At 38.3% G+C, this 140,910-nt stretch overlaps 1 protein-coding gene across 1 annotated transcript; it reads right to left on the reverse strand.

Moving 5' to 3' along the window:
- Positions 1-12,009: 12,009 nt before the first annotated feature.
- Positions 12,010-108,564, reverse strand: LRRC8C (leucine rich repeat containing 8 VRAC subunit C). Its single transcript, XM_081305053.1, has 4 exons — positions 108,429-108,564; positions 79,800-79,875; positions 45,750-45,891; positions 12,010-17,007 (listed from the first exon to the last, which is right to left on the reverse strand). Exons 3-4 carry the CDS (start codon positions 45,885-45,887, stop codon positions 14,734-14,736), a joined length of 2,412 nt encoding a protein of 803 aa, XP_081161179.1. The 5' UTR covers positions 45,888-45,891; positions 79,800-79,875; positions 108,429-108,564; the 3' UTR covers positions 12,010-14,733.
- Positions 108,565-140,910: the final 32,346 nt, after the last annotated feature.

Here is a 140,910-nt window from a genome sequence, read left to right on the forward strand (position 1 = left end):
TCCTTTTCCAGATGCTCTGGGAAACTTTTCTTGGTTAAAAGATTAGCAAGAACCTATTTACAAAGCTTCTACATATCTGGCTGCAAAATCGTTTTGATATGTGTAATTATCTCTGGCTGAAAACTTATCTTGATTAATTAAAGCACTTTTGCTGCTACTCACAGCAGGGAAGAGTTTCTGGAAAGGACTCCAGAGCCACTTAGCCTCCTTGAGAGTGCTACTGTCCATAAGTCTAGACCAGCAAATGCCTGCCACCACTTCAGTTATTTATCTAGCATAGCAGAAGTGTGGCAGTTGCCTAGTTTCAATTAGTTCTGTTGCAATTTAACACTATTGACATAATTAACATTTCAAAACATGCTTTGAATTTTTTAAAAAATTACCTATTTAAAAATATGCCTTTCTACTTTAAATATCACAGATTCTCATTGCAGAAAATTTAAAATAGAGGGAAACATAAAGAAGAAAATAAATACAATCCATAATTGCATGACTGGATGATAAACACCATTAACATTTTGATGAATATCCCTTATAGTTTTCCCCTATCATACAATTCCTTAAACATGCAGCTAAAACTTACATTCTAATAGGATTTTTTTTTTCACTTAAAAAATACATAGCACACACACACCATCCCCATGTAGTTTTCATATACAACATAATATTACATGGCTACCTAATGATCCATTATGTAGATATATTAGAATTTATCTTTAAAAAAATCCCCTCTTAGGAACTACAATTTTTTAAATTTTTTTCATTGTTTTGGGTAATACTGACTGAATATCCTTTTACATTAATCCTGACAATAATTCCTAAGTGCTTCCTAATGTCAAATTCTTAGAAATGGGAAGCTAGATAATAGAGCTTGAACATTTTAAAGTCTTTTGCAACAATTCTGCCAAACTGGCCTCCAGAAAGGATGTTACAATTTATTCTCCTAAAGACATTTTAGAGAGTAATATCCTCAGCAATATTCAGTCTTCAAATTAAAATTTTACTAATTTGACAGAAAAATGGAAATCTAATTTTCATTGAAATTTCCTGGAATACTGGGAAATGGAATACTATTTCACATGTTTAATTGGCCATTTGCATTCAGGCCCTAGGGAATGGTGCACTAAAGCCATCTATTCAGTCTCCTACTGTGATGGTTATCTTTACTTCTTGGGGTAGATGAGCTATTATTTGGTGGTTGCCTCTGTGGATCATTTCCAAAGGTAAATTTTATGACAGTGTTTTAAATGCTGTCTTTTTGCCAGCTATCTAAGAATATCATGGAAAGTGGATGCATGTAAGAAGTGACCAATTTATCCTGCCTCCAGTTTGCAAAATTTGGGGGAGGGGACAAGAATGGAGGTGGGGTGGGCGGGTAGGTAGGAAGGGGGTCTTGCTGTGTTGCTCAGTCTAGGTTTGAATTCATCATCTTCCAGCCTCAGCCTCCCAAGTGGCTAGAATTACAGGCATGTGCCATCTAACCTGGTTTAAGTGAAATTATTTTTCTTTTCTCTGTAGTGCTAGGGATTGAACCCAGGGTTGCATGCATAGCTGGGCAAATGCTCTACTACTCATTCGCATCTGCAGCTCCCTTCTTTGTTTTTAGTTACTCATATGCTCTACTATGTTTTGAAATTTTGCCATGACTCCTTTTCATTTTTCAAATAAAAACAAAACTTAGTAGGAAAATGACTTACTACTACGTAGCAGATCTCATATAGAGCTGCACTGATAAATATAGCCTCCTTTGGTCCTCTGTTGCCATCTAAATCGAAACTTTAAAAAAGGAAATCAAATTAAAATTTATGTCTCTTACTTGCTCAATGGCCACATGTGGCTGGCGGTTATTGATAGGTAACAGATGTAAATGGTGGGAACATGAGATTAAGGGGATAATTCTATAATTTGGACCTACTGTACTGACCTTCCACAAACTTTCTTTTAAAAAGCAATTTTACCCGAAGTCCTACCTGGCTTAAGTCAATAGGATATGCTACATTCCTCAGCAAACAACCTGTTCTCTGTGAGGGTGGGAAGATGAATGCCCACTCCCCCCACCCAGTAGAAGGAGAAAATGTTACCTGAAAGGGGGCAGTTTTGTGACCTTTACATAGACCAGATTCCAGAGGTCAAGGAGATATGATAATCAGGAGCAAAGCCCCCTAACAGTAAAATCTGTAATAACAAGTTCCAATTAGAACTGGTCAGAGTGAACCAAAGTGACCCAGAGTTGCCTTGGATCTTTACTGTGCACAGTGGGGACTTGGAAGTCTAATGGAATCCTGTTGTCTGTCAAAAGTTGAAAGGTGGGTCTTGATGGTATTTTCTGGATAATTCCCTGGGATCCCCAATAAAACAGGAGGACAGGAGAGGTATGCCATCGCTCTCGTCTCTGAAAGGACCCTGTGGAGAGCATGCTGGGCTCTACTCTGATTTACTCCATGATGTGTAGAACAACTGTTTTTAGGTTGTGCCTAAACCTTTGTTGCTCCATTTTGTAAAGAGGTGGTTTGTATTTCTAGTTCATTTTGAGTTTAAGTGCTGAGGTAGAATGACTCCATTCTTTGTTTGTACAAGTAAACAACAACCATTTGCCTGGCACAACCATAAGGAATAAGGATAAATAAATTAATTTTGCTAATAAGAATGATCACCTTTGATCTTATCTTACATTCTTACATTCATGAAAGCCTTTGGTTTTGGAAAACCAAGCGATTCTGCAGAGTGCTAACCATAAGAAACACTAAGTTCCATGTTACCCAGGAGGGTAGGATAGGAACACAGCATTATGAAGAACAGGAAAAGGAAATTAAGTTCTGTGGGCAGAAAAGCTCCACCTTTCCTCTGGAGACAGAAAAAGACTAAGAGGTCAGATGGGGACACTTGGCTCAGCCAAGCTTGACTCCCTCCACATCTCTTGCTCTGGGCTATCTGACCCACCTGACTTCAAGGCAGCTGACGGAGGAGCGTCCTTCAAAGAGGATGGGCAGATACAAACTGTGTGCATCCTCCTGTGTCCTGAGGTCAATGGCATTTTAAAAATGAGCACACCAGTGTTCATAGAGGGCAGAGGCAGAAGGTGGTTGTCCTAAGAATGACACTCAGAGTTCAAGTTTATTGAACAGTTTCCTTTATGACTTCCCAGGCTCTAAACAGGGCAAACTTGCAATCAGCTGAACAATTAAAAATGGCAACCAGGCACAGGAAAAAAGTAGAGTGTGAAAGAAGAGAGCAAGCCAGGGACGAAGGAGAATGAGTCTGCTGGGTGGTTTCCCTGAGGTCTAGTTATGCCAAGGACAAGTTGAAGCAACACATTAATGTTTATGAGACTCACTGTGCACAGGGCGATGTTAATCTGCAGACTCTTGGCTTTTCTCTGAAGCCTTTGGTTTTCTGCAAGACCAGATGGTAGCTTTTCCTTCTTACAAGGATTTGCAAACAGAGAAGATGGTCTCAGGCAGACTCTGTAAGATTATCCTGGCTTTGAATGTAACTAAGGATGGGCTTATACCTTCTGCGGTTTCCCACTGCCAGAAGGATAAAGTAAAGAGCTCTCTGGCGTGGGTGGCATATGCAGGGCATCTTCAAGCTGATCCTCACATGTTTTTCCATCTTTACCACCCATCTGTCCCAGTGGCTCATGAGCTTTCCCTTGTCCCAAGCCCTCTAATGACATCACATAGTCTTTCAGACTTCTGTCTCCACCCAAAAAGCTCTTTCCCTTACATGTTCTTATTTTTGACTATAGGTCTCCTGAGTCAAGACTCAGCTTAAGTTCACCTCCTAGAACTTTCTTCTGGCCTGGTGACTCTGGACCCATCTTTCTTGTGGCTCTAGTGTGAACAGACATCTAGATTAGCTCTTAAAACCCATTGTAGGTATTTGTGGGGTGTTATTAATATTGGGATACATTACATTTTAGTGTTTCTTGGGAAGGTTGAACTACAGATGTCTTTGATATAAACAAAGGCTTGCGAGTTAGATTAACGTTCCCAAGGTTATATATCAGGTAAATGGATAGTGAAGATTTGAACTCATTTTGGATTCCAGGTCCTGTGCTAGAAATACAGGTCAAGCCTAGTAGTTTGTGCTGCATATGGAAAGTCAGAGTGAATCCCACAGAGCGTATTAAACTGACAACTGGAAAATATGGTCAGAGGAACAGGAAGATCCGAGTTACATTTGGAAACGCTAGTTTGGCGGTGGAGAAGAGAAGAAAGAGTGTAGGGTAGAAGGATGAGTAGTTTCTGGGGAACACTTTCAGAGGCTGTTGCAATGAAGAGATTTGTTTTCAGCACATTAAGCTTGAGCTGACTGCACAAGTGGAAAATCCAGAGGATAGTTAAGGTGGAGGTAGAAAAAGAGGTGCTAACCAGAGGCAGAAGTCTGGAAGCTGCTGTAGAAAGACTGTAGATGTTAGAACTGCAAGTAAATGAGGTCACCAAGGCCTGGAGTATAGGCAAAGGAGGACAAAAAGCTCAGAAATAAACTTGGAAATTTGGCAAATTGAGAGTGAAGAAGAGAGGAAATTGTGAAAAGATAGGAGAAAAGATATAGAGGTGTAGGTCAGAGCAGGAACTTATAAAGCACTGATCAAACAATTACAGAGCAGACATGGAGTCCCTCATATGGCATGGGAGTGTGTTGAAGCTAGGCACAGTGATGTTCCCCTATAGTCCCAGCAACTGGGGGGCTGGGGAAGGGCCTTTTGATCCAATATGTCTGTGACCAGTCTGTGCATCATAGCAAGATACTGTCTGAAACAAAACACCTTTAATAAGTTCTTAGAGTGACAGTAAGAGAGTGGAGCTGGAGTGGGAGACCAGGACACAAGTGCCAGGCAGCTGTCCTGCACTGGAAGCCAGAGTTGGCGCCTGGGCTATGGGGCAGGGTGGGAAGGGAGGTGGGGATGGCTGCAGACCTTCCACATTTTATTTATTTATTTTAAGTTGGATGCAATACCTTTATTTATTGATTTATTTATTTTTTATGTGGTGCCGTGATCGAACCCAGTGCCTCACGCATGTTCAGCAAGCGCTCTACCACTAAGCTACAATCCGAGCCCAGGCCTTCCACATTTTAAAGTGGCTTGCAGTGCTCTGCTTTTTCTCAGAACCTTCATTAGTCTCTAAAAGCTGGTATACTGGGGGAATCAAGACCAGGGCAAGTGGTCTTAGGAGGGGTTGAAAAGGATCATATTGGGAATGGGTCCCATGGTGAATTGAAGACATTTGTAGAATAGGAAGTTCAATGTCACTGGCCTGAAAACAGAGCCCACCAGGAATTTGTGAAGTTCTGAGGAGGGCAGTGGACTATCAGAAGGCATGGGATGAGGCTAGAACCAGTTTCCTCTGAATCTAAAGGGTCGTGCAGACCTGAGCTGACATCTGCAGGACAACCTTATGATGGATGACATGCTATCAAATAGTTATTGTTTCTGAATGAATTAACTATGTTGGTGGACTTTGCAAGAGCAAACATGAGTGGGGGAACCCCTCAATGTTTGCAGATTTAGTAGGCTGGAGGGAGAAGTCAGATCTTAATGCAGCATTACATAGACATAGTTTACATCTGTCGTAACAGGGCAAGTTGCCTGGTTGCGAGTCATTAAACTGTCTGCTGGAGAACATCTCTGGGACTTTTCTGGTCCCTTTGCTCATGAGTAATAGCTTCCTAGAAAACTTTTTCCAAGCCCCAAATGTTTCTTCTGAGCTGAAAGGATGTGACCCATTAGAGAAGGTTGCTGCAAAGCAAGGGGTCAGCAGCCGCAAGCACCTGCTCCTCCTGCCTTTCCTGAAGTCAACTACGAGGGCTTCTGATCTTCAGTAAAGTCAGGTTCAAGAGAGGGCAGGCAGCTAGGGCACTGCGCAGACAGACTCCTATGCTGGGACAAGAACGGAAGCTCCAGGGCTTAGCTGAGGTCACCCAGTTCATTCCACCTTTTTACCCCAGACTGATGAGACATTTCCTCTTAATAATTTGTGTGTGTCACAAAAAGGGTGTATGCATGTGTGCACACACTCATCTCTGAGCAATGTAGGAGATTTTTGGATTACAATGGGAGTAGCATTTGATGATTAAATGAAATTTGTGAAAGTGCTAATTGAAACCCTGTCAAAAAGGTGATGATTTTAAAATGCAAGTTACTAAAATGAAATGATAGATTGCTTGCAGTTATTTTACAATATGCATTTTGCTAGCCTCTCCCAGTTTTCCCAAGGAAAAGGTGAAGAAAATACTAGCTTTTTCAAGTTTCCACTTTTTTATACTAATTTCTGGGTGTGCAGAAAGATATGAAATTCATAAGTGTTAGTTGGCCTCTATGGATCCCATATTTCTTATCTGTAGATGTTAGTAAACATTAAAGTAGGGATCCTCATATCTATGTCATTGATTGTGGGAGCAATGGTTGTGAGATTGTGTGACAGATAGTGTTTTTCATAGATGGCCATAAAAATATCTCTTGTCCTGCCTATTCTTCTTACGATGTGTTACTGGCACTTCTCCCACAGAAAGGTCAGCTCTATGTATTCTCTTTCTCAAAACTCAGCAAGATTTATGATTGTTTTGGCCAACAGAGTATGGTAGAATTAATACATGTGACTTTTTAGGCTGGGCCAGCAAAGGTGACAGTTTTCCTTCGGTCTGTTGGGACACTCCCTTCAGAGTGCTAGGCTACCACGAAGACATCTAATGCCCAGGTTGCATGGAGAGGCCTGGCTGGCTGACAGTTCCAGTTGAGGTTCCAACCAACAGCCAGAGTCCAATGCCTGACATGAGAATGAAGACACCTCCAGGTGAGATTGACCCCCAGCCATCAGGTCTTTTCAGCTGAGGTTCAGGCATCATGGAGTTGACTTCACTGTGCTTTGTCCAAATTCTCTACCCACAAAATCTGAGTGTCATAAAATAGTTACTTTACACCACTAAGTTCTGTTACATGGAAACAGCAGTTGGAACAGAGATATAAAACTAGGACTCCTGTATACTCCCTGAGTCCTCCCAAGGTACTCTTTTGGAGAGTTAGAGTTTTTGGAACATGATTTGAAAAAATCTGGACTAACCAATCTTCAAAGGTTCCAACTTCCCTGTTTCTAATAAACTTAGAATTTAATATCTTCATCAAGAAGAAGTATCTTGCCCCGTATTACAAATTGAGTGCTGAAGTTCTGACCTCTAGTACTTGTGAATAGGACCTTACTTGGAAATAGGGTGTCTGCAGATCTAAGATGAGGCCATTAGTCACCAATATGACTCTTGTCCTTATGAAAAGAAGGATTTGGACATAGAGATAGACAGACACAGACACAGACATACACACACACACACACACACACACACACACACACACACAGGAAAGCCATAAGAAATGAAGGTGAGATGAGGGTGGTACAGCTACAAGCCAAGGATCACTGAAGATGGCTAACAAGCTTCCAGAAGACAGAAGAAAGGGATGGGATAAATTCTCCCACAGCAGGAACCAACTGTGATGCAGATGCCTTGATTTAGAACTGTGGACATTAAATTTGTTTATGCCACCCAGTGAGTGTTACTTTGTTGTGGTAGCTCTGAGAAACTGACTCAGGGGTGAGTTTTAAGGGGGTGATGGACCTTCATGTTCTGAAGCCCTCTGCAGCTTCATCCAGGCCTCTTGATTGATTCGGCAATGTTAAGTCTTGGTTTTTCTACTTACCGAACTTCAACTCAGAGAGGGTAGATACGCTAGGCCCTAAAATCATTGTAAGACAAACAGTAAGTTTACTAGGTAATGAGGCAGATTTAAAAAGTTGGAAGCAATTCTAGGTAAGTCTTAAAACACTTAAGAAAAAAACATCTCAGGAGTTTTAGTACAAGTAGAGCCTTACACTGGATTTTGGTGGAGCCGAAGATAGAAGGGACGAATCAATGAATATGTATTATTTTCTGTGCCCTCATCTAATCAAAGAATGTGAATACAATAAATGTGACTCCTTTATTGTTGAGCCTACTTAAAGCATTTGTAGAGTGCTGGATAGATTTTATTGTGTTCTTTTTTCCTTTCCTTCCCTGTATACATAAAACATATGATTCTAAACATTTTTAAAAAAATTTTTAAAAATACAATATTTATGTCTTATAATATTTCACCATAGTGATGGTTAGTGCTATCAATAATGTTACCAGTTTTTATGATAAGGTTTTGGAATCAACTTTCAGATGGTTTTGATTTTTTTTTTAAGGTAGGTAAAGCTAATAGATACTTTATTTATTGCAAGCTGAGGAATGAACCCAGGGCCTTGCACACACTAAGCAAGTGCTGTATTACTGAGCTATATGCCCATCCCTTGATGGAACTTTTTTTTTTTTTTTTTTTTTTGTGGTTCCGAGGATTGAACCCCAGGGCCTTGTGCATGCAAGGCAAGCACTCTACCAACTGAGCTATATCCCCAGCCCTTGATGCATCTTTTTGATGAGATTTATAATTAAAGCACTCAGTAGTTACTAGCAGTTTCTGAGTTAGAGAAAGTTGTGTGACAATAATTTTCTAGCTGGCTTACTGTACTTGAGATTTGATTGTCTTAATGTTGGTAGAATTTGAACAAATCACCCTAAATTTTGGAAAGCACATTAAGTATCAGGAGGTGGCCTGCTACTCAAGTCACAGCTCTAGTCTCCCTGCCCCACATAAAACATGTTATTAATATAAATCAGGTATTTAATCCCTTTAGCACTGTTCATATTTCCCAATTGACATAAATTCAGTTTCTTTGAGTGGTAACCTGGACCTAACAAAATATTTATGTGGCTAAATGTTTAGATTGAATTGTTTTGACTGATGCCAAATCTGTAGTTCTCAGTTTTACAGAATGAATTCATTTAAAATATTTCCTCACTAAAGTAAAGGCTGTCAACATCCTGTCTTTGTTTCTTGATGTTAGCCTGCTCATAGTGTTAAGGCTCACAAGTATAACTATCAGGAAAGGTTATGAGTCATGCTTCCAGAGGCTAGAATCTGGGGAGAGTGAAGAAAAAAAAAATCCTTCTAATTTTGAACAAACTGACTTCCTGTTAGAAAGGCTTACAGAAAAGTCCTGTACCTGTGAAACAAAAATTGGTTTCCTTTTGGAGATCATTATTGTGCACAGTCTTTCAGGTTTTCGTTGGGATTGGCTATTCTGTGAAGTATTTTTCATAAAGAAATTTAAATCACTAAGAAATATAATTTATACAAACCACTCAATAGGCACAAATGGAACTCATCAACTGTTTCACAAACTTCTCAACATTTATTCCTCAAATGCACAGTGAATACATCTTCATGTTTTTGCATTAGTCTTAATTATGCTTGGACTAAATCAGCCCAAGAAAGATATTCACAGCTACCCAAATGTTATTTAGAGTATGATTTTAACAAAATTATCACACGTTGTCTATGAAATTAGATGGAATTCCAAGAACTTCCACAATTCAAAGTGAGGAAATGTTATAATTTTTTTTTGTATCACAATTACTTCTGGGATTTTTTTATGGTAATAGAATAATTATGGAAGAAATATAAGATGCAAAGCTTACAGGTTACTTCTTTTCTGTCATGTTTCTCAACACTTATATTACCTGAGACTTATAATAAGAACTGAACCAAGCTGGGCATGGTGGCACACGCCTGTAATCCCTGTGGCTTTGGAAGCCAAGGCAGGATGATTTCAAGTTCAAAGCCAGCCTCAGCAAAAGCAAGGTGCCAAACAACTCAGTGAGACCCTGCCTCTAAATAAAATACAAAATAGGGCTGGGGATGTGGCTCAGTGATCAAGTGCCCCTGAGATCAATCCCTGGTAACCCTCAAAAACAAACAAACAAAAAAAAAACCCCAAAAAATTGAACCAAATAATTTTTTAAAAATGGTATATGTCTCAAGTGTAAGGAGTTGAAATGAAATTAATTCCTTAAAGGACTGAAAAAATAAGTCTATATGCATTGTGTACACAATGAACTGAAATCACCAACTCTCTCAAATCTACTATATTCCCAGCTTGTCCCCCAAAGTTCTCCAGTTTCATCTAATCTCTTCTAAGGGTCTGATACACATATTCACATGGTATATCCCATCACATTTGCCATCCTTCCTCATCTCAGTCATCCTTCTCCAAAGAGTTGACTACCAGAAAAACAAATGCTATACAGAAGAAAGTTGCAGTCATTATTCTCTTATGCATAAGTGATACATAAATTTTTTCTTGTTCAAGGTTTCCATAAGCCTAGAGTGACTGTGGTTAATTCTAGCTGTGCAGAACCACTCTGATTCCTTTAAATAACTACCATCATTACCATAAAAGTATTTACTGAAAGCTGGGCTGGGCAGCCATTGTACAATTTGGTCAGGCAAATGCCCAACAATTGCACTCCAGATTATATATTAAGGCACTAATTACCCAAATGGAACTCCAGGGGCAGCTTAGGTAGATGCAGTACAGTGAATTAAGGAAGGAAATAATTAGTCACAATTACAGAAACTAGCTCAACACCAAGTGAAAGAATGCATGCAGCCCATTTCCGGCAGAGCACAGGGAGACTTAGTAATAATAGTTTACGAAATGCAAAAGATAAACATGACTTATAAAAATGAGCAAGGGACTAATCTTAGTGTTAACTTACAAAAATGACTTTATTTAAGTTATTTTCTGTTCCTATGTACTACATAGCCAAATAACATTAAGACATTTTATCATGAATTTGTATTATGACAAGTTAACTTTCAAGCCTTTTTCTTGACAGTCTTAGTTAAGTTTTGCCAGTAGTTGACACAATCTGAACACTTATAGACAGTGAGGAGATGAGTGGCACATAAGGCATGGAGTTTCAACCCCAATAGAAATATGCACTAAAGAAGCAAAGTAAGGTGGGAGAGAAATATTCAGAAGGAGGCCAATTCAAACAACATTAAAATCCATGCACAGAGCCTGTTACTTGACATGGCCAAGAAATCAAATTGTCCAAAGTTAGATACCCCATGTCAAATTCTTCTGATTAAAAAAACATGTCTTGTGACATGGGGAGATCTTCCTGTCTCCCCCATCCGAATGCAAGTATGCCATCTTCATCAGTGATGACTCCGAGAAGACAGAATAAGAGTGGATACTAATTTGGAAGGCAGGAAAGTGTCAGAAGCATGGTAGTGGGACCTGATCTGAGAAACTTACAGCAGGTTATGTTCTGATCAAGGCCACCCAAGTTCTCTTACCATGTTTCTAAGTAGATAAGAAAAGAGAGAAAATTGTACAGACCCTTTAGGAAGTCTATTCCCCCCTAATTATGCTGTTTTGTTCATTTGTTTTGCTAACTTGAGGTTAACCCTATCCAAAGTTATTGAGATCCTACCCCAAAGGTGAAATATTTGAATAGCATCATCACATTCAGGATTCAAAGGAAGAATGTTAACTGAATCTTAATTTATGCTTGAAAAATGAATTGAAATTATGTTGACATTTTTTCTGTTCGCTACTGAATACTGCTGACAGTGTTCATAATGATGGATCATAAATGCTTATTTTAAATAAATATATCATGATGACTAATCAGGTATTTGGTATAAAATTAAATTAGAGAGTAAAATAAATTACTTCAAGAATGGACTTCACTTATAGTAGAATATAAACAACAGCAAAACCCTACTAGGAGACATCTTAAGAGATAAAGATTTACATCAGAAATCATAAAATAGAGTATTGTAAGAACTTGGACTTCTTTATTCCAAGTAACCTAAGGAAGACTCAGGTTGTTAAGACCCTTCTACAAACAGGTTTGAGATACAGGAAAGGAGGCGCCTAGAAATGAGCACGTACTTGCAATAGGCATCTCTTCCCAGCTTTTCTGAGAAAGCAGTGCCTGCCGCACAAGATACCTCGTAAACTGTTAGGAGTCATTAAAATAGCTGAAAAATACAGTGACAGGGAAAGAGAGGTGAACACTAAGAAAATTTTATCACTGTAAGTAACAGATTCTACTGTATCAAAAACCAGGACATTAAAAATGTTGCATCAAAAGCAAAACAAACCCAACACATAACAAGAAGATAGAACAGCTTTCTGAGGCAGGGTGTTCTGAGGGGGGTTCCACTGGGATGCATTTTTTTCCAACCAGACCACCACCAAACAATTATTTCTACTCTGCATTTCAACAATAAAACTCACCAAAAAAAGCTTACCCAGCATGAGATTCAAGCAGCCATTGGAGTTAATAATATGTAAAATGCTTTTTTTTTTTAATATTTACACAGCAGTTACTTGTGAATTCTATTGAGGTGGGAGAAAGATAGCTAGTTGTCCTTTTTAGCAAGAGCACTTGGAAAACACAGAAAGTGATTAGGTAAATACTTCTGTCCACTGAGTTGATCAGTTAAAGAACTTTAGAAAAAGTCAGCAGTTCATTTACCTGAGTTTTCCATTTAAAGGCTAAATAGTAAGTAATTGAATGCTTTTACCTAAGAATGTGAACAAAATCTTATAATATTAAAAGGGCCAGAGTCAGAAAATTTAGATTTTTGATTTTTATAAAATCTAATAGAAAGATCTATGAATTTCCCTTTAGTTAAAACATAAAAATTGTGGACCTGTGCTGATCTTCTGAGTGTTATTTACAACTTAAGTTGGGAATCAGCTTGCAAAATCTTTAAGAAAACAAATCAAATTCTTTTGGAATTTTGAGCAAGTGACAAAAGCCAATTATTAGTGACTTATTTCACTGAGGAATCCATATGAGGTTGCTAGTTATTACTAGTTCAGCATAAATATAATTTTAACCTGAATAGATCCCTTTTGAAGGGTGATAGAGATAATAACCATACATGTCAATCAAGAAAAACAGTGCACACAAGTGTTCTGCCATCAGATGTCTAAGCTTACTTTTCAACAGGGTATTTCAGTCATGCTCAACCATGGACAATCTGCCAACAAACTCCTTGTTTAAAACAAACAGGACTATGTTTCTAAATACAATACGGTGTTCATATTTGGGATCCCAATATTCTGGAATTGAATATTTTATCATATAAGAACTACACCACATTACTATTCTAAAACATCATTATTTTAACTTCAGGTCTAAATAAATCAGCTCCACAAAATCACATTCTGAAACTTCAACACAGAACAGAAAATGTGAAACTCTTGGTCTCTGTGATTGGATTATTAAACAAGTAAAATGTATTTTTCCCTTTAATCCTCTACCCCCTGATGTATCTGAATGTTTAAAACACAACCGAGGTACACGTGTCTGCCCAGCAGTCACCATAGCTGCCTCTTGTACACAGCGCAAAGTAGAATCGGGCAAATTCACCAGGATCAAGGAGCCATTTTTAAAAACAGCATTTTAAAATCCCAAACCATCTTCCTACTTTCTTTTGCTATTAAGTTACAAAGCTTTATCGGGTCAGCCAGGGAAATATTTAGCCCAAATCCCCATATTATGTTGGATTTTAAGTACAAAGGTAAATAAAAGCTCTGCTGATCGTCAGGCAAAAATTCTTGCTAAGTGACACCACTTAGCACTTTATTCACACTTCTAAAAAAAACGTTAACAGAACCATTTTAGATGAGATATGTATTTTAAGCCAGAGAGCAGACAGAGTTTCTGTGCTGTACCACTAGCAGGCTTGTGGGAAATCAATAAATATACATAAGTATTCATATATATAGAAGTGGATTATTTTGTGAAACAGGCAGGATTTGAATAGCTTACCACTGCCACAGTGCCTAGAGGAAAGGAAAGCTGAATGGAATATACCAGCTCTTCAACAGAGTGCTTTAGTAATGACTTTTTTTTTCCATCTGATGCATCTGCTTATCAAGATATCAAAGATGATTAAATTACTCAAAAAACAGGCTTCTAAGTCTATGATTTTTAAATTTAATTATCTATTAGGATGTTAAAATAAATCTAATTTCTCTAGGGCTCTTCACCAGTACTGCATAGCAATGTTGAAATTATAGCATGGAGGTGCTTTTGTATTTAGTTTTAAAATGTTTTTTTAAAAAAGGTTGGTAAAAACACAAATCAGTTGAATTATAAATTACCAATTCAAGCATGCCAACCAGTAAGATTGCTTTCTTCATGAACTTACAAAATCCTTGTCTAAGGATAATTGTCACTGTCAGTATATGAAACAATACAATTTAGGGGCAAATTTTAAAACTAATACCCTGACAAAGGACTTCAGTGAATTTATACTTCGGAGAACAGTTTTCTGTAGAATGAAAGAAAGGCTTGGCCAATGGAGAAGACAGCTGTTATTAAAAATAACTAACAAGCATAGATTCCTTGGTGTAGACATGATGAAAACAAAAACAGGGACCCGGTACTGGTGCAAATGGGCTAAAAATGACATTGGCAAGATATCTTCATCCATTTAAAATATGCCAAAGTGCATGCAATTTATATTTCCCTCCCTTTTAAAAGAATGAACTGAAAAAAATAAAACAAAATCAAAAAACAGATGGAACCATCTGTTTCTGTCAGTAGAAAACAATAATAGATACATTAGGTTCCAAGACAAATAAAACTTTAAAATATTAATATTGAAAAAATACAATTAAATTTTTATTAAAAAATACATACTCCTTACTCAATCTTTGTGTACATTTTGTTTCGTGTGAAAAAGAAAAAAAATAAAATAAAATAGGAAAGGCATTAAGACTACCTAATTACTTATACTGTATTTGGTAGGAAGCATGTTTCAGTCAAACTCTGATGAAAAATAAGTTATTCAGCTTTCATTTGCTCCCGGACGTCAGAAGGCAGAGTTTCAAACAGAGCATCTTCCACAACCAAACCAGCTCTCTTCAGAGCCCGGCAGTCACCGAGTTCAGGAGGGAGGATCTCAAAGTGATTGCCTTTGACATCTAAGTAGGAAAGAAACAGTAAATTTCCAATTTTTGGTGAGAGTACAGACAGGCTGTTTTTCCCAATCTTCAGAGTTTTAAGTTTCTTGCAGAAGTAGAGTTCATCTGGAAGGCTTTCCACTTTGTTACAAGTGATGGAAAAATACTGTAAACTTTGTAGAACTCCAACTTCAGGTGGGATAAATCGAATGTCATTGTAGGATAAGTCCAAGTATCGGATTTTGTTGCATAGGAAGAGGTGGGAAGGCAGCACCTCTATTTTATTGTGACTGAAGGATAGTCGTTCCAGGCTGGTGAGCTTCTTTATATGCTCGGGGATGTAGGTGATGCTGTTATGCCACAGTTTCAGCACTGTTAGCTTTCTCAGGTGCTGGAAGCTCACAATTTCTTCTATAGATTTCAGGTTGTTTTCTTTCAGGTCCAGTTCCTGGAGGCTGAGCAGGCTGAACACGGCATGGGGAATGCGCTCCAGGTCACAGTGGACCAGTTCCAGCTCTGTAAGATTGGTCATCTTCTTTAAGTTGTTGAGCATGACCAGCTTGGTGCCGTCGTTATGGATGCACATCTTTTGGAGATGGCTGGAAACATCCACCACTGCCTGAGGGATTTTGGAGACGTTACTTTTGATAGAGAGGATTTTAAGGCTTTTGAGATCCCGAAGAGACTCAAGGGTAATATTTTTGGATATGTCATGACTTAGAGAGCCAACCAGGTAGAGCTCTTCCAGATTCCGGAGTCCATACATCCAGGGGGGCAGCTCCCTCATGTCATCAAACTTGACGCTCAAAACTTTGAGGTTTTCCTTCAGGAAAGAGAGTGCTGCGCTGTGGATTTTGACAGAACACTGGTGGAGAGAGAGCTCTTGGAGATTGTCTAGCTGTGCAATGGTGGCTGGGATCATTACATTCTTAATAATTTCAAGTTTTAGAGACTGCAACTCTGTGATTTCAAAAACAGTGTCTGGAAGGCCAGAAAGCATGATAAGAGGCAATTCCAGTCGATTATGGGCATTTGTCTGCAGCTTCTGCCTCAGTTTGTCAGGAGTCCACTCGTTATTTAAGTTCAGCTGCTTCAATTTGTTTTCACTGACTTCGGACAGGAACACTGCAAATCTCTTGGAATAGAGAGGGTCATACTGATCTATCATATGAAGCATAAAAGCAAAATCATTTTTCACATCTGGAATATCATCAATTCCAGTCTCCTGGCGGACATACTCAAAAGAGTATTCCCTTAGGGAACGGTAGAACAGCCAGTATAAGGTGTAAAGGCACGTCAATCCATAGATACTTACAAAGCACAAGTAGCAAAAGGAGAGTTTTGAGAACAAGTGTGCCATGGTATGATTGCAAGAGAAGTTTTTATATCCAGTCATGTCCTGAATGTCAACATTACAGTCCACTGTAAACTGGACTTTGGAAACCAGAGCGCTATTATATGCAATGATGATTAGGAACTTGATAACCTTCAGTACAGTCTGGCGAACATACATGGCATATAATATATCACCTTCTTCTACATGCAGCCTGAACTTCTTCACCTTCTCAAATAAGGCCTTTGCTTGCTCACCTTCCTTTTTATCCAGAGCCCCTGCAGTAGATTTGTCAACCACAAACTTCTCAGGGATTGATTTTAGAGATTGAGAGTTGACCAGGCTGCCTTCGGGGCCAGACTGGGTGGTGTTGGACCTGTTCATATTGTTCTTCCTGTTGTCCTTTTCCTCAGAGTCCTCCCCAGACACTTCAGATAAAGCCCGTGTGGTCCAGGGAGAGTCAAAACACTTCCCCAGGATGGAGATGAAATGTTCTATTTTGGAGCTGGAGCCAGGGAATTTGAACCAAAAGTTGCTGCAGAGCATGAAGACCAGGGTATGGATGAGCACAAGGTAAGGGAAATACTTGGCGTACCAGTGGAGGGCTCGCTCATAACACATCTGGTTTATGAAACTGTACTGTTGCAGGTCCAAGTCTGTCTTCAGTCCTTTCATTTCCACAGTGGCAGGGTTCCCGGGAGATGGTTTAGGTGGAGGCAGTGGGGTGGTACTGGTAACGGCTTGAGACACATTCGAAACGGAAGTGTGGTTCTGAGCAGGCTGCACTCTTTTCGGAAGGCAGATTATCTTGTCCTGCATGACCTGGAACACAGAAATAATATGTTCAAATTATATTACTCTAAGAGCTTTCCTAATGTCATTAGTGCCAAGAAAGGGGCAATATCATCCAATAAATGTCCGTTTCCTCCGCCTGGAGAATATAATGCTCAATTCCAGCACCAGCATTTTGCTCTTAGCTCATATGTTGGAAAAAAATGAAATAAATATCTGACTTTATTTCTCATGTGTAAGCTGTGACATAAAACAGCAATTTTTTTGAAGATATAGAACAAGTTATAACAAAGTGACTTCATATATATATTTCTAATTTGTATCTCTTCTCTCACCAGACAGTGGAAAAATCAGTCATTGGTCTGGAAAGTATATTTCCTTATCAGATGTAATCTTGAGTTAGATGGCTCCCAATATTATATTATTTTATATATGAGTAGTAAAAGAATTGGAAAGAAGAAATATGGAAAAATTCTAACTTTATTGTTTCCCTTTTTCTTTCTACTCATATTCTGGTTTTTATTCAAAAATTAATATGAATGGCTTAATATAATAAAAGTTTTATTATTTTTTTTGGGGGGGTGCCAGGGATTGAACTCACAGGCACTCAACCACTGAGCCACATCCCCAGCCCAATTTTGTCTTTTATTAGAGACAGGGTCTCACTGAGTTGCTTAGCATCTTACTATTGCTGAGGCTGGCTTTGAACTTGCAATCCTCTCATCTCAGCCTCCCAAACCACTGAGATTACAGGCATGCATCACTGTGCCCATGTTTGTTAAGTTTTTATACTAATCATTTCTTCAGAGAGAGATGAAAGAAGTTGGAAGTGTTCAATAGAAAAATAATTATATCTAAATTTGCTAGCTTTTCATACAATATTGAGAATCTCTCTTCCTCTACTGATGCTTTAAGTAGTTGAAAACAATGTTATGCTATAAGAATGTCAAGACTGCAATTTGAGAAAGAGAAGGGCCCTTTTTGAAGATGAGGTAGGATGAGGCAGAATATACCTTGAATGAACCTGGAGGAATCATATCCATGAAGAAGCCCATTTAAGTAGAACAATCTGAACAATTAGCAAACAGTTCCAAGGAAGTATAATAACTGAGGACTATACAGCAATGACATGTGGAATTAATAATTCAGGAGAAGTCTACTTGTACTTGAAGATGTCAAATGGTGGGAAATCCAGTGTTTGGTGATTCTGCAAGAGTAAGGTATCTCACGATGTTGCCATGTCCAAGTCTTTTACATTGACTAGAGAGGCAGAAACTGAACCCATTGTAAAGTGGACTGCTAGGCATGGTAGGTGACCACAAACTAGGGATGAGGGAACTAGCATCTCAGCCCACAGAAGTACGAAATTGTCAGTGGAGTGAAGCATCCAACACTTAGGGAAGTGCTGTCACACAGGAGACCATTAGTAAATATTTGCTGAGAAAGTGAATGAATCCAGAGCTGCCACCAGTCCTCTGGCTCAGGGTTGTATGGGCCTGGGTGTCGAGGACACCTCTCTTAGGATGAAGATGAAGATTGTTGACAACAGCAAACTTACATTGTGCTTAGTATGTGACTATCCCTATTCTCATAATGTCATGGGGCAGGTACTCATTATTTCCATTTTGCTGATGAAGACACTGAGGCATGGGCTCAGGTTAAGCAACTTGACTCATGTCATCTATAGCCAGAATCATCTGGACCCAGAGTCCATGTTTCTTATTTCATTTTACTGAATTTCTAGGAATAAGTCAAAAGGATCCCAGTATGACTTTGTCCTAGATAATAAGTACAAGTTTTTTAGGTACAAAGCTTGCTGTTTCCCATAGCCTATGCATAAAACAAGAAATGAGGCTACAGAAAGAGAAGTAGAGAGAAGCAGGGGAAAGGAATGTTCTTCCCTGAGCACATTCTCCAAGAGTGCCACCCTTGGGCTAATATGTTAATATGACATTGTTAATGATGTCATGAAAACATAGTGTAAAAGCAAGACTAGTTCAAGTCAAGAAAGCAGGCACCTTCTTAAAAGGTACTAAGTTCTTGCCAAACTACTAGGCAGGCTCTCATGCTGTCCCTCCTGTAGGCTTGCTCCTAATGATGAAGATGGGTAGGGTTTCCTGGCTGCTGCACAGAATTTCAGGCTACGCTCTGCACCAGTGCACCTGGCTGAGGGGCAAGCATGGGCTGTTATCTAGCTTGTGCTCCTCCATTTCTTAACTATATGCACACAGGGCTACGTCCACACTGTAGGGGTGGCTTTTTATATTTTGCACAAAGGCATCTGATTGGCTGGGGGGGCTGCCATGCTGGGAAGGTAGATCCCAGTCTCCCCATTCTGCAGAATGGGATCTGCAGGTTCAAAAGAATGACTTGCTCAAGTTCACACAACAGGAATCACAGCTGTCTTCTTTTTCTGGCCCAGTGTTCTTCCACTGTTCCACACAGTCTTCTCATTTCATCAGCTTCAGTCCCATGTAGGAGGGCAATATTAGCCAAGTTCCTTTCAGACCTCTGATTTTATGTATCCCCTAAAATCTTCATGAAGATATAGTTTTTGAAATGTGCCTGCTCAAATTCTGGGAGGGTAAAGACAGTGATTTATTTTCCAAAAGCTGTTAACCACTCAGAAATGAGAACTGAGTAGGAAAAAAATACTGGAATTTAGTCACTAAAAACTGTAGCTGCTCATGTTGCTGAGGGAACATATCATCAGAAGATTCCAGCACAGAGGCAACTCCAAGTAGAATTCTGAAAGAATGCAGGGACAGGTTGTTCAATCCAGAACTATGAAAAGCAACAACCACCAGCTTGGTGAGTCCTGCAGTCAATAGTATGAAGATTTAAACAGTAAAATAGTTATGGGAGAGAGGAAGTCAGTTTCTTCTATGTTTAACAGAAACAGTATTTTTTTTTTTTAACACTGCAACATCAGGAAGGACTGGGAGAATGATCAGCACTTTCAAAATTATATTCAAAAAGAGAAAGAATCCCCCTACCCCCAAAGGCAAGATAGGATCCCTAAAAAGGGGTAGTGGTGATACAGGGCATTTTTTTTGGTATCTCTGTAAAACTCTATGGCATCCTGTAAAACTTGAAATTTTTTTTTCTTCACCTTTTCTGCTTTTCTAAGAAGTCTGCAAGTTAAACCTGTACCTCACTTTTCTTTACCTTAACCCAGCAATTGAAAGATTAGAGTGCAAAACAAGTCTTAAGGAAAGGCTGCAGAACAAACTTGGAAAGAATTAATTGTGGGGTTCTAGCTGCTAGCACAGGACTATGCTATAGTATGGGCAGAGGGAAAGCCCCCAGACCCCTCCAGTTATAAAACCCTATGTGAAGTGCAGATCCTCCCCAGAAGCTCCTCCAGTTGCAGTGTGGGGAAGTTGTGCCCCTCTTAGGGACAACCATGAGGCTGCCTTTGGAAGGAAAAGGCTTAAGTATAAAGCTGCATGTTGAGTTTATGTAGGGCAAGTAGAGGAGGAGGGGAAGAAATTGGGGGTGGGGGCAGAGAAGAAAGGAAAAAATTTGAAAGCAAAGTGAACAGAAGAATGAGATCCAAAATATACCAAGGGGAGGAAAGTATCCAAAAAGCTGATATGAGAATCCTTCTCAGAATGAAGCCATTTATGTTAAGGAAAATAGATCAAAGTAAACATGAGAATGAGGAGAAGGACACAGAGAGGGTTACCTGACAGCTAGGGTCTGGTGAAGCCAAGGCACAATTTGCCCCCTCTCCATTGTGAAGAAAAACAGTATTGTATAAATAAATTTTTTGGAAATCACAGCAAATTCATGCTTGGATCAAAGTTGAATAGAAAGGAAGAATTTTCACAGGATGGGTAAAAATAAACTATTTCCATGAAGCAGATACCGGAACATGAGAATGGAATCCTTCGGGCGTGTGCCAAAACTTAAGAGAGGGCACTGGACTAGTGTTTGACCCTAGATCCTCTAGATCTTCAGGAGCAGCTGTCATCTAGTTCAGGCAAGACCTGAACAATTTCAGAGGACGAAAAGTTTATTTGGGGGCTCACAGTTTCAGTGGTCTCAGTCCAAGACAACTGGCTCCATTCCTTGGGGCTTGAAGTGAGGTAGAACATCATGGCGGAAGAGCGTGATGGAGGGAAATGGCTCATATGATGATCACGAAGCAGAGACTCCATCTTCAGATACAAAATATATATCCCAAAGGCATGCCCCCAATGACCCACCTCCTCCAACCATGTCCTACCTGCCTTCAGTTACCACTCAGTTAATCCCATCAGGGGATTAATTTACTGATTGGGATAAGACTCTCATAACCCAACCATTTCTCCTCTAAGCCTTCTTGCCTTGTCTCACACATGAGTTTTTTGGGGACACCTCACATCCAAATCATAATAGAGTTACTAAGCTAAATGCTACGTGATCAAACTAAAACTTCAAGGAAGCAGATCTCCTAACAGACCAGTGTTTCCTGAGAGCAGGAGACCTCAGTGTATTTGCGTCAGAGTAATAAGTAAGTCCTCTCTGCTTTCACCCTGATAAGTAAGTAACCTGATGTTAACCAGTCAGCTTTTTCCCTATTGTTCTTTTTCCTTGTCTCTACCTATGACCCACTGTTATTTTACTGTGCACCGGGAGTTCTCATTCTATTTTGCTACCTCAGTTCATGAATCACAAATAAAAACCAGTTAATCTGTAACTAATTTTGTCTTTTGAGAGTCAGAATCATAGCACATATGCTGATTATGCAAAAGAGTGTGGTCTACATATTTAGGCAGTTGCCAGAGAAGCAGTTCAGTGAAATGCAGGACACATCTGTGACAACCTATAGAATAGATGCCACATTTGTGTGCATGAGACCCCGAAGGGCTGAGATTAAAACAAAATAAAACAAAACCACTTAACTTCAGAGGAACTACTTGAAATAACAAAGATAGAGCAATATAAATAAAGACCAGCTTATCTAGTACATGCCAAAGGTGTAAATGACATCTCCAAGACAGGGGTAGGACAGGGGAACACAAATGCTGGTCAGTTCTGAGTGTGCCTCAGGGAAAGTAATCATTTTGGAGTCTCTACTCTTTGTTGCTTTGTTAGGGATAAAAGAACAATAAGGCCTTCAAGGTCAAACACAGGAGAAAGACATTTAAATCAGTTATTAGTGTGAGAAATTCACCTTTTTCACAGCAAACTTTATAATCAATTTCAGAAAAAAAGAAAAACCTGGTAGTATTTTATTGAATTAAATTTGACAATGGATATCTTTATGGTGTTCATCCTTCTGCATGATATTTGTCTCCATCTAATTGTGGCTTTCAGGATTGTCTTATAGTATTCTTTACAAAGGCTTTATAAATTTATTGTAAAGTTACACCTTGGTATTTAATTTATTTATTTATTTTTGGTTACCAAAAATCTGTCTTTCCTTTAAAAAAAATATATATATATATATATATTTATTTATTTATTTTTATGGGTGCTGAGGATCAAACCCAGCGCCTCACGGCACACTCTACCACTGAGCCACAACCCCAGCCCTGTCTTTCCTCTTGGCATATTTATTTTTAATACAGAAGGCAGAGTCTCCCTACCCCTATGCCATTCTTCCATGAGCCCTGATAAATTTGGTTCCAGATTTATATGCACATTTACATATGTGATATATAAACAAATGGAATCCTACTGTATGTATTGTTCCTGCACTATGTATATGTATTGGGTTTCACTTTCACATGTCTTGGAGATTTTAATATATTGGCACCTGGAGATCTATTCCCTCTTAAGTGCCCTGAAATTACATACTGTGGATGCACAGAACTTCCTAAAGACATTTCCACGATGATGTGATTGCAGGTAATTTTGCTATTAAGAACTGTGTTGCTCTCAAAAGACTGCATACTGCCTGATTTTATGTGGTATCCTGAAAACCAATTCAGAGAACAGAGAGGGACACAGAACAGATGGGAGGTCAGGGGTCAGGCTCACTGCAAGGGTTCACACTAGGGATTTCTTAGGGTGTTGAGATTCTTCTGTATCCTATTTGTAGTGGTGGTTGCAATAATCTATGGAGGTTTTAATATACCTTAATTAGACAAAAGGCATATTCTTTTTTTTTTTTTGGACGGGGGTACTGGGCATTGAACTCAGGGTCACTCAACCACTGAGCCATATCCCCAGCCCTGTTTAGTATTTTACTTAGAGACAGGGTCTCACTGAGTTGCTTAGTGCCTTCGCTTTTGCTGAGGCTAGCTTTGAACTTGCGATCTTCCTGTCTCAGCCTCCTGAGCCACTGGGATTAGAGGCATTTGCTACTGTGCTCAGCAAAAGGCACATTCTTAATGGTGTGAAGGCTAAATGCTGTCTAATATCAACACTGCTCTGCCAGATTTTTTTCTGGTATTTTTATATCATATTCTAGTCTCTATTTTCACCTGGGTGATTTTGTTATATTCTAGATGTCCACTTTTCAGATTTTTAAAAATCCAAACTAATCACATTTTTCTTTTCTTTTTTTAAAATTTACAAATGAATGTAATACATTATGTTATTTTGCTTGCTCATATTTGAATATTTAGACTTATTTCTAGACTCATCATTTTACTTCCCTTCTTCCTCCTCCATCTTGTCTTCTGTTGCATTGGTAACCTCCCCTAGGCCTTATTTCCCACCACCCTCTACTCCTCAGCTGGTTAGGAAAATGTAGGCTGCATCTCTCTTCTTCTAGATGTTATCTACATTTTTTAAAAATGTACACTTAAAGTTTCTCAGTATCCTACTCCTCTCCCAAGAATGTTTTAACTATTCCCTGAACTATCCAATTTGATTGCTCCTGGAGTTTGTTTTAGCTTTCTTTATTATTTTTACAATCTGTGGTTAACTTTGATTGACTATATATTCATTAAACCTAGGGCCTACCAGTTTTCTTAGATCCTGCATTTCCCCAGCTGTGTTCCTTTTCCTTTTGAAGCATATCCACTCCTTAATTACTTTTTAAATGGGAAACTCAAACACTTGTAGATCTGAAAATGTCTCCATTGCTTTCATTCTTAAATAATAATTTGGTAAGTTATAAAACTGTGTGTTGAAAGTAATTTCCCCATAACATTTAAAAACAGGATTCCATTTTCTCCCAGGCTATTTTTCCTGGTGAGCAGCCTACTGTCAGATTGATTTTGTTCTGTAGTGGCCAATCTACCTTTCTCTATGGTGATTTCAAGATTTTACCTTGAATCACATATTTTCTACAGTTTCATGTTAAATTTCAATTTATGTGGATTAATCCTGCACCATACTTACAGGCAAGCAATTACTTCAGTTTTTAAAAAAATTAGCAAACCTTTCTTTAAATGTTTCTTCAAATATTGCTCCTTCATGTCTTCCAAAATTTCTATCAGGCACATGTGAGAGCTTTGAAGTCTATCTTTCCTAAGGGTGCATATGCTTTGTAATCCTTATCTTTCTTGGATCTTGGGTCTGGGTTAACTTGGTACTCTTGTCTCATTCATTATTTCTTTATGCAACTGAGTATAGTGCAACTGTTCTATCAGTTGATGTTTTAAAATTCATTAATTGTGTGTGTGTGTGTGTGTGTGGTGCTGGGATTTGAACCCAGGGCCTTATGTATGCCAGGCAAGTGCTCCACCACTGAGCTACACCCCCCCCCCCAATTGAATTTTTCATTTTCTAAGAGTTCTACATTTTTTATATCTATCTTCTTTTAAGTCATATCTCTTTTTTGAGTTATGCCTTTATCTTTTTGACCACTCTAAATATCTATTCATTTTAAATTCATGGTCAGCTGTTTGAGAACTTGATTTCATCTGGAGTGAACCAGTGTTTCAGTTGCTAATTTTGTTTAGCCTTGCTTAACACAGTTTTCTTCAAGTGTTTTGGGTGGCAGACACATTCGGAATGGGAGGTTGTTTTTCACTGTCTCTATCATGTGTGCTCCTGTGGCTTCCCGTACCCAGTCAGGCCCTGATCAGTCATTAGTTCTTATCATGGAATTCTGATGTTCCATTATGATGTCAGCACCTCCCAGTTCCAGGCAGGCAGATGGGGCAGGCTGACTCAGTTCCTGAATGGGAGGCACCCTAGATGGACAGTTTCCTCTGAAGCACCAACTCTAGCATCCAATTAATTGTCATTCTTTGCAGCTTCCTTTTGTGAGTAGGGGCCTTGGCTTCAAAGAGTGACCAAGCTCTAGTCTCTTATCTGACTTGATGCAATTATAGTCCCCTTCATTGACAGGAGCTGAGCTCCTGGCTGATACTGCTTGGTTTTGGCTAACAGCCCAGCCATCGATTCAGCCCCATTCAGTGTTCCATTTATGCTTCACAGAAATGCTTGTTTGGTTTTTGAGTCCATGTGTGTGTGTTTTTAAAAAATCTCTTCATATTTGTCCATCATGACTAAAGACAAACAGAGGAGGGTGTTAAAGTATAATACTTCCTTTATCAGCTATCCCATAAGTGTTTATGTGTGCTTTAATATAAAAATTACTCAAAACAAATTAATACTATGAACAATCAGTGTTGCTTGGGTAGTGCAAACCGTCAACTGGCCAAATTCCCCCTCCTCAAAAAGGCTGAATTCCTTTTTCCCTACCAACAGCATATGAGACTGCTTAGTTCCCTACATGTTCTTTCTCTACAAACTACAATCCATAAGCTATTCTTCAATTTCAGCTTTTTAAATGACAGTTATGACTATATCATCATAGAAAGAGGGAGGGAGGGAGAAAATTTGCAGTATATGATAAAATAGGTGGTACCATTTCAGCATGTTAATTTGTGATCCAAATGTTTTCTTTAGTCTGTTCCTTACTCTTTAAAAAGACTGATCCTATCATTTTAGCAGCTTGGGAGGCTGAGGCAATAGGATCTCAAATTCAAAACCAGCCTTAGTAAATTAGTGAGGCCCTAAGCAATTTAGCAAGACCCCTCTCAAAAAATAAAAAAAAGGGCTTGGAACCACCATTTGACCCAGCTATCCCACTCCTAGGTCTATACCCAAAGGACTTAAAACACCATAATACAGGGACACGGCCACATCAATGTTTATAATAGCACAATTCCCAATAGCTAAACTATGGAACCAACCTAGATGCCCTTCAGTAGATGAATGGATAAGGAAAATGTGATACACACACACACACACACAATGGAATATTAATAAGCATTAAAAGAGAATAAAATCATGGCATTTGCAGATAAATGGATGGAGTTGGAGAATATAATGCTAAGTGAAGTTAGCCAATCCCCCCCCAAAAAATGCTGTATGTTTTCTCTGATTTAAGGCTGCTGATTCATAATGTGGTAGTGGTGGAGCAAGGGAGGATTAGATGAACTCTAGATAAGGCAAAGGAGAAAAAGGGAGCGAGGGGAAGGGAGGGGGTTTGGGGGTAGAAAAATATAGTGGAATGAGATGGCCATCATTACCCTAAGTACATGTATGAAGACATGAATTGTGTGAATGTACTTTGTATACAACCAGAGATATGAAAAATTGTGCTCTATATATGTAATATGAATTGTAATGCATTATACTGTCATATATAATTAATTAAAATGAAAAAAATTAAAAAGGGATGGGGATATAGCTTAGTGGTTAAGTGCTCCTGGGTTCAATCCCTGGTATTAAATAAATAAATAAATAAAAAGACTGTGCCTTGGGCTGGGGCTGTAGCTCAGTGGTAGACCACTTGCCTATCATGCATGAGGCACTGAGTTCAATCCTCAGCACCACATAAAAATAAAAACAAAATAAAAGCATTCTGTCCATCTACAACTACAAAAAAAATTTTAAAAAAAGACTGTGCCTTACCCTGGTTATGGCAGGTTTATTATGGTAAAATGGAGCCACAGAATGGCAGGTGGACTAATATGATGGTGATTGCCTTTATCCTTCATCTTCCCTCTAACCCAGATTCAAATTTAGCTTGTACCCAATGGCTCTATCCTGAAGCTGATCATCCAGACCTGCCCCCAGTCTGTTAGGAGGAGCTGAGTTATTGTTACTGGCCTCTGACCAAAGAATGATGTGACAAGAAAAACATCCCAAAGAACCACTCCCTAGGGCTTCTTTGAAGACACCAAAAACAGACTAGACTTCACCATCTAAAAATTTTTAAGAATTTACTACATGTTAAGGGTCACAGGAAAATCAGAGGCATGACCAGGTGTATCTGCTGTTCGGAAAGCACTTGCAGTCTTGTTGGAGAGACATGAAAAAGAGTACAAATGAAGCAATGTGTATGCCAGGTGAATTACTAGAGGAGCACAGTTAAGAGTCTGGGTGTGGAGTAAGCAGGAAGGCTCCATGGAGCTGGTGGTGAAGAAGGCTTCATTTGGGTCCTGGAGCCCCTAGATTTGAATAGGTTACCAAGGGACAGCAAGTCAGAAACTTGTGGGTTCCAGAGACAGGGCAAAAGGCTGCATTTGAGGAGAAAATAAAAAGAAACTGAAATGATGGATTATCGACTCTCTCTCTCTCTCTCTCTCTCTTTTTTTTTTTTTTTTTTTTTTGTTCCTGAGGTAGACCCATTTTTCTTGGCAAAGGGATGGAAATAGAATGGAAGGGAAAAACTTTCATGTAACTAAGTTATCAGGCAAGGCACAACTTAATTGCTATGAGCACTTTCTTCCTGAGACAAGATGCTAGTGGACAAAGAAAGCATTGTTCTCAAAAGGCATAAGATTTACTCTCATCAGTGGTAGGATTAACTATGAAAATACAGGATTTTTTCAAGGATAACTATTTAAAATGTTTTAAGTACAAAAAACCCTTGATGAGATAGCAGAGGAACTGAAAAGGCAGGGTTGATGGTGAACATCTAAATGCTTTGGGGCTTATTCACAAGTGATTTCGGGTCAGTCTTTGCAGGAGCACAAAAATAGACATCCGTGAGAACTATACATGTTGCATCTCTTGTCACTAGGACAAACACAGTCCTTGTATCCAGGGGAAATGGAAAAGCAAAACTGCAAGTATGAGGCAGCATTTCTTTCCTGCCATGCACATACCATTTTCCTCTTCTTGTGTTTTCTTTCTTTTTTAAAAAATAATTAATTAATTAATTAATTAATTTTTATGGGGTGCTGAGGATTGAACCCAGTGCCTCACATGTACTAGGCAAGTGCTTGACCACTCAGCCACCACAACCTCAGCTCCACCCCCACCCTTTTTTTTTTTTTGGTACTGGGGATTGACTAAGGGGTATTCAACCACTGAGCCATATCCCCAGCCCTATTTTGTATTTTATTTAGAGACAGGGTCTCAAAGAGTTGCTTAGTGCCTTGCTTTTACTGAGGCTGGTTTTGAACTTTCGATCCTCCTCTGCTGCAGCCTCACAAACTACTTGGATTACAGACACCACCACTGGCTCTTTTTGTGTTTTCTTAAAGACTTTATAAAAGTACAGTTTCAGGGTTACAGAAAAATAAAGAGGAAGGTACAGAGATTTCTCATGTCTTCTGCCTTCACAGGAACATATCTTCCCCCATTAGGAACATCCGTCACCAGAAGGGCATATTTGTTACAATTTAAGAGCATACATGGATACACCATTACCACCCAAAGGCCATAGTTTCTGTTTTAGTTCACTCTTGTGCATTCTGTAGGTGTGGATAAATGTATAATAATACATATCCATCATTATGCTATCATATAGAGCAGTTTCACTGTCCTGAAAGTCCTCTGTGCTCTTACTACTCATCCCTCTCCTCTTCTGCAACTCACCCCCTACCACTGAAATATTCTTCAATTTTGCCTTTTCCCAAATGTCTTCTTGTTGGAATTAGACAGTATGTATACTTTTCTAACCAACTTTGTCCACTTAATAATGTGCATTTAAAATTCTCTTCATCTTCCCCATGGCATGGTAGCTAATTTTTTTCTGGATAATATTCTTTTGCCTGTATTATCTCTTCCTTTTAATGGATAATTAAAATTTACATTAAGTCCAGCAAAATACATAACACCCATGGAGAAAGTTTAGATTCAGATAGTCAAGAGAGAGAAGAAACCATCTAAAGCAAATTGTCAGATTTTAAGGTGTTTATTAATAAACTTCAGGCTGGCTGGGTATGTAGCTCAATGTGAACCTAGCATGTGTGAGGAGTTGGGTTCAATCCCTAGTACCCCCCACCAAAAAAAAAAAAAAAAAAGAAAGAAAAAAGAAAACATAACCCAACTTCAAGGGTGGAGTAAAAAAACATTTTTTTTTAAATTGGTTGCTCATTTCCCCAATAGAAATAGGAATAATAATAATAAAACCTCCCAAAATTCAAAAAACAAATAAACCCTGGCACCTCTGAAGCAAAGTTTGTGTCCTTGTGAGGTGGGGAATCCAAGAGATTGAAGGGATGAGTTCATTAAAACTTGGATCTTTGAATTTATAAATTTTCTCAGTGGTAGAGTATAACAACAGTACTTTTTAAAAAATAGGTTACATTGACATGTTATTAAAACCAGATATCCAGCAAATCTTCTTGAGTTATGCATCATTAGAAATTTTCATACTTGAGGAACATCAAATGCCACCAGTCTGGTAGAATTTCCCAAGTCATTATTATACAGAATAAGTAAAGGTATAAAGACCCATAAGCTGCTTAAAGGCAGGCACCATGTTTTATTTTTATTAACTGGCACAAAGTAGGCATGCAATTATTATTAGGTGAAGAAAAACTGTGCCCACAAAGGAGAAGAAACCTCAGCCACAGCAAGTCCACAAATTCATACCCTCAGATGCACTTCCGTTATCTTCCTCTGAGATGAAACAGTTCATTTCACACATCCTCTGAATTTCCAGTGATGTCAGCCCAGTGATTCCTCAAGCCAAAGGTCAGTGCTGACTCACATAAGACATACCAAGAGAGTGCCAGACTTGGGAAGCACTGTCCATTTATTCCCAAGTTTAAAAACAATCACATCTACATTAGAATTATGTATACATTTTGATATTTTCTCAGTAAATACCACTCTCCTGTCACTGTCAATGCTGAGACATCAACTTCTCTGAGGACATAGGTGGCAGTACGTACCATAACTGTTCATTTTTTTTTAACCCTTGGTTGGCCTGGCACTTCCAAGTCATCTTTGTTGTATCTACATTTTGTGTGTGTTTGTGTGTGTGTTTCCCCCCTCTTTACCTTTTGAAGAAAATTGTCTCACAACAAACAAGGAATTAGGGGGAAAATATCAAAAAATGAAGGTGAGAGTTAAAGTAGTGCCATTTCACTCTGTTTCATGAAATTTCCTCATGAACCAAGTGGACCGGTGAATCATTTGATCCATGGCAATTTTAGTGGGAAACATCTATTTCAAAGTAAAAAAAAAAAAATCGGTGGGAAAATTCAATGGATATAAAAACTGTGGATAAATATTAGGAACATATATTTTGATTTATAACAAAGAGTATTTGTTTTACTTATTTGAAGAATTTGAAATATTTATCTATTATTATGCTCTTAAAATACTGTAGGAAAAAGCTCTTTTTGAAATGACGCCCAGAGACTGAAATCAGTTCTGCACTCAGCTGGCTTAAGACACCCGATAGTTTAGTGATAAATCTGTGAGCATGAAAAAGATAAAAGAAATTAGGAGTGATCATAAAGAAACAAATCCTTTGGACTATCCACAATGTATGAACGGCACTAAGATACAGAATTCTACAGTCTAGAAACATCCAATTAAACAAATAAAAAACTGTTCTAAAATGATTTTTCAAAAACAGTGATTATTTTAGAAATTCACTATCATCTTCAAGAACAATACACTATAGTACCCAGTGAGATGATGTCACTGGCCAGGTGTGATCCAACCTATGTGAAGGAACAGACTGCATTACTCAAAAAACATTGCGATGTCACTGTGATACCACAGAAGGCTTGCAGTTAACACAGGAGCCGTGGCATTTAGGAGGCACTTATCCATGAGGGTAGAACTCAAGATACCACTTTCTCCTCTCTTCCTTCTTTCTAGGAGAAAAAGGGCCAATAGAGATTGTAACCCTTAAGGAAAAGTATTGAACCGTGGTATCACAATGGGTCAGAGTCTGAGTTCAAGTGGCAGGACTTTCTCTTGGAATTAGCCCATTTGGGTGCTCACTGCAGCTTCTGTTGGAATTCTCTCATTCCTCTTTCCTCCCTCCCTCCCTTCTTTTCCTTCAGGGCGCCGAGATCAAATCCAGAACCTTGAACATGGTGGACAATGGCTCTACCAATGAGCTGTACCCTTAGCCTGTGCATCATCACATTGAAGTCTCTCATCTTCTTTAAAGCTGATGTGAAAGGACAGGTCTGGAGCTGCCTCTCTCCTGAAGCTGATGGTACCCTAGGAGGGCCTGAAGAGGACAGCTCCGATGAGCTTTAGGAGAATTAACCAGAAGTCCATCTCCTTCTGCCCTTTCTTCCCATACCCTTCCCTTTTCCCCCTCTATTTCTCCTTTGCTTGGATCCTCCCCATCCACATGCTTTCCCCTCCTCCCAAGCATGGCTGAAATTACACTGCATAAAAAGAGGCTAAGGAGGTTTCTTTCTCCCCCATTTTCTGGTCGAGGTGTGCAGGCCTTGGGGGAAAGCAAGCACTTATGACATATCTGAGGTCTGTCCCAGCGCTTTAACTTAAATGTTAAATGTTCTCTTGCCTGGTCTTATACTCTTGTCTGTATATCTCCTTCAATGGCTTCTGGGAGAGGAACACAGGTAGCTATGGATGGGAAAATTTAGGCATTTGGTCCTGGATCTTAGACCTCTCTCAGTCTTTAAAAGAGGATCAACTGATTCCATTTATGACCCATGGAGACACCCCAAATGAAGAGAAGGTATTTTGAAGTCTATGGTTAAATAGACTAAATAAATAAACAAATTTTTATTTTATTATCTTCTTGTTACAATAAATCAGTAAAATGTAAATACTACATTTTATAAATGTAAATTTATTTATCTTTCCAGTTTATAAAACTGAAGCTAAGAAAGGTCATGAAATCCTACTAAAAATCATAAAGCTGATATTTTCTATATGAAGTCTTAATATTTCTCTTGAAACTGACTTGACATAGTAGAATTATAAAAATACAAATTACAAATTTGTATTTCCAGTAAACATGAAGTTTCTTATGAAATAAAATCATGATATAACTGGTGGCCTGTTTATTAGACAAAAGATTTGCAGACTTTCTAAAAATATAAAACTGAGTATCTAATACAATATGAAACAAGTATTCTAGAAAAGAACATTACTACAACACTGCCACATCTTGCATTATGCATTTTCTGAGAATATGTAGCACCTACATTATCAAATTTCATATCAGTATCCCAAATGAAAAGCTAATAGAGTTGAACTTAAGTTCACATGGCCCCAGCTTTGGGTATCAGCACAAAGAATCTCTCCAGTTTTTTTTTAAATTTTTTTGTAGCATTACGGATGTAACCCAGGGCCTTGCACATGCTAGGCAAGCATTATTCCTCTAAGCTATATCCCCAGCTTTTAAAAACTAATATACCTTGAGCAGGGAGATGTCAATTCTTTTTTAAAACAGCTGTCTCTAATATTGATAATACTTCCAACATTTCTTAGAAAAACTTATCATTTTTGAACTTGCTGTTACATGATTAAAAGGGTTACTATGTTAAAAAGCCTTTATTGCTTCGTATTAGAAATAAGAAGTGCTGGCAGGAGTATCCCAAGTTCTGGGTCAGCACAGGCAAATTAGTGACTCTGTTACAAACCAAATAAATAAACACGCCCCCCACAAAACAAAACAAAACAAAACAAAACAAAATCATGGGCTGGGTTTGTAGTTCAGAGGTAGAAAGCCCCTGGATTCAATCTCCATACACCCACCCACCAGCAATGGGAAAAAAAGAAATAGAAAAGTGTTATCGTACTTATTTGCTAGAAACTTCCATGTGGACATTTCTGAAATTTTACCATGCTTCACAAATCTCATCCTTTAAAATGTCCTAAAATGCTTATTTTCTTCTGGAATATGATTTATTTCTATAGCCATCCTATATAGAATATCAAGGACCTTGATTTTCCCAGACAGAATTAATCATTCTTTCTCCTTTGCATTCACAGCACTCTATTTCACATACCCACTGTGGCAACTACACAGTTTCTACATTACAACAGTTTCAGAACCTCCAGGACCAAGATTAAGTTTTTATATCATTAGAACCTAGCATCATGTCTATAATGTGTACAGAATAAATTTATACAATGAACAAATGTGATCTTACCTCTGCAACTATTTTTTAGAATCCTTTGGGACAGAGATGAGCCTTAAATTATTCTGTATTTCCCATAATATCTAACAGTGCTGGGAACCTTGTCAATATTCAATAAATATGCACTGATTTATTTGCAGCTTCATAGCAAAATTTTCATTAAACAGAACTCTTCTATCACCATTCTCAAGCAAAAACTAGATGCTAATGTGTCAAGGAAGTTATAAAAAGAGATTTCTCTATTGGACTTCCACTAAATCACTTTCCCTCTTCCAATTTTGATGTTATTTTTCTTAAAAAAAAGAAGTTTAACACTGCAAGACTACATCTTCCATGGAAAAGGAAAACACATGTCATGAAAATATCACTGATTCAAGAATCACTCAAGTTTAAATGAAGTTCTTTTTCTTTTTTTTTTTTTTAATCCGAGAGACTAAAGAATGCTAAATGTTTAATGAATATAAACAGGCCCTTGAAGTTCATTTAAAAGTTAGTTTAAAATGTAAAAAAACATTTTCCCACAAAAGACATGAAGGTTGTAAGACTCTCAGTGCAGCTCATAAAGCCAGCCCCAGGGGTACAGGGTGAAATGCTGTTACTAATACCAACATTAATCACCACTGATAATGAGGTCCACTTGGGATGCTGGCAACACACCTCTCCACATAACATCAGTAGGAGCGGGCAATCATCTGGATAACAGAAATCTGGTTTTCACCATGACAACTAAAATTTTATTATAAAACAACCACACAGAGCCAAAACAAAACAAATTCTCAGTTCCATAAAATAAATCCTACCGACACCGAAATAACTCTGTAACTTGATACAAAGAGGTGCCTCAATTTCTTTAGTTTCTTTGTCATAACAGTACAATTTTTTTTCCTACACAAAATTTGGTTTTAGCTTTCCCACATATAAGGGCCCATAGCAACATATACACCTTAGTACCTGAGATCATATAAATTTATACAATGAACAAATAAATGTCACTATTATCATTATTTGCTGACACTTAACTTCCAAAAGTGTAGGGCAGAAAATGTTATGACAATGTCTCCCTGCTTCTATAAGGTGGCAAAGATTTACTGACCTTTTATTATCATGTTCTGGAATTATATCATGAATTTTTTTTCCTCAAATTTGTTATTCTTTTTTTTTTTTTAAAGAGAGAGTGAGAGGAGAGAGAATTTTTAATATTTATTTTTTAGTTCTCGGCGGACACAACATTTTTGTTGGTATGTGGTGCTGAGGATTGAACCCGGGCCGCACGCATGCCAGGCGAGCGCACTACCGCTTGAGCCACATCCCCAGCCCTCAAATTTGTTATTCAAATATCATGTCTGTCTCTTTCCTTGACATTAGCTGTATGCTCATTATTTTAAGGATGAGAGCCCTCAGCATTCCTGCCCAGTTCTGCAGGGGTGCTGTGGTAAATTTCTCATAGTACCCAAGAAAGGTTATTTTTTTAGTAGCTGTTTTTTATACTTTTCAGGGGAAAGCTGATTTTTTCAAATAATTACCTTCATACCAAGTTTTCTTCATTATCTCATGATGCAGGTTAAACTGCAGTTTTGCATTCCCATTTTTATTATTAAGATAGCCAATGAAGACTCAGCATTGCTGAAGCATATTTATGTACTCACTCAACAAATATTCCTTGAGTGTGTGTTAGGTGAAAGGTACCCAGGTGGGCACAAAGAAGGATCAGACATGAATCTAGCCTGTAAGCAACTGGCCATCTCATAGAAGCATCAAGACATGCTCTAAACATTTTTTGCCCTTTGCTATGGCTAGTCAAGTCTCAACAAAGTAATGATAGATAGTGGCAATTCATGTGATTCCAGGTATCAAGATCCTGCAGGATTCAATTATTTGTCCTAAGTCTGAGATGTAAGACTTAAAGCTAGAAGCTCAAATTCAAGACAGCTGTCATTTATGGGAACACAAGTGCCCTAGGACACTAAGTTAACAGGTGTGGGTGAGGGTTTGTCTCAGGTCCTACAGAACAGATCCACATTAGAAAAACACCTGCTGTCCCTCACCTCTCTGTACCACCACACAGGCTACACTCTCTGCCTGGGATGCTTCTTCTACTGATAGCCACATGCCACCCTCCCTCTGGTCCTTTTGTTCTGTCCAGATGTCTCAGGACTTCCTGGGTCACTCTATTTAAAGCGGGATCCCCTTCACTCTCTCCTCACAGTGCATTAGTTTTTTCCAAGTACTTATATCTGACATCTATATTTAAAAAAAATTTTTTTTAGGAGGCAGGGATTTTGTTATTTTTGTCACTGTTCAACCCCACTGTCCCTTCCCACACCCCTCCTCAGGCTGTTCTATTTCTGGAAAGGTAACCTAACCTGGCATTTCCAGAAAAGACTTCACTTTTTTGAAAGTTTGCATTTGTACAGAGCCAAAACCATCCTTCCCAGAGCTTCCATGATTGGCTCTATTTGGTCTTCTAGGACACATGGAAGACGATCCAGCCCTTTATATGGCAACACTTCAAGTATCTTCTCTTTTCACATTCCCTTCAATCTTCTAAAGTTGAGATAAACACACCATCAGCCAGGCCTCATTCAAGGTTTTTGGGTCCTTTACCTTTACCAATTAAAACCTCTTCAATTATGGTTCCAAATACTCAGAAATGAACGAAGGTTTCATGATATATTTCCAGAACGTGATAATAAAAGATCAATAAATCTTTGCCATCTTTTAGAAGCAGGGTGACATTGTCATAACATTTTCTGCCCTACACTGTTGGTAGTTAAGTGTCAACAAAGTAATGATAATAGTAATTCATGTTATCTCAGGTCCTAAGGTGTAGTAGATGTGTACTTCGAAGCTCTCAGCCTCCTTCCAAGGACATCAGGTGCTTGCTGTATGTTAGTATATATTCAGAATATGCCATTTACCCCTCATCATCCACTCCTCCCTTTATACCAAAGTCCATTCTTCTGAGCTCTTACCTGACGGTTGCTGACTTCCCTTTTGGGGATACAGAAAAGGACCCTGATATGTGAGGCTTTGCCTCATGGAGTTTATATTATTATAAATTAATGATAATTCTTCCAGCAAGATTTTTGTTCTTTAAAGAAATGATTGACAAATCTTAGACTTAATGACTTTCTCACTTGTAAAATTTAAAATGACTTTCTCACTTGTAAAATTTAGTTAATTCTCTACTTCTGAAGCACAATGGAAGTATTTGCTAAGAGACTTATACTTTTACAATTGGAAAAAAGTATAATAAAATTTGGAGAGAGCATCTGATCCATATTCTATAAAAGAAATGAAAATTCATATAGTGAGGATGATTTTGAGTGTGTGTGTGTGTGTGTGTGTGTGTGTGTAGGGTTGAGAGAGGGGAACCTTGGGGCAGAGGGTTGAATTATCCATCATCCTGGATGCGCTATATATTATCAGCATTAGTTTATATGAACACTATCTTCCCCCTTCCTCTTTCCTTCTTGTCCTCTTGCTCTCTCTTTTTACTCCTTAAGTCATTCTATAATCACTTCTACCACCATATGTGAGCATTTGTCACATAAATTTTGGGATAAATTTATAAGGTTTTTAAAAAAATCTAACTAGAATTATACTAATATTACTTTGGATTTATAAAATGAATTGTTGGGGATGGGCACCTTTATAAAATGAATTCTGTGCTATTTAAAATATGGAATGTCTTTTTGTTTATTCATACTGTCTTGTATGTCATTGATTAGCATTTAAAAGTTTACTAAGAAGGTATTAACTATTCTCAGTTAGCTAAATTTCTAGATACCTAGTATTCTTGTTATTGTCAATAGTGTCTTATTACATTTGTTAGACCTTTTAGTTGGTATATAACTTGAAAAGTTGGGAGAATTTTATTTCATATTTTAAAATGTGTATATAAAACAGTGTTAGTGAATTTTTTTACTATATAAAGTCTAGATATTCCAAGATAATTGTAATTATATAATGAACACTAAAATGCATGATTTCTTTCAAAGGAAAACAGTAATATAGCAGAAGAAGGAGCAGCATTCATTGTTTATATTAAACAAAAGGCTCCAAATATAACCTAGCCTATAATTAGAATGTGATCCTTGTGTTAGCCCAATCCTTATCCCAGGGCCCCTGCTGGTTGGGATGATCCAAGGGTCAGCAATGTTCTCAGCTGAAGGGGAAGAGGGAACATCCAGAGGAACAAAGAAGTGGATGTGGCACAGTGCAGCTCTTTGACAGGATTAGAGGATGGGAGAGCTCCAAGTCATGGGTCCTGATTAGATACAAGGTCACTTCTTTCCGTGTATTGTACTAAACTTATTTAATTTAGACCTTCAAATAGAGGTTTTGATGTGTTCACACACAGGAATGACAAAAGAACCTAAATATATAATAAATCACAACTGCTTCCATAGACAGAATACTGGTCCTTTGTCATTGTTTTTGTTATTTGAGGATCAAGGTAATTATTAAACAATCAATAGGCAACAAGATTCTATCAATCCATAATGGTGAGATAAAGCATTTAGATTCATGTGTCAAATTGGATGAATCACTCTTGAGACCAGCAATTCACTACACATTAAATTGTCAAGGTGAGATATGACAAGAAGTCAAGTTCTAGCGAAGATCAAAATCAGTTTGAGTAAACCACTAACAAGGAGGTTCTAACTAAGGCATTTTTTGGTTACTAGATATAACAGAGGTTTGTTTGTTTGTTTTTGTATCAGATATTGAATCCAGGAGCATTTAACTAATGAGCCACATCCCCAGCCATTTTTACTTTATTTTATTTTTTATTTTGAGCAGGGTGCTGCTAAATTGCTGAGGCTGGCTTTGAACTCAAAATCCTCCTCCTTCAGCCTCCCAAATCTCTGGGAATACAGGTGTGCGCCACCATGCCTTGCTATAATGTGGGTTTAGAAACATTGTTTTTTTCACCTCAGCATTCTCCATTGTCTCTACAGATATGAGAAAGGCTGCTCTTCAAACTTGTCACCATCCAAATGATTTTGTTTCATATTCCCCAAAGACCCATACAGAATGGTGATGTGTAGCGGGTGCATAGAAACTTTCTAAAGCACATTTTAGGCGAGGTCTTCATTTTAACCCTATTCCTTAGTGTCATCTGCTACTTCATCAGTAGTCTAAATTTTACCTTAAATTAAGTAAGAATCTAAGAATTTCTGGGTCTTCACCTATAAATTCAATTTGACCAAAAAACCAAAAAATCTTCTAGAAAATCTCAGAGAGCATGGGACACAGGATTGCAAGAGGGGAGTAGAAGAAAGAATTCAAGGCACATTATCAAAATGAACTCTTGTGCAATCACTTGAATCCTGTAATTTTTCCTTCCTGTATTTTCAATGAATTGACTGAACCTTTGTGAAGGCCACTTGCCATGGGGCTGACATTGATAGCTCTAAATCAGAGAAGTAGAAATGAACCTCACTGTGCACCAGAAGTCAAAGTGTGACCCACAAGCTCAGATGTTCCAAACTCTTTGATAGTGTTGCCCAGCTGATCAGTTTGTTCCTGAAAATTGGTTACATCCTCTGGACTCTTTGTAGATGGGCTAAATTCACTGAGAGCATTCCTTTGTGGGTCTCCCTCCCTCCCCTCCACCCCCACTCCTCCAAATTCAGAAAGCAGGAAATGTCCTTTCTGTGCAACAATCACAAGGCAGGTCCCCTAGGGCTTCCGGGGGCTTGCATCTTCCAATTCCTGTTTCTGGTTTCTAACTGTTAACTCTGTATTTGGTTATGAGCTCTCTGTGGGCTGGTGTGGATTTGGTCATAATAAGATAACCTGGAGTTACTGATCAGAAATCTAAAGCAATCTTATTTTTCCAGGAAGTAACACAATGACCTTTGAGAATCTGGTCTATTTATTGAGTGTGTTGAGTTTTTGAATTGTGTTGTTTATAGCACAAAGTTGGCTGTTTACACTGAAGGTCCCTGAGGCTGTATGCCTATACAGGAATAGGATTCCTACACTCCTACATCCTCCTGTTTTACAGTGAGTTTATATTTGTTTCTTATGTGGACTCATGTAATTTAAGGAATGTTCTTTATACATGCACTTATTCCATAGCAGCCTTGAAAAAGGTTGCTTGCTTAGAAATGAATAAATATTTGTCAGATGAGTAAGACAAGATTGCTGATTCAAATCCTTTTATATCAAGGCAAGAAATAATCAACACTACTTTAACAGATAATAACCACCTCCTTCCCCCAGTGTTTTCCAAGCTGCATCCTACTAAAACTATATGAACATTACCTTTTAGGAGTAAACAGATAATCAACTATTACTTGCCATAAAAGAAGCAGTTTTCAAACTACCCAAAAAGCTATTGGATTACCATTTTATTAGCAATGAGTGATCTCCCACCTTAGATTTGGCTTTGTCATGTTTCAAGCCTAGGAATTAAACTTGCTTTGGAAATAAGATCAAAAAGAATAATCACATGTTCCTTTTGCAAAGGGAAAATCAAGGCATAAAAATTTATTTAACATTTAAATATCACCCTGGAATTGGAAAAGGAACTTGAGCTTCACAGAGAACCCTTTGTTTTTACAGTTATCAATCATTTAGCCAATTTCAGGGGATTATCATAGAGGAGTTGAAATAAGAGCTTAAATTCCTCTACCAAAGAACTGTACTTTCATTTGCAAATTAATCCTGGCCAGTTTTGTTTTCTTTAATAATTTATACCATGTTTTTGCTTATTTCTTTAATGCTTACTGTAAAAGATATTCTTTATTTTTTAAATAGCAGGTATATAGTAAATAACCTTTAAAAAATCCAATCCATCATTTAGCAAATTGATTTTTTTTATAACTTCCTATTCCTTTTAGTCATTTTGTACTTGTTTTAAATACTGAAAATCCTGTCTTACAAACAAAACTTTGGCTATGCAATCTATCTAATCATAATGGTTCCATAATATTCTACCCCAGTGTACACAGGGATGAAAGAAGCACAGGCTAGAGAATCAACCTGAGATTTGATTCCTGGCTGCATCCTTTGAAGCAAGTTATGTAACTTCTACACTTCAGAATTCTTGTTTGAAAAATGAGAAAAATATTCATTCTGGGAGCTAAAGAAAGTGCATACAGATTCCAGCACAGGTCTCCTTATGCATTACTCAGTGGAAGTGCTATTGGCATTCTCTACAGGATGATTTCTGTTATATGGAACACCCCACCCATGGCAGGGTCTTTAGTATTCCTGACTCTGACCCCTAGAATGCCACTTGGGCCCTCGACCACTGTATCAATCAATGAGGTCTTTGTGAAATGATCATAGTAAATTGTCTGTTTATGCTGCTTTTTCTTCCATTCCTCTTTTAAAAATATGGTTTTGGATAGCCATTCTTTGAGACATCACTGAGTTATCTCCTCAAGTTCCTAACTTCCAGGGGCTGAGATGACAAAACATCCTATTTAATCTTTGGAGGTACCATCAAGGCTCACCCATTAGGAGGCATTGCTTATATATTTCTGTGCTCTTTAGACCATGCAAAACCTGCAGGCTTGGCTGTGCTATATTTCTCATTCAATGTCTTACACCCAATTCAGTGCCTGACTGACACATTGTTTGTGCTTTGGGATGCTAGCTGAATTTAGTGGCTCACCCCATATGAATTCTGAGCTCTGCAGCCTTTATATTCTGGCCCAGTATTCTCATTTTTTCTCAGAACCTTGGCATCTCAGACTATACTTCCTGTATCCAGTCAATTGGCATCAGATTTCCTTTTAAAGCTTGTAAAGATGAAGCAGGCTTGTGTGAAGAGCCCAGGCTTGAGAACCTGTCTAAATGAGGGAGATAACAGGAGTGGGGCTGAGACGGTCCATGGATGCTTCCGTGTCTTCTGAACATTATAGGCAGGATGCAGCTGTGCTACAGGAAGATGATTCTGACTTAAGGAGGCTTAAGTTGTGCTTGACACCCTCCTGAACTCACAGTGGACCCATCTTCTAATGATGTCCACTGCAGATGGTTTTGTAGGTACTCTCTTTTTCAATCATTTGATTTCAAATAAACTACTAGTCTTTAATGACATGTTGTTTCCTTTTTCTTTTCTGCATTTCATCCTGCCCTGGAATATGTAAACATGAGATATGATCTCCTGGGCTTGTTAGGCAGATCCTGCTGCAGCTCCAGAAGCTCTGACATAGTAATAAAGTAAGACAGATTTATAGTCCTGTTGATCTGTGTTACTTCTAGTTTCCAAACTGGCCATTCCAAATCTTCACACTTCTCTTTGAAAGCCCCTACACTTCACTACTTTCCTTGCTGCTTTTCCTGATTCTTCCCACCCTCACAACTTTTAGCAGATGTATAAAAGCAGACTTTTTTTGTACATCACAAAGAAACCAGAAACTATAAGATATAACTCCCATCATTTCTATCCCCATTCCAAATAAAAGTGTATTTATTGCCATTAGTCCTATTCTGGTGATAAATACCCTTTCCACCCAAATTGAGGGGGATCCTTCCATCTGGATCCTGGATCCACCTCCCCTTCTTCCTGAAGATAAACATTCATCATTAATCTTGAACCCTAGGGTCTCATATCCAACTGCTTACTTAATATCCAGACTTTGATGGTAAGCATATATTCCCAATGTAACACACTCAAAACCAAGCTTTTTCCATTTGCTCAAGTCTAAAAACCTTAGTCATCTTTGATGTCTCCTTTTCTCTCATATTTCTCATTAGATCTTTCAGCCAATCTCAGTGGAATTTCTTTTAACTTATATTCAGAACTGCTATTTCCACTTTGGTCCACACCCTTTGATTCATTTCTCTCCTGGATTATTGCACCAGCCTTCCAAAAAAAATCACTTGGCTTCCATCCCTGTCCTCCTATAGTGTATTCTCGATGGCTGTAGAGATGGTCTTGTTAAAACATAAGATTATGACCTTTTGCTTAAAATTCTCCAAATGCATCTCATCTCCTAGCAAAGTTGCCTTTCAGTGGCTGACAAGGTCCTGCATGATCTGGCACCCACTGCCTCCTGGGCCTCACTCACTGCTCTAGCACCCTGGCCTGCCAGCTTGTCCTTCAACCATGCCAGGGAGAGCTCTACTTCAGGCTCAGAATGTTATCGGGGGTCTTTCTAGAGTCACCCTCAATGTTCAGACTGATAAGATCATTATAAACCTTATGTGACACCAGAATCACTTAGAAGATACAGGATTGGAGGCACAGCTTGTCAGCAAGGCAGGACCGAGCTTCCTTCTTTGGGAAAATCTTCACAGATTGCTGTGGTCCACACTGCTGCCTAGAGTTAGTGTCCCTCCCAGTATCTCCTCCCCCCATATCTCAGGTATAAGGAAAAGACCCATCCTAGGCAGATCCAGGACCTACCCTGACTTAAAAACTTTGAGCCCTAAAGAAGCAAACATCTCTTGCAGCTTGACCCATAAATCTTTGATGTACCGAGCCATACAGTTACAAGCATTACTACAATCACAGAAATCCAATGAAATGGCTTCCTACCAGGCTTTTATCTCTTTCCCAGCCCAGATATAGCTGACCAATCAGTGGTCATTTATGCCAGGAGCAATATGGCCCACTAACACAGTTAACTTTCCACCTTTATCAGGTCTCTGGGAAACAGTGAGAAAGCTGAGAAAGTTAAGAAAGTCAAATTCTGCAGAAGGTGAAGGGTCCTATTAACCCTTTGTTATGTGCCCCTTGTTCTTGCTGTTCTCTCTGCTTGGAAGGCTCCCTCCAGGACATCTACATGGCCTGCTCCTGCACCTCCTTTTCTTTCTCAGCCAAAATTCACAACTCCTAATTCTCCTTCTGGGACATTCTACCATGAATGCTTTTCTTATTTTTCCCATTGCTCTGTTCACCTTCTAACATATTATAGTAGTCCTCTTTGTGAATTCTTTGAGGTTTTGGGTTCTTGTGGTCTGAAAAAATTAAACGGAAAATTTCAGAACCAAGCACTTCCTAACTTATAAAGTACATGTACTTCTGAGCAGTATGATGTTAGTCTCTTAGTAACTGACTTGGTTATCAGATTGACTGCTGTGTCTTAGTGCTTGTGTTCAAGGTACTCTGTTTTTTTTAATGATTCTCTTTTTAAAAATATTTATTATTATTATTATTATTATTATTATTATTATTATTATTATTATTATTATTTAGTTGTAGATAGACACAGTATCTTTATTTATTTTTATGTGGTGCTGAGGATCGAACTTAGTGCCTCACATGTGGAAGGCAAGCATTCTACCACTGAGCCCCAGCCCCAGCCCCCTGGTTTTAATAATGACCATAAAGCACAGGAGTAGTGATGCTGGCAAAGTAGTCCTGCCAATGAGGAGTTGTAAAGTGCTTTCTTTAAGTGAAAAGGTGAAAATTCTTGATTTAATAAGAAAAGAAAAAGAAATAATATGCAGACGTTGCTAAGATTTACAATACAAATGAATAGAGAAAAACACAGGTTTTGGTAGTATCCCCACTTTCTGGCACCCATTGGGGGATCTCCAGGGAACGACATATTTAATTTACTAACCAATCTTGCTTAATTTACATGTTAATTTTCCCACAGAATTTAAGTTCTATAAGGGAGATTTTTACCTTTTATTTTTTAATCCTTCAGTGATAATGCCAGAACTATGTCAGGCACACAGTAGGTTTTTTAAACAATATTTTGTTAAAATTATGACATTCTTAATATTTTGTTAAAATTAATTTCTGCTCTTTCTCTTTTTTAGCCTCTAGCTTCTCATCCTTTCTTGGGCAGGTGGGAAGCGGGCAAAATGGTTTTGGTGACCAAATAAAAGGCAGTGTGTTGTCAGGGTTAAGAAAAAGGACTTTAGATCCAAACTGCATGATGTGAATAAGGGCTTTGCCACTCACCTTAGGAGGTTTCCCTAACCTCTGTGCTGCAGGTATCCCATTCATAAATGGGGATATAATAACAGCATCTATATTCTAGAATTTCCATGAGGAAGAAATGAGTTAAAATGTATGTAAAGTGTCCAGAAGAGTGCCTGACACACAGGAGCACTGTATGACAACTATTAATAAAATCAACTTTAACAAGATCTTTATTTCCACGCTGCACTACTTCTAGCTATTTCTCTCACTGCCTACCTCCTCTTGAGCTGATCTTCCAGCTCCTCTTCCAGCCCAGCTGCCCATGGCCTGTAACTTCCACCTATCTTTCCAACCACCAAAACCAAGATTTCTAAGGGCCCAGGTGTTGCTTTTCTTTCCTTAGTCTGAGTGGGCTGAGAACTGCCTGTTGTCGCAGATCACACCTTTCTTTGGCTTCTGCCACTCCTCCTGCCTGGTTTCCATCTGTCCTTACCACTGCTTCTCAGTCTCCCTCAGAAGCCTCCCTTCCTCTGCCATGTACTCTTCAGTGTTGTTCCTGACAGTCTCGCTCACCACCTTCTCCTGGGTGATCCCATTCAAAGGCATGGTGCCGACTCCCATACAAATGACACCCAATCTGTGCCAGTCCTACTGAATTTCCCAAAGATGTTGTGTTCTTTGTCACATTCATGACTTAGAGATTTCTCTGCTCTTTCTGGCACCTTCTCCTATGCCCAGCTCCCACCGCCTGACTAGTTCTACCTGGTTTTCCAAGTTTTCTTTTTTTTTGGAACCGGGGATTGAACTCAGGGGCACTCGACCACTGAGCCACATCCCCATCCCTATTTTCTATTTTATTTATAGACAGGGCTCACTTAGTGCTTTGCTTATTGCTGAGGCTTGGCTTTGAACTCATGATCCTCCTGCCTCAGACTCCCAAGCCGCTGGGATTATAGGTCTGTGCCACCATGCCCAGCCTGGTTTTCCAAGTTTTAATGCAACTATTACCTTTTCTCTTTTCCTATAAGCTAAGCCCTCTGTACTCCCTTCCTGCTATGGAGACATCTGTATCATAGTGCAATACAACGTCTGTCTCCTGATTGCTAATGTATTTAGTTCTCCCCCAGAAACGAACTACTCACAGGTATCCATCTGCTCAAAGTATGGTGCAAAATATATCTAGATTCAATATATGAATAGTAGCATCTATGTAGAATACATTTTGATTGTGTTACAGTTTAATTCAGAACTGAACATTGGACAAAATAATGATATCTCATCAAAAGAGTAGTTCTTTCAGAAAATCTTACAAGCTTTTATAAGCAAAAAACCCTAAAAAGTTCTGTTTTGGCAATGTAAATGTCACTATGGAAATATATATTCTATAGCAAAGTCAATTTTGAAAGGTAGGCTCCCTCTTTGATGTTGGTGACATTGACTTGACAATAGTCAACTGCAGTTGGGATCATCAAAATCTCACAAGTACCATATTTACCTTATTAGAAAAAGTTTAGTAAATACGTGTCTCAGGCTCCCTGCCATGATTACAAATGCCATGTACAAACAGAGAAGAGCAACTAATATTTACATGGTTAAAAATGACACAGCCAGCTCTTTTTAAGGAGCTTCGATGACTTGACATTTAAGAAGCTTCAATGATTTGACATTTTTTTACCCTGGCCCCATTTCGCCATGGTTCTTGCACCTACCTGTAAAGTACATCCAAATACACCGATCATCAGCATGGCCACGGACAGGTAGTCGGTAAACACGTCCCACCATGGCTTCAGCACCCGGAAGGCAGGCTGCTGCTCAGAGAACTGCCGGAATTCTGTCACTGGAATCATGTTTCTGAGAAAGGAGAGACTGCTGGTGAATTAACTTATCTTCAAGCACAACATAATACTAGTGACCCTTTTACCAGCCTTTGAAATGCCGCTTCAGCCCATCAGAAGCCCAGGTCTGCAGGAGCCCAGGAGCTGTCTGGGAACCAGGGTCTCAATGAGCCACTAAGTAAAACCACCAATTGAGGAAATGAGGAGACTCCCATGGACAAGGCAAGGACCTTTCCTGAACCACTGTCTAGTAGTCAGGCTCACTCGTGCTTCAGTGGGCAGAGGGACCATGGCCAAATCCCAGTTATTTCTTGGACCTCTGCTTGCCTCAAACAGAACACAAAGATGTCAGCAAGAACAGAGCCCACCCTATAAAATGCTTTAATTTAGCTCTTTATCTTGCCTTCTTGGGTTACTACTTTAAACTATTTTTAAAGTATCATTTCGGCATTCATTTGTGTTATTTCTTTACTGAGCCCTACTTGTAACACATTTTATTTCCTCTACAAGGAAAAAAACCATTTTGCCATGTGGTTATTGTCTTTTAAGAGAGATCTTATTGGTGGTATTGGTGGATTGGAAAGTACCACAATTTCACTTCCTGCCCCCATTTTCTCTGTGATTTTTTTTTTAAGTACTAGGGATTGAACCCAGGGACACTTTACCACTAAGCCACATCCTCAGACCTTTTTATTTTTTATTTTGAGACAGAGTCCCACTAAATTGCTTAAGGCCTTGCTAAACTGCTGAGGCTGGCTTTGAACTTGTGATCCTCAGCCTCCCAAACTACTGGGATTACTGGCAGATGCCATCATGCCTGCTTGTGCTTTTCTTTTGTCTTGACTTCTGTTCTCTATTTCTTACGCTTTTCATATGCCATTGATACCCTCTCACTTATGCTGATTTTTTTTCCTCTGAGAAATCAGTTTGCCCTGGAAACTTACTATAGTTTGGGTACATGTCCCCCCCCCCAAATTTCATATATTCAAGGCTTAGTCACTAGCCTGTGGTGCTCTTGGGAGTTGGTGGAACCATTAAGGTTGGGGTCTAGTGGAAGGTTTTATGCCACAGGGGACATGCCCTTAAAGAAGATGTTGGGATGCCAGCCCTTTCCCCTCTTCTCTTTGCTTCCTGCCTTCCATGGGAAGAACAGCTTGCTCCACCATGCTTCCCACCATCATGTACTATCTTGCCATAGGCTCCAAAGCAACAGGTCAACCAACCATGCACTGAAACCTCCAAAAGTGTGAATAAATCTTTGAGAATAAACCTTTCCTGTTTTAAAGTTGATTTGTCTCAGGTATTTGTTACACTGACAGGAAGCTGACTAACATAAAATTCCTATTTGTGTCTAAATGACAGAAGCTAAGTGAATGGGGTACACATGAGGTTCTGCACAAAGGGAAAGAGGCATATCCCTTTCTTGATCTGCATTCTCCTTTGTCACTCTCATCATCATTGCCTTTACTGTGATCCAAGACTTGGGGTTAATCATCTTGCTACTGTGGGAAGAAGTATTCTTTCCTTATTTTATGGCAAGGAATAAGGGAGGCCAATGAAGGCCAAAATGAAAAACTCTCTCTTCAAGCTTCTTTAGATCTAATAATCTAGCTCTCGACACCCGTCCTTCCTGCTTAGTCCTAACTAATAAGGCAGAGGAAAGGTCACATTTGCTACTCTGTCTCCTAAATCTTGTTTGGTTCATGGATTTTCCCTCCCTAACACTGAATTAAGGACTATACAATAAACACCCTGGATAAAAGCCAAGCTTTTCCTTTGAATTTATTGGTGTTTATAGCTTTAGAAAATATTGTTATTCATTCTGTCCTCTGCCTTATGACTTTTCTTAAACAATAATTTGCTTTCCTTTTGCATCTGTACTTTTACAATGTTAAAAATTTCAGCTGCCTCGTGATGCTTTCTACTATGACCTATCTACTGGACATCTCTGCAGCACTTGAAAGATTTCTTCATGGGCTGCAAACTTTTTGAGAATAGAACTGATACAGTGTGTGTGTGTGTGTGTGTGTGTGTGTGTGTGTGTGTGTGTGCGTTCTTAAAACAGACACTGCAGGCAAACCACACCTCCTAAATTACTTCATAAAGTCATGGTGCCATTAAAATTTCAGACTAGCTCACACTTTGACTTTCCTGACACCTTATGGTCTCTTTTATCAATAAATCACAACAATCTCACTGACCCAAATATGTTCCAGTCAGTTGTTTCAGTGATAATCAGATAGGTACTAATTCATCTTAACTTCCGAGTTCTGCTTCAAGAGCTACTGTCTTATTTCATTTTGAATGCTATAATGTCCAAAAACAAGATGCCCCCCAAAACTGTTGAATAAATGATGAATGCATTTACATGGCCATTCATGGAGCAATGCTTATTTAACTCATATTTGGGATGATCCCATTTAGCAGCAGAGAAAGTGACAATTATCAAAGTACCTGTGCCAAAGTCTACTATTCCTTGACAGATTTTGTTGTTGTCTCTTTGATGATAAGTGCCTTTATATCTTGGAGGAAATTAAGCTTATTCATTGAAGCTAGGACAGTTTCAAGAGGAAAATGAGCAGTGGTTCTCAAACTTTTTGCTCTTAGGACTACTTCATGCTCTAAAACATTAGAGCTCCAAAGTGTTAGTATCAGTTATCATAAATATTATGATTGTCTGAATCTGGAGTGTCCCTCTAAAGCTCATGGTTATTGTGAATTGTGCTGCTATGAACATCGATGTAGCAGTGTCCCTGTAGCATGCTCTTTTAAGGTCTTCAGGGAATAGTCCGAGAAGGGCAATAGCTGGGTCAAATGGTGGTTCCATTCCCAGCTTTCCTAGGAATCTCCAAACTGCTTTCCAAATTGGCCGCACCAATTTGCAGTCCCACCAGCAATGTACAAGTGTACCCTTTTCTCCACATCCTCGCCAGCACTTGTTGTTGTTTGACTTCATAGTGGCTGCCAATCTTACTGGAGTGAGATGGTATCTTAGGGTGGTTTTGATTTGCATTTCTCTGACTGCTAGAGATGGTGAGCATTTTTTCATGTACTTGTTGATTGATTGTATATCCTCCTCTGAGAAGTGTCTGTTCAGGTCTTTGGCCCATTTGTTGATTGGGTTATTTGTTTTCTTATTGTTTAATTTTTTGAGTTCTTTGTATACTCTGGATATTAGGGCTCTATCTGAAGTGTGAGGAGTAAAAATTTGTTCCCAGGATGTAGGCTCCCTATTTACCTCTCTTATTGTTTCTCTTGCTGAGAAAAAACTTTTTAGTTTAAGTAAGTCCCATTTGTTGATTCTTGTTATTAACTCTTGTGCTATGGGTGTCCTATTAAGGAATTTGGAGCCCGACCCCACAATATGTAGATCTGAGCCAACTTTTTCTTCTATCAGACGCAGAGTCTCTGATTTGATATCAAGCTCCTTGATCCATTTTGAGTTAACTTTTGTGCATGGCGAGAGAAAGGGATTCAGTTTCATTTTGTTGCATATGGATTTCCAGTTTTCCCAACACCATTTGTTGAAGATGCTATCCTTCCTCCATTGCATGCTTTTAGCCCCTTTGTGGAACCAACCCAGATGCCCTTTAATAGATGAATGGATAAAAAAAAATGTGGCATCTATACACAATGGAGTACTATGCAGCAATAAAAAATGACAAAATCATAGAATTTGCAGGGAAATGGATGGCACTAGAGCAGATTATGCTTAGTGAAGCTAGCCAATCCCTAAAAAACAAATACCAAATGTCTTCTTTGATATAATGAGAGCAACTATGAACAGAGCAGGGAGGAAGAGCAAGAAGAAAAGATTAACATTAAACGGAGACATGAGATGGGAGGGAAAGGGAGAGAAAAGGGAAATTGCATGGAAATGAAGGGAGAACCTCATTGCTATACAAAATTACATATAAGAGGTTGTGAGGGGAATGGGATAATAAACAAGGAGAGAAATGAATTACAGTAGATGGGGTAGAGAGAGAAGATGGGAGGGGAGGGGAGGGGGGATAGTAGGGGATAGGAAAGGTAGCAGAATACAACAATTACTAATAGGGCATTATGTAAAATTGTGGATGTGTAACCGACGTGATTCTGCAATCTGCATTTGGGGTAAAACTGGGGGTTCATAACCCACTTCAATCTAATGTATGAAATATGATATGTCAAGAGCTTTGTAATGTTGTGAACAACCAATAAAAAAAATAAATAAAAAATAAAGCTCATGGTTAGGCAATGCAGCAATGGTCAGAGGAAAAATGATTGGGTCCTAAAGACTCTTGGCACATCAATGGATCCAATAATTTGATGGATTAATAATTTGAATTAATTTACTGGGAGGTGGTGAAAACTATAGGCGGGGGGGCATGAATGAAGGAAGTAGGTCACTGGGGATATGGCCTTGGGGACTGCCCCTTGGTCCCTTCTCCCCCCCCCTCTGTGCTTCCCCACTGTTATAAGCAGAGGAGCTTTCCTCTGCCATACCCTTCCACTATGTCGTTTCTGCCTTAGGATTAGATAACTGTGGACTGATGCTTCTGAAACCATGAGCTAAAATAAATCTTTCATCCTCTTAAGATATCCTTGCTAGTATTCTGGTCACAACAGTGAACTGTGACTGACTGACTAACACAAATATTTTTACCATGTTAGAAATTAAAACCAAAAAATTTAAAAAATATGTTAATTCATTATAAAAAAATAAAATCAATCCAGGTTAATATGTATTATCATTAAAAAGGACTATATTTTCCAAAACACAGAAATTAGAATAATGGCATTATTTTACCTTTTTGTAAATCTCTTTAATATCACCTTACTATAGAAGACAACTGAAATCCCAGATCTGTTTCTGCATTTAATCTATTGTGATACGTTGTTTGGGTTCAAATGAACAAGTAAAACACAGTCTCACAAATATATGTGGTTAGACATGTGAGAAGTATCTCAATAGCTTTTTCAAGTTATTATGGATATTCATATTTGAGACTATACTAAACCTTGACTTGCAACATGGAATATGGAAACCATATCAATTAACTTTTTAAATCCCATAATAAAACCCCTTAGTCTGTCTTACACTTCGAATAAATCTTTTTACCCAAGCATGATTCCGTAATAGCATGCATTAGTAATTTGGAAACTAATGGATCACTGAGTTATGTAATCTTCCAAATGTTGACACATTTCATTGTATAATATTAAAAAATCAGTACAATATTAAAAAATCATAGTAATTAATATCAACCACTGCTATCATCAGAAGAATTTTTTAAGTACTGGGAAACTGTCAAGCTCGTGGTGGTGGATACAAGTTCTCCAAAATTCTAATTATTATTTAAGAATACGAATTTCATTACTGTCAACAAATATTTGCTGCTCTCCTTTAAGTTGCACGTTCACTTCATTCATTTTGTGAATATAACATGCCACATACTCAAAAATAACCAGTTGTTTTATTCAAGTAAAAGCAGTGTGATAAAGTAGCTAATTCAACCTTCAACTCAAATATCAATCACATAGGGCTTTCTTTCCCTTGAGATGCCCCTCTCCCGTGGGAGGAAGCTGTAATGCTCTGTGTGTTTTTCCCATTACATGACCTAGAGTACTAATGTAATTTAGAGTCAAGGGTTGACAGTTACTAAAGTAATAATTTTTACTGCTTCAAGAGGGACATTAAGAGAAACTGGCTTAAAAAAATAAATTACAAGTGTGTACCCATGAAGAATACAGCCCCTATAGTATAATATGGTGCCTCTCTCTTGATTCATGCAAAGGTACCTTGTCCACCATTGATTTTGCACCATTGATTAAAAAAAAGGCAAAAAACATTTTAGCATTATATTTTGATCTGTGAGATCCCTTAAAAAGGTCTGGGCTAGCATGGTTCTATGGACCACACTTTGAGAACCGCAGAGGCGGGGAACCACACTGTTCCTTTCTTTAACTCTGGCTTTCCTTGAAAAAGCAAGGACCTGGGCCTCCACAGCAGGAGAGGTTCCCTGAGTCCTTGGCTGAGTTGTCTCACAGGCACTATGCTATGGGAAATAAAGGAATCAAAGCAACTTAAGTGTTCCTGCTGCTTCTTAATATCAGCACAACCTAGTTATAATGGATTACATGACTGGTTACAGAAAGAGCTGGTCAAGACGATGCAGCTTTTTAGTGTTACAACGAAACTTTTATTGATTGTACCTAAACTCTTTTGGTTGTGTATATACATGTGCAGATATATATCCACACACATATACATATTACTACATATAAACACATGTATAGATATATAATACACACATGGACTTTGTAGTTTTAATGTATCACAAAGCTCTAAGCTGTTATCCACCATAACATTAATCCATAACATTTTTGATACAAAAGGAAGAGTTCAATAAAAATCCCCCAACTAATGGATGGACTTTTTACTTGCTTAACTGAAAAATTTCTTTGTATTCTTCTTTCACAACTTTTAGTACCTCTGAACAATCATGCTCTGCAGAGACAACTACACTTGAATTCTCTTTCATCGTCACTATTGTTTCCAAGTTCTTTGTGACAATTTCAAGAGTTATCACTGCAAATTAAAGGAGCCACTCCTGAATAAACTGCCAGGTTTAAATAATTAGGGGGCTAAAGATCAACTGGCATAATTTTATTCCTCTTTATACAGTTTCTATTTCAGAAATGTAAATAATTACCCTTTATACTTCCTCTGACCCTAATTTTCAACTCATTATAAAATTTTAGCTTATCTAATTAGTAATGTCTTTGGGAAGATGCTATTTCAAATTAAATCAAGGATTCTGGTATCCTAATTTTAAAAATTCAAACTTTTACTTTATATTAATGCTTCTGTAAACTTTTGCAGAAACCATATGCATTTCTTTTTAAAAAACATAACAAAAAATTTCATTTTAATCGTTCTACATTCCATTTAAACTAAACTCTCAAAGATATAATTTAATCCTTTGATAAGAAATATTGGTAAAGTTAGGGGCAAACATAGTTTCATAGTTCTTTCTTTTATAAGGCTCTTCCTAAAATAATATGTGCCCATCAGGATAATTTTAATACTTTCTTGTCTAGAGTTAATTATATAAAACGTATTCTACTCTGTTTATTAGCCCATGACATAAAGAATATCAAACTTATTCCACTTCCTTGTTGCCATGTTGACTGGTAATGCTGCTCTGCCCTCCTTTGGCTATCGGGTAGATATGGCTGCATTTGTTTATTCCACATTTTTCTGGCAGTGGGTAAACAGAATCACCTTTAGATGGCACAGTCAAATATCATTCAAGAAAACAAGGGCCATTCCAAATGATCATAGGAATCATGTCAGTAACCCAGTGAGTGGCTCTTAACAGAATAAACAAAAATAACTGAATGATTCCTGAATACATGAAACATGAGTGCTACAGAGCAGAAATCCACATATATTTTTCATCTAGGTTGTTATATCCAATGTTGGTTCTCATTTTCTCATCCTATTTGATCTATCAGCAGCATCTGACATGATCTGGCCATTCCTCTTTGGCTCTTAGGACATCACAGACTTTCTGTTTTCTTCCTACTTCCTGGTCTGTTCTTTCTTCCATTCCTTGGTTGTCTCCTCCTCTTCTCCCTGACTTTTATTTTGGAATGCCCAGTGCTTAGTCTTTGGTCCTCTTTACTTTCCTGACTCATTTGCTCCTCTGGCAATGGCATCTGGTCTACATGCTTTCATTTATATTTCCACTCAGACTCTTCAGACTCTCAGATCCAAACCTACCTGCTGTCTTCACTTCACATCGGCCAGACACATCAAACTTGGAATGTCCCATACCTACTCCTGTTACACTCCATGACTCCCCCACCCCACAGCAAAACCCTGCTTGTTCTACTTGCAGCTTTCCCATCTCAGTAAATGGCAACTCTATCTTAGAATCATCCTTGACCCCTCTCTGTCTCTTACATCCACATTCAATCTATTAAAAAAAAAAACCTCTTTATTATGTTTTCTTAACCTACTGCCTCTTTTCTTCCACAAGAATGTAAGTTTCACAAAGGCAGGTCTTAATTTTTCAATTCCAATTTATTTTATTTTATTTTTTAATTGATTTTATTTTTTTAATACATGACAGCAGAATGCATTACAATTCTTATTACACATATATACCACAATTTTTCATATCTCAGTTTGTATATAAAGTAGGTTGACACACAATTCGTGTCTTCATACATGTACTTTGGATAATGATGTCCATCACATTCCACCAACTTGCTAATCCCCTGCCTCCTCCCTTTCCCCCTTCCTCCCCTCTTCCCTATCTTGAATTCATCTATTCCTCTCATGTTCCCCCTCCCTACCCCACTATGAGTCAGCCTCCTTATATCAGAGAAAACATTCAGCATTTGTTTTTTGGGGATTGGCTAGCTTTACTTAGCATTATCTTCTCTTTTATGCCATCCATTTACCTGCAAATGCCATGATTTTATTCTCTTTTATTGCTGAGTAATAGTCCATTGTGTATATATACCACATTTTTTTTTTTATTCATTCATCCACTGAAGGGCATTCTAGGTTGGCTCCGCAGTTAGCTATTGTGAATTTAGTTGTAGATGGACACAATACCTTTATTTTTATTTATTTATTTATTTATTTATTTATATGTGGTGCTGAGGATTGAACCCAGTGCCTCACACATGCCAGGCAAGTGCTCTACCACTGAGCCACAACCCCAGCCCCTCAGTTTTCTAATTTTTATCAATGTATCACAAATACCTAGGAAATAAACCTTAGCATATGGGAGACAGTTAAAACTTGATAAATAAATTAGTGGATATTTGTAATTTTAGTGAAGAAACGCAGGCAATTGTCTTCAGCTTTAGAAATGATAATTGCAAAATGAAAGTACGGATCTGAGTAATGTCCTGGGAGGAAGGTCCCTCAAGGCAGGCTCAGGACATGAGTGCAGCTGAGGCCAGTGTGGAGAAGGGCAAAAGAGGAAGGGCATAGAAATACCACGATTTTACATTTATGGGTTCTTCTCAGTTGTTCCCCAAGGCTCCACAAATCAAAATGAAGTCCTGAGGATATGTTTAAAACAGTAATTATAAAATAAACTGCTTTTCCTCCCCTGGCAATACAAAGATGAAAATAAAAAGCCGGAGCCACATTCCTCCAATTACAATAAAAATTATATCTTTCTCCCTCGGGAGGGCATGCCTCTGGATTATCTGATTATATCGTTGTGGAATACATGACAAAACATTTCTAGAAAACTCCACCAAAGGAGGATGTAATTATATAGCTCTGTAGACATATTATTAATTAAAAGAGCAAATCACGAATGTGTTACAAGATTTTAGAACCTGAAGGGGACCAAAGAGATCATCCAGTTCACATCCCTCATTTTATGGGTGAAAAATTTGAGCCAAGAAAGATTAGGTGCCTTGCCCAAGGAACACAGCTGGTGATGAGCCATGATTTCTAACCAAATGTTTTTTCCCCACTCTGGAGCTTATCGCTTTTAACATGTGACAGTGATTAGAACTTAAAGAAGAAAAATCACTAAGCAACAAAAAACAATGAACTCTTTTTGATTCTTCCCTTCATACATTTGAAGAACAATCCTTTTATTCCCTTGTAATTTAGGGCACCCTTCTCAAGGCCTTGATATAAAGGAGGATTGTTCATGAGCATTTATAGTTATCTTTATGGTAGTCTAAAGGTACCACTACAGATAGCACTGTGAATCACCTAACTATCTGCCACATGTTTAGACTAGTATAGGTTGCCTTTTTCTGTTACCAAGCATGACTCACTTTTGTTCACTTATGTGTGATGAGAGTGAATTACAGGTCAGGCACATTGCCATGTGCTAAGGGAAGAGAAGAGATCAAAACAGACAAGGAACTTCCCCTTGCCTACATATACATTCCTGGAAGAATATTTGCTAATGAAATTCCTAAGAAAATATTAATTAGAACTGCTCTTTTTTTTTTTTTTTGTAAATAGTTTTCATTATTGTTTCCTGTGCCAATGATGTACTTAAAGAGGGTTGTTGTTGTTGTTTTGTTTTAAATTTCACTAAGGACAAAGTTTACATTTTGTTCATTCTTCCAGAAAATAGTACAAGATCTTGGAAGAGGCCCTCATTACATATTTGTTAAACTGAAACATGCATAAGCATACATCCCACACACTTGTACACAAACCCAATTAAGTACTTTGTAGTAAAGACCATACACTTCTTATATTATTATCTTCTTCGACAAAGCTTGATATAAGAAGAATGACTATTTACTATATATTACATTACCACATAAATAATGATTATTCAAAAAAAATTCTACCAAAGAGAATGCTCGAGATGAGTCAGGAATTATTTATAATTTCAAACTTTAATACACAATGTTCTGTCACTGGTGCTGAAGAGGATGTATAGATCAATATTTTCATATGTCTCTGCTTGTACCCAAGTACATGGCCATATTTTATGACTCCTTTGTTTGAACATTATTAAGAAGCAAGTGACAGAAAACAGAACTATACACAACAGTCTTATTAATAATATGGTAGTTTGGAATTTTGCATCTCTAAATCTTGCCAAGGTCTTAAAAGTTGGCTTTAACTTCTTTGGGATTTTTGTCAAATAGCTTCAGTTGTATAATGCTATTAATAATTTAGTGCTTATTATGCACACTTCAAGTACATTTAAACTCAGAAGCCCTTTTCTGATATGAGGCTAATCTGTGATCTAATCGTTTTTTTTTAAACTGACCATAAAAGACCACCAACTGAATGTTACTCCTTTTCTTATCCCTATATTCTGAATCCCTCTACAGTGTCAGAAATGGCTCAGCTCTCTGCATCCCATTGGCCTTCTTATTCTGTTTTTAAAATCTGCCTTAGAGCAGGATCCATCTTTGCAGGAAATAGGGTGTGTACAAGCCCCTGCCCAATAGGAGTGGATAACCTGGAATAGGCTGTGTGCTTCCCCTCCAGCCCCCAGTCCCACTGACAGTGCTACAGGTGACGTTTCAGTACATCTGATCAGTCTCAACAGCCAAAAACAAAGCTTAAAATTAAGTTTTATTTTTAAGGCTTATATTCTCCTTTGGCCAAAGAGACTGAGGTTTATCTCCAATCTAGGCTTGTGCCCCCAGCAGCATTCACCCAGCACCTGACAGTACCCGCCAGAAAATCAAGCACAGCAGAGCTGCAGGCCGGCTGCCTGGGATGCCATCTTTCCATGAAGGGAGAGAAAGGGGAGGAAGGAGACAGGAAGGCCCCTGCTCTCCACAACATTACAACTAAAGCTTCTTGCTTATTTCTTAACTTCTAGAGTTTAGAGTAATCTGAAAATTGCAGGGATCACCTTTTATTTCGCATTACTTGCTCTGGGGACTAAAACTGCTCAAGAAATTGTTGAATTCTTACTGATTCTACAGGGCAAGGTTGTAGTTGTCATTTCTGTTCTGACCAGAAGTGTAGCTTGTTTTTCAAATACCTTTTCACAAACATAATGGTAGACTGGAAAGTACCAGCTACCCACAAGTGTGACAAGGAAGCCAAAGCAACATTTTTTCTAAAAATCTTCTTCCTTCCTTCCTTCCTTCCTTCCTTCCCCTCCCTCCCTCCCTCCCTTCCTTTCTTTCTTTCTTTCTTTCTTTCTTTCTTTCTTTCTTTCTTTCCTAAATATGGGTAAAACTTTAAGTTTCCAGGTATGTTGAAGTAATACTATCATGAAATAAGAGATTGACGTCAAACTGAAAGATTGACAGTATAACAGATTTACAGTATAATCATTAGACCTTTATTTTATTTAATCATATTTGGTGCTGAGAATCAAACCCAGTGCTTCATACATGCTAGGTAAGGGCTCTACTACTTAAGTTACAACCCCAGCCCAGTATGATCATTTTTATCTTCCTCTCTTAATAAACTAATATGTTTTTTCAGGTACTGGGGATTGAACTCAGGGCCATTCGACCACTGAGCCACATCCCCAGCCCTATTTTGCATTTCATTTAGAGACAGGGTCTCACTGAGTTGCTTAGTGCCTTGCTTTTGCTGAGGCTGGCTTTGAACTAGTGACCCTCCTGCCTCAGCCTCCTGAGCTGCTGGGATTACAGGCAGGTGCCACTGTGCCTAGTTTAATAAACTAATCTTTATAAAAATTTACTATTTAAAATTTCCCTTGTAGTATTGGGGACGATGGAAGGTTTGATACTAACAACAACAACAAAAAATACTAACTACTGAGTACTTCTCTAGGGCCCCAAGAAGGCTGTTCAAGTGTCTTGCCAGTTCTTGATTTTTGTCTTTTCTGTTGAATGTGCTCAGTAAAATTCATGATGGAAAGAGGAAGTTCAGGTTCTCCAGCCTTTAGGAAAAACAGCTCTGCTGAAGGGAGCAACTATGGAACTTGTATTGCCAGACTCTCAAACTGACATGAAATGCAACTAAGAATCCAAGTCCTGGGTTTTTGTCTACCTAGTCAATAGTGATAAATCTTTATTTATTTATTATTTGTTTATTTATGCAAAATCTTTGCCCTAAAAATAATTATTGGGTTTGGTTCTCAATTTAATGTACTGATTGAATGATCATCTTTTTCAAGTTAGACATTATATGAGTTCCTTCTTCCAAGTTTTATTTTCTCATAATGAAATTAAACAAAAACATAATGTGAAGATATTCTGTGCTCCCAGAATCACACACTCAAAGTCTTGGAGGTAGGACATCAAAGATTTCTTCAGATGAAGGTTCTAGAACATTATAGGCAAAGGCTGCTGGCCTTTCAAATCAGATTGTGTCAAAAATATGTATGAAAAAAAATGTCTTGGAAGGTACAAGTCATTCAATTAAAATAGATGTTTCTAAAGATGAATATATTCTTCAATTTAAAAAGATAGACAACTAACTCCCCTCCCCCCCCCCAAAAAAAAAAAACCAGTGAAACTAGGTGATATACAGTACATGATAGCAAAGACTAAATGACCTATATGGATCATGAAAAGTATAGAAAAAAGATTCAAATAATAGTGGCAGGGCCCTGTACTAATCCTGCAACTGGATTGTTCTTACAGTCCTCCCCCTGCTTTGCAAAAACTCCTATGCACACTGTAGACTGAGGCTTTAGTGCCAAAGGTAGCATTTCAGACTCTCAAAGCACCATGGACATACCTCAATGACCACAGGCATCATGTTCCATTCATCTGTGCTCTTGGGTTAATGTTGGTCTTCCCCTCGCCATAGACTCCATGAAGGCAGGAATATTTCGTTTTTGTTCACCACTGTTTTCCTGATACCTCACTGTGTTTGGCACCTAAGTGCTGAATATCTATTCACTGAATAAATAAATGAATAACTAGTAAAAACAAATTTTCAAATTAGTACAAGTGTAAGATCATGGATTTATTAATTTAAATCTTCTGTCAGCAAAAATAAATTTAAAAAATAAAATTTAAAGGCCCGTCAGCTAAGATGGGGTAAGAGCCAAGCAGTGCCATCTTTATAGACAAAATGGTTTACTTGTAGTTGCTATTAATAATAAGAAAGTTGGTTTGGGGCTGGATGAGGTCTTCCTGAGAAAAACCATCTCAAAAATGTTGAGAGCTTTGCCAAATATATTTTTAAAAATTGTTGAAAGACCTAAAAAACAAAATAGAGGAGCCTAGCAATGTATCAACTTGTATAGTGACATCTAAAGTTGGTTTAAGAACAGGTTTTGTTCAGCAACTTCACCAGGAGAATGAGGGTACCTAGAAGGAGAAAAAGTAGCTCAAGGTTTGCTGAATTGGGAGCCTAAAAATATCAATTTTGAATACTAACAAATGAAAGATTAAGTAGAAAGGTCACAGGAATTCAACTAAAACTAAGTTTTAACAAGGAAAAACGTAAGGCAAAAACAAGAAAAAAAACTACTTTTAGAAGTCAAACACTTCAAAGATGAGGTTGGAAGTTCTGAAGAGGAATTTAGGAATGAAATAGATGATCTTTCGGATGGTGGAAAATGGGCTTAGAGCCAAGGGAAAAGACAGGGTTTATGGAACAACTGTGGGGATGTTTGTTTTTATTTGTTCTGTTCCTCTTTTCAGATGAGCCATATTAAAATGTTAATTTTGACCAATGTTTTAGGGACTTAAATTAGTTTCTGCAAAATAAAAAAAAATTATATTCAACAGAGAAGTGGAAATTGGTAGAAAGATAGGCTGGTTCATTTTTACTAAGTCCCTGGACACAAGCAGAGTCAGCTTTGGGATTATAGTGGCAAAGATGTGAGATTTGGGGAAATGGGATGGAGACAATTCAAGGACCTGATTCAGCCTGACCTTTCTGTTGCTGGAGGGAATACAGATTTATCAATGGAGAGAGCTACTCCTGGAGTACAAAGTTTCCCAAGGATAGATGCAGTGCGTTAAAAGCTTTACATCCCTGACACCTACCATAGGTCCTTGCAGCTTTATTCATTCTTTCTACATATATTGGAATTTCTTTTATCTCCAAGGCATGGAGTTCGCTAATGTGGATAAAGCAGTAAGTAAGAAAATAGAACCTATGTCTTTATGAACTTTGCCCTATGGTAGAAAGAAGGTAAAACGACACACATTTAATCAAACATGAGGAAGTAGAAGTTGAGGATGCTCAGAAAGCACTGAGCTACCAGAAGTGTGGGAAGCAGTGACTGCATACAAATATGAAGCACCACCTGGAACACTTAGCCAGGTAAATTGGAGTCCAGGGCCAGGAGTACATTTCAGACCGGGTGGAGGTCTACAATGATAGTTTCTGACTCCGACTTTTAAGATGTTCTTTGTTGCCCTCCATTGATTATAAATCACAAATATTTGGTTTCTGTTTATTTTAAATAAATTAATTTGTTATTTTCTATCTCTAGAGACAGAAGGACAGGACTGAACTGGTCCAGATGCTTTGAGAGGAGGATAACAAATCACACATTCTTAGATTGAATTGCCAAAAGTCTCACCAAAAGACTTTATCTAAGGGATGTGTGAAAATCTACCAACATCATGTTGTTATAACCTGGATATGATATTCTCCCCAAAGTATATGTGTTAATGCAGGAATGTTCAGAGCTGCAATGATTGAATTAAGAGAGCTGTAACCTAATCAGTGGACGAATCCATTTAATGGATTCATAATTTGAATGGACTAACTAGGTGGTAACTGTAGGCAGGTAGGTGTGGGTGGAGGACATAGATCACTAAGGGAATGGCTTTGTGGTTTATATTTTGTCCCTAGCACCTCTCTCTCTCTCTCTGCTTCCTGGCTATTACAAGTTGAGCAGCTCTCTTCACTTCACCCTTCTGCCATGATGTTCTGCCACATTTTGGGCCAGAGCAATGAAGTTGGCCAACCATGGACTGAAACTGTGGGCCAAAAATAAACATTTCCTCCTCTAAGTTTTTCTGCTCAGGTGTTTTGGTCACAGTGATGGCAACCTGAGTAATGTGTGGAGCTTCACAGTTTCACCCTGGTCTGAACATTAAATAAGGGACACTGCCATCCAGACCACGTGAACAGACCCTAAACTATACAGGTTCATCTGCCACAGGATGCCTCAACTCTAATTCAGCGTAGAAATTTAAAATGCCCCAAAGCTCTGGCTTAGTAGTTAACACATTTGATAGCAAGCAGCAAACATTGTTTTAGAATTGCAGTGTGGCAGCCATTACCAATGAAAAGGTTGGCTCATCAATTTTCTGGGAATGAATACAAGACATAATGACGGGGGTCAAAGACTGCTTTTGGCCCTATGTCTGTCCAAATGTGTGCTAGCCTCCCATGTAATCGCCTCACTCAAAATTCATCCAGAATTCCTCCTTAGGAACTGAATTCTGAGCTGCACACTGAAATCCATTCTTGTCAAAGAATAAACTCCTATGATCTGTATTAAAAATTTCTTTAAAAAGATTTTAACTGGTAGATCCAAGATAGTGGGCCAAAGGGAGGCAGCATTCTGTGTCATTCCATGACCTGATATTCATGCTCCTGCATAGGAATCATGGCCACCATGCCCATTCAGGGCTCCAGGGCTCAGAGTCAGAGTAGGTCTCCCAACTACTTGCCCACGCAGGACTAACGGGTACCCAAGTGAGATCATCAGTGGAATCAGCACCCACCAGAGCAGAAATCAATGATGCATGCATAGGAACTTGGCCACCACTCCCATTTGGATCCCCATCTACCAACGTGGGGCTCCCCCAGAACTTCTATCTTGGGGCTCTGCAGGAACAGAGATAGTACCCTATGTGCAGGAGTCTGCCTGCACCCGAGAAATTCATATAGGCTCTGAAGTCAGCCGACAGCCACACATTGCACACCACAGAGCTCCTCTATGAACTCATTGTCCATTGCCAACGCCTGGCTCCCCCCACCTGAACCAACACCCCTTCGCTGAAAGCAACCAACTCAATCTTGAGTCACTTTAATCACCATCTTTAGTGTGGGCAACTCTCAGTTTGGAACTCTGGATGGCCAGGTACCCAGTTTCTAGCTACCCCCTCTCCCCAGCAGCTGCTACCCTGGCACAGTGAGTGCCCAACACAAAACAGCTTTCAGCTGGGCAAGTGCACAGCACACCCAAAGCACCATGCTCAAGAGCCCCTGAGAGAACAGTCCATTATTAGGAAGGGAGAGGGTGAGTGTGATATAGATCAGAGATTAATACAGAGACCAGGAACTGGGAGGTCTTCAGGTGAGATAAGAAGAAAGACCAGGTGCTCACATCACACGAGTGGACCCCAAAAGAGATCCGTGAGGTGCAGTCTCCCTTCAGGGATCGACAGATCCCACACCCTACTTCCAGGTGCCCTCCAATGAGGACCAACCCTCCCACCTTGGTTACCTTCACATCCTGAGGGGAGAGAGATACCAACTAACAACAGACCACCCCACCTATTGGATGAGAAGGGAAGCAGGAAAGATAACTGATCTCCAACCAAAACAATCCCTATTTCTTCCTTTGAGATTTTTTTCCCTCTTCTCCCTCTCTATTCTCCAACCCTCACATCCCCAACATATGTGAAACCAAGTACTTTGCATGAATTAGGATTTTGAGGACTGGTGCATCTCAATAGTATATTACAGATGTGTTGTATATTCGTTTTGTTGTTGCTTTGTTTTCTTTTTTCCCACCAATTTGTAGTATTTTAACATTTTTTATTTTTCTTAATATGTATGTGTGTTTGTTTTATGTACTCTACTGTCTTCCCATTTATTGTCTACCCAAAATTACTTCCTTTTTCTTCTCCTGCGACTAATATTCCTCTTTAGGTTTCTCTTTCACACTCCCTAAGATATAATAACTCTATATCCTCACCTCTTACCACCTCTGCATATCATCCTACTCCTCATCCCCAGTTCTTTGTCCACCATCAGAAACTGTAAACCATTTTATAAACCTACTGAATATATTGTAGATAATAATTGAATTCACCATTTCTGTACATTGTGACCAAACTGTAAACATCTTAACAGCAAATATTTGTTTTTAGAGTGTATATTGTTTATGTTAGGATCTGTTAACATTGTCTTTCACCTCAAAGGAGATGTATTGGATCCTTATAGCACTATAAGCCTATAGGGTAAAAATGGTAATGCCTCGGATCCACAGTGCTAGAAGGGAAGACGCACAAGCAATATGAAAAGACAAGGGAAGAAAGTGCCCCAAACAAATCAAGAGACCACATTATTAGAATCCATGAACAGCACAGCAGAAGAAATGACAGAGCAGAAGTTCAAGATATACATAATTAAAGTGTTTTGTGAATTAAAGGATGATATAAGAGAGCAAATACAGGCAGCAAAAGATCATTTTGACAAAGAGCTACATAAACAAATGCAGGAAGCAAAAGATTACTTCAATAGGGAGACAGAGGTTCTTAAAAAAACCAAACAGAAATCCTTGAAATGAAAGAAACAATAAACCAAATTAAAAGTTCAATTGAAAGCATCACCAATAGACTAGACCACATGGAAAATAAGACCTCAGATAATAAAGACAAAATATATAATCTTGAATAGAATGTAGACCACACAGTGAAAGTGGTAAGAAACCATGAGCAGACCATTCAGGAAATATGGGATAGCATAAAAAGACCAAACTTAAGAGTTATTGGGATAGAGGAAGGCATAGAGGTCCAAACCAAAGGAATGAGCTATCTATTCAATGAAATATTATCATAAAAATTTCCAAACATGCAGAATGAATTGGAAAACTAAATTTAAGAGGCTTACAAGATGCCAAATGTACAAAATCACAACAGATGCACACTAAGGCATATTATAATGAAAATGCCCAACATACAGAATAAGGAGAGAATATTAAAAGCCAGGAGAGAAAGGAATCAGATTACATGTAGGGGGAAACCAATTAGATTATGTGCAGATTTTTCAATCCAGACCTTGAAAGCTAGAAGATCCTGAACAACACAGATCAAGCTCTGAAAGAAAATGGATGCCAACCAAGAATCTTATATCCAGAAAAATTAAGCTTTAGACTTGATAATGAAATAAAAACCTCCCATGATAAACAAAAGTTAAAAGAATTTACAACTAGAAAACCTAACTACAGAACATCCTCGGCAAAATATTCCATGAAAAGGAACTGAAAAACAACAATGAAAATCAGCAAAGGGAGTTATTACACTAAAGGAAAAACTAGACAAAGAAGAAACCAAATCAAGTTAAATACCCAAAATAAACAAAAATCACTGGGAAAACAAATAATGTCTCAATAATAACCCTGAATGTTAATGGCCTAAACTTATCAATCAAAAGACATAGACTGGCAGATTGGATTTAAAAAAAAAAAGACACAACAATATGCTGCCTTCAGAAGTCTCATCACACAGGAAAAGACATCTAGACTGAAGGTGAAAGGTTGGGCAAAATCATACCACTCACATGGACTGCGGAAACAAGCAGGGGTTTACATCCTCATATCAAAAGTTAATCAAAAGGGGTAAAGAAGGATATTTCATAGTGCTTAAGGGAACCATTCTTCAACAAGACATAACAATAATAAATTTATATGCCCAAAACAATGGAATGCTACGTTCATCAAACAAGCTTTTCTCAAGTTCAAGAGTCAAATAGACCACAACACAATAATTCTGGGTGACTTTAAAACACCTTTTTTACCAATGGATATAGGTCTTCCAAACAAAAGCATCAAACACCAAAAGCAGCAGAAGATAGGAAATAATTAAAATCAGAGCTGAAATAAATGAAATTGAAACAAACAATAACAAAAAAAATTGAAAAAATTTACAAAACAAAAAGTTGGTTCTTTGAAAAAATAAATAAAATTGACAAACTCTTAGCCATGCTAACAAAGAGAAAGAGAGAGAAAACTCAAATTACTAACATACGTGATGAAAAAAGAAATATCACAACGGACACTTCAGAAATACAGAAGATAATTAGAAATCATTTTGAAAACTTGTACTCCAATAAAATAAAAAATATCAAAGGCATTGACAAATTTCTAGAGTCATATGGCTTGCCCAAATTGAATCATGATGATATTTACAATTTAAACAGATCAATTTCAGTGATGAAATAGCAGATGCCATCAGAAGCCCACCAACCAAGAAAAGCCCAGGACCAGCCGGATACACAGTTGAGTTCCACAAGACTTTTAAAGAACTAATGACAATACTCTTCAGTTTATTTCAAGAAATAGAAATAGAGGCAGCACTTCCAAACTCATTCTCTGAGGCTAATATCACCCTGATTCTCAAACCAGGCAAAGACACATTAAAAAAACAAAGAAAACTTCAGTCCAATATCTCTAATGAACATAGATGCAAAAATTCTCAGTAAATTCTGGAAAATTGAATACAAAAACAGATCAAAAAGATCCTGCACCATGATCAAGTGGGGTTCATCCCAGGGATTCAAGTTTGGTTCAACATATGGAAATCAATAAATGTAATTCATCACATCAACAGACTTAAAGAATCATATGATCATCTCAATAGATGCAGAAAAAGCACTCAACAAAATATAGCACCTCTTCAAGTTCAAAACACTAGAAAAACTAGGGATAACAGGAACATATCTCAACATCATATAGGCTATCTATGCTAAGCCCCAGGCCAACTTCATTCTAAATGGAGAAAAATTGAAAGTACTCCCTCTAAAAACTGGAACAAAACAGGGATGCACTCTTTCACCACTTCTATTTAACATAGTTCTTGAAACACTGGATAGAGCAATTAGACAGATGAAAGAAATCAAAGGGATACAGATAGGAAAAGAAGAACTCAAATTAACACTATTGCCGACAATATAATTTTATACCCAGAAGACGCAAAATTCCACCAGAAAACTTCTAGAACTAGTAAATGAATTTAGCAAAGTAGCAGAATACAAAATCCATATCCATAAATCAAAGGTATTTCTGTATCTCTGACAAATCCTCGAGAAAGGAAAACTACCCCATTTACAATAGCCTCAAAAGAAAAAAAAAAAAAAAACAGCAACTTGGGAATCAACCTAACAAAAGAGGTGAAAGACCTCTACAACAAAAACTATAGAACACTAAAGAAAGAAATTAAAGAAGACCTTAGAAGATGGAAAGATCTTCCTTGTTCTTAGATAGGCAGAATTAATATTGTCAAAATGGCCATACAACCAAAAGCATTATAGAGACTTAATACAATTCCAACCAAAATTCCAATGACATTCCTCATAGAAATAGAAAAAGCAGTCATTGAAATCAATAAATGTAATAAATAAATGCCATCAGAAGCCCACCAACTTCATTCTAAATAGAGAAAAACTAAAAGTACTTGCAGGTGGCATTACTATGCTAGACCTAAAACTATACTATAGAGCAAGAGTAACAAAAACAGCATGGTACTGGCACCAAAGTTGACTGGTAGACCACTAGTACAGAATAGAGGACACAGAGACTAACTCGCATAATTACAATTATCTTATATTAGACAAAGGTGCCAAAAACATGCATTGGAGAAAAGATAGCCTCTTCAACAAATGGTTCAGGGAAAATTGGAAATCCATATGCAACAAAATGAAATTAAATGCCTATCTTTCACCAGGCACAAAACTCAACTCAAAGTGGATCAAGTACCTAGGAATTAAACCAGAGACTCTAGGTCTAATAGAAGAAAAAGTAGGGCCAAATCTCCACCATATCAGATTAGGCCCCTACTTCCATAATAAGACTCTTATAGTGCAAGAATTTAAATCAAGAATTAATAAACAGGGTGGATTCAAACTAAAAAGCTTCTTCTCAGCAAAAGAAACAATCAGTGAGTTGAATAGAGAGCCTATCACTCGAGAGCAAATTTTTACCACTCCCACATCAGACAGAGCACTAATCTCTAGAGTATATAAAGAATTTAAAAAGCTGAACACCAAAAAATAAATAACCCAATCAATAAATGGGCCAAGGAATTTAACAAATACTTCTCAGAAGGTGAAATACAATCAGTCAACAAATATAGGAGAAAATGTTCAACATCTCTACCAATTAGAGAAATACAAATCAAAACTACTCTAAGATTTCATCTCACTCCGCTCAGAATGGCAACTATTAAGAATACAAACAATAATAAGTGTTGGCGAGGATGTGGGGAAAAAGGCACACTCATACATTGCTGGTAGGACTGCAAAATAGTGCAGCCAATATCGAAATCAGTATGGAGATTCCTTGGAAAATTGGGAATGGAACCACCTTTTGACCCAGTTATCCCACTCCTTGGTTTATACCCAAAAGACTTCAAAACAGCATACTACAGGGACACAGCCATATCAATGTTTATAGCAGCACAATTCACAATAGCTAAACTGTGGAACCAACCTAGATGCCCTTCAGTAGATGAATGGATAAATAAAATGTGGCATATATACACAATGGAATAGTACTCAGCGATAAAAGAGAATAAAATCATGGCATTTGTAGGTAAATGAATGGTGTTGGAGGATATAATGCTAAGTGAAGTTAGCCAATCCCCAAAAAACAAATGCCAAATATTTTTTCTGATATAAGGAGGCTGATTCGTATGGGGTTGGGAGGGGGAGCAAAAGAGGATTAGATGAACTCTAGATAGGGCAAAGGGGTGGGAGGGGAGTGGAGGAAGTATGGGCGTAGGAAAGGAGGTGGAAATGAGATGAACATCATTACACTAAGTACACATATGAAGACCCGAATGATGTGAATAAAACCAGAGATATCTGTATAAAACCAGAGATATGTGTAATATAAATTGTAATGCATTCTGTTGTCAAATATAACAAATGAGAATAAAAAATCTAAAAAAATAAAACATAGAATTAAAACATAGAATTAAAAAAGTTTTTAACTGTTACCTAATATTTGTGCATATTTATGGTGTGCAATATGACAATTCAATACATATACACAATGTATAATGATCAAATCAGGGTAATTAGCATTTCCACCACCTCAAAAATGTATAATTTCTACGTGTTACAAACATTTTTTCTCCTCTAATTATTTTGAAATATATAATAAATTGCTGTAGTTGGGCATGGCGGCACATGCCTGTAATCCTAGCAGTTTGGGAGGCTGAGGTTGGAGGCTTGTAAATTTGAGGCCAGTCTCAGCCATTTAGTAAGACTCTCTCTCAGAATAACTAACTAAACAAATAGTGCTTCTTAAAAAAAGTGAATTTCAGATAATAAATATATGTTAAAAAACAAATAAATTACTGTAGACTATAATAAACTACTATGGCTATAGAAGACAAGAAAGAATTCTATTCAGTTGTATTTTGGTACTATTTAACCCCTCCCTCCTGTCCTACCTCCCCATCTTTCCTCTAGTCTGGAGTGACCATTGTTCTATCTACTCTTTTCTTCTGTGGGATCAACTTCTAGATCTCATGTGAATGAGAACCTGCAGCATTTTTCTTTCCGTACCTGGCTTATTTCACTTAACATGATGTCCTCTAGATTCATACACTTTGCAGTTTTGCTTTTCTCATTTTATTTTTCCCTTCTTTTGATGTGTCCTTCCATTTTTTCCTTCTTTCCTCCTTCTCTCTATCCTTCCTTCTTCCCTTTTCCAACATTTTTTTTTTTTTTGCCTACCAAGTGCCAAGCACTGGGGATCAAAGATAAATAAGAAGCTAAAATAGAATCTGTGGGCAATAGAGCTAAGTACAAAAAGATTTTAAAAATGCATTATCACTTTTCTTAGCTCCTCAGCTCTTTACACTGATTCAAAGGGGTTTGTGTGAGCCAGACCAGCACTGGCAGAGATGCATGCCAACTAGTCATTTAACTCCTGTAGGGAATTTGCCAAGAGACCTGCCAGAGAAGGATGGGGTATAAAACCAAGCCTGAAAAAAAAAAAAAGACCACCAAGCATGAGATTGCTCTGGAATGAAGAAATTAAGATGGACATACACAAATGTCTGTTTAGACACAACATGAATTTAGAAATGGAATAGATTCAGAGAGATTTTCTTGATAAATTCCTTGCCATACAAACTCTTGCAACTTGCTATTCATAATCTAAGACCCAAATGAATTTGGATAAGAAATGCTTGAATAAGCTTCTATGTCCAACATTTTCCTCCACTATTTCTTAAACTGGCATTTTTTAATGAGAAGGTTCAGAGCTCTTTTTTTAATTACCAGTGGGATTTGTAATCCCCCCCCAAATTCTTAACCACTATGCCAACAATGCACCACTATGATTATAATAGAAAGAAAATCAGAAAGCATCTGTGTAAGGAAAGTAGCTGCAGAAATTAAACTAGAAAAAAATTCTAAGAACATAAATGAGTCAGCATGAGGTATAACAGCCTTTAGGGCATCAACTTCAAAGAGAAAATGAAATTATTTTGGTTGTCCTGGTAACACCAAGATAAAATGTGGAAATGAAAATGCAGGGTTTAACATTAAGAAAATCTTCCTCAGCACTAAGGTCTCTCACATCATGGAATGAGCATTACCATGGCAACATGCAAATAACATGTAAACAGATTAAATACAGAAAACATGCCAGGGGTTGGAAGCATGGCAATAAGGACTAAGCTGATCTAATAAATATTCTGTACCTTTCTTTTCTTTGACTCATGGAATTAAATAGATGATGGCAAAGGGATTGTGGAGATCAAATGAGACTTCCTTCAGAGATGGAGAATCATAAATGGTTTTAAAAACTATTTGTTATGTAATATTTCTAACCATTTATTTTTCTCCAAATGACATAGAATCCCCTCTCATTCTAGAGTTCCGGTTTTCTGGTAGAAAAAGGGAAAAGAAAAAAGAAAAGCATAAGAAATAAAAACATTATCTCACTCTATGGTTTCTATGCCTGATTTGCACTTTTGAGGGGAGGAGATATTTCTTCAGTTATTAGGGTAGTTCATATCTCAAGAACAGATTATTCTGTTAGTATAGTGCTAGAGTTGTAGTATTATTGTTGTTTTAATATTATTACTTTTATTTTGTGCTGTAATTGAACCCAGAGCCTTGTGCATGCTAAGCATGCACTGTACCTCTGAACTATGCCACCAGCCCCAACGCTAGAGTTCTGGAGTGATACTCTAGAATCTCTAGATGAGAACATGGCACTGAAGCTAAATTGGAATCCTCACTCTGCCACTTTAAACTGAGTGACACTAAGCAGGCTACTTTTGTTTCCTTGTTTTTAAAATATGAAAAAAGACAAGATCTTTTTTTCATGGGTTTATTGGGAAGTTTGCAGACAAGGACTGATTGTAGTACAAGGCAGGAAATCAGCACTCGATTTGTGACAGGTACTAATATTATCAATAGAAATAAATCGTTAAATCAAATTTGGTGTGATCAAGGGAGTTAACCATTTTTAAAAATGTTATTGTGGTAAAAACAATTAATAAAAAGTTCTGCCTTCTCAACAGAAGTTTAAGCATACAACACAGTTTTGTTGACTATAAATATAATTTGTATACCAAGTCTCTAGAGCTTATTTATCTTGCTAACTGAAACTTTGTGCCTGTTGGTTAGGAAATCCCCATTCCTACTGGCCCTGGGCAACCACCACTGCTCTCTTTGATGCTATGAATTGGACCATTTTACATACATCATTTAAATAGAATCATGTAGCATTTGTCTGTGACTGGCTCATTTCACTTAATGTCCTAAAGAATCACCCATGACATTGTATATTGAAGAATTTCCTTCTTTTTAAGAGTTGAATAATATTCCATTGTAGATGGTGTATACCACATTTTAAAAGTAATATATTCATCTGCTGATGGATACTTTGGTTATTTACACATCATGGCTATTGTGAATAAGGGAGTTTATTATTAATAAGAATAAGAATTTCTTGGTGTTTGTGCCTTCAGTCCCTACTTGAGGCATCACACTAAAAAAAGAATTCTTCATAAAAAAATGGAAGACACAAACTTTGAATCATTTTTGTTAAGTGGGAAAGGAAAGGTATAACAATTGATAATTAATACTATTGTTCCTGCTAATTGCCAGTTATTAAAAAATGTTATCTGTTGAATCTCTACATTAAGTCTGTGCTCTACAGAAGAGGAAATCTGCAAAGGCAGGTCAGTTTCCCCATGGTTACAAACCTCATGAATGGCATCTGCAAAAATTCCAACTTAACTCTCAGATTCCAATGACCAACCTCATTTCATTTCACAAGGAAAACTACCTTAGTCTCTAATAACCTCTTTTATGGGAAGTCTAGACTTGATATCGATTGGTAAGATCACCTGCTTGAGAAGTTAACCACCCGAGGAGGACTGCATTCAAAACACCTATGACTTGATCCAACCTAAAATCTCACACAAAGAGAGCAATTCAGCCTAAGGAAAGAACTTTTTAAAAAGATGTTTAAAGGACTCAACTTCTATCCATGAAGGAATCACTAGTATGGGAAAGACTTCTACCATAAGTGGCTAGGAAAATGGAAATTTACAGAGCCCCCAAAAGCACTCCTACCTTATATTCTTGGTTATACCTGTCCTTGGTTTGATACTGAATCCTCTGGTGAAGAATGCTGTCCCCAAATATGGCCCTATTCCATTCTTCTTATGGGCGATCTGCATGTGATTTCCAGTAACTCCATACAGCAAAACAGCAAGAACCTTCTGTACTGAGAATTTGAATACTGGGAAACTTATACCAAATTGAAACTGAAGGATACTGACTACTAACTTCCTTTTCATTGTTCTTATTCAAATTAATTTGGATGAAATACTCAACAATTAACCATCTCTTATCTTAGAAAATTATTAGGCTCTTCCTTCCCTGATGTTCTAGCAAAGTGTTTGACTTTATTGCAGTTATGCCTATAAAGAGGTCTATTTTCCTGCCACTGGCTCAAATGTTCACTGTTTCATTTTTTATATTATGGGCTGCTTTTTTGGCTTCCTCCTCAGGTCCCACAATGTTTCCAGAGACACAGAATAGGAAACACTTTAGGTGAACTTGATGTAAAATATCCCCATAAGTACCTACAGTATCTATCTAATTCATGGGACTGCAGGCTTATTCTGCCAACTAACACTGATATTGAAACATACTAAAATATATATTTTGGATCACTCTGAAAGTTTAGCTCTTTTATAGGAACATGATTGAAGATGTGACTTCATATCAACCTGAGTTCCTGAACTCACACCAACCCGAGGTTCCTGAACTCACATACCCTTAGCTTTGGCTTTCTTTATTCTACCAAATACTACCCCACAGTTACTTCTATTGCTGCTCAACTTTCTATTTTACCTCATCTTCTTCATCTAACTTCTCCAAGTTTTCTCGTTTTTTAGTTTTTCTCAGTACAAGTACCTCATGCTCTAGCTGATAGATTAGATATGGGGTTTAAAAGAAGTCAGATAAAGCCAACATTATTTTCATTGTTTTTTGATCTTATTTTCTAGGATTTTTCCTTTTTCTTTTTAACTGATACATAAAAGCCATAAAATTGTCCGTATTAATAGAGTGTCATGTAACATTCAATAATGTACATAATATGTCATGTTTAAATCAGATTAAACATATTTACCTACTTGAACATTTATCATTTCTTTATGGTAAACACTTCCAAAATCCTTTCTTCTACCTTTTTGCAATGTACAATACAGGTACAAGATATTTGACTTGAAGAGAAGAAAGGATGGGTTGCTGAGGGAGCAAGAAACTACGGGAAGAGCAGATTGCAGGCAGAAGGGGAATGGGGGGGCTTGGTTTCAGCTGTGTGTATTAGACATCCCAGTGAGGGGCCCCACAAACACTTGAACACACCAGACAGAGTTGGGAATGATCTTGGTTGGAGTCACCAGGGGACAGAAAGTGTTAAAGTCTTGAGACAGGATGAAAACACTTAGGGTGTATAGAAAGAGAGGAAAACTATCTCAGGACTTCCTAAAATAAGGAACATGCTTCCCCCAGATATGGGCATGAATACTGCTCTCTCATTTCCTTCAAGTCTCTGTGCAATTGTTGTTTTCAGAGATGCCTTGTCTGCTTACCCTACTGAAAACATGAACACAAACTCAGGCATGGTCGCAGCATGTCTTACCAGAATTCCCTTTTCCATTTTTCTAAGTGGCTTTCCTCATAGCGTCATCCTTTATAAAAAATTTTAAATTTCTTTATTGGTGTTATATGATTATACATAACAGTAAAATTCATTACGACATGTTTGTATATGCACACAACAGAATTTAATCAACTCCTCCCCCAGCACTCCCCTTCTCCACCCTCCCCCTGATCTTCTTCAATTCTACTGGTCTCCCTTCTATTTTCATGAGTTTTTTTTCTTTTTCTTTCTTTCTTTCCCCCCCCCCCCACACTTTTCTTTCTCTAGCTTCTCCATATGAGACACAACATGTGACCCTCGACTTTCTGAGTCTGGCTTATTTTGCTCAAATGTGATGCTCTTCAGTCCTCATAGCATTATCTTTATGGATATATGGTGTAGGTGTATGCTTATTTACTTGTGTTTCTGTTTCCTGCATCATAAGGTAAATTCCTAAGAAATACGAACTTTTTTTTTCTTTTTTTTTTTTGGTGCTGAGGATAGAACCCAGGGCCTTTTGCATGCAAGGCAAGCACTCTACCAACTGAGCTATAGCCCCAGCCAAGAACTTTGCTTTTGTTTATTACTATTTCCCAGTGTCTGCCTAGCATAGTATCTAGCACAAAAAGTGTACTCAATAAATAATTGTTAAATGAATGAATGAAAAAAATGAATATATGTTTATTCTGCAAGTCTCCCAATTGTTTAAAATATATAACAAAAATATTTATGTGGCTACTAGAACTTCAAGGAAGCTACACAATAGTTTTGGGATGAGGACCACCTGATTCTTTGAGAATGAGAACCATTCTGCATTCCCTCATGACACCTGCACTGTACTGAAGGACAAAGAGGAAGCTTCTCACTGGAGGCTACCTTAGAGATCTGCATAGTGGTAGAAATGGAAAATCTTCTCTTCTTTGTTATTTGGAGAGTTGGGAGAGGGAAGAAAGAATATGAGTGAGACTAGAGGTATTTTCAGCCTGATTTATTCTGAGCCAGGGGCTCGTTTATGATGTTATTAGCAGTACTGCATTCTTTACTCCAGTTGCCTACCTCAGTCACCTCCCTGGACCTACAGTGGAATAAGGTACAGGAGAGAATTATGGGTGTTTTCTAAGCAATAGCAGGGCAACAGTGCTCATGGATAGTTGGGGTTACAATTTTCAGTGTCAGATGACTAGTAATGAGCAGAATCAGAGCATGATATTTGTGGGAAGTTACAATGGTCAAAAGTGGTTCAAATCAGCAAAAATGTCATTCCTTAAAAAAACAGATCATACTGAATTCATGGCATTCAAGATCTAGAAAATTTACCTAATATTATAACTAGCACCATTCAGATTCCTTGTTAGAGTTTGGAGTTCTATTATTTTAAGAGAGGAATGTGAAAATGAGACCCTGTCTCTAAATAAAATTCAAAAAATAGGGCTGGGGATGTGGCTCAGTGTCAAGTGTCCCTGAGTTCAATTCCTGGTACACCCCTCCCCCAAATTAGATAGGCACTTATTTAAAGACAACAAATTCTACCTTCAAAAATATATCCAGATTCTTCCTTTCCTTCCCTTTTTTTTTTTTTTTTTTTTGGAGTGCTAGGATCAAACCCATGACCTCATGCCTGCTAGGGAAGAGCTCTACCACTGAGCTACACCCTTAATCATTTCTGATCTGTCTGCTATTACCTTGGTCCAGCCACCATCATTTCTCCACAGATTACTGCAACGACCTCCTAGCTGGTCTCCCTGCTCTCATCTTTGACCCTCAGAGATTAATCTCAACTGAGCAGCCAGAATAATGCTTTCAAAATACTGGGTCTCTATGGGCCTTCTGAGAGACATTCCAACCCCACACGTAGCAGTTTTGTGCTTAATATTAAAATAAGTAATTATAACCCTACATGTAGCAGTTATGTATTTCAGGATTTGGAAAAGTTCTTTTGTGCTTAATATTAAAATAAGTAATTATTGAAAGATGAAAAAAAAAAACACTATGTCTCTTCTCTGCTCCAAACCCACCAGTAACCCTCCATCTCACTTGGGAAAGGTCAAAATCTTTGCAAAAGTCCTAAAGGCCTTGTGTAATCTCACTCCCAGCCCTTCTAGTCTTAGTCCTCTCCTGAACATTCTCTTTGCTCCAGCTGCATTGGTTCTTACGGCAGTTTCTAGAACATTCCAGATTTACTCCTGCCTCAAGGCCTTTGTACTCACAGCACTTCTGCCTGTAGTTCTCCTCTTCCTGATTTTGGTGTTGGTGTGGCTCCATCCCTTGCCTTCTGCAGACACTGCTGAAGCTGCTCCAGAACTGAATCACTTTTTCACTATCTCTACCACTGCCACCCTGGTCCAAGCCTTTGCCCCCTCTTGTTTGGACAATACTACCAAGCCGATTTAATGTTAAGTCCCACCTGCCACAGTCCCTTTCTTCCTGCCATGAATCATTTTTTCTCCATAGAGTTTAATAACTTTGAACATATCATGCCTATTTTAGTTGCTTATGTAATACCTTTTCCGACTTCTTCCACTTGAATGTAAGTCCCATGAGGGCAGTTTTTGCCTGATTTGGAAACTGTTTGGTTCAGGAGAGTGACTGACCCATAACTAAATAACAGAATAAAGTAGTACAAACAGAATGTATAAAGAAATGTCACATACTCAAGATAAGCAAAGGAATATATAAGGCTAACAGATGTGTTAAGAGCCTTGAAGTATATAGATACATTGAAGTAAGTACCAGTTGCAAAATGCTTCAATTTGGTACAGGACAACAGGTTTCGACTTGTTACATGAGAGACTTAGGAAAGAACCTGCTATTAAATGGCCTAAATAAAAGGTCGTACCATGAGATGTGAAACAAGGGAGTAAGTCATGTCTGGCTGGTGGGCTCACTGTTTCAAGGTGGCAACCAGTTGAGAAAGGGCTGTGGGATGAGCTTGAGGATTTCTCAGGAGCCAACATTACTTCCTGAAGCACACAAAGTGCCAAGTGTTTCCAAAGGGAAAATGTGGTATTAAAATAGGAACGACTGATTTGAAAATTGTTGATGGATCTGGGCTGGTTTGGTTGCCTCAAATTTACTGGAGAACACCTAGGGGAAATAAAACCAGGGCAGGCAGAGGGGCAGCTCAGCCTTGGTTGTACATTAGAATCACCTAGAAAGTTGTCAATATATTGATGTATGGTGTGGTTAAATCAGAATCCCTGGGGGAGGATCCAGGCATGAGGTGTTTTGCAAAGGTCCTGGGGTGGGTGATTCCTGAGGTTGAGACCTATTCTCCAAGAAACATCTGTTTCCCTTTCTTGTGATTAAAAAGTAAAGCTGGGTACCAAATAAGGTCTGAGGGAAAATCCACAGTTTTACCTGACCCTATCAAGGAAGGCTCTGCTTACTTAGAATGATTTCAGGACCCAAGGAATTTATTTATTTTTTCATGCTAGGGATTGAACCAAGGAACTTGTGCATACTAAGCGCACATGTTCTACCCACTAGAGCTACCCACCAGCCCCTGTATTTCAGGGAAGAAGAGGATCCTGAGCCTCATGAGGATTGAGAAATGGATAGGGTGGGCATGCAGACTGAGAAAGGGACCAAGAGATCTGAGGACAGAAGAGCATAAGGAAACCTGACAGACTCAGGGCGGTCGCAGTCTCTCTGGCTCTCAGTCTCTGTGGCTGCTCCCTCCATGTTCACTTCGCCTTGCCCTCTCCTCCTCCGGGACTCGAAAGCCCATAGCACCATATCAGGACTGACAGGTTTCCCCATGTGGATCACCCTCCCTAGGGAAGAGCATGCTACATGGACAACACTGGGAGGGGTCTTAGGCCATAACTGCAGTTTCTATTTTGGAAGCCTGTGGCTGAGTATTTTCCATGCAATCCAAGATCAACAGTCTTCTACCTGCCCTCTCTATCCTTCACTGCCAGGGTTATTTATATTTGCACCTATCTCCCTCCTGCACTGTAAACTGTGAGGGCAGAGACCGGGTTGCTCATCTGGGTACACCCAGCCCTTAACCTATTTGTCTGAGCTGTAATAGTTTTAACAGACAGAGTTTCACACACATAGCATGATTTACCCTCTGGAATAATTTCTGGATGTAGATGATGCTTTAGGCAAAAGAACTGTAATTCTGATGGGGTCCAAGTTTATTTGATAAATGCTTTATTTTAGAGTAACAGTGAATATTAATCTTTGTTAACAAAGCTCTCTTTACATATGAAGGAAAACACAACAACATGAGCTAACATTTGCTGTAATGTGCCTTGAAGGTGGCACCAGGAGCTAGCAGCACTTCCATGTACTATGTTGTTTAACACCCAAACAGCCCTAGGCTTGAGGTACTATAAGCCCATATTTACAAAATAAATTGAGATTTTGGAAGGTAAATATCCTGCCTGGGGTTACCTAGCATAGGAGGGGGCCTAGAATCAACCAAGGTCATTTGTGTTCAGAACCCATTATTTTAAGCCAAAAAATCTAACATTCCCATAGACAACCAAAAAACAGAATGGAATATTGAACTCAATTCTGATTGAACACAGGAATTAGTTAAGGAGAAAGGGTGTTCCTTTATTCTATAGGAGGATTTCTTAAAACTGGGTGTGATACTATCTAAAACTTCCTACCAACTTATATCAGAGATACTTACTTTCAAGTTTGTATTACATTCAGATTATAATATAAACTCAAAAAAATTTTCTTTCACATTTATTTGATTTTCCATGGGCAGTAGCTCCTAACTCTTTGGCTTTAAATCTATAGCTTCTTAGGTGTTTAATAACATCTGAGAATTTAAAGGGTAGGCACTACTTTATCCAATATCTAAATGAGAGAATAGGCAGTCTATTTTCCTGTCAGGAAAGAACCCATTCAGCATGAAGTATATATATGTTTTTAATAAATAGTTTATAGTTTATTACTCAGTGTAAGAAACAATGATACACATGTTAAATCTTTATATCAATTGCTTAGTTTTGGAAAAATAAACATATCCTTAATTCTATTCACAGGTGATTCTAATATAAAAACAGATGAGCTGGGGCACTGTGGGGCCTGCCTACAATCCTAGCTACTCAGGAAGCTGAGACAGGAGGATCTCAAGTCCAAGGCCAGCCTGAGCAACATGGAAAAACCCTATCTCCAAAAAACAAATTAATAAAAGTAATTTTATATATAATATTATATATAATAAATGTATTTTCTTTTTTTACTGGTAGAGGGTGTAACTCAGCATGGTTCCCTAGTAGGTATAAGTAGGTATAAGGTCCTGGGTTCAATCCCCAGTACTGCAAACAAAACAAAACGAAGATGGGGCTTAGGTATAATCTTTCTAAAAATAAGGATGCATATTCTTAAAATACATGCTTCCTTCTCCACTGCCATTTAATAAAATGCCTTATCATATGAGATATTGAGATATGCACAGTGACTATTTGAAAACCTTTCTGTGGCTAAGAATTTTCTAGTCTTTTTCAGATTATATTCTAAAAGCAAATATATTTTAAAACAGGCTTCATTCCAGGTTTCCAAGCAAACACACTCAAATAGATTAATTAACATATCAGAGACTCAGACTGTTTTCAAATGCTATACTTAACACTGCTTATGATGTCACGCAAGTAAGTTTGACTCAGTGAATATGTCAACAGGAAGGGGTCTGGCAGAAGCATAAAAATTCTGAACAAACTAATCCTGAGACTCAAGCAACTCCATTACCAGAAATGTTAGTTAAACCAAACAGCAGGGTGGCCAAAGAACATCCAGGAAAACCAGTGTTTTCAAGATTGTGGTTTCCTCATATAAGGGAACTATTATGCTCCCATTTGGATGTGGCACAAGAGGGCTCTTTGAAAGCATGGTATATTTCAACTAAAAATAAAATCTCAGTCCAGCTGAGAGAATACAAAGGTACTCTCAGTCATATGCTTGCATTCCTGAGATTCTCTATCTCCTGCTTACCCTCAGTAACATGCCCTATGGCCTCACCTCATATATTTTGTTTTAGCTTATAAAATATTCTAATGTGACATAGTCCTTTGTTCATGTCCCAGTTCAGGTCTAAAATTTTTTCCCCTTATCTCGAAGAAGAGGTCTTCCTAAAATTTTGCATAAATGAACATCATATCATGCATCTTCTAAACCACAACAGCCACAACCTAATGGTCCCATGACAACAGTTAGGCAGATCATTCAAAAGACATGATGTGCCCCTACTGAGGACACCAGCATTACATCAATAGATCTTAATAAAAAACTGAAAGGTAATTTTGTGAATTCTCTTCCCTAGAAATGATTACAGTCATTTTGTACATTTAAGGTGATATGAAGTCCTTTATCCAAAACAATATAGGCCAACAGTAAAGTTAATAAGAAATATACTTTTCATTACCTTATAGGTATATGTTACTTCATTCAACATCTGCATTCCCACAACTCTAAGTTTAGTCATAAGCAGCCACTTTAACCTAAAAAAATAAAAATAAATGTAAGTCATGTCTACTCACTGTTTTGTGTAATACAATGCAATGATTATGATGTAAGTTTTATAGCCAGAAAAAATTAGGTTTGCAATCTAGCTTTATAGCTATTAGCTGGTGATCTTGGGCAGGTTTTTAAACTCTTTAAATTATACACCCTTAGAAAAAAACAGTAAATACAAGTAAAACACAGTAAATACAAGTAAAATACAGTAAATACAATTATGGACCACATTCTTAAAAAAAAAAAAATTTAGCTCTGGTTTTCTCGGGACTCTTAGATTCTGAAAGGTCTTTGTGTTTCTATGTCTGTTCCTCATGGAAATTGCCAATAAGTACCACCAAATCATGGTGCCCCCTTTAAAACATTTGGTAATTTTTCTCCTTGTTTCAAGAGAGGCCAGTTTCTTTAAATCAACCATCTCTAACTCCATATGTAGCTGTCAAAACCTTGCAAAGTGTCAACCTGCCCCAAACCAGAGGTCCCAGGTTCCCACAGACAGTGTGGCTCTTGGAGCTTAATCAGCACCTCTCATCTCTAGTGCATGACCCAAAGTTTTAAGGAAGGCTCCAAAGCTAAGACCAATGATAACATTATAACAACTCTTTAAGAACAAGGGCCCACCCTACCCAACACCTTATAGGTGGTTAGATCTGCTGCTGTGGAGTTGGAACTTTTGGAAAAGCTGCTCCCCTGACTGCTGCCATACAACAACACAGCTACCTTTCTGGGGTCTACAGGAAGCTGCACCTGTGGCTGAGGAAACCAGCAACAATCTGTGGGTTCCCTGAAGACAGACTTCCTGGAAGCTGAGTCATGGACCTCCCAGAACAGTCACTGAAGTGGCCTCATGTTGTATTTTTGTTATTAGTTACTTCTGTGCTCATGCGCTATTAGTGCCCTTAGCTAGAAGATAAAGCATCATGATGAGAGAGACAGCCTGTGGTCTCCCAATACCCAGCCCCTCCTTTTCACCTAATAATGGATGGGTACATGTTCCAGCCTCCTTGCAGGCAGATACGGCCATAAGACTCTGTCCTAGCCACCGGAATCTAAACAGCAAAGATAGATTCAACTCTCAATTGTGCGTTTAAAGAAACTTGTCCACATCTCCTTCTACCCACTTTTCAGATGGGATATAACCTCGGTATTAACTGCCTTCAATCAGATAAGTGAGAGATATGTACTAGCAATGGTGGAACAGTAAGACATCAGGAAGCTAAGTCCTTAACATCATATGAATATGCCTAGATTATTATGACAGAGAAAGATACAATGTCCTTTCTTAAGTCACCATGTGTGTGCCTGTGTGTGGTGAGAGGAGGTGAAGAGTCCCTCTGATAGCATTTGACATCACAGCCTAACTCTTCAGTCACATGGGCTGTGCTTCCCATGTTGGTGTAGGCAAATGCATTCAAGTGGTGGAGGAGAAGATGGAGGAGGAGAAGAGGGCATAGTATGCAGAGGGCATATTTTCCTGGTACTGACTTTAATCAAAGATTTTCGGGCTAAAAGGAAATTTTGTATTAAAACCAGAAAGAATATAGACTCAAATGTAAAATTTGCATGCTTTTAAAAGGTAAAATATAGATATAAAATGAAATTTGGTCCTTTGAGCAGAATGCTTCCATCTCTATTCCCAAATTCCTGAAATATTCCTGAGAAAGTTACTGATGGAAACTATGAGGAACATTAGCTGAAGAGAGAAGATTTGACAGGAAGTCTGAGGTCTAGATCGAACTCTACTTCTGACTGTAATATATTATGCAAGTCCTCCTGCCCTGGTACTTCTACATACAAAACAAAGCCACATATGTAAATCTCCAGCGAAAACATTGTCATACATACACATATACTTATGCGTTACATGAAGATAAAGATGACTTAGGGTTGATTTTTGGAAAGCAATGAGATGCCAAGGATCGTATTCTGGGAGTTATGGTATCCATGTGAATGCCATAAAGTCAGAAGGTGTCCATGACATGACCACTCTGCTGAGAAGTTGCACGGGTCCCATAGTTCACACAGATCTCCCAAGGGGCTTTTGGTCTCCTCTAGAACTTGTGTTCAAATATAATTGTTATGAAAACAGTTTTAAGAGGCAGAACTTATACTTAAGATTGAAAAAAAAGAATATTAGTATGTTTGTACTTTGCTACTGAATAATAATTGTGCATCTTTATGGGATACAGTGTGATGTTTTGGTACATTTATACATTGCATGTTGATGATCTGAGAATACTAACTTATCCATCATCTCAAACATTTGTCATTTGTTTATGTTGAGTACAAACTTCTATTTTGAATTATATAAAAAGTATTACTAACTATAGCAAACTTCTATGTAATAGAACATCAACAATCTTCTTCCTATATGGCTATGACTTTGTGAACATTATGTTGTTTATATATTGTAGAGACTAATCCCTCGTTGAAAAAATAGTATGCAAATAATAAAAAAAAAGAGGTGCAACTTCTAAGAGGTGTTTAGGGCATTAACTCATTCATGAGGGTGGAATCTACTGCCCTTTGCTTGTGCGCTTGCTCTCTCTCTCTCTCACTCCCTTTCTCTTGCTTTCTTTGCTCTTCTGTCATCTAATTCCATCTACCACATGATAAAGGCTGCTGCCCGAGGCTGATAGCTTGATATTGGACTTCCCAACAACCTACAGACTGTGAACCAAAAATTTCTGTTCATTATCAATGACTGACTATGGTATTCAGTTACCAAATGGACTAAGATGTATAAAGACACAGTTATAGATGCCCATATATTTGGGGGAATGTTTCCAATCTGAAAGATATAAATAGAAAAAATACACAATCAAAGGAACAAAGAACACATATGTGAATCACAAGTAAGAGAAAAATACAAAAGCAGACAGCAGGAGTTCACATTTTAAAACCTTCAAACTATAATTAATATTCTCAGCAAGCTAGTAGTTGATGTGTGTTCATCAGAAAAAGCTTAGAAATTAAAAATCAAGCAATCAACCTAAGGGTTGGATTTTAATTTTGACAAAACTAATCTTAAAGTAGAATAAAAATGTGGGAGAAAAATTAGAAATCCAATATTTGAAAAACAGAAATTTTCTAGAGTAAAAAGAAAATGAATGGAAGTTATCAAAGAAAGAGTGAAATAAAGTTTTTCCAAACGATTGAACTCAATATGAATTAATGAATTAATAAAGACCCACACCACTATGAAGTCTAGAACATTAGGGAGAGAGAAGATCCTAAAAGTTTTTGGCAGTGGGGTTAGGTCAGGTAAGAGGAATATAGAGAGAAAACACAGAACATTAGGTTTCTCAGCAACAATACTGAATGCTAGAAGATGGTTTTTATTAAATTTTATTAAATTACAATTTTTTAATTAAATTCCTAATGGAAGGAGGTGTCAATTTGGAGTTCAATATCTAGTCAAACTAACTTTCTAATTGAAGAGTAGAATAAATAGAATATTTCAGACATTGAAGGACATAGATAATTTACTTTTATGCATTCTTTACTTTAAAAATACTGAAGTATTCCAAGGCAATACAAAGCCCCTTCCTTGGCCAGCTGTAATCCCAGATACTTAGAGGAGGCTGAGTGAGGCAGGAGGATTTAAAGTTTGAGATGAGCTGGACAACTCAGTGAGACCCTGTCTTAAAATAAAATAACAGTAGGGGATGCAGCTTAGTGGTACAGTGCCCCTGGGTTTGATCCACAGAACCACAAAAATACACATATACATAAAAATAAATAGATAAATAAGTTCCTCCTCTGAATTCCAGACTTAACTAGATATTTCAAAATTAATTAGTTAAATAAGTAGGTACCCAAAATTTATTCACTTCCTTCCCAAATCTGCTGTTCTCACAATCCTCCACATTTTAGTCAATAGGACATCTGTAATTGCATTTCCTTTGATTCAAAATCTTGGAGTCAATTTTGACTTCCTTCTCTCACATACAGTTCTATTCTGTCAGCAAGGCCTATTGGCTCAACCTTAAACTACATCCAAAAACTCAACAGTTCTCATTACCTGAACTGCTATAGCCCAAGTCACCAGCAGGTCTCATTTGGTGTATACAGCACGTTCCTAACTATTCTCTATGCTTCCATCTTTGCCTCCTACAATTTTCTCTACCAATGTTTGTCAAAGTATGCCTCTTTGGGGAATTAGAGAAGTCAAAATTATTTTCATAAAATACTATATATTACCTTGCCTTTTAAATTTACTTTCCAGTGAGTGAACAGAGAAGTTTTCTAGAGGCTAGAGAGGACATGTGAATGAACAGATCAAATGCCAGACACAGAGGCGATGTGCAGAATTTATACTGCTATCTTCTCACTTCATTTGTTTTGAAAAATATAGTCATTTTCATAAAAATGTTATTTGCATTAATATCTAGTGGCTTCGTTATTATTTTAAAATAGACATCAGTTTTAAATTTCACATACAGTAAATATCTACAGAAAAAAACCTATATAAAGCTCTTTGGAATCTTTAATAATTTAAGAGTACAAAGGCCCTGAGACAAATGTTGATAAGAATCGCTCTATGCTGCAGCCAAAGTGATCCTTTCAAAATCCAAGTTAGATTAAGACTCTTATGTGCTCAGAACCCTCTAGTGGCTCCTCATCTCATTCAAAATAGAGGTGGACAAGACACTTTCAAGCCTACCCGATACATCCTTATATTTGCTATCCTACTGAGAGGATCTCCCTCCTTCAGATGTGGGTAATCTTTCTTCCTCTTACATGTCTTTGCTTTATGAGCCAGATTTTTAATTGTGCCCCTTTCCAAATACTGAAATGCTTACAAATGCATTCCTGTTCTGCGATAATGCTACTCCACATTGTGGTGCATTTGTTTACTCTCTCTCTTCTTTCACAGTGTCAGTCTGCAGGATCAGTGGCTGTGATCAATCTGCTCAAAGGCTAGTCGACCTGGTGGTTTGTACCCAGTGTGGTCTCAAATTATCAGCACCAGGCTGATTTCAAGAGATTATCCAGCTAACCCATCAGACAAGACCACACCGAAACCATGAAGAAAGCTGTAACTTGCTTCTATTTTTAGTTCTTCCAAAGACCCAGCCTCTGTCAAAATTTGTGGAAAAGCTGGCTATTTGATGTCTGACAATTCTTTCTGGCCACTGGAATTCTTATGTGCAGGTTAAACTTCTATTTTCAAAAGAGATGCACAACCGCTCTTTGTACTCAATTGGAGATCCCCTCATACCTGCAAGTAGTTACTAAATTTTTCCTTAACTTCCTCATCTTAGCTGAAACATCTCAATTCCTTTCATTTTATCGCCCTATACAGAGTCTGTTTCCAGTGCCCTAATTATTTTTCTGATGGTCTTCTGATTCTTTTCCAAGTTTTTCATCTTTCTATTTGTGTAGTCCTAAGTTAAACAAGCTATAAGAGCTAGTGTGATAACAAAAGGTTCCTACAGTTTACTTTTCTTTTACTGCACCTCAGGGTATGCTTTTAAAAATGGACTATTACATTGCCTTGTTAAAAAAAAAATGTCCCAAACCTGGGTGATGTTATTTACAACTTCCTCCCAGAAAGAAATTAATATTCCTAATAAAACTGCTTAAGTAATTGATTCCCATGAACTTCAATAACACTGAAAATTATTCTGGGAAATTAATTAAAACACACAAAGCTGACCAGCTGTCAACCAAGAGTTTAGTGACCTTTAACCAATCCAGTTTCTTTTGCTATAAAATAACCTTACCAAAAGCAAATTTTGGGGCTGGGGATGTAGCTGAGTGGTACAGTGTGTTAGCATGTGCAAGGCCCTGGGTTCAACCCCAGCACACACAAAAAGAAAGGAAAGAAAGGAAAGAAAGGAAAGGAAGGAAAGGAAAGGAAAGGAAAGGAAAGGAAAGGAAAGGAAAGGAAAGGAAAGGAAAGGAAAGGAAAGGAAAGGAAAGGAAGGGAGGGAGGGAGGGAGGGAGGGAGGGAGGGAGGGAGGGAAGGAAAGGAAGGAAAGGAAGGAAGGAAAGGAAGGAAAGGAAGAAAGGAAGAAAGGAAGAAAGAAAGAGGGAGGGAGGAAGAAAGAAAAGAAGAGAGAGAGAGAGAGAGAGAGAGAGAGAGAGAGAGAGGGGGAGGGAGGGAGGGAGGGAGGGAAGAGACATAAAAACAGAAAGAAAGAGAGAAAGAAAGAATGAACAGATCTTTGAATTAGCTAGGAGAGAACTTTCCCCTTACAGTAAGTTTGTTGTAAATCTTTGACACATATTAACAAACAAGTTTTCTTTTATTGATTTTTTTTATAAATGCAGAGATAACTCTGTCCTATAAAGGTCGAGATAGCATATACTTAAGCTTGACAGATCCCATGAGGTCTATGTTCCATATTCTGAAAACAAAATAAAACCAAAAAACCTACCCTTTAAAAACATAAAAATGCAAATACCAATATTAGTCAGTTGACCAGACAAAATCAGTTTGCAGACCCAAACCACATGGGCCACAGTGGTCAATGTCCATTCTAGTTGCTCTTAGAAATCCCACAGAGGCTTGCTCACCTCAAGAGAAGCGGAGCTGTCAGCAGCCTCTGGCTCAAGGTACTTTGCCAGGAATGCTACTGAGATTCATGGTGTTTCTCTTCCTGATTCTGGCTTTTTTTACTGAGATATGGCAGCTAGAGCACTTAAATGTCAATCTAAAAAGTCATTTGAAAGTGCTCCTATTCTGCTGGGCTTAAGATTACTTGCCATCTAAATTAGGAGTCTGGAGAGTTGTTTGGGTTCTAACAATTGGTTAAAATGAGGTTGCAGTTAAAACAGAATTCTGTCCCTAAGATGGAATTAGAAAGGTTTAAAATACATAGGTAACCTAAGAACAGAAATAAAGAGTAGGCCCAAAGCTTCTGGCTCATGTTTTGAGTTTGAGGACTTCCATGGCCAGTGTCTTGTATCTGACATCATACAAATGTGTATTGCATTACCAAGAAACAACTAAAACTCTTAAAAATAAGGTTTAGGATATGCCAGTATGAATTGTTTAAAAGGTATATTAAAAAAAAAACTTGGAATACGGCAAAGGGAGAACAGTATATCCTTTCAATGTAATACTGAATAATTATTTAACTGGGCCACCCAAAGATTATTTAGGGAAATATGCCCTTTTTTGACTTGCTAATTACTTCTAGTTAAATTCCAGACTTGTACATTTTTTTATCCAGTAGAAAAGAAAATTCAACACAATATGACTTTTATTTCTTTGGAGTACATTTGCGAGTTTATAGCTACCCTAGCAATGTTATTCTAACATTCTTTAAAAAAAATAATTCCATGAATATTGTTTGAATCAGTTTTGTCATACTGTTGGCTCCTTCATTTATGAGTAAAATAAATCTTTGACATGTTCATTCTACATTTGTCTGAGCCGTATTTAATTTTTTGAAAGTTATCTTCTGACAACATCCAGAGAAGCCTTAACTTGTCTTGTGTTTTGCCTGCCATGGGTTCATATGTGTATATAGCTGCCTCTGAATTTGCATTTGTCTTACAATTAAATATGTAGATGGGAATTGGCTTGGAGGTTTTCTGTGCATTTGCCTGTCTGTAAGCAGTGTTTTTTTTTTTTTTTTTTTTTTTGGTCAGTGAATTCTTTGGGTACCCACTCAACCTTCAGCTTCCCACTTGCTTAGAACATCTTTGCGATTGAAGGTTACAGGAGCACAGGAGTTTGTCCTATGTTAGAGAACACATCATTACCAAATGGATTCATTTTGAAATGAATGGAGACAGTCAAATCTGCCTGGGTGGTTACACAGAGTGTGAAGAGAAAGGGTTAAAGGACACAGCTGCCAGGTCAGCAGCTGACAGTGAATTAAAAAGAATAGCTCTAAATAGACCTAAGCAGGCCCAAACAGATAGAATCTGTAATCTATCAAGACAGGTCCTCCAGCACCATCCCTGGCAAATAATTTGTAACTGAAAGAAAGGATGTTTTACTTTTTTTTTTTTCCGATTGTACAGGTTGCAGAATCACATTGGTCATGCAGTCACGTATATACACACAGCAATAATGTCTATTTTATTCTGCTGTCCTTCCTTTCCCCCCTTCCCCTCCCCTCCCCTCCCCTCCCATCACTTCTCTCTACCCAATCTAATGTGATCCACTTCTTTTTTTTTTCTCACATCGTCATACATGTATTTTGTGTAACGATGAGGGTCTCCCTTCCATCTTCCATGCAATTCCCCTTCTCCCTCCCTTTTCCTCCCACCTCTCTTCCCTATCTAGAGGTAATCTTCTTCTCATGCTCTTCCTCCCTACCCCATTTTGAGTCACCCCACCCCTTATAACAGAGAAGTCATTTGGCATTTGTTTTGGGGGATTGGCTAACTTCACTTAGCATAATCTGCTCTAATGCCATCCATTTCCCTGCAAATGCCATGATCTTGTTATTTTTTAGTGTTAAGTAATATTCCATTGTGTATAAATGCCACATTTTTTTTTATCCATTCATCCATTGAAGGGCATCTAGGTTGGCTCCACAGTCTAGCTATTGTGAATAGTGCTGCTATAAACAATGATGTGGCTATGTCCCTGTAGTATGCCGTTTTAGGTCTTTTGGGTATAGTCCAAGAAGAGGAATAGCTGGGTCAAATGGTGGTTCCATTCCCAGCTTTCCAAGGAATCTCCATACTGCTTTCCAAATTGGCTGCACCAATTTGCAGTCCCACCAGCAGTGTATGAGTGTACATTTTTCCCCCGCATCCTCGCCAGCATTGTTGTTGTTTGACTTCAGAAATGCCCGCCATTCTTACTGGAGTGAGATGGTATCTTAGAGTAGTTTTTAATTTGCATTTCTCTGATTGCTAGAGATGGTGAGCATTTTTCTTGTATTTGTTGATTGATTGTATGTCCTCCTCTGAAAAGTGTCTGTTCAGGTCCTTGGCCCATATATTGATTGGGTTATTTGTTTTTTTGTTGTTTAACTTTTTGAGTTCTTTGTATACCCTAGAGATTAGAGCTCTATCTGATGTGTGAGGGGGTAAAAATTTGTTCCCAGGATGTAGGCTCCCTATTCACTTCACATATTATTTCTCTTGCTGAGAAAAAAACTTTTTAGTTTGAAATTTGTCCTATTTGTTGATTCATGATTTTAATTCTTATGCTATAAGTGTCTTGTTAAGGAATTTGGGCCTAACCCCACGTAATGAAGATTAGGGCCTAGTTTTTCTTCTATTAGATACAGAATCTCTGGCTTGATTCCTAGATCCTTGATCTATTTTGAGTTAACTTTTGTGCATGGTGAGAGATAGGGATTAAATTTCATTTTGTTGCATATGGATTTCCAGTTCTCCCAGCACCATTTGTTGAAGATGCTATCCTTTCTCCATTGCATGTTTTTAGCACCTTTGTCTAATATAATGTAGTTGTAATTTTTTGGGTTGGTCTCTGTGTCCTCTCTTCTGGATGCCCTCTCTCACCACTTCTATTCAACATAGTTCTTGAAGCACTAGCCAGAGCAATTAGACGAAAGAAATTAAAGGTTTAACTACAGGAAAAGAAGAACTTAAACTAGCACTATTTGCTGATGATATGATTCTATACCTAGAAGACCAAAAAGGTTCTACCAAGAAACTTCTAGAACTAGAAAATGAATTCAGCAAAGTGGCAGGATATAAAATCAACACCCATAAATCAAAGACATTCCTGTATATCAGTGACAAATCCTCTGAAATGAAAATGAGGAAAACTACCCCATTCACAATATCCTCAAAAAAAAATACTTGGGAATCAACTTAAAAAAGAGGTGAAAGATCTATACAAAGAAAATTATAGAACCCTAAAGAGAGAAATAGAAGAAGACCTTAGAAGATGGAAAGATATACCTTGCTCATGGATAGGCAGAATTAATATTATTAAAATGGCCAATTCTAAGCAGGAAGTGTGAATCAGGCGGTGTAGCGATACCAGATTTCAAACTATATTACAGAGAAATAGTGACAAAAACAGCATGGTACTGGTACCAAAACAGGCGGGTGGACCAATGGTATAGAATAGAGGACACAGAGACTAATCCACAAAGTTACAACTATCTTATATTTGATAAAGGGGCTAAAAGCATGCAATGGAGGAAGGATAGCATCTTCAACAAATGGTGTTGGGAAAACTGGAAATCCATATGCAACAAAATGAAACTGAATCCCTTTCTCTCGCCATGCACAAAAGTTAACTCAAAATGGATCAAGGAGCTTGATATCAAATCAGAGACTCTGCGTCTGATAGAAGAAAAAGTTGGCTCAGATCTACATATTGTGGGGTCGGGCTCCAAATTCCTTAATAGGACACCCATAGCACAAGAGTTAATAACAAGAATCAACAAATGGGACTTCCTTAAACTAAAAAGTTTTTTCTCAGCAAGAGAAACAATAAGAGAGGTAAATAGGGAGCCTACATCCTGGGAACAAATTTTTACGCCTCACACTTCAGATAGAGCCCTAATATCCAGAGTATACAAAGAATTCAAAAAATTAAACAATAAGGTAACAAATAACCCAATCAACAAATGGGCCAAGGACCTGAACAGACACTTCTCAGAGGAGGATATACAATCAATCAACAAGTACATGAAAAAATGCTCACCATCTCTAGCAGTCAGAGAAATGCAAATCAAAACCACCCTGAGATACCATCTCACTCCAGTAAGATTGGCAGACACTATGAAGTCAAACCATCAAGTGCTGGCGAGGATGTGGAGAAAAGGGTACACTTGTACATTGCCGGTGGGACTGCAAATTGGTGTGGCCAATTTGGAAAGCAGTTTGGAGATTCCTGGGAAATCTGGGAATGGAACCACCATTTGACCCTGCTATTGCCCTTCTCAGACTATTCCCCGAAGACCTTAAAAGAGCATGTTACAGGGATACTGCCACATCGATGTTCATAGCAGCACAATTCACAATAGCTAGACTGTGGAACCAACCCAGATGCCCTTCAATAGATGAATGGATAAAAAAAATGTGGCATCTATACACAATGGAGTACTATGCAGCAATAAAAATGACAAAATCATAGAATTTGCAGGGAAATGGATGGCACTAGAGCAGATTATGCTTAGTGAAGCTAGCCAATCCCTAAAAAACAAATACCAAATGTCTTCTTTGATATAATGAGAGCAACTATGAACAGAGCAGGGAGGAAGAGCAGGAAGAAAATATTAACTTTAAACAGAGACATGAGATGGGAGGGAAAGAGAGAGAAAAGGGAAATTGCATGGAAATGAAGGGAGACCCTCATTGCTATACAAAATTACATATAAGAGGTTGTGAGGGGAATGGGAAAATAAACAAGGAGAGAAATGAATTACAGTAGATGGGGTAGAGAGAGAAGATGGGAGGGGAGGGGAGGGGGGATAGTAGGGGATAGGAAAGGTAGCAGAATACAACAATTACTAATAGGGCATTATGTAAAATGGTGGATGTGTAACCGACGTGATTCTTCAATCTGCATTTGGGGTAAAATTGGGGGTTCATAACCCACTTCAATCTAATGTATGAAATATGATATGTCAAGAGCTTTGTAATGTTGTGAACAACCAATAAAAATAAATAAATAAAAATAATAATTGAAAAAGGAAACTGGAGGGGGTTTTGATGATTTTGAGATAGTCTTGGTAGGTGCACTTGGGAGGAACACGATCATGGGAAAAGGTGAGAACGTATATGTCTTAGGTGACACAACCCTGGCTCACACTTTGCTTGTGAAGGAAAGGGTAGCTTAAAATTCTTGGGGAATGATTTATTTTGAGGACTTCCAGATAGGAATGAGGACCAAAAAAAAAAAAAAAAAATGGCCATATTACCAAAAGCACTTTACAGATTCAATGTGATTCCGATCAAAATCCTAACGGCATTCCTTACAGAAATAGAAAAAGCAATTATGAAATTCATCTGGAAAAATAAGAGACCCAGAATAGCTAAAGCAATTCTAATCAGGAAGAGTGAAACAGGTGGTATCGCCATACCAGATCTTAAACTATACTATAGAGCAATAGTAACAAAAACAGCATGGTACTGGCACCAAAACAGGCTGGTAGACCAATGGTACAGGATGTTTTACTTTTAGAAGTTCCCTTCCCTCTTTCCACAGAGAAATCAATTGGACTGTCTTTTAATTAATGGAGGTTACATTTTCCAGTTAGAAATTATCAAACACTTATATGTATCTAGAATAATGTAATCTGAAAGATTCCCCCTCCCCTGACACACAACAAAAAGAGGAAAAACAATGCAGTTTGGGAGTTAATGAATGGTGTACAGGTTACCAAGGATAATGAACAAAAATTATGAAAATAACTCATGGTCAGCTTTCACACACCCTTTCTCTATTTCTTAAACAGAATTTTAAAAATCCAAAACATAAGGCATTTTACTAGTATTTTAGTAATACTTTACATACAACTAGGAGTGAATTATATAAAATTTAAAATTCAAGTGATAGCCCTAATAATGATGAATACTCACACAAATTAAACTATTTTTTACATTTCATTAAAAAGATACTTAAATGTTTTAGCAGTTATTTTATTGTATTTTGGGATGTGATGCAAAATTATACCTAGTTTATATCAAAATGTCCAATTTTACATTTTTATCCCAGAGAAATGAAGTACACCCACACGAAAACTTCCTCATAAATGTTTATATAAGAATTACATATATATGTAATTCTTATATATCTTATATATATAATTATATATATATAATTCATATATATATATATCCCAAGTGGAAACAAATTCAATGTCTATCAGCTGATGAAGGGATAAACAACATGTGGTATGCCCATGATATGGAATACTATTTGACAATTTAAAAAAATGGAGTAGTAATGCATGCTATAACATGGAAAACTTCAAATGTATGCTAACTGAAAGAAAGCTACTACTACTAACAACAACAACAACAACAACAACAAAAACATGTATCATATCATTTGTAGGAAATATCCTGAATAGGCAAATCTATAGACAGAAAACAGACTAGTGGCTGCTTACAGCTTGGTATAATTGGGAATGGGGAATGACAGTTAATGGGTACACATTTCTTTTGGCGATGATGAAATGTTCTAAAATTAGATTATGGTGATGCTTGTATAACTCTGTAATTATATTAAAATCTGATGATTAAACATTGTAGACTAATATGATGGTATCTAAATTGTATCTCAATAAAGCTGTTGAAATGTGTTTTAGTTCAAGTACTTTATTTATTTACTGGTACTGGAATTGAACTCAGAGGCACTCAGCCACTGAGCCACATCCCCATCCCTATTTTGTATATTCTGTAGAGACAAGGTCTCACTGAGTTGCTTAGCATTTCACTTTTGCTGAGGCTAAACTTTGAACTTGTGATCGATCATCCTGCCTCAGCGGACCAAGCTGCTGGGATTACAGGCATGTGCCACTGCACCCAGCAGTTCAAGTTCTTTAGTTCATCCTACTGTTCTCTGACAGGATGCCCACTTAACTGTAAAGCGTTAACTTGCTTGTATCTCAACAACACTGAATTGTAACTAGTGTCTGTTTCTTTAATGGTTGTAAATTTGAAACAATGCTGTAATGTGAGATTCATGAAATGTCACATTTCTTTAATAAGTCTTTTTTTTTTTTTTGGTGGGGGGGGTTTGCTAGGGATTGAAATCAGGGCCTTTCTTGTGCATGTTGGTAAGCACTCTGCCACTGAGCTATACCCCTAGACCTGATAATATGAACAATAGTTATATTACTGTTTGGTGATAATACAAATTATTGAACTAATATTAAAAGTAGGTAATTATGAATAATCTTTGGCAAAATAATTATCATAGAGTTTTAACTTATATATCGTACCTACACATAAACACATTGTGTTCTTCATAACATTCAAGTAAGACTATAATCCTTGTCTTGTAATATGCTTTATAAAACTACTTGAATCTTTAAAAACTGAAGTTTAAGACTTTAAAAATATTGTCATCCACCATGGTTTGACTGATGTGACTTATATGAAAAATAACATTGAGATAAAATTACTTTTTTAAGTAGTTAAGAAGGATAGAAAACAGTAACTCCAAAAGAAAAAAAATATTTCTAGAATTGATTTTCCTCAATACAATATATTTACTTCCTGTATGTGGTACCCAGATGGCAAACACTACTTTTCTCCACGTTGAGCCCAAATGTGCTCCTTCAGAAGAGGCAATTAGCTTTCATGCTTTTGTGCTGCCTTTTGGTATTTCAAAATTATAAGTAACTACAATCAAACAAATATACTAATAAAGATTTCTAGCCTCTAGAGAGATTAAAATTCTAACACTTTTCATATACTTTCTGATATAGTTAATTAGTTAATAAGCCAGCTGAAACTATGGCCTTCTCTTACCCGGGGCATCTATACTCTCATCTAACATCATTTAAAAATGTTGCTGTAATTTTGAAAACATGTTTCAAATTTGGAGCAGTAAAAACAGGAGCAGGTGCCTTTATGCCCAGAACATACAGAATAGACACCAGAGACACCAGATAGCATCTAAGTAGCATCAAAGTTTGCTTTTCTCCTGTGGTACCCACAAGTTACAGGATGCTAGAAATAATTAGTTTTAATTTATCTGCTCTTTACTTCCTTAATTAGATCAAGAAGAGGTGCTTCTGTTTATTGCATTCACATTATAGGAAAAGCTTTTAAGTGAAAAAAAAATAGGTAAAATAGTGTTAATGTGATTATGTTATTAGACACCCTTTCAGGATAAGTAAAATCAAATCCATGTTTGCATACAAAGGCTGACTGACACAGTGGTTATTAACAGTTTTACTTCTAAGTTTTTTTTTTAAGTTAGAGATTAGCGTGGCCCTTATTATTTTTAATTATTGCTTTGTAGATTCTTTACAATATGGAACCTTAATTTCTAAAGCCTGTATGCTTTTCTTGCCAATATTTGCCTTTTTTAAATATTTTTTTTATTTGCATATGGACACAATTTCATTATTTGTTATGTGGTGCTGAGGATCGAAGCCAGCAACAACCCCAAACCCAATATTTGTCTTTAACTCTTTTTTTTTTTTTTTATCCTTATAGCACTGGCTAGCTTCCTGTACAATGTTGAATGGAAATAATGAAAGCAGGTATCTTTGCTCAATTCTTGATTTTAGAGGAAAGGCATTCAAAATTTCACTTTTAAGAAAAATGATAGCCATAGGTTATTTTAAAACAAAATGATTTTTTGAGACTTAAATGTTAAAGAGTCTTTATCATTTCAACATCATGAATAAATATTGAAAATGTTGACTACATGATAAAGTTTCCTCTGTTTTCCAGTATGATAGTCACATAAGAATAGTTTACAGGTTTTTGTACTTTACAGGCTACAACTTTAGTATGGTAAGTATTGTTGTTGTTCAGGTAGAATATAAAGTTGTAAGAAATGTATTTTAGTTTTAAAGGTAAGTCAGTTTAAACTAACAAAAAAGTAACAGCAAAGGTACACAGGAATGCAACAAAATCAGTGTAGGATGTATACAAAAGATTTAGAACACACATATTTTGGTATACCCTGATTTTTGAATGCTAAACCCACCTTGCATTCTTGGGATTAACCCCTTGTCTCTGAACTTTTCCTTATAGCAACATTTTTGGTTAAGAATAAACTTTTTGTCAGACTTTATAAGTTGTGCTTTTCAGAGAAACCCCACCCACACAATTTATTTAATTTGTCAAGTGTATTGGGTCTACAGTTTTCACAACATTTCCTTGCTGTTCTCATCTCAGTAGGGTCTGCAATGACACCCCCCCCCTTCATTCCTGATATTGGCAATTTGGGCTCTCCATTTCACCCTCTCTCTCTCTTCATCTCTTTATAGGTTTTGCTAGGCTCATTAATCTTTTCAAAGAACTGACTTTTGGCTTTTTAAGTTATTTTCTATTATTCATCTGTTTTCCATTTTATTAATTCTATTAAGTCTATTTTTAATTCTATTATTAAGTCTTTCCTTCTATGTTGGGGGAATTTCATCTAGCTTCTTGTAGAAATTAGGATCATTGCCATCAAGTATTTCTTTTCTAATATAAACATATCAAGCTCTATAAAACTACATCTATTTCCTAAATACCTATTATCTATTTACTTAGCAACCTACCTATGGCCTGCTTTAGCTACGTCTCATCATTTTTCCCATTATTTTTGATGTAATATTTTTATCATTCAGCTTGAAATATTCTTAAATTTTCTTTGGCCTGAAAGGTATGTGGAGGCTTCTCATTTTATTTATGAATCTTTGATACTCTTCTAGATATCATACTGATTTCTAATTAAATTCTATTGTGGTCAAAGAATACACTACAACATTCAATAATAATATTTTGTGGCCTTTTTTGAGAAAAATTTAGTCTTCATCCGTATTGTTGTCATGTCTGAAATGTATTTTTATTTTCTTGAACTTTTTATAGCTTTCTCTGCATCTTTGGTTTCCAGTGATTAGACTATGGTGATACATCTAGGGATGGTTTTGTTGTATTTAGCCTGCTTGTACGTGCTTCTTGGATTTTTCACCAAATTTGGGAAATTTGTTTCTTCAATTTTTTTCTGTTATTCTTTCCATTCCCCCCCCCTCTTTTTTCATTGCTGGATGTTGTTATACTCTTAATGTTGTCCCACATGTCATTGTGGCTCTGTTCAATATTTTTCAATCTTCTTTCTAGTCTGCAGATTGTATAATTTCCACAGATGTATATTTAAGTTCTCTGTTTCTTATTTGCTCTCTTCAATTTGGAATTAAGCCCATTGAGTGGATTTTTCATCCTAGATTTCTATTTTGTTGCTTTTTATAGTTTGCATTTCTTTTGCAAGGGTCCTCCATCTGTTAATTCACTATGACTGTATTTCTTTTCTGATTGCTATGATAGTAGTTCAAAAATAATAATCTGTTAATTCAACATTTATCTCAACTTGGAGTTAGTTTCTATTGATTATTCTTTGTCTTAATTATAGGTTAAATTTTTCTGATAATTGATTCTTACTGAATATTCTGGATGATAATTATGGAAGTTCTCAAGTCAGTTCTTTCTACTGAAAAGAACTGATTTCAGTTTTAGCAAGCATAGCATGGCTACAGTCTAACTCTGCACTGTCTCCCCTAAGGTGGGTGGCAGCTGAAGCCTACAGTCTGCTCTTTCAGTTCTCCAACTCTGGTCATCAGTTAGGTACCAGGGATTCTCACCTCTCAAGAGCACTTTTTTTAAAAAAAAAAATTATTTCTTATTTTTAAATTTTAATTTGATATACACAACATCAGAATGCATTACAATTCACATGACACATATAGAGCACAATTTTCTATATCTCTAGTTGTGCACAAAGTAGTCATACCATTCATGTCTTTATACATGTACTTAGGGTATTGATGTCCATCTTATTCCACCACCTTTCCTACTCTCATGCCCCCTCCCTTCCCCTCACACCCCTTTGTCCTATCTAGAGTTCAACTAATCCTTCCATGCCCCCTCCCAACCACATTGTGAATCAGCATCCTTAAATCAGAGAAAACATTTGGCATTTGGTTTTTGGGGACTGGCTAACTTCACTTAGCATTATATTCTCAAACTCCATCAATTTATCTGCAAATTCCATGATTTTATTCTCTTTTAATGCTGAGTAATATTCCATTGTGTATATATACCACATTTTCTTTATCCATTCATCTACCGAAGGGCATCTGGGTTGGATCCACAATTTAGCTATTGTGAATTGTGTTGCTATAAATATTGATGTGGCTGTGTCCCTGTAGAATACTGTTTTTAAGTCCTTTGGGTATAGACTGAGGAGTGGGATAGCTGGGTCAAATGGTGGTTCCATTCCCAATTTTCTAAGGAATCTCCATACTGCTTTCGATATTGGCTGCACTATTTTGCAGTCCCACCAGCAATGTATGAGTGTGCCTTTTTTCCTTGTCTCGAGAGCACTTTTGAGGTCAGGCAAAGACTAGCAAGGAGTTTATAATGTAGATTTGAGGGCTTTCCCTTTTAGGTGATTCCCTTTTTTCTAAAATTTCCCCTTCACTTTCCAGCCACTGTGGAAGGCTCAAACTGCTCCCTCTGCCTTTTCAAGTCAGCATGACTACAGCATTTGGTTTGAGATTTCATAGCTCTGGGCTGCAGGAACTTGGTGTTTCAGAAGAAAACCCATGATTCAAATCTCATTCACTGCAGTTCCTATTTCTCAAGGATCAGTTCCCTTCCAGTTCCAACTTGCTTTTCATTGCTTTCCTATGCCTTCAAAGAGTTGGGTTTCATATTTTGTTCAGAGTTATAACTTTCTCTGCTTGAGAGTTAACTGATAGAAGCTACTCCTCCACTGAAATTTATTTTTCGAAAGGTATTTGATACCCTCTCCCTTTTTCTTCTTAGATGATCTCTTTCTTTCTTAAATATTTTTTAGTTGTCAATGGACCTTGATTTTATTCATTTATGTACGGTGCTGAGAATCAAACTCATTGCCTCACAATGCCAGGCAAGCACTCTACCACTGAGCCACAGCCTCAATCCCCTTCTTAGATGATCTCTAACCCTTAATTTAGCAGGTTATTTCAGTGAATTTGCAAGGTATCTTTTTTAAAAGTTGTAAAACCCAAAGAGTTCTAACTTACACATATTTGATACTTTGGTTATGTTTGCAGCTACTATGTTACCAAATAACACTATTTTAGGAGTTGAGGGATTAAATTTTTCACAATACTTCCCACATGAGCATATTCTTTAGAATTCTGGAACTTACAAAATTTCCAATATCATGAAAGACAACATCCTGCCAACACCTTGGTGCATACCTATAATCCTAGAGACTTGGGAGGCTGAGGCAGGAGGATTGCAAGTTCAGGGCCTGAGCAACTCAGTGAGGTGCTAAGCAACTTAGCAAGACCCTGCCTCAAAATAAAAATAGCTGATACAAAAAAAAAGAAAGAAAAGAATACATCATATATGGATTAATAGAAAAAGTTCTGACCAAGAATTAGTAAACATAATCTTTTTAATAAAGGCCAACTTTGAGAAACACAACTAGTTTTTGTTAAAGTTCATTTAGATAAACTTTATTCTAACTACTAAAGGCAAAACAATCTTATCTGTCGATAACTTTACTATTATGGAATCTATGTTCCCCCAGAAAATGTGACTCAAAAGTTTGTCTCACCTACAAAACCATGCAGAATGGCAGTCATTAGTATGCAAATTGAGACCCTTTATGGCTTCTAGTAATGTGGTTATTTGCATAGGTTCACTAATTCTGTTCTCCTTCCTACTGTATATAATTTAATAAAACAAATGTGTAGTGTGTGGTGCCAAAAGTGTCACATTTAGAGATTTATTTAGTTGGCATGATGACCCACTATTAAGGTATTAGTGATACAAATTACAAATGGTAATGCCTACAACATCCTTCCAATGACCTACTCTATAACCTTCAGAATCTCAACTTTTTAGGAAGTAAAGACTGGAACTTCCCGGCAGGACAAGAATCTTAGGGGGAAAAGTGGGTCCTCAAGAAAATAGGATTATCACAGTGAAAAATACCATAGACAAAATCTGATGGAGATAAATCACATACTTCTTGGATTCTGGTCTTGGGATAGATAAGCTGAGAAGAGAGTAAAATGTATTTTTAGCTTGAAAGAAGCAATAAAACTTATATTCTAGAGTCTCAGAAAAGAGTTAACTCCTTTGCCTTTGTAGTTGTTCAGTACCACACAGCAATGAACTTGATTACATAAGATAGTTTAAATGATGTGATAAGCACCTCTTGCTGTACCTTTTTAAATAAAACACTCTAAATAGGACAGAATACAGAAAACATAGAAGTCCACGTCCATACATTATTGAAACAGATAAAACTGAACGTGTTAGACTATGCTTTGAAAAAAGTCTTCCCTAGTTGAGGGTGGTGGCACATGCCTGTAATCCCAGCAGCTGGGGAGGCTGAAGCAGGAGGATGGTGAGTTCAAAGCCGACCTCAGCAACTTTGCAAAGCCCTAAGCAACTCAGTAAGATCCTGTCTCTAAATAAAATATTAAAAGGCTGGGGATGTGGCTCAGTGGGCAAGCGCCTCTGGGTTCAATCCCTGGTTTAAAAAAAAAAATCTTCCCTGATGTAGAATACCAGATCAAAATAATCATGATTGTGAATGTACAGCATAAATAAAGAAATCTGAAAAGTGTATTAGTAGGTCACAAATTTAATGACCTCAACATAAAAAAAAATGGAATGAGGTGGATGGATCTTTCCTTGACCAAGACAGATTTGTAAAGACTTTCTAAATTGAGTGACTTAAAAACAAAAACTTTCACACTTGATCTGGGACAGAATCTACTTGTCGGGAGAATTCACACTCTCTGGTGAAGAAAATTAACATTCCTGATAAGATGCTTAAGAAATTTTAAAAATTAACTCTAATTAGGATAATATTTATTCCTGGAAATCAGTTATCTCGCCATTCAGTTGTTAGAGGTCAGTCAAGAGTCAAGAAGTGACCCTGGACCCACGTTTTAAAATGTAGCCTAACCATCTACTTTTTAAAAATCAAATGTTCCTAAGAATAATTTTTGAATGGACCTATCAGAACTCTTTAAAGATATAAATAAAACTTTGCTCATAAATTATTTGTCCAAAAGGTTGTTTATTAGTTATTCAGTTTATTAGTTTTTCACCACCATGCGCTTTTACCCTAACAGCACATAGTCATTCTCTATCACACATTTCATTCATTTATTCATTCAGAAAATATATTCTGATCTTTTGCAATATGTTGTGTTCTGTTCTTAACCCTCTTTTAAATACAACAATGAACATAATAAAATCAGCATCAAGTACATTTGTATGGTTTGTTTGCTTGTTTATTTTTCTTCAAGATACCAACCTGTCTTTACCTTCAATTTAATTGAACTGCTTTTTTTTTTACTATATATTTTTATTTTATGCCATCCAAATCCTTAGATAAAATGTTGAAACATCTAACTCAGATCCCCACCCCCCAGACACACATCTGTAGCTACTCACTCCTCAACTGATAGCCACTTTCAATGATCAGTTATAATGATCCACACAGCTGTGCTTTAGCTGGAAAGGCAAATGTGCTGGACAGTGTTTCCTAACTTTACTGATAGGCACATGGTTCTAGACCTTGCTAATGTCAAGGGAGAAAATATAAATTAGCCTGACGGTGTTTTCTTAATGAAATCATTCTTCAAGTCTTCAAAAACATCCAGGTATAACTGACTAAATAATCATTTTTCTACAAGTTAGATTTCATTTTCCTATTTACCAAACAAAGGGAGATATTTAAACATGTTTTTAATTTTCATAAACCTCTAAGATATTTGAAAAAGACTACTAAGTAATTTTTATAAATTTTGACAAGTTCTTAAAAATCTACAGATGGAACTCATGGGACCCAGGAGTTTTCACATATTTAGCTTATTTAGCAACTTACTCAGGATTTACTCAGATGTCCTGACTTTATGCTTTTTTTATATGCCAGTTTATAATTAACTTTTGTATGCTTTCTCCTAATTTTCAATCACAAGTAGAAATATTTACATATACATTTTAGTGTCTCCATTAAGAAAGGTGATTTCAGGGCTGGGGCTCAGTGTTAGAGCGCTTGCCTAGCACATGCAAGGCCCTGGGTTCAATCCTCAGCACCACATAAAAATAAACAAACAAAATAAAGGTAGTGTATACAACTAAAAAATATAAATATTAAAAAAGAAAGAAAGAAAGAAAGGTGATTTCATACTAAATTTCATTACCAGAACTTAAAATAGCAGAGAAGGAAATGAATGTACTCCAATATAGTAGGTATTAAATGTCCTGGGGGTTCAATCCCCAATATCAAAACAAGCCAACAAACCACTAAATACTTATGACACAACTATTTCTTGAGCAGTTCCATCACAGGTACTTTGCAGTGCTGCTGACAGGGGGGTGCCCAACACAGATAAGGTTTCTGGCTTCATGGAAGTCTCACTGAGCTCCAAATATCAAACACAGAGAAAAGTTGTAAAAATATATATTTTTTTAATTGTTTGAGAATAAAGAAAAAGACAATATGGTTAAAATAAAAACTGAAAAGATGAGAGATGAGAAGTTGTGGGGGTAAGAAACATGCCAGGGCACAACAGGATCCAGATGCTGAAAATAGCCAACATTTAAAAAGATAAGCTAGTTCTTCTAGTAACTTCCAAGATTAGACATCAGGAGGCCAGGCTTATACTCCCTGGGGAACCTGTGCAACGAACCAGATATAAGAAGCCAAGAACAACTTCAGGGGCCACACCCTCCCCAGATATCTACTTGCTGTGAACGGAAATCTTTTTTTTTTTTTTTTTTTTTGCATTGCTAGAGATCGAAAACAGCACCTTGCATATGCTAGGCAGGCACTCTACCATGGAACCACACCTCTAGCCCTGAAGTGTTTTTGACAGGTGACACAGTGTTTCATAATTATAAACATGTGGTTTAAGGTGTAAGTTCTCTGATACAGACAAACTAGTTTATCTCATATGTAATTGAACAGCCACAAGAATGAATGGCTAACAGAGCATTGTCAGGATCATCAGAAGAAAAAAAAATAAAGGAAATTAAGTATGTGAAGTTTGGGGAAGGCTACTCATGCAGAAAACAAAAGGATGCAAGTAGAGGTGGCTCTGGGAGATAACTTTAGGAATTTAATTATTTTGCCAATGTGAAATTGGAACAAGTAGGAGTCTTACATTTTTCACATGTAAATTTCAGTTTAAGATAAAGTGTGTTTATTTTATAGAAGGAAAACCAAGTAGCAATATAATTGCAGAGGATTTGTAAATTAATGTATTAGGTGCACTCATTCAAAACATATTGATACACTGACCATTCTTCATGTTTTTAGCTGTATATGGCTCTTTGGTTATTTCTGACATAACACTGAACCATGTGACATCCGTTTGTTGGGGTGGGAAGACATGGGGTAAAAAAAAAATCTTAACTAATGATTGTGGTCCATCAGGGTCCATGAACAGATACGTAGTAAAATATATCTGCAGTATTACAATTTCTCTTTAAAAAGGCTTGTGCACTGAGGATGACCGTGAAAAGTGGGTTGAGAAACATTTCCCTATACACTCCAGCATGTTCTCTCTTATACTGCAGACTTTGGAGCAAAAAACGTTTGGTTTAACCAAACTAACTTTCCTCTTTGTTCTACCTCTATAGCCTTCTCTGGCAATGGGAATAGCTTTGGTTCTTCTGAGTCTTTAGAAAGTTTCTTTAAACAATGTCTAACTCTCCAGAACTTCCTTGATGCAAAATATTTTGGTTATCTGAAACATTTTCAGTTACCTTCCTAAGCTTTAAAACAGCTTTCTTATGACTGATTTTTGAGTTTTGCTTAACTTTCTGAACCCATGTTTCAGTTCCTCTATCAACTGTCATCCAGTTCTACACAACAGTCTACAGAATCACACTTTCAAAGGGATATCCGTCCAGGGTGTGGGGTATAGCTCAGTGGTACTGCATATGCTCAGCATGTGTAAGGTCCTGGGTTCCATCTCCAGCACCCAAAACCAAGCCAAACCAAATAATAACAACAAACCCATCCAACACCAGAAAATGTTCCTAAATTTGCTCCTAAAACACTTCTAAGTAGATAGATAGTTGTTTTTGTTGTTGTTTTCGTGTCTGATATTTAAAAAGACCATACTCATTCTCTACTTTTTAATAATTAAGATATTTTCAATATATTCCTGAAAATTACCTAATGAAGCTCTGAGAGGTACCCTCTTGTCCTTCTATGCTAACCCTGGGAGCAACGGGGAGTATACTCATGTGCCAGATGTGTAAGACTATATTAGTTTGTCTCCTTTCTTGCCCTGCCTGATGCATGTCTCTTTCCTATTTTAATAGTAAAGGAATGGTCAATATCTAGCAGGTCTCAATCATACAGTATTTTGGTCATACTTCATTTCTTTTTTTAAAAAATTTTTTTATTATTAGTTGTTCTTTTGCTTCTTCGTTTTTATTTATTCCAGCCTAATTGAGACTGTCTGGGTCTTCCTTCTACTTATGCTAATTCTCTCCTCAAGGTCATTTCTGGCTGTAGCCTCCGCACTGGGCCACAATTAGTCCTACTTCCAACTAAACTGGTTTGAAATCTTCCTTGCTTATCATCTCAAGCTTCCTTCCTCTCAGGTAAATTCAGTTCCTAATTAAAGAAATCCACCTGGACTACACTGCCAAAGTACTCAAATATTGAAGTACTTAATATATTTGCAACCTAAGGTTTTTTTTAAAAAATAACTTTATTTTATTTATTTATTTTTTAATGTGGTGCTGAGGATCAAACCCAGTGTCTCACACATGCTAGGCAAGTGCTCTACCACTGAGCCACAACCCCAGCCCTTAATATGGTTTTTATATCACACTTGGAGCAATTTATTAATGAAATTTAGTTATCTCATGTGGCGCCTAGTGGGCTAGTGGCCTTAAGAACCATGGCCTCCCAGGAAATGTAATGTCAGTTAAACTAGCGGAAAAGGCTGAAAGGAACAAACTTCAAAGTGATGAGGAGGATGTCACTAACAATCATGTAATAGAAACAAATAATTTGGGTATGTTTCCTAATTATTTTAAGGATCTCTTTCAAAACATATGATTTGTTTTTCATTCAGGAAATAAAAATCTTTGAAGTGCAGTCCTATGTAAAGAATATAAAGAAATAGTGAAATGCCCCTAACCTTAGTTTTATATACTGTACTTCTTGAAAAAATAACTTGAAAAAAATATTTTTTAAAAGCATAAGGGTATGTGTTATTTGAATTAGAAATACACTAAGGATTCAGAGGGAGGCATATGGACTCAGGAAGGAAGTGGAGTTTAGGCTGTGCTTTGAAGATGCAGAATTTCAGCTAGCAGGGGTGTGGTCAAGGGTGAGGTGTGAGGGGGGCAGATACTGCCATTGTCTGGTGCCTTGAGTGATAAGCAAGGCTGAGAATCAGGAAAGGCAGAAAACAGGAAGTGTGTTTGCCAAAAACATACAGATTCCTGTCACTGAAATATTGCTAGTAAAGTTCTAAAAAATATGCAATATAGGGCAAAGGAAAAACTACAAAAGGGCAGTATATATTTCTAATTCAAAACTACAAAAAAGGATGTGATTCAAAAGTTAAAGATACTAAAATCTGATATAGAATTCAGTACAGCTGTATAAAGAAGGAATCTGTGCTTTCCATGTGTAATTACATTTAATCCATACAACAACCAGCTACGTAGGTTTTATTAATTCCATTACACATGAGGAAAGGAAAACCAGGGCTTACAGAAGTTCAATAATGTAAGCTCCTTTGTATTCCTGCTAGGCAACTGAGGCAAAATATGATAGCAGCTATTCCTTTAATAATCCTATCTTGAGGATACCCTTTTTACTCAATGCCAATGATTTAAACCTTTTTAAAAAAGTAAATGGATTCAAGAACATCTCCATAGTAATGTCACCCTCATTGGTTGTAATAAGCTTTCATGAGCGGTGCAGGAATGGAGATATAGCCAACACTCCAGGTATGATGTGTGAACTCTTGGGAGTAAGACGCTCTTCTCCAAGTAGAAGACAATAGCTGATGGGCAGGAGTGAATAATCTATTAGGCCAAGTTTTAATTCATTCATTTAATAAAAATCTGTGGCAAGAACATAGATTTTTGAAATAAATGGCTCTGACTGAAAATTAGAGTCCTGCTGTATACTAGATACATGCAAAACCTTGGACAGATTACTTTCTCAACCTCTGTTTCCTCATATAGACATTATGTCAAGTCAACAATAAATTAAGGTAGGAATAATAAGCGCCTTTGGATAATGAGAAAAAGTGTATCATTAAGACTAAAGAGGCAGGGCCTGGTGGTGCACAACTGTAATCCCGGTGACTCCAGAGGTTGAAACAACATGATCTCAAGTTCCAGGCCAGCCTGGGCAACTTAGTAAGATCTTGTCTCACAATAAAAACTAAAAAGGGTTGGGGTTGTAGCTCAGTGATACAGGACCAGGGGTGGGAGGAAAACAACAATAACAACAAAAACAAAACAAAACAAAAAACTAAGGATGTTTGTTCTCATTAGGCATTAACTTAGCTCTAAGATGTTTGGAAAGTCACAAACTGAGCTCCTTTCTTCTGTAAAATGTGGATGGCCATCCATTCTAGGGGTACGTTATAAGAATCAGAGATAATGTGTTAGGGACTTTGAGCAGCCAGACTATATTGTATAGCAATACATCATATAAAAAAATCATTAACACCTGCTTGCCAAAATAAGGTATAGTTTCCATTTCATTTCTTTTTAAACTTAGGCTTTATTCTAAATTTACTGGTGACTATAACTTAATAATACTATACACTATTGAAAAGTCACAACAGGGCTGGGGCTGTAGCTCAGCAGGAGAGCACTTGCCTGGTATGTGTGAAGCACTGGGTGGTTTGATTCTCAGCATCACATAAAAATAAATAAATAAAGGTATTCTGTCCATCTACAACTAATTTTTTTTTAAAAAAGTGATAACAATAATTTGGCAAAAATTGAAACTTAGGAATTAAAACAGTTCTAATTTTATCTTTTTTGTTGTTTATAACTGTCTCATTTTTAAAGATAAACTTCATATAAGTGAAAAAAAATATTCATTTCTCTTACAGCGCTTAATGTAGTCTTTCACTGGAAGCATTCCCTTAAAAAGCATACATAAGCATAAGCACCTCATTAATTGAACAAATTCATTAAATAAAACTAATAATCACTTCATTAAATATTAATAAAGATATTAATTAAATTTGAAAACAGACTAGCATCACTAACAAAATTATCAAAACTTCACTAGTAAGAAAATTGTTAATTGTGCTCACTGTCTTCTATACAATCACTGGGTTGTTGGATCCTATCTACAGCAAATCTATTGTGAACCATAGAAAATATCCACCTTGACATCTGTTCCCCCTGTCTTTCCTAAAGAAAACAAATAGACCCCAGGACAAGACAGAATTTAAGTTAGTCATTCCACAGGAAAGCAAATCTGTTTTACACCTTTGGCCTTTCCTATTTAAGCAGTCACAAGAAATGCAAATATCAAAGATTAGAACTGTAAAAATCTAATCTGTTACCTTAACCCACACATCCAATATGGTTTACGAATCTGAGCAAATACTGTCAAGTTCAGGCAACATTTTGAGTTTTCTACAAATCATTAGAAAATAAAGAGAATATATACATGTATAAGACTGACCACGCTGTCAGTTCGGCAGTGTTGGGACAACGGAGAAAATTACCTGTCCAGGCTGAAGCTTTATCTGCTTTAGGAAACCACCACATCCCTGTCCAGAAATGTGACCGTTTGTTAAGGCTACATTTCTTGTACTACTGAAGTCTCCTAAGAAGTATGTGACTAAAATGGAACTGCGATTTCCTCTACCCATTCCTCTCTCTTCTGAGGTTGTGTTAAATAGGGTAATTCAAACCTCCCTCTGCCAAATGCCGGCACTCCTACGAAGATTGATTGGTTCTTGTTTTTTTACTTTAAGGAGGATGGTAACCTGAAAATGTTCCTAATTAGTTTGCTGGGAGTTTGAAATACTTAAGGAATTTGAAACCTAGTGAAGTTTGGCCCTCCGAAATATCCGCATAAGGATGTGGATTAAGTGCCTGGCTAGATACTGCAAACTCAGGTACTGTGCGAGATTTTAAAGAAACTGTTGAAATCTGATGTACACGGGCAGGCGTGGGTGGGGGGTGGGAAGAATTGGTTGAACAAGAAAAGAAAGGCATTAGCATCTAGAGAGCACAACCTGGAGTTGCTAACTCCATCCCTAACCATCTCCTTGCTGGGAGACAGCTGAAAAGAGGCAGATAAAGAAGGCTCAGTTCGCGGGTGAGGGAGAAGCAACGGTCCTGGTCTCAAACTCTGGCCTAAACACCTGGCTTTTGGGGCCCGACGGATCCCGCGAAGCCCCTCTCCCGTCTCTGGTACTGCAAGTGAGGGGACAGTGCTCTCTTGTTCCCTACAAAGACCTTCAAATTCTCCTCCACACCCCACAAAGTGCTAACTTTAGAGGCTCTAGGGTGGCAAAGAGAGAAAAGACCAGAAAGGGCAGGCCCCCGGGGTCTCAGGGATCTTCCATGTAGGAAAGAACGAGGATGGATCGCGGTTTTTTCCCTCGTGTGTCCCCCTCCCCCCCACACACACCCGCAGAACCTGCTGTGGCCGCGCTGCGCTTGGCGCCAGGCTGGGGTTCCTCGTGCGGACGCCGGTGCTAGCGTGAGATGGGTGGGGTAGGGGTTGTCGGGTTCCTAAGCTGTAGAACCGATGGTTCCAAGCACCACACGCTGGGCAGGCGACCACATTCTGCTTGTCCCAGGGCCAGCAGAAGGCAGAAAAGCAAGCAAGGCAGGGAGGGCGAGTCCTAGCTCCGGCTCTCCTAGCGGAACGAGCCCAGTGGCCCTCTGCGGGCCGCCCCTCTCCATCCCTCTACGGTTCCCCCGCCCTTACCTCTGGGTGCTACGGTGTCGGCACGAGAGGGTGCTGGGGAGCGGTGAGCTGTCTCCGGGCCGGGCTTAGCGGCAGCCAGAGACGGCGGGGTCGCCCGCGGGGCCGCTGCTCATGGCTTGTCGCGCCCGGAGCGCTGCAGCCGCGGCCACCGCGGCGCCTTCCTCCTCGTCCTCTTCGAGGGCTCTGAGCCGGGACGCAGCTAACGCCCCAGCCCTGCAGCCCTCCTCCTCTGCGCCTCCCCGACCACGGACGGAGCCGCCTCCAGCGCCGCCCCGCGTGCAGCGGGGCCAGCGGCAGCCAGCGCCGCCCAGCGCCCGGCCCCGGGGTCGCCGCCGCCGCTCGCCGAGCGGATTTCGCGGTGCCAGCCCCGCTGTGACGCAGGCAGCAGTGCCCGGGAACTTCCTCCCCTGCAGAGACCACCCCGTGCCCGCAGCCGGCCAGTGAAGATTGCCGCCGACCGCCGAGGACTTGATTCAGGACAGGAAAAGAAATTTCTCCAGCCGCTTCGAGATCGAGCCACTCCGGTCTCTGAGCTGCCCACCTGGCGGGCTCTGCCGGGGGAATTGGCTGTGTCTGATATCACCTCCACTCCTCATCCCTAACAATGCGCGGAAAACCCGTGGCTTCTGTGCGCGCAGCGTTTGCTCTGTTACCGCAGCTCCTCCCTTGGGTAAGTTGGAGCGGAGCAGCCACCACTAAAAATAGCTCTTCTGGGAAATCTTCGAAAGACCGAGGTCAGGATGGAGAGAACTCCTCAGCAAAGAACGGAAGGGGGTCCCTGAAGAACCGAAGGTGGAGAGGATGGAATTACACTGAAGGAGAAAGGCAAAACTGGACCACGAAATCGTTGAGCCCCTTGACTACCAATACTCTTTTCCTGCAGGAATCCCCATCTGCCCCACACGACCAGATGGGCTCCCAGATCTCTAAGCAGCAGGTTCTAGGGAGACTCCGTTTGAAAATTCCGCCTACGATTTGTGTTGTGCATAAAGGAGTTGACCCAGGCACACCAAACCACCTGTTGTTTAGAGCGAATGGGGAGGGAGTTCTGCATTCCTTGATCTGAAACCTTTTTCTCCTCCACATTCCCCGCCCCCCACCATCCCGTCCAGTATTTTAGGATGAAAAAGCAAACTCTAACTTCTTGAAAGCTAGCAGTTCTCTGCATGGAAAATCTAATGCTCAGTTTTTAAAAATGTAAGACAATAGTAAAAGTCTTCTGGGAATACTTCATCAATACCAGCTATTTTAAGAGCACCAAAAATTAAACTGTTGCCCTATCCTGGCAGTTTGAGAGAGATAGATGTATGTGAGTGGAGAAATTAATAGATAACTAGTTGTCTATTTTTTTCACCCCACTTCTATTTCTAAGACAAAATGATTTTCCCCCCAAAAGTTGTTCTCTTGTGCTTTTAACTGCTGTTTTCCTGCTCCGCCATAAAAATACTATGCTTTTTTCCAATCCCGTGGGGTGACTGGATGTCCTTCAAGGAGAACAACCTTAAACACCCTCTGGCCTTAGGAGATGACTCTAGCATCAGTCTTAATTAACCTAGAGGAAGACAAAAGTCTAGGGTGGGACTTTCCTACTAGACAGCAGATGGAAAAATTCCTAGAGGGTCTCTGGAGAAAAGGCAGAAGCTGGCATTAGCAATTTGCTAAAAATAAAAATTTAAGTACCTCGCAAGCCACCAGCTTAATGCAGGAATATTCTCTTAGGTAGCTCCAACTCAGATATCTTATTTCAATTTAAATCCCCACTGAAGCAAGTACTAATGTCTGAAATCTCCCATGGAGGGCCTTATTATAACTTCAAGTGCTGAGTGCCCTTGCATCTTTGTACCATTGGCACCCTGATGACAAGTTTAGGCCTCCCTGGGATGTTCCCTTGCTACCCAGTACCAAGGAACCACCGAACTTTTGACTTTGGTGAAACAGACTTAAATCTCTTTTTTTTTTTTTTTTTTTTTTTTTTTTTTAATGGGGTCTCACTATGTTACCAGGCTGGTCTTGAACTGGACTCAAGGGAGCTTCCTGTCTCAGCCTGTCTCCAGTGCTGGGACTACAGGCATGAGCTACCATACCCAATTTTGCTTTTCCTCTTTAACCTTAGGGAAGTTACTGCTCCTTTTTATTTTTTTCCCCACGCTATTATTAATATAGGTATAGTAGCACTACAGGGTGCTGTGAGAACTAGACAATATTCTTAAAGCACCAAGAACACTGTCAAGCAACTTAGAAACAATAAATGAGAGCAGTTATTGTACTTATTATTCTTCATTGCTCTGAAAGCAAAAAAATAAAAACAGCACTCATATCCCTTGGAGGCATGGGCTATGAATTCCCTACAAGTCAGCTCCCCTGGAGTTGCTTTCTAGTAATATTCATGTCTACTCTGCCTTCTAACAGAGGAAACAGGACAGGTCTACAAGTGCAGGCAGGTGATTCCAATGTGCATTAATGCTTGAAAGTTACTAGTCCAAAAACTAATCTGCTAATCTGCTTAATCTACCTTTTTCTTTTATAGCATATAAACCTTAAGTCTGTTGTCTTACTTCAGTCAATCTAACTTGAATCACAAATTTACCAAGCACTCTTTAAAGCACTGAATGAATCAGCAATTAATGAGCCAGCTTGTGTGAAATCTGGGTCTTAAAAATGTCAGAGAAATATAAGACTTATTCCCTGGCTTTAAGGTATTTTCAGTTCATGGATGACGGAATCTGGCATACACCAGAAATTTAAAGTTTGCATCTTCAAACTGTGCATGAAATTCAAAGAAAGGAGAGGGCACTGTGGGCTAAGTGAATTGCATATACAGTTTCCATCTTGGCCTTTCATTTTATAGTCAATTTTTCTACCCCTCTTTTTTTGAGGGTCTCAAATGCTAGGTAAGCACTGTACCATTGAGTGACATCCGTAGTCCTGGTCCCAATCCTTTAATCCAGAATTTGATGTTCTATTTGTGCTTCCAGATTAAGTTTCCACAGTGAAAGTCCACACAGATAAAAGTTAACTGTGCATTGCTTGGTAACAAGGAATGAAAGTGGATATTTCTGGGCAAGGCAGGACAATGCTATGGTAAAGGGTATGGAACCATATAAATCTGGGCTCAAATTCTCTGTCTCCAACTTTGTGACCTTTAGCTTCTTAATCTTTGAGCTCCAGCTTCTTCATCTATTGGAACATAGAAACTTTTTAGGGCTGTGGTGAAACAGAATATATCTTGTAAACTGTATGAAAATGGTAAGAATATTATGTTGTTTAGTCAGGCCTGAGTTTCATTCCTTGAAACACAATTCAAATATCATTTTGTGAAGCCTCCTGGGGTTCCAGGCAAGTGTAGTGAATTCTGCCTTAAATTTGTACCAGAGGAGACGGTGGTGACAAAGACCTAAAAATAGGATACTTTAAAACTCTGAATCAGATTCTTCCAAAATCAGCCTCCTCCCCGAACCTACAGCAAATCAAACCTCTGTTTTAGCACTTACCAGGGTAAGTTGTCATTTATCTCTACATGTCTGCTTCACTCCCAAGTCTGTGAGCTTCTTCAGGGCAGAGACAGTACCTTTATTCATGTCTGTATCCATCATCAACACCCAGCCCAGTACCTGATATTAAATATTGAAAGAATGATGTTTTAAATTTCTTGTACTGATTCTTTCACTATAACTCATGTTACAGGCTGTAATTCTTTCTCATCAAGAATTTATGCTAAAAGTATGTATTATGTATATGTATAATCTACTTAAATTTTTTTTAATGCTAGGATGATGATGATGATGATGATGATGATGATGATTACTTTGGTGGTTCTGGGGATTGAACCCATGGCCTTGTGCATGTAAGGCAAGCACTCTAGCAACAGAGCTATATCCCCAGCCCCCCTGCTAGGATTATTCTTTAAGGTGAACCTGCTACTCCTGATTTTCTTATTTTTGATGTCCGTCGATACTGCCTGGTAATAGTGAAAGTAAAATTTAAATTCTAAACCAAAACCACCAGCAGGATTTTACCCTGCATTCTCCACCCACCATGTGCACATCTGCTCCCAAGATCATTTCTGAGCTTTGTGGGAAGGAACTAAGCTAACAGAAAACATCCTTTGTTTTAAGTTTCAGCTGTTAACATTGTTGCAACCATTAGCACTTTCTGAATTAATAGCTCCAATATAAAATTCACCTTTAACAACAGTTTTGAAATCTTTGACTCTGCACCATTAAAAATGCTAACACACAGAGAATATAAACCTTCCCCAGTAATTGTCCTTTGAGCAAGATGTGCCCTGAAAGGTAATGTGGTCTTGACCCTAAAATGGCACTTAAATTTGTACCAGAGGAGATGGTGGTGACAAAGACCTAAAAAAATAGGATACTTTAAAACTTTGAATCAGATTCTTCTAAAATCAGCCTCCTCCCTGCAAGACAGAATTGTTTGGTCCCACTACATTGTGAAATTTTCTTTGGTAATCATAATGAATAAGCACTATGGGGTACATACTGGGTGCTGGGCACTGGCTTTGTATGCATTGTCTCATTTAAACACCATAGCTAACCATTAAATAGGCAGTCCTTTTTTTCTCCTTATGACAGGAAGCCATATAATTAAGTAGTTAGCCAAAGATCACATGATTATGAGTAAAAGAGTTATGATTTGTTCCTGGGCAAGTCTAATTTCAGAGTTCTTATGCTTAACCACTACTCAATCCGATGAGAAAGAAATATTTTTTAAATTGAATCCATCAAGCATAGTCAGGAAGTTTAATGATGTACTTTTCCCGTAGTTTTTGCAGTAGCATTCATTTGGGCTTTTCCCAATAGCGTACTCATATCCAAATGTGCCTTCATGAAGTGGTTTTACAGCAGCTCTTCAATTGAAAAGCACTTTATGACTGAAAGCAAACTTCTTAATGAAAGATCATGAAGTGTCTTGTGGCTCTGAGTTTAGGCAACATGAAATACACTGGGCAGAATCTCCTAAAGAATTATTGTTCAGATGGGCCAATGATAGATAAGCAGCTTTCACACGAGAAATATTATTATATAATTGTGAAAGGTCCAATTCTTCCACACCTAACTAAGTCAAGAGGCAGAGTAACTGGCAAAGAAAGAGCTCTGTGGGCCAAGCTGGCAGGTGGAAAACAGAGAGCTTTCACCCAACTTCCTTCTTGCCAGGGTCTCAGGCAAAAAAAAAAAAAAAAAAGCTTACATGGAGTTTCTGAAGAGTCTAATTTTAGATGTAGTCAGGTGGTCAAGGAAGGGTTATCAATTCGGTCCAAGCATTCCAGACATTCCTGGTTCCTGTAAACCTTAAGAAAGATTACTGAGTAGGAGGCCATATGATTGGTATTGTTCTTCGATGTTTTTCTTTATTCTTCCTTACAGGCAAGGCTGAATTTATTGGTTAATTATTTGGGAAGTGAGAATAGGGAGTGAGGCAAAACAGAAACAAGTGAAACACTCACTTGCTAGTGTTAGAAGTGAGTTAATCAGCTCATGGCCTTCAGTTATACTGTGACATTAAGAAATTTATTTTTTGATCTTCATTCACTTTCCTGGATCACAGCTTCTAAAAGTTGTAGCAAGTAGAGCTAAAGAGAATTTGGATTTTGTCCTCAGTTCCTGTAATAGCATGACAATGAAAAAAGGGTCTTGCGTTATTCATAATGAATCCCTTTCAACTGCACATGGGTGTGTGTTAAAGAGGTGACTTCTGGACGTTCCCTAGTTAACCTCTGTTGGGGGCTGGTTATCAGGGAAACTGATACTATGATTGAAGGATTGGGATTTTCAGCACCCTTTCCCAACCTCCAGGTAGGGGGAAGGGACTGCAGATTGACTTAATCTCCAGTGCCAGGAATTTGATCACTCATGTCTATGAATGATGCCTCCATAGAAACCCAAAAAAGATGGGGTTTGGAGAGCTTCCAGCTCAGGGAACCAGAGCACATCTATGTGCCAGGAGGACAGTTCACCACAGAGCTCCAAGGGACAGAAGCTCCTGTACTCAGACAGTTCTGGATCTTATCCTGTGTATCTCTTTATCAGGTTGTTTGTCCTTTAATACAGACCAGTCATCCAGAAAATAAACTATTTTTCTGAGTTCTATGGTCTGTTCTAACAAATGATTGAACCTGAGGGAGCCTCAGGGAACCTCCAATTTTTAACTACATTGGGCAGAAATTAGAGGGTAATTTGGGGATCTGGCATCTCAAGTTGGGAGTTGGGGGGGGGGGAGTCTTATGAGGCTTAACTCTTATCCTATGGGGTCTGATGCTATCCCTGGGTGAAGTCTGAATTGAGTTAAATGTGTAGGTAAACCCTACACATTTGCTGATTAGAAGTATTGTCGTAAGTGGCAGAGTTGAGAGAAAACATTGAATTGCTTCAAATTTCAGTGTCATCAACCCTTAAAATGTACCTAAATTGAAGCTCAAGAAATTCAATCTTCCTTCCTTCCTTCCTTCCTTCCTTCCTTCCTTCCTTCCTTCCTTCCTTCCTTCCTTCCAAGCTGTTCTCTCTCCAATGGAGGAACATCCATGGCAAAGCATTTTGCTCAGCCTTTTTTGAGGTTTATTTCTTAATTTCCCAAATTCACTCAGGTTTTGTCTCCCTAGGAACAAGAAGACTAGTTTGCCTTCTCAGTGTCAATGATAGTGGCTATCAATGGCCACTTTTATTGAGGTTAGTGAGAAAAGCATAGACTGGCATTGATGAGACCTAGATTCTAGTCATGACTCTTTCATTGACTATCTTTGGATTTAGGATGCATCTTAATATCTTTGTATCTTTAGCTCTCATCTGAAAATGAAGGACTTGGAATAGGTGATTTCTTAGCTTATATAGTACTAAAATTTTACACACAGATCTTGATATGTATTTATTTTTCCTAGATTTCAGTCAGTAATGGATATAACCACCCACTTTTAATCAAGAAAGCAGAAAGCCATCTATTGCAGCGTTGCTGCTACCTGGGAGAAATCTTTCTGGAGTAGAGCAGATCAGTCGTCCAATATCTCCCCAAAGTATCTCTGTCTTCCACCACCTACTGCTGGTGATAGCCATTTCTCTCCTGAGGAATCTCTAAGTAGTTTCTGTAGAAATCTATTCCATGAGGTACTCTGAGAAATTTGGGCCTATGCCCAAATTTTATATGTGTATACATACAAATTGATTTGGGAAATACCATACGTGTCTTAGAGATTCATAGTGCATATCAATATGCTTAGAACTCTGAGAACTCCTGCATTTAAAATGCTTGTTTAGCTTTGTTGAACCTAGAATTTCTCTAACTTCATTTGATCATAGAACTTCATTTGTCATACCTACAATATTCCAAAAAAGAATAGAATCCCTCAGAATAGAATGTTTGAATTGTTGTTGTAGAGTTAAAGACTTCAGAAATTTCAAAAGATTTTTCTTTTTGTAAAGAGAGGAGATATAGGCCTTATTAACTCACTTAATGAAGTGAGATAAGCCCTCTTGATTAATGTTTTCTTCAGCTATTTTCATTACAAACATCAGTCATAATAGAGTGCCTGTCATCTCTAATAGGACAAAGAGCACCCATTCTCATTGATAATAATGTAGCCTTGTTTCTCTATACTGAGGAATAGTTCTCTTGCTTTTACATATTCTTATTAGCTTCTCAGATCTATGATGTCCTTTTAGAAACATGTAGTTGAAACTAATGTAAGACAAATACACATATTCTGAGCACTCAAGGGGATAACATAAAATAGTTTATTAATAGCCGGGCATGGTGGCACAGGCCTGTAATCCCAGTGGCTTTGGAGGCTGAGATAGGAGGATTGTGAGTTCAAAGCCAGCCTCAGCAAAAGCAAGGCACTAAACAACTCAGTGAGAAACCTGTCTCCAAATAAAATACAAAAATTGGGTTGGGGAAGTGGCTCAGTGGTCGAGTGCCCCTAAATTCAATCCCCAGAATTCCCCCTGAAAAGTTCATTTATTGATAATTGTTGAAAAACAATTCTATTAAGGATCTTTAGTATTTCTGCACTTCTTGTGAGCCAGGTTCTGGCTGCCTTGTTTTCCAGACTAAGTGTTCAAGGGTATTTGTCTCGTGAACGATTTTGAAAGTTAGAGGTGCAAAAGGCAGGCATGTTTACTGTCCAATATAATAATAATAATAATGTTTCTCTCCAGAGCATAGGACAGATTCATATTCTCTAAGTTTAGGATTCCTCTCCTGTAACACAACTCACTACATGTATACAGGTGCTTTCTGGTATTTCTGGTCCTTTTTGCATCTCACTGTGGAAATGGGGGCACCAGGAACTGATTTTTTTTAAAGGCTATACTTTGTATACTACTATTGCTGTGAGTAGTGGACTTTCTTTTTTCTCTGATGCCAGGATTCTTATATCTTTTATTAGAACCTAAGAGTATGACAGGCTAATGTTTTAGTTTGCAAGGAGAATAAAAATCTCAGACCCTTTGTATTTTTTGACAATTTCTTTTTCCTCACCTAATGGTAAAACAATATAGTATCCTCTACTCCCTCTTTTAGTCATTCCTGTCTTATATTCTGTCCTATGAATGTTTTCCTAGGCCTCTCATAGCTTTTATAGCCCTCCATACTTGTTTCTGAGGAAGATACAGTTTAGGGCTATTAGAAGTGGTGCATTTTGATTATGGGATTTCAAAGAAAAGCAGAATAACATTTCATTAAAATGCTATTCTAAAATAGTTTATATTCTTTTTTTATTTTTATTTTTTGGTTCCGAGGATTGAACTCAGGGGCACACAACCACTGAGCCTCATTCCCAGCCCTATTTTGGATTTTATTTAGAGACAGGATCTCACTGAGTTGTTTAGTGCCTCAATTTTGCTGAGGCTGGCTTTGAACTCGTCGCCATCCTCCTGTCTCAGCTTTCCAAACTGCTGGGATTACAGACGTGTGCCCCAGCACCCAGCTTAAAATGATTTTAAAAATTAATATTCAATGAAAAGAAGGTATCATGTTTGTTTTAGTTACTTGACCAAAATACCTGAAAAGAACAACTTAAAGGAGGAGAAGTTTATTTGGGGTTCACAGCTCCAGGCGTCTCAGGCCAAAGATTGCATTGTTTAGGGCCTGCAGTGAGGCAGCATTATCATGGGGAAGGACCCAGCAAAGGAAAGCTGCTCAGCTCATGGTGGGTCTGGAAGATGGGGGAGGGGACACAGGAAAGATGAACCCTTCTAGAGCACACCCCCAGTGCTCCATCTCTTCAGCAAGCCTCACCTTCCTACATTTCCACCCTTTCAATCTGTTCAAATTCAATGGACTGATTGTGTTACAGCTCTCACAATCTAATCATTTACCTATGCATAATCCTGCATTTACAGGAACGTTTGAAGGACACCTCACATCCAAACCATAATAGTGTTACATTAAGGAATAGAGATATATGCTTATGCGTGCGTGTGTGTGTGTGTGTGTGTGTACTTCTGAGTTATGATTGCTACCAAAAGAAATATAGAAAGAGGAAAAGATTAGAGTTCAGATCAGATAACTGCTTCATGTGACCAAAGGGAGGAGCCTTTTGCCACAGTGTGAACACAGCTTGTCGTCTTATGTAGGAGAATGAAAACATCCAGATCTCTTGAATGTCCCCAGTATTCTTCAGCTTGTGGAATACTCCGGATGGTAGTCAATTTACTTCTGGTGTGATAACATTTCATTTTAAGTGTTGGTTTCATTGACTAAACTAAGACAGAATTGTGTTTTCTATACTAATGCTTCTGACCAATTGCTCTGAAAGAAATATTTTCTGATTGGAAAATTTTCAAGGACTTTAGAATATAACAATAATGGTTTTGGGAATAACCCAGTCTGGAAATTTATCAGAAGTAGGCTGGCAGCTGGCTGCAGTGCATTGAATGGCACAAATGGAGAAGCCAATACCTAACAGTTGTTGAGGACTTACTCTATGGCCGACATTTAACATTGTATTATTTCATTTCATCCACTGTAAAAACATTATGATGGAGATATTATTATTATCTCCAGGAAATAGAGAAGTCTGAGGCATAGATAGGTAATTTACTTGCCCAAGGCCATGCTGCTAGTAAGTGGCAGAGCCAGGAACGGAACCAGATGGCCTGACCCTAAAGCTCACACTCATTTTCTCTCCCTTTCTGCCTTCCAACATCAGAAATTTTAAAACTCCTAGAAAATATCACCTTTTTCTAGGATTCTAAAGAAAACTAAACATAAATCATCTTGATTCTTCAGAGTCTTATGCTTGGGTTATTATCTTCTCTCATATTATGCTTTGTTATTCATTTATCTAAGTATATTTCAGTGTCATTTAGGGTTGATCAGTGTCCATTATCAGCCCATGTTGACAGAGAAGAAGGATACGGTATAGTCACCTTGAAATATTCCACTTAAGGTTTTGATGTTTACCAAACTCCAATACATGACACATTTGAGAAATCTTTCAATAACCTACAACAAATACACAGTAGCTGTTGAGTGTTTTCCTTTAAGTCCTTATCCGGGGGGGGGGGGGGGAGTAAGAAAATTTTAACATTGTTAACTCTCTACCTGGGCAAGCTTCCATTTTTCATGACCAAGAGTCAGCTCCCACATTGCCCAAATGTCCACAGTCCCCAGATGGGCACATTGTGACAGTGCGTGACAGTCGCATCACAATGCTTCTCCTAAAATCAAACTGGCAGCTCAGTTTGTCCAGTCTCTTGGACAGAGGTGAGGGTGGAATGGGCAGGGGTGTGTGAGGGCGTGGGATACAGAGAGCTTCAAAGGGAAAGGAATTTTAGGAAATTTTAAAAATCTTGAATGAATATTTATTTGGATGATGATGAGATCCTTTAGTATACAGCATTTATGGATTGTTGTCTAACCTTTAAGACTCCAAAATGATTTCTAAAAATTAGTAAGAAGATTCTTGCAACATTCTTCAACGCTAAAGCTGATCTGGCTATTGAAGACAAGTTGAAAGATACAAATTCTTGATCTTTGTGTTGAAGTATTACAATTCCTTAACTGGAATTATTTGGATTTATCTGAATTTGAACTTGAATTGTCATGTTTTTATAACATGTATGCTAATTGAATTACTACCGACCCACTATTTTTTGGCAAAATCACCCTTTTTGGCAGTTGTTTACTCTGAGGGCACCTCTCTAAGCAAATCTACAAATGGCATTAGTAGGTTTATAATTCTTTACCACCTCCTTTATTTTGTACAGGTCTCTATGGCACCTTCTAACTTCTCTACATTTTTCTCCTCATCTCTGCACTTTCTCCAATCTACTTCAAATCCTATGTCCATAAAGTTTTTGAACACTGTCTCTTGCCTATGGTCTGAATGTTTGTCCATCTTCCCAATCTTGCCAAATTTATATATTGAAGCCTAATCCTCAGTGTGGTGATATCAAGAGATGAGGCTTTGTGAAACATGGTTAAGGATGCACTTTTATGAATGGGAATAGCGCCTTCATGTACAAAGACTGAGGGAGTTGTCTGTTTCTTTGTCATGTGAGTGTACTGCAGGCAAAGCAGAGAATAAATTCTTATCAGATACCAAATTTGCTGGCACTTTGATCTTGGACTTCCTGGCCTCCAGATCTGAGAGCAATAAATTTTTGTTGCTTATAAATTACTCAGCCTAAGGTATTTTGTTATAGCAACTTTAAGAGACTATGACACTCACAGTACTTAATCATCTCTTTTGTCTTCTATTGCTGTGAAAACTTGGGCAGGTTGATTAACCCCTGTGAGCTTCAGTTTCTCTCTGTGTAAGTGGGAATAAGTATAGTGCCTATACTTCATATTGTAATTGTGAGAAAAAGATGATCTAAACATACAAAGTCCTAGAACAAACCTGATACATTGTAAGTATGTGATAAATGTTAATTTTTATTAATATTAAACAGCTGATTGCATTTTCTTTTTAAATACTTTAGATTTTTTTCTTACCAAATAGCAAAGGTTCAAAAACCATTTGCTGATATTTTATTTAGTTATTTTAAATATAATGTTGAAGGAGTCTTTTTTTCAAGTTTTTAAAGTGTATTGATAAACACAAAGAGTTGCCAGTTACCAGTTTTTTTAAGTCACCTTCTTGTAGCTTGATGTATAATAAAAAAAGTTTATGTGATTAGTACTTTTTGCTTAACTATGTATGATTCTAAATATTTCTATTTCAATTTAACATATTACTTCTGATACATTAAAATAATTATTTATCTTCTCCTCCAAGAAAAAATTTAGACATGTGAAAAAAATTTTGAGTAATTATTTTTATTTTTATCTGTTTTTGGTGTTGGAAATGAGCCTAGGACCTTGTTGCATACTAGGCAAACCTTCCACCACCAAACTTCATCCCAGCCCAAGTAATCCTTATCTAAAATGTCCATCATATTGCAGAACTTCTGTGGATAGGAGAGATTCAGTACCTTAGTTACTATTGTGAAAAAAAGACTACACACCAAGAATCTTGAAATACAACTTTTATTATCCGCTGAAATCCATATGCAGGAAGTTTCAACATATCAGTAGCCAATGTTCTCTTTTATACACAACTTATATAAGGGTACATCCCAAGATTCAGGCAGCCTCTCCATAAATCTGATCTACAGGAGAGGAAGGGCCTTAAAAGGGAACAGATTTCAAAATTATGAAGGTAAAAATGGACAGTATTTTAAAACAGAAACAGGTCAACCATTTGAAGACAAGGGAAGTCAATATTCTTGTTTTACAGAACCAATTGGAGTTATGTCATTAAAGATTAAGTCAGGAATTCGAAGTTTGTTCAAAAGGTAAAACACAGATCCTTCCCATTAGTTGAATTTTAATGTTTGAAGCAAAAACCTCTGGAAATCAAAGAGAAGGCATCTTCTTTATCAATGTAACATGGATATTTTTAGGCAGTAACTTCAACTCTCCAAATAAGTTTAACTCCTCTTATTGTTGTGTAGTGTTTTGTAATAGAGATGAAAGTTTAAATAAGTTGAAATCTTCCTGCAGAATTTCTCAAGCCCTCCCTTTCTATTTCCACATCTGCTCCCCTGGTTCATTTCCCCTCATTCTATGTCTGCACAGTGGCTACTTTCATCCAGACCATCCTCTATGCCATTGTTTATCTTCCCAACATACTACTGCCTTTAACACATGCATTATGAGTGGCTGACCCATAGTCATTGCTCAATAAGTAATTTTCATTTGCTTAAAGTAACTCCCTATTGCCCAAGAGGCAGAGTGACTCCAAACCCTGAAGATTTGTAAATCTCTTAGAAGACTGTAGCATAATAAAGAATATATTTGGTCTTTTCCCACATTCTCAATACAGAGCTCCTACACTCATTGGAATTTCCCAGTAGGAGAGCCTATTATGCCTAGGAAGAGACTCAGGGTGGGTCTCTACATTGTTTCAGGAAGGGTGCCAATTAGCAGGAAAACCAACTAAACACCAGATTAGAGTGTTAGAATTTTGGGCCAGTCTGACCTGAGTTAAAAATCAAATAAAGGAGAGAAAGGGGCCTAGAGACTGATTTTCATCATGTGGTCAATGATGTATATGTAGTGTGTGTGTGTGTGTGTGTGTATATATATATATATATAATGAAATTTCAATAAAAACTCTGAGGTTCAGTGGATATCTCTGATTAGTTAACTCAGATTCTATGGTCCTAGGAAGATTTTTAGAAAATCAGTTTTTCATTATAGCTACTCTATACTAAACCATGTTCTGGTGACTTGATTTACTTTTATAGATTTGAGTAATAACTACTTATTACTATCTCTGTTCTGCTTCCACCCCAATCAGTTCTGACACTGTCTACCTAGAGTTGGCAGAGACTCCATAAGTTAGGTGTGCCTTGAGAGTGCATGTCTCCTCAGCACCAGGAGGGTGGGTTCCCTGAGTCCACAGCATGAGGGTATGGGACCTCTGTGTCCTCCCCCTGACCTTGCCCTGTGTGTCTCTGTTTGGCTTTGTGGGAAATGGAAAGTCCAGTGGTCCATCTTCACAATGTGGTATTTAGCCTTAAATGTAAAATTGGGATGTAGTATCTATGTGTAGTCATTTTGAGCTTCCAACCTGTATCCAATCGTAGCTTTTTTAACTACAGCTCTTCCCAATTTTATAATTACCCATCATGTAGATTGAAACCCTGAGCTTCTCCTATCAGAACAAGGGGCAGTGCCTGTGAGGGATAAAAAGGTGGGCTACTCGCCCAGGTGTGCTTGCTTGCACATCCTTCTGCAAAAGTAAAGTGCACCTTGCCAAGTAACTTTTGAGCTTGATTTCTTTTGGTACTCCAATGTTTCTAATACCTCTTTCTTGAAATATGTCCTTTAATGATAAAGTTATAATCATAAATATAGTACTTTCTTGGGTTCAGAATATTCAAGTGAATTATCATGGTAACCCCATGGTGGCCAGTAGGTCAAAAGTATGAGTGGCCTGGGGACTTCCTAAGACTTGTGACTGTCATCTGAAGTGAGGGCAATCTCATGGAGGTCTATGATCCTAAACTTGTGGAGCTTTTGCCAACTCTGGGTAGCTAATGTTAGAATTGAATGGAATGGAAATAACAGAGACAGTATTAAGTAGCTATTAGAGTAATCTATGGAAGTCACCAGAGCATGGTTTTGTATAACAGAGCTGTGATGGAAAAATGATTTACTAAAGGCCTCCCCGGGACCTCAACACGGTAATACTTCTTCCTGTAATCTAGCTCACAAAGGACCTGCTAGGATGACCTCAGGCTTAGGAATCATTCCTATGAGTCATTGGAAGACAAGAGGAGTCAAAATATTTTGACTAGCCCAGGGCAAGGTATTTCTGATGTATTGTGATCTATGTTCTGAATTCCGTGGGGTCCTGCTAATGGTTTATTTTGGCAGAAGAGAATAGAAGTGGCTTAGTTTCTCTGAAAAACATTCAACTTAGCCCAACATCCAAGACTGACTGTTGAGTTACGAGTAAGTGTTCATGCTATACATAAAGATTTGAAATCCTCTGCTCTGTCTGCATCCTAGATAGCAATTCTAAGAAGAGTCGTGTGGCTGGTACTGGGAATTACACTGCATGGAGTGCCCTCCCACTATTTCTTGCTTTTTAAGCTGTTTCCCATTTTGGCAATATAACAGCAACAGAGGGGAAAGAAAAGAGAAGTCATGAGGTACGGAGCACCTACTGCATACTAGGCATGGGATAAATGCTTCCACTTATGTTAGCTTATTTAATCCCCATAATCTTCTAGAAGGATGGGTATTATTATCACCACTTTGTGGACACTTAAAAGGGATCAGAATTCCCTGAGGTCTCATAGTAAGTTAAAAAAACAAGCATTAGCACTCAGGGTTGTCTAAGCCTGAATTTGAACTCCACACTCTCCTTTATTGTTTAGTCTCCGCTTTGGGCCTCTCTAGTGTGTGCCTAAGTCACACTCTGATGAAAAAAAAAGATTACCTTCCTCACCTCCTTGCCAGGAGCTGCTGGTTATCCATCCTTGGGTAAGGCTAGAGTCAGCTTCTAAACCAGTTTTCCCTGATAAGTCACAGATTTCCCCTGGCAAGATAGCACTGAGATCTTTTTCAGCCTCCTACCTCAATGTTATCTCTTTTAGGCAAATTGGTGCTAATTGTGGGACAGGCAGGAACAGGCCTTCATCACAGCCTTCTAGAGGCCTCCCCTGCACAGTCGCCTGCTCACTGCACTGACAGAATCCTCCTCAACCCCCTGACTCAACTCGGTAGTTGTAGGAGTCAGAGCTGACTTTTCTGGCAAGGACCCGTGACATCACATCCTCTCTCTCCCCCACAGGACCCGAGCAAGAGCTCAAAATGTGCTGAAATCACTCAGGGAGAATAAGGCTGGGCATCCTGCATGATTAAATGTCTACTTGTCATTAGTAAGAGGCTCCACCCAGCCTGCTTAGCTGAAGACCTAATATTGGGAGCCTGGAGTATTGAGCCCAGTATTCTGGGGTGGGTTGGTGGGAGAGGATTAAAGAAGTACAATGAGACCTCCACAGTCTCACTTGGCCACCAGCAGAGCTGGCAGCCTAGGATAGTGTGTTACCTGGGCCAAGATTTTGAATACCCTGTGGACTGGGACCTGGGTTGGAGACAGAGAGCAGCCATTGGTCAGGGAACACCTCCAGCCCAACACAGTCCCTTTCATTTCCTAAGAGTTCATGGCAGTTGATTTCCCATGGAAACAAGCAGAAATCTGCTTTAATCATTTGGCATTTTTAGTTTCCTAATTTGTATGGGAACCTAGAGATACAGACATATGCTACATTCGTTATCCCAGAAATCTACAGCTGAAGGGAAAATAGTTGAAGGCAGTCTTAAAAACTGGAAATCTTCGGCAGATGCCTTCAAATTACTTTTCTTCATCTCAGGGACTGTCAACAACAGAAGGGTTCTTTCTGTTTCAGCTCAGTACTTCTAGCAGGATTGGTGTTTGGACTTCTGGTGGGTGCTTCTCCATGGCCCATCCCAGCCTGCCAGCTCTTGTGGTTAGATCTCAGAACCTTGCTCTTATTTCCTAAACCAGCTCGAGGGGAATGATGAGAGGCTCAGGTGGAGCAGACCTGAGTTCTAATACTGACTCACAACCTTGTTAATCCTGAGACATGGGGCTAACCTGAGCTGATTCATGCCTTCTTTTCCTCATCTGAATATTTTATTTATTCATCAAACGTCTATTTTGTGCCGGGCACTGCTTTAGGAACTGGTTAAACAGCAATGAACAAAATGGAATCCTTGTTTTTATGAGTTTGTATTCTACTTAGGGGGAGATAAATAACAAATTAATAGAAGAAATAATAGGCCAACTGGTGATAAGTGTTATGGAGAACAGTAAAGTAGAGGGAATATTTGGGCAATGATAAAATTTAAAGGCTGTTCAGGGAAGTCATCATCTATGCGGCTGTTGAAATGAAGAACATTTTGGGTGGAGACTACCTGGGTTGTTTTTGTTGTTGTTGTTATTGTTTTGTTTTTTTGGTGGGGGGAACAGCCAAGAGTCTGGTGTGCCTGTAGTTCCTGAGTGCAGAGCTTTGGGCACCTCTAAAGATGGCGCTATGGTAACTCTTGTATTGGATAGTTTTGAACAGAAGGGTGATATGATCTAAGTTGTGCCAAGGTTACTCTGGCTGCTGTGCTGAGTTGGCTGAAGTGGACAAGTTAGAACATCACAGTTACCAAAGGGAGACTCCATGGTTTGTGGCAGGGTAAAATTGGTGTTGGGTGGTGAGGAGTGGTCGGATTGTAGTTAGCATATTATTTTGAAGGTAGAATTGAAATAGTCTGCTGACATATTAGATGTGGAAGGTGAAAAAAAAAACCCTCAGGATTACTTTAATTTTTTAGTGCATTACTTGGAAAAACAGAATTTCCATTTTCTGTGATGGTCCATAGTATGAAAGGAATAGTTTTCTAGATGGGGAGGGATAGAAAACCTGGAATTCAGTTGTGGACATATTAAATCTGAGGTAACAATTAGAAATCCAAGTGGGGAATATGAAACATATTATTTTAGGATCAGAAAAAAAGGGAATTCCTTTCCTGCCCATTGTAAAGGGTCATGACCAACAATCCTGTAAGAAAAAAAAAAAAAAGAGGCTGGAGTTGTAGCTCAGTGGTGGAGCGCTTGCCTAGCATGTGTGAGGCACTGGATTGGATTCTCAGCACCACATATAAATAAATAAAAATAAAGTTCTATCAACAACTAAAAAAATTTAAATACAGGTTAATAAGAGAAAAGCATAATAAATTTATTTGACCATAGTTTTACATGGCATGGGAGTCTTTAGAATGAAGACCAAAGACCTAGGGTAAACCATCCATTTTTATGGTTAGGTTTGATGAAGCATGAATGGCAGTATAGAGATGTGATTGGACAAAAAAGGGTATGACCTAATAAGAATCAACTAGGGAAAGGAAAGTCCAGCAACGCCTGTACTTCAGGTTCTTTTTGGTCTCATTATGGGGCACGACACTTTCTAGAATGGAACGGGGTGGGGGGAGTTCTGATGTATAATAAAGTAGGTCAGAGAATTTCTTTATGGCCAACTCTTACAGAGAAAAGCAGGAGAATTTTAGGGTAATAATTTTAGGTTTTATGGCTAGATTTTGGGAAAAGAAGTAATAGTTTCTAAGACTCAACCTGTGAAAAAAGAATGCTAGCCTTTATGGCTTTTTTTGGGGAAACTGAGCCATGAGAGGCAGGTGGGCAGGAGAAGGTCAGAGAGGAACTTTGCTTCTGAGGCTGCTTCTGTTCCTTCACTTTGGTATACTGTTTTCTGAGAGCTAGCATGACCTATCAGACAGTTGAACTTATCAAATTTAATAAATCTAAAAGAACGACTGCTTTTGTCTTCAAGAAAAACAAGAGTAGCTATCTGATAAGAAGGTAAGCTGATTAAGTAAATAGCTTGTTTCTGTGCTTTCCTGGCATGGGCACTATTATCTCTTTGCATTTGGGTCTATAAGCTAGTGGGATTTCAATGATTCACAAATTTAAAGCTAAGGAAAGGTCCTGGCACTGAGACATTCAATATAGAAAGCATATATCCACTTCCTATTTACCTATTCTTTTTTAAAGTATAGTTACACACTAGAATTAGAAACAGAGTACTTATGCCCAAGGGTATAGAGAGGCCATGGGATGAGAAGGCTTGTGCTCATATCAGTTTGGAAAAAAATTTTTTTACAACCTTTGTTTTATTTGTTTATTTTTATGTGGTGCTGAGGATTGAACCCAGGGCCTCACACGTGCTAGGTGAATACTCTACAAGTTTGGAGAAATTTTTGAATCCCAAATGGAGAGTCTTTGAGTGCTGGTGTTGAGTCGCTGGCAGAAATCATACTACACTCTTGTAGGGATGCCAGGTCTGGCTGATAGCAGGCTTAATGAATTGCAGTTTGCTTTCTTTTTCTTATGAAGAACTCTGCATTATTAATCTTTATGTTCTTAGTAGATATATAGTAACTGTACTTATTTCTATACTTGAATTTAGTCACTTTATGCATTAATGTGTCTAGGGCATAAGGGACCTAAGGATCAGGTCAAGGAAACTGTAAACATTATTCTAAAGCAGCACTGCCACCAGAACTTTAATATATAGTGGTATATATTCTAAGTTTTCTAGTATCTACATTTTGAAGAGTAAAAAGAAATAAAATTAATTTTAGTAGTATTATTCAACCTAATGTCAGAATATTACCCTTTCATGCAATTAACATAAAAATATTAATATATTTTTCCTTTGATTATTTTTTTAAATCAGGTTTTTATGGCAATAGAACATCTCTACTCAATAAGCCACTTTTCAAAGTCTTACTAGCCACATTTGACTAGTGGTGGTCATACTGGACAGAACAATTCTAGGGATAATAGAGGGTATTTTCATTTCATTTGAAAATTTATTTATTTGTTTACTTTTGAGAAATGGTGTATTTTTAGCCAGTCAAGCTCAGATGTTAATTGTCCTTTTGCTTTAAGCAGCAAGAAGTCACACAGTTGCTCTTCTAGTACATGCAGGAAACAGAGAGAGGATCTTAAACTTTCACTATGTGCTCCACCTGCTCTCCTCTCCTCAGGTAGAAACACCCACCCAGTAAAGAACACAAGGGAAAGATCCCTAACACCAACAGTATAAGTGTAGTCCCTTATCTATGGGGAATATGTTCCAAGACCCCCAGTGGTGCCTAAAACCAGATACTACCTTACCCTATATATACAATTTTTTCTGTACATATATGTCATATATGATAAAGTTTAATTTATAAATCAGACACAGTGAGAGATTAACAAGATATAAAAATAAAATAGAACAATTATAGCAATATACTATAATAAAAGTTATTTAAAATTTATTATTTGTTTCTAGAATTTTCCATGTAATATTTTTGGACTACAGTTGACCAGTTAAGTAAAACTCTGGAAAATGACACTGCAGATAAGGGGTACCATGGTGTTGTACCCACAAACTTTTCTTGCATGGACAGTTATGCTAATGGATTCATTTTAACAATGTTACCCCTCTCTGATTTTTATGTTTAAAATCTCCCCATGATGAAAAGGCATAAGAAAGGTGAATGAGACATAAATAACTTGGAACTGGTAACAGGAGGTCTTCTAGGAAATAGCACACAAAGAAAACAAAATCAAAAGGAAAACTAGAAAAATGTAGAGCTTTTAGTATAAAATAAATGAAATTTTAATTTCATTTCAGTTTATTAAAATGACTTTGTGTACTTTTGTGAAATCAGTCATGTCTTCTAGCTTATGAAATTCCTCCCTGACCACAACCAACACTGTTCTAAGCACTTTATATGCATTATTTAATCCTTATAATAGTCCTATGCCTTTTATAATAAGAAGTTTGAATCTTAGCTCTGCCACTTGCCATTTAGGAAATTCTCTGAATTGGTTATTTTAATATGTAAAATGTAGATAAAACATGACTCATCTAATAAGATTACTGTGAAAATTAACTTGAGGTCATGGTGGCACTGTGGCATACAATAAACTCTCAATATACATTGCTACTCTTATTGGTGACAAATAGCTACTTTGTAAACCTTGAGATAACAGGTTACAAACACTATGGTAAGGAGGTCACAGGGTTAGGACCTCTGCTTCGGGTTCACATAGTGGCTTTTGCTTTAAAGAATCCATTCTGCTGGGTACAGTGGAACAAACCAGTTCTTGAGAGACTGAGGAAGGAGGATGGCAAGTTCAAGACCAGCCTGGACAATTTAATGAGGGCCTGTTTAAAAGGAAAAAAAAAATGAAAGTGCTGGGATGGTAGAGGATTCCTGGGTTCAATCTCCAATACTGCAAGAAAAAAATATCACAGTTTCTTGTCCATGTACTAGAAAGTTTTGGAGCCTGTATTAACCTTCAAAGCATTAGGGAACTCTTATGTAAGAGTGCCTAAATCAAGAATTCACCCCAACCTCACTAACATTTTTAAAGCAATTGATTTATGAATAGGAGTACAGGCACATTATACAAAATTCAAGAGAATACAAAATCAGAGAAACTGTATAGTTTTGCCAGTGTTTTTGTACACCCATTAGAGGTATTGTGTGGATATTCAAGTTCTGTCTGTCTCTGTCTCTCACACACAAAAACTCACACACCCCTTCAAATACAATCTACATTGCTTAACAATGGGGTTACATTCTGAGATGCACAGTTAAGAGATCTCATTGTCTGAACATCACAGAATGTTCTCGCACAAGCTAAGATGACTGTGATGTTACCAGGCAGTCTAATCCCACAGGGCTGCCAAAGTTTATAATTTATTTTTGACAGAAACATTGTTATGTGGCACCTACCTGTACTTATTTAACAAATATACACAATATTCTGTTGTTTTTACTGAGATACCCCCCAAGCTCTAAGCACTTATAAAGAGTTCTAGTTTAAGAATATTGATTTTCCTGAGGGGCATCTTCTCATGGGTTCATGCTGGCTATTGACTTTGTTGGTGGTAAGTATATCTAAGACTCCAGGGAGGTCAATAATCAGGTACAGGGTCTGAAATATGGGAAAGAAGAAGGATCAAGGAAAGGGAGGTAAAGCTGATGAGTACCTATTTGTGTCAGGTGTGACACAAATAGGTGTCAAAAATTTTAAGTGTGCTGTCTTAATTTTCTCAGCTAATTTGTAAAAGCTTTATTATTCTTCCTCATTTTGCAGAGGAGAAAACTGAGGTATAGAAAGATTATGTGATTATGTATTATGCCTGGGGTAACAGTTGGAAAGTTGAGGAGGCAGAATTCAGGTGTAAATCAGACTGAAATAAAAAAAAAAATCCCAAGCCTAGTGACTTATACCTGGGGAATGGACAAGAATATCAGATCCCAGGAGGGCAGACAGATGCTGAATTCCCAGTTGCTTTGAATCCTTTAGGATGGGAAGGGAAATGAAATCAGAAAAACTAACATTTATGGTATCCAAAACTCACCAAATAGGCTAGTCAACAGCCCTTCTCTGTCTCTGCACCTCTTCAAACATGTCAACTCTTGATCAGGACACATTTTAAGTGGTTATAGATGCCATTTCTGAGCCCTGCACACAGTGATGATGGCATTTGTTGGAAGGCAAATGTTCTGCACTGGGAAAGACCTTAGTCCTATCCAGAGACCTCATTTCTGTGACTCAGTGAAAATCTATGATAATCACTTGGGTACTCACTAAGATTCTTGTAAATGAAAATTCCTAAATTAAAAAAAAAGTGGATATATTCTTCACTAATGATGTTATTACTAACAGTCTCAACAATCCAAGCCTGTTAGGGCTTAAACAATAGGCACTTGTTTCTCACAGTTCCAGAGGTGGACAAGTCCAAAATCAAGGTGCAGCAATTCATTTCCTGGCTTGCAGATGGCTGGCTTCTCACTATATCTTTACCTCAGACAGAGCAGGGAGGCATAGGTAAGCAAGCTGTTAGTAACTTCTTATCCCCCCCACCCCACCCCTTATGATTCATCTAAGCTTAAACACTCCAAGGTCCCCTCCTACTACTATCACATCAGGAGATAAAGTTTCCCATATGAATTTCTGGAAGATATAAGCATTCAGTCTATAACACTAACAATAGTAAAAATAATGCATTCAGACAGAGCTTCGGTGTTAGCAAAGCAAATTCACATCAATTACCTCATTTGAACCTCAGGGTTGTTATCTGTGAGCTAGTTATTTTGATTTTCCCTGCTTTACAGATGAGGAAGCTGAATTGAGAAGCATTTGGTGATTCTCCCATGGTCACATGATAAAGTGGCTCTGGTGGCATGCAAATTTAGGTCCTCTAATTCCTAATCCTGTGTTCTTGCAGCTGCATTAGCAACAGGCCATCTGCCCCTCATATTATCAGCAGAAGCAACAAAGAAGGAGCAACTACTGATATTTATTTAGTACTGTGTTATATGTCCATCTCTTTGAAAATATTATCTTTTGTGGTAGATACTAGCATTCTCTTTTCCATCCCAGAGTAAATCTGAAATAATCAGGGTTGAATAACTTTCCAAGATCACATAGCTGGCACACGATAGAATAAGTATTTGACCCAGGTCTGGCTGAATGTATGGATTATGTTCTCATTAAACCGCTCTGCTACAGTGGCCTTTAAAATGAAATGCTCTTTGAAAAATGGTATGTAAGATGAAAATATTGGGCGTATTTATCAAGATTTTAGTTAGAAATGGATTTCTTGCCCTTTCAAAGCATTAGTGTCCTACAAAGTACTCTATTGAAAGTCCTATTTTTTCCGGCACCACAGATGGAGGACAGATGTTTCTTTATACTCTAAAAGGTCCACTCTCTGTGGCTGACTAGAGTGAGATTGTATCTTGTACTGAATGTTTCAGAAAATGGGCATCAGGCAGATCATTTCGAATGAAAGCCAAATCAAAGGAGTGCACATATTCACGAAAAAACAAAACCCCCAACCAACAGGATGTTATTCAGTGGTATGAGCGAGAACTTTTCATTTCAGAGTTCATTTTGAACCCAGACATTTTCAGATGTGTCCTGCCCTGGGACTCAGTCTGAAGACAGAGAATCACATTTGTGTCTGAGAATTACGTGATGGGCGAGACAGGGTGGGGGTGCTGCAGGTTTGTGTCATGCACCGCTGAACTTTATTGTGGTGAGACTCAGAATTCCTTGGCGCATGGACAGAAACTTTGCTGTGATTTAATTTGATTATTCAGATGAATAAAAATGTTCAGTGAGTTCAGAAATGTTATATTGAATATCTAAGTATATATTTTAAATACTCTTTGGAAAAAAAGTATTCTTACCTCTAAGATGATTTTTCAGGGTTTGTTGTTGTTGTTGTTGTTGTTTGTTTGTTTTTTGTATATGAAGAATCATGATTGCAACACTTGGAAGTTTTTCTGGGCAAATAGGTGCACTCTTCCTGCACTTGTGTTTTGATCCAACTTATTTCTGGGTTAGGAAGTCCATTTGTAATCTGCAGAGAATTGTAGCATCGTAGAGCCTATAAGTGATCTTAGGGTGACCTAATGCAAGTCTCCTCACTTTATTGAAGATAAACATGAGGCCCAGTGAGGGTTAGTGACCTGTTGGATTCAAACTAACACAGCTGAAAGAGCATTCCCTGAAGGCCTAAAGGACCCTTGTTCAAAATGGTGTTTGCAGGTTTGATTGAGGTTTTGCATAGTATTTAAGGACACAAACTCTGAAATCAGATGTGGATTCTATCTCAGATTTCTTCGCTTATTAGACACGTGCCCTTTAGCAAATAACTTAACTTTCCCAAATCTCAGTTTCCTCAGCTGGAGAATGGGTAAAAGATTTTCTTCCTTTAGCCTCATTGTACCTACTACAACATAAAAGAGTGGACTCCAGTTATTCCTTCTTCATGCCATTTTCTTTAATGACTTCTCATTGTTTCCATCTTCTGTTCATAAAAGAATCTACTAGCATAAACTTGCCCTTAGGTGTTCTGGCTAACTCAGTGGCCAGGACACACCTTGCTAATGACAGGCTGTCTGGCTTTCACTCATTCTGTACCTGCAATATTTAGTACTATACTTGTTGAAGGGATAAAGTATGAATAAGATTTGGTTTCTGTTATCAGTTTAGTGAGGAAAAAATTGATTAATACCCTTACTACCTTTTTGTAAGGGTTAGGAATAAAAACAACTAACTCCAATTTTGGGAAAGGAAGGTGGTCGGAGGTGTTATAGATGACATGATGTCTCATCTTAGTGTTGGAAAATGAATTGAAGTTTGACACATATTTGGATAGAGAAGGAAGGGACTTCTGGTAGAGGTGGCAGCCTGGGCCATGACATGGGATTTAGAAAGGCCAGTGGCATGGAGGGATGCCCTGTAGTTCATGGTGGGCCTGTGGGAATGCATGTGGGAAGTCCAGTGCTGCCTGGAGCATTTGGATTCTTACCAGAAGAAAACCACTGGGGTCAGGTCACATTGCAACTTTGTGAAATCCCACAGGGCACAAAAGGGCAAGAACATTCACATTTCCAGGGAGTCACATGTAAATGGCTATACATTGGCCAAGATTTTATCTTCAAGGCACTGAGTCTCAGAGCCTCTTTCATACCAGGTGTCAGAGTGAAATGTCAGTGGGGTTACATTTCTACCACTGACATCATTTTCAATCTTGTCAGCTTGAATTTCTCTTTCTCTTTTCTCCTTTTTTCCTTTCTCTCTTCCTCTCTTCCAAGCTTCTACTGTCTATAGTTACAAGAGACAGGACATCACTCTTGGATCATTCTGCTGGCTGTGGTGAGAAGAGGCAGGGGTGCTCATGGTACGGGGTACCAAGAGGGCTCTGGCTGCCTTCCTTGTTCTTGGCCCATGAGTGGGTGCTGAGAGAGTGCTTGTTAACAATGGGGCACCCAACACACCCCCTGTTTGTACCCTGATTTGGCTACCTTCTCCTTCTACTTCCAGGGAGATGTAGGTGTCTCCCAGGACATAGCCTGTTCTTTGTAGCTGTTTACTGGCCTTCCTGCCTCTTCACTGTAGGAGAAAAGAGGGAGGAAAAAGAGGGCCCTTGTGTTCCTGATGGATCAGATTCTTCTTTTCCAGCTCACTACAGGTTTTTTTTTTTTTCATTTGGAGGTGAATATCTCCTTCAGATGTTAGCAAGTTGGGTGGTAGGGTATTTATGGAGAATCTTAAAGCTGGGTGTAAGACTTCAGGTGGACATGGATACTGTCTTCAGCATCGTCTAGTCAGGGAAACAGACATTAGAGAAGCAGTAGTTACCGAAGTGATGAATACCTCAAAGCCTAGTGCCAGTTGCCATGGTAACCTACAATAGAGGACCTAAGTAATCATGCACCTGGTTGGGAAGGTGCTGCACTGAGGATGTGACTATTTATACTGAGAACAGGGTGAAAAGGAGTTAGCTAGACAAAGAGTGAGGAAGAGCCTCTAGGCAGAGAGAAATGCATTACTCAGGTGAAGGTGGGAAGGGCTGCCTTTTAATGAGCTCCTACCATCTTTGGAGGAAAACTCATTAGAGTTAGCCTGAGGTGAGCATCACCACCTGCCCCCCAAGCATACATTACCTCATGGAGTATTGCCAAGAGCTCATAAGTTTGGTTTGTTCCCATTGCCCCCAAATGCCTTCAATACCTAAAACAGCATTTGCTTGGTAGTCACTCAGTATTTTGTAGAATAAAGTTTATATTTACAGAAAAGGACTCTGAGGCTCAAGGATATAAGGTAGCTTTTACTGATGAAACTAGGACTCTGATCTAGCTAGGAGATGAATGTTTTCCAGGCAGCCAGATGACAGCCTGGCTCTATCCAAGGAAACCGTCTTGCCTCCTCTTCATTCAGGTACAGCAGAGTCTAGGCCCAGGCCTGGAGCAGTCCTGAGCTGGGCAACAGCGCACAGAGGCAGTACTTAGCACACAGCTCCAAGGTGGTGCACTGCACAGCTAACGAGCCTGATGGTACATATCCTGCCCTGGGACCTGAACCCTGGAAGGGCCACACCCAGGAAGAAGCTGATACTTCCCAGTTTACCCAAGCTTGGAGGTATGTTTGTCCAGCTAGGAGCCCATTAGCTGACCTGACACTTGGCCCCAGAGCCCCATAGAAGAGAAACCCGAGAATTTCAAACTGCAGGCATCTGTTTGTCCAGGTCAGAGCCTGGGCAGGATGCCAATGCTACAGGGTCAGCCTCAGCTTTCAAGCTTCAGGTTAAAGCCCAAGAGGGCAGAGCTCCTCACAGGTCACCTGATTACCTGTGCAACCTTGGGGACATTTCTCTTTACTGTGAACCGTAACCTGAGCATTGCACAGGCCTTACTGGGAGGGTTCTATCTGTTCTGCCCTAAATATCTTCTCTTCACTGTGTATTTGGCTCTCCTGGTGAGGAGGCCCTATGGAACAGTCCTTAGGATAATTCCATCTTCCTTCACTTGCTATTATGCTTCAGGTTCTTCAGTGAAGAGTTTTGTTCCTGTGTCACAAAAGTGAATCATTTCAAAAGCTGAAAAAAGAAACATACGACACACTCAAGCTCTTAAGAAAATTACTCAGTATTAACTCTGATCAACACTTCCCACTTGCTCAGCAAGAGTTGGAAGGCACCCTAGGGAACATCTGAACCCACCTGCTAGCTGGGCTCAGGACTGGGACCCTGGCATGCTTATGAAAAGGCAGATCACACAGGAAATGGCAGGATCGCAGGGGCTGGTGCTGAAGCCCAGCCCATTTTTTCTCCTTCTATGAGACTGTCTCTAGAGTCTTGCCATGGACACTGTCAGATTCCCTGAGTCACAGCTCACCCTACAAAGTGTGTGACTTTCCTCCAGGTCCTTCTAGTCATTGGCTCAGTTGGGGCCTTCTCAGATTATTGGACACAACACCATTTGGCTCATTTCCAGCCTTGTAAGAAAATCCTCTGTGGACACTCTCCTGTAAGCTTAGAGAATTTACATTTGCCACCAAGAAGAAAAAAAGAAAAAAAATAGAAAAGAAAAAGTAAGAAGGGCCAATTTCTTTCATCTTCTAGAAAAAAAAATGTGATTATACAAAGTCCCAGCAAAGTCGCTTCCCTCTATCAGCAAAGCTCAGTGGAGGGGCAAGGAGACCCCCTCAGCGCTGCAGAACCCCTGCAGCAGCGAGTCTTAGAGGCAGATGAGCCAGGTGACTTGAGGTGGCCTGACATGCCATGTGCCTGGAAGAGCCAGGGTTGTGAAGAACTGGGGAAAATGCCACATGAGCCAGTGCTACGAGCAATGAGGTGTGAGGACGTGGACTAGGCATCCTCCCTGCTCAGCTATGCGGTCAGCCAGGAGGCAAAGTAGGGCCACTGCGACATCGCCGGAGGAACACAACTTCTTATCTGGAACATGGCACAGATTCAAGAAGGACAGCATAACTTGTCCTTCCTCCTCATGCCCCATCAGGAGCAGCAGAATGAATTTAGCCCTGAACTGTGATAGGAATTCGTTTCGCAAGTCAAAAATGTCTGCCAGCATTTTCCTATAATAAATCAGGGAGCTCAGGGAGTTAAACAGTAACTTCCATTCTCTAATAAAACCCACACTGTGAGGCTCAACAGCAACCCCAAACAAAACGACACAAAGTATTAACAGCTCTTTTTAATAAATTGGAGTCTTTATCCAACATCACCCTCAGGGTCAGAAATCCTGCACAAAACTCCTTTCTTCTAATGAGAGCAAATGCGCTTGTAGATTTAGGTTAAAACATTAAAATAAAAGCTATGCGTGTTCAAAATTAACCACAAAGTTTAAAAACAGTCATTTGGATGACATTATATTTATAGTAAAGTATGTATAAAATTGCATGGGCGCGTGTGTGTGCAAGCGTTGATGGGTGTATCAATCCTTGCCCAGAATATGCAGAGTCCACACATCATAAAGGAGAGAAAATTGGATGAGATGACAATATTTTAGGCTGTGCTTACAACTCTACCACTTGTTCAACATATGGCCTTGGCAGTATAGAAAAAGAGGAGATTTGGTGCTACTCTCTAAGTCAAAATGTGGCTCTGTCATGGACTTGCTATATGAAATAATAAATAATCTAATAAGCTTCTTCACCTTCATGAGCCTATTTGTCATCATTAAAATGGAGCTTGTGCCTACTTAATATGCTTTAAGCTTTACTGACATTATTAAAACCTGTGGCAAATGCTTTGGCATTTCTCAATATGGTAAATATTGAGGGTGTCTCTTTTTTTAAAAAATTCTTTTTAGTTGTTGATGGACCTTTATTTTATTCACTTATTTTATTTATTCACTTGCTGAGAATCAAACCTAGTGCCTCACACATGCAAGGCAAGTGCTCTACCACTGAGCCCCAGACCCAGCCCTGAAGGTGTCTCTTACAGAGCCTAGTTTGCTTATAGGTGAAATTAGAACAAGAGCCTAAATTTGTTTTGGGCCCAATAATGCACAACACTGATCAGGAAGGCATCATAACTAAAATGAATACAGTTTGTGAGAGAATGCACTGGACCTGGCATTCTATAGAAGACCTGGGCGTAGGCTTGGCTCTTCTTAGGATTTGGTTAAAAGCATAGTCTTTGCTTTTCAGAGCCTGCCCAGCAGAGTGAAAAAAACACCCACAGATCTGGGTACCGTATCCACCTCCCTTGGTTGTGATCTCCAACAAGCCTCTTCAACTTTCTCAGGGAATTATTATAGTTCTTTCCCGTTGGAAAATTCTATGGTTCTAGAACTACATTAGAGGATGAGGAGGAAAATAAAAGGTATGTGAAGTGACCCTTCAGCTCAGAAGACAGAAATTTGGGTAAATTTGGAGCAGGAGAATGCAGTAGGCATCAAGAGAGCAGAAGTGACCATGGAGCTCTGAAAACCAGAGTTTTAAATTTTTTTATCTGTCCTAATTAGTTATACATGACAGTAGAATACATTTCGATTCATTGTACACACATGGAACCCAATTTTTAATTTCTCTGGTTGTACACGATGTAGCATTGCATCATATGTGCAGTCATACATGTACCTAGGGTAATGATATTTATCTCATTCCACCATCTTTCCTGCCCCCCCTCCCTAGCTCCCCTTTGCCCAATCAAATTTTCTCCATTCTCCCCATGCTCCCACCCCCCCCATTATGGGTCAGCATCCATTTATCAGAGAGAACATTCGGCTTTTGTTTTTTGGGGGGATTTTCTTACTTCACTTAGCATGATATTCTCCAACTCCATCTATTTACCTGCAAATGCCATAAATTTATTATATTTTAATGCTGAGTAATAAATAGTCCCTTGTGTACATGTACCACAGTTTCTTTATCCATTCATCTGTTGAAGGGCATCTAGGTTGAAAACCAGAGTATTTAAAACACCAAGGTGGGTGTGAAAGGAGAAAATTCTGATGCTAAATAATCAGCTAAATCTATGTAGAAAAAGGCATGCAGATGTGTAGGTTGAATATGACTCCGGCCTCAGTTTTGAGACCTTGGGATGGTTATAATTTGTCTGTTGGATGGATTGAGATTACATACATGGAAAGCCCTAGAGTATCTGGCATATAGTAGGTGCTAAGTGAAGTTTCTTTTATCCTCCATTATATTGCTTCCTTCTACAGTGATGGTCTCTAAACTTGAAGAATATGAGTTAAATGGTCACATTTAAAAAAAATTAATTCTTTCTTTCTCAATTTGGAACCATGAATGAGGTTCATAATGTGCTTTGTTCTGCCTTGATATCACAAACAAATTTTCCTTAGGCCTCTTAATGTGAACTGAATCAAGTTTTCTTCACTTGGCTCCTTTTTAGGTTCTCCCTTTTTGCAGAGTAACTGCCTGAGCAAGGGTCAATTTAATCTGAAAAGGTTAGCTTGATTGACTTGGAAAAGTGACTGGTTACTGCTCTTTTCCCCCTTTCAAGGGATATGAGCACTCTATGCGTTATAATAGGCCTAACAAGGCAAGGATGGAAGACACCCCTTTTTTTCTCTTTGGGGAAAAACAACCAGGAGATGCCCTTCACTCAGGTGGCACTTGGTCCCCCCTAGTGGTGCAATTCAGAAACTCCAGGAGAGAAACCTTTCTACCTACTTTTCTCTCCCCACTCCTTTCTCTCTCTCTCTCGAACTTGTTCCTGCTCTACCTCTTTTAATTAGAGCTTGATAGTTAAACATTGTAGTTGGGTTCATCTGAGCAAACTCATACATGCATGGAAATTGATTTCAGTTCATGATCCCCCCTTTTCCCTCTGCTTTTTCTTTCCCTCTTTTCCTTCCAATCTTCCATTCCCTCTCCCATTCTCCTCCCTTTACAACTGATAGAAGAAAATTAGGTTCAACACTCCATCATGCAGGTGCTGCCTCCAACTTCCTTAACAAGACCCCCAAAGCACAAGAAATAAAACCAAGAATCAATTAATGGGATGTCATCAAACTACAAAGCTTCTGCACAGCCAAGGAACCTGAAGAGAGAGCCTACAGAATGGGAGAAAACCTTGGCCAGCTATTTGTCCAAGGAGGGATTAATATCCAAAATAAACAAAGAACCCCAAAACCTTAACATCAAACAATCCCCCCAAAACAAATAACAATCAAAAAGTGGGCAAAAGAACTAAGCAGAAACTTCTCAGAAGAAGAAACACAATGGCCAACAAATATGTGAAAAATATTCAGCAATTCTAGCAAATCAAAACCACATTAAGGTTTTGTCTCACTTCAGTCAGAATAGCAATGATCAAGGATTTGAACAATAATGCGTGCTGGTAAGGTTGTGGAGAAAAAGGTACACTCTTACATTGTTGGTGGAACTGCAGGCTAGTACAATCAAGAGTGGAAATTCATTAAAAACAACCAACCCCCACCAACAACAATCTAGGAATGGAACCGTTGTATGACCCACTATCCTACTCCTTGGCCTTTCCCCCAAAGATCTAAAATCAGCATACTACAGCGACACAGCCACATCAATATTTATAGCAGCACAATTCACAATAGCTTTTAAATTATGGAGTCAACACAGATGCCCATCAATAGATGAATAGATTAAGAAATACACACACACACACACACATACACACACTCACACTCACACTGGGATGGGGATTGGAGGGAGCAAATCTGGAAAGGGAGAGCATAGGGCCAGGAAAGAAAGGTGCTGGGAGGGGAGAGGGGAGCCCAGACCTGCTCATGAGGACTGGGAGAAGAGATTGTCAGTTGAGGATATTTGACAGAAATGCTGTGAGATGTGAGAACTCCCCCTATAGCTCTGATCCCACCTGTCCCTCTGGTCAATCACATTTAAGCTCTACTCTTGCTAGAATTTTGTTTCTGAAGAAGGGAATAAGAAAATAGTTCATATAAAGGTCCATGATTTTTACTAATAGAAGTCCTGTTTTCTCTTTACCAAATATTGAATATTCATGTTTTTAAATGGAGCGTCAGATTCTTAACCACTCAGGGAACTCACACCTGGGCTGATCCTACTGTTTTGGGCTTTGTGTTTCTAACACTTAATTTTAAGTGCTGGGAATTGAATCCAGGGCCCCATGCGTGCCAGGCAAACGCTCTATCACTGAACCACATCCCCAGCCCTATATGCATCTGAGATGTCCTCCCTGAGATTGAGGGATAACAAATTCTCAAAATCTTATAGGGGAAATGTGTTGTATTATTTTGTATGACAAAACTAAATGTAAGAGCAAGAGATTGGGATATTGTGGTTTAGCACCATATCAGGAAAGCCAGGTAGGGCTTCAAAACAACTATTCTAGTGTCAGGTTTGCTATTTACCTATAGAGTTGAGGTCCTTATTCCAGAGGTAAGAAGGTTGGCTAAGATAATTGTCCACATTGATAAAAAGCCCTTCCCCTCTGCCTGTGAGGGTTGTGGGGAAATGTCACTGTACTTGCCAAATAAGTAATGGATAGTCTGTGTAAGAGAGATTACAGAATGTGGGAACCTGCAGAGAGCTGGATAGAATGGGTTAAGAAGTGAACAGTGAGGAAAT

Source organism: Spermophilus citellus (assembly GCF_964194105.1).
Source record: "Spermophilus citellus genome assembly, chromosome: 9".
Taxonomy (NCBI): domain Eukaryota; kingdom Metazoa; phylum Chordata; class Mammalia; order Rodentia; family Sciuridae; genus Spermophilus; species Spermophilus citellus.

Bases quoted from the DNA above. Each gene is read 5' to 3' on its own strand.
- LRRC8C (XM_081305053.1), bottom strand. From the start codon at position 45,887: ATGATTCCAGTGACAGAATTCCGGCAGTTCTCTGAGCAGCAGCCTGCC. The intron at 17,008-45,749 runs GTAGGTGCAAGA...TCTGTGTTCCAG, and splicing joins TATTTGGATGTACTTTACAG to GTCATGCAGGACAAGATAAT.